Raw genomic sequence first — 144,179 nt, 5'->3', positions numbered from 1 at the left:
CAACTCGGTTATGTATCTTTAGCTTCTGAAGTCGTGGGCGAAGACCGCAGTGAGTGGTTTCAACCATGAGTTGATATTCTTTGCTCATGTCACGTCCGTGTGATGGACAGAAACAGTGACAGTTTTAATCCTCTGTTAAGGTGATCAAATCGGGCGCTCTGACCACTTTCACTCTCCAAACTTTGAGAACCAGGATGATAACGCACTTTAAAGTTATGTATTACTACTGCCTGGGTGTAGAGTTTCTTAAGATTCTGTAAGGTTTGTAGTTCTTCTGATGCTGTGATAGTTGTAGGAGTAAAATTTTGTACAGTCTTCACTGTATCAATGAGAAGAGAATAGAAAGAGAAAAGTGCAGTCACACACAGACTAACCAAGTTTTGCCAATGCTTGAAAAGTATTCTATTTTTAATTCATTCAAGTGAAAAACTCACTGATGTTTACTCAAAATACAGCCTGGTATTGTTACAAGTTCAATTACATTGGGGCACTCTTTTAGCTGCAGTGTCTCTGATAGGGTATTATATGAAAAGACTGAAATTTGAATTCATTATATACATGTAAAATATGCAAAAAATGCATAAGTATCTCAAATGTTATAATGTTTGTGGAGTTATGAAGTATTTTAGTGTCACATTGCATGTTTGGTGACCATGGATAGATTAATGGTGGCCTCCCCCTGTTTGCAAATCAAGGATATACTCTATCATGTCCGTGTACAGTATGATATGCCCACCCATTTTCATCCATGATGCTACCAAGGAAATCCCAGGAGACAACTGTTTACAATGAAGAAGAAAAAACAAACTAGCAAACAGACAAGCAAACAAACAAACAAACAAGCAAACAGACAAACAAAAAAGATCTGAGAATTCAGACATGAATTCTCGGACGTGCAGAGAGCAAGGAAGATAAGCGTGTGGGAATCAACGGGGCGAAATTGCAACAAATGATGAATGTGCAGTAAATCAGAATTACCGCCAGCTCGTTTTCTCAGACAAGGACACAAGAGTCTTTCAGTATGCCTTGTCAAGGAACATAAAGGCAATTGTGCCAAAGGCCACCCCGAGACATTTGCCAGAAAAATCAAATGATGGATGGGAATGTTGCTCTTTCCATGGTCCATGCTCTTTGCAACTGTGCATTGATTGAGTTTGCTGTAACAATTTGCAATGAAAGTGCTCACTGTGTTTGAAAAAAGAAGAAGAAGGGTTGGGGTTTTTGTCATGTAACTTCTACGGGATGTTTGAATTCCTCCTCGCAGCAGCACACAAACATGCAACCTGCTACCCAGTCCATTTGTTTTCATGTCATAGTCTACATTTGCTTAATAACATTTGAATTTTCTATCATTCCAAACCTCAGATCTTTGTTGTTTGTTGGTTGGTTTTTTGCCAGTTTAAATGGAATGTTCTGACATTTTTTTTTTAATGAGAATGTAATGGATCGACATTAAAATCTAAAGATGTCTCTCTGAAGAAACCAATGAATTCCCCTTCGTCCTTATTGCTCTCAATGCGATGACCTCCCCCTCCCCCCCCCCCCCAAAAAAAAAGACAAAGTTTACAAACTAACAAAGGCAGTCATAGTTGTTGTACAAGCAAAATTTTCAGAAGCTGGTCTACATATTATGTTTTTAAAGCTTTTGTGTACCCTTACAAAATTTCCTTTACAGGAAATTATAGGATGTAATTATTGTTGTCTAACTTGCTAAGGCAAAACTCAAATGGTAGACCATGGGGCTTGTTGCACTCACTTGCAGCTCTGAATCTGAAATAACAACGAGCTGACGGCAGTGACGTACAAGTGTAAATGTCAATCAAATGGCAGATAACTTTGCGGGCATAACCTTTCCCCCTAAAGTGTGTGCAACGGAGCTGGTGGGTGTTGACGAGTTTTCCTATGTACCTGATGTGACCGACTGGTGTTTATTCGAGAAGCGCAGTCTGCTCATAACCTGAAGAACTGTTCAGCATCAATACCTTAAAGACAAACTTAAGCCTCAAACAGTAGAATTCACATTCTCATGATCCACAGATTGAAATCTGGATGGGTTATATCAGGGAGGTGGGATTTCACCTTCCTAGTTATATCATAGATTGTGTTGTGTTTACCTTTTTGGCATTGTTAGGCTTTTGCAAGAAACAATACAAACAGAAGACAAAAAAAAAAAAAAAAAATGGCTCTTCTTTCTATACATCATTCGGTGTTCAGTGGAGTTTTTATTTTCTGTCAGTATAGGCCTGACATCCTGCTGCAAACTTTGCATGACGCCACCTCGCCATTTTCTTTGTTCGTCTTCCTTCGGCTGAAACGAGGACAGTGCCCTTCAACAATCTAATCTGGAGTTTTAATCTGCTTTTGGATCTTGTCAAAAGGTTTTTTATCAGTAAAACCATCAGTGGGGCTAGTTGTCACACATAGCACTTTATTGTTTGGATGCGTGTTTATTTTGCTTGAATGGATATTAAAGTTACAGTGTCGTTTATGCTGAAAAGCAGCATTTTTTTATCTGAACTGTGTCGAATCAAAGCTAATGTGTTTTTCCATTTACAGTACGCTCTTAAAAGGATGGACTAGGGAAGAAAGAAAAATCATATAAACTTGCTGCAGGTAATGCATTTGATCAATTATGTCTTCTTCTTTTTCTTTAAATTTGATGTATAAAGATTTCTCATGTCCATATAGGCCTATATGTAGTTGCTAAAAAGCTAAAACTTTAAATTTTCCCCAACACTCTGGCATGTCTGCTTTTCTGAGGCTAGTAGATGTCCTCTCTGCAAAGAAAGTTTGGATTACTACAACTACAAGTATAATGTTCTGGGTGTTTTCCCTTCTCAGACATTACCAAGAAAGATGTGCAGAAGTGCTTGTATTTTACACATAGTCCACTGCCTCTATGAGAGAAGTTCAACGTCATGCTCCCTTCCCCCATCTTTGGTGGTGGTGGTGGTGGTGGTGGTTGGGGGGGGGGGGGGGAGGGGGGTAAGTCATATCTCAAGAGAGTGATTAAAGTCACATTCACAGATGCAATTATGTGGATGGCTGAATGTGCCAACATGACACTATACTACATAGTGTAGCACAACAAGGTAGATAAATCCCCCCTTCTCTCCCCTACCCCCCTCCCACTTTCTCTCAGTCAGATCATATGATTTCATTCAATAAAGGATGACCCCTTTTTACACCCTGATGCACCTGTCAAGCTGTCTCCTGTGGTACCACTTTTTCAGCTCTGTAACTATCGCAAGTCCCATTCTTTCTTGTCTGGGGGCGTTGAAATACGATGCTCAAATGCACACAAAGACATGGAAGATGAATCTGTTAGCACAGAACCACGCTGCAGTAAAAATTTTGTGAAAAAAAAATTATGTGGTGAACCAAAAAGAAAAGAAAAATGTCCAGAGGGGCAGATAAGCATTGCATTATACTCTCAATATGAACTTAGCATAGCTCCTGTTAAAGATGTTCCTATGTATCCACAGTGTGTTCTTCTCAACTTCCTACTCTGTCAAAAGGGGAGGGAGTTTACTTTTTTCATGTTCTTGGTTTCATGTTTCAAATCCAACCTTAATTGTTGGTGTTGTTCATGACAAAAAGCATCACCAAAAAAGAAAGAAAGAAAAAGTGATACGCAGTATTATTCGTTGTTGTTATTATTATTTTTTATTATTATTATCATTAAAACTACTGCTACTACTTTAACTATTATTGTTATTATTATTATTGTTATCATTATTATCATTATTATTATAATTATTATTATTATTATTATTATTATTATTATTATTATTATTATTATTATTATGATCATTATCATTATTATCATTATTATAGTTTTGCAGTGTTGTTTTACAAACCCTCAGGAAGTATCCTGTGCAGTGATATCAACAGAATTGTTCTGTTGGTGTTTCCCATTAGAAAGCAATGTGGAGCATTACATTGACATCTGTGAAGGATTAATTACATTACTTATGAAACAATACAAAGATAATATCATAACATGTCTCTCCAATTTACATCTTTGTAGATTCTTTCCCTTGCCTTGCCCTTCCCCCTACATATATAGGTCGTACACCTTTGGGCTCTGGAATGAAACTTTCTTTAAGACAGAAACAAATCACTCAAACCTATTGAACCCACACACAAGCATAATCTCAGAAGCTCGAGATACACGCACATTTGCGCCCATCACATCACAGTTTACCAGCTGTTTTTCCGCCCCGGCCAGACTAACCCAATTCTTGTTTGCGCAGAGATGCGATTTGATTGGAAGGAATTGAAGGACGTGATTTGTGATCTTCCGATCTCGCGTAAGAAGTATGGAGACTGGGGATGACGTCACGTCTTAGGGAGAGAAGGCATCGACAAGAATATCAGGCGCCATTCTTTTTTCGCTGGATGAAGAAGCCTAAGTAGTGTTCAAAGCTCCTTCCTTCAGAATCTTAGTATTTGGTAAGATGAGATGAAATTTTGTGAAATTGAGATAGAGTAAATCATATTTAAACAGTTGATAAAAAGCATCTGTGTGTGTCTCCTAGATACAAGACTAGTGTTTGAAGATTGTATCGCACAGAAGACTCAAATCTTTGCAATGATAATTTGATGAACCTGAGCAGTCAACAAAATTAGGGCAATGAAACAAAAGTCTGTCTTGGGAGAACTTAAGTGGCAAAATCATGTCAGTGTATCAAAGAGAGAGGGGAGGGGGAGGAAAATGGGGGAGAGGAAACTGTTCACCCCAGAAATGCCGGCAAAGTTGTGCAAGATGTGATGGAGGAGGGGAGAGACAAGCACAGCGCAGCAGAGGAAGGCTAAACCCACAAGCCTGGCAGGAGGCAATGTGAATGAACGGTGGAGAGCCGATGCCCCCAACTCGAGCTCAGAAATCATGCTGCAGATGAGAGTGAGCAGATCTTGTTACCACGGCGACGCAGCATCGGCGGATGCATGATCACGCATCAGACGGGATGGTTTACCTTTCCTTTACCGAGAATAAAGAGAGAGGGAGATAGACAGACAGACAGACAGACATATGAGAACAAGAGAGACGAGAACAGCATGCAGGATGCAAAACTGTATTCACAGAGCCGTCCTGAATACTCATATCTGAAATTTGGCCCAACGAACGGGGCTTCCGGTGCAGGATACCGTGCTTAAACAGCCATTCATCTTTCCCCTAGTGAAAGCGATGTGGTGTATTTAGAGCCAAATGAAATTACTCAATGCCTGCATTTTCTGTCCGAGGTTGTGACGTCCATCCGATCGCTGATGAAAAATGGAGGTGGATCTATTTCCAGGATGTGTATCCCTCCACCGCTGCACTACCAGCCCCCCAGAGGATGCAAAGTTTCATCAAAGTGGGGGGCACACAAAGCGATTCGCCACTCCATCCCCAGATGTTCTTTTCATCCCCCGTCCACATATCTATCATATTTTTGAATCGGAAGGGCTTCTTTCTGATTTTATAAATCTTGTGTGTGTTTTGCGTTGGCACTTCCTCCATTGGGCATCTGTGTTTAAGTGCATTCATCTGAGGAGTACAACGGCAAATAGTGCTCCCTTCTGGGATGGGGTGTCAAGTTTTTACCCTCACCCCCCCCCCCCCATTACCCTTGAGTTTAACTTTTGGTACCATTTATGTCATCAGTTTGATATCACAAGAGGTCTAACAGAATATCTAATGGCATTGACCATGAGTTAAAGTCTGATCACAATGTATTTGGTGCAAAAGGTAAATATAACAGAGGATTTTATAGGGTTGTATTTTCACAAAACAAATCACATACATTGATATAATTCTAGGTATCCTCCACATTTTATAGGACTGTGTGTGGTTTGGCTAAAGCCATGGAGAGTGTACATTTCTTATCTGTAATTATTGAGTTCAGCCAATCAATATTAACAATAACAATTCAATTCAATTCAATAATGGTTTTATTTCAATTGCATTGCAGTCAGAGACTGAATTGCACGATGTTACAAAAAATATAACACATACACAATACAGATAAAATAATCATAAAATTACAAGAAGCATTTCCATTATGAACACATAATACATATGATTATTTTAACTTAAATTTGGATCTGCATTGCAATTAAGTATCACAGACACTTTTTGGACAGAGCAAGAAATTGATATTCCTTGATTTTAATACATCTTTGAGATTGGCCTACCACACAGTATTAATAGAAACTTGAGATATATTGTTGATTGGAAACTATTATATGTGTCTTTCCCTGATAACTTGGTAGGAACATTATTAGTATGTTTGAATGCGTGTGTTAATGCTGATATTCTAACTTGTTAGTATCTACTTGAGAAGAGCAATAACAGTTCTAAGAGTTTCTTTTTTTCATTTCTTATTTTATTTTCAAATGGCCTGCAGTGGGTGTGTTAATACAGCCTTTTGCATAAAAAATGAACCTTAATATCCCTGCTTACGGGCACGAAACATCTCGGAAAGCAGTGTCATGGGAGCACACCTTCAGCAGTATTTCATCACCGCCATTCCAGGTTGTTCAGCGGAGGTAATTCCGTCTCTCATGGCGCAAGCAATTAATGGTCACTGACAAGTCCCCTGGTTCGCCCGACTTTCGCATACGTGGCTCTCTCTCTCCCGCTCATCTAGCAGGAGTCGTGGGTTGAAGAGAGAGAGAGAGGAGAGAGCGAGATGGGTAATAGATTAGCCTTTCACGTTGCTGGTGTCTGGCCTGCAAAGTGAAGAATATGGAGAAGCCATCATTTGAGGTAGATTAAAACAAAATAAGAGGAGAAAATTCTTGCCAATTTCACTCACTCTGGCTCCTCTCCGCGCAGGGCATAATCATGTGTCAGAGTTTGAAGCCTAATCACGCTGATTACGGCGGAGCTGTTAATGATGCGCTTTTCCAATCTAGCCGAACTACACGAAGCACCATGTTTGGAGGGGGGGGGGGAGGGATTAAAAGAATCGTAGGGAGTTGGCCTTGTGTAAAGTCAATTTCACTGCTGACAGTCAGTTTGAAAGCACAGTGCTCCCTCGATGCAGTCTACTTCAGAATGATCTCTATGAAGTACTCGATCTGACTTATTGGGGAAAAATACTCGAGATTTGATATCCTCTTTATTAAGAGTGAGACTGATGAAGTTTGCAAGGGATGTAGAAGTAAAGAGCCTGTCATGAAAGTGACATGTAGAGATAGAGACAAAAAAGTATGTTGAACTTGTTGGAGTTTTATACAGAAAAACAGACTGTCAACAGAGAAAATTGAGAGGCACGTTTAATGATCTGTAGCAAAATTTTGAAGAGAAAGGGTTAGCTTTACCATATCAATAATTTACTGTTATAAGTGTTCTCTTTCTTTCTCCCACTTATCTATCTATTTGTCCATATGTCTATCTATCTATCTATCTATCTATCTATCTATCTATCTATCTATCTATCTATCTACTGTATACACCATATATTTAGCAAGTCTAAATTTTTGTGAATCGGGACTTACTGGCGATTTCGCGAGTGGTTAAATTCACGATCGTAGAGTACTGTACTGAACGGAGAAATGTATGTACGCGCGCATCACATCCATTCATATCGGGATCAGAGTCATTATTTTCATGCATCTTTGATTTTGCAAATAGCACCTGACTCGCGAAATTCGCGAAAATAAAAACCTCGCGAAATATTTGGCATATACAGTATCTGTCAGTGTCTATTGACCTATATATGTATTCATTCAGAAATGCTATGTTGGTAGCATCTGGTGCTTCATAAAATGAGACTCCTTTCTCAGTTTTTTCCCCTCCCCACCCATCTCTTTCTAGGTTTATTACACATACTGAACATTCAGAAAATTTGTGGAGCAAGAATGGTCTATATTGGAGCCCAATTTAGAAACCCATTGATGAAAGCCCAGAGTCTTGCCTCCGCCTAGAAGCGGCCGGCATCTGTCAGTGCCAGTCTCACAGTTAATGCAAGAAACTCTCGTGGGGGTAACGGGGATAAGCTGCTTGTACAATGTATGCTGACATATAAATAGAACGCGAGTTAATGTTGGATTGATTTCATGGTCTTCCAACTTATTTCTCCACTCTGACAAATTTGCCGCAGGCACTTTCCCTTTTTGTAGACAATTTGTTGTAGAAAAGTGAGGAACGCTCGTTTTTACTCTGGCTTCTTTTTCCAGGGATCTACTTATGCACGTCGGTGATTACAAAGTGACTTTTACATAAGACAGTGTTTGAGGATTTTAACACATTTTGTGGTGAGACATATCTGTGAGGACTTGGTGAAAAGTAATTGGCAAATCATTCATGAATTAGTGTTGTAGACTCGGCAGGGATTTTAACTTGTCAAATTGAGATGACGCCAAATTGAGATGACACCAAGTAGTTACAGGATGAGAGTAACAGATTTTATCAACTCCTCATTTAAATGTAGAAAAGCTGAGCTGAGATTCTCTTTGTGGAATAGAAGTGGTGTAAGGAAGTGTTGGGTTATTTTCAGGAGAAAGGAAACAGCGCAAAAGTGACCATAATTGTAGATTGGGGTATTCTTGTATGTGTTTAAGTGCTGTAAGGGGGGGGGGTTGGATGACATTAACACATGAATAAGTTACAGCAATCGCAAATTTGTAAGAAGTTATTAATTCATTGTGTCATGTACTTTGTTGTTAGAATACGTGAAGATGGTTGAAGGAGGAAAAAAAGTCAGAAAATTGTGGTATTGAGGATGCAGTGTTGTATCAAGGTTTGCAGTTCAGGCAAAAGAATCTGGACTCAGCTACTATAGCTTCGGTGTTCCACTTTTGGAATGCTCTAAAATGTTATGAATATTTACAAGAATTGGGATGAATTTCTTGTGTTTCCCTTATTGATTTGTTTCTTGTGAGCTTGTTTTTACCACAAAAGAGTGTCTTGTTTGTCCTTTTTATCTCATTCTGACCCCTTCCCCAAAGATAGATAAGTACATGTGACATGATATTCATAGGCTGAGTTCACTGATACAAAGTTTTTGCCTTGGTATATCTTGTAGCGACAAGCACACATTGGTAGATGTCCGTGTTATAGATCAAGCTCTTGAAAGTGCTATGAATAGTGCAGGCCTCTGATGAGCTTGGAAAACTGGAGAGCGCAGCTAGGAGCCCTCTGGTCTGGTATGATCTGGGCTGAACGGGAAAGCTCAGTGTTCCCTGTGATTCATAGATGCCAGGAGATAGATGTTTTAGGGTATGTTTAAACATAGCTGGGGGTAGATTATGGGCCGGAGAAATGAAATGAAAACACAGGGATGTTACAGATGGTCCTGATAGGGAGCGACAAGCCGGATATCATGGCAGAGGAAGTTGTCATCGCGAGATGGCAGACGAGATACGAAAAATTCTGCGATGCTGACACAGGCAGGGAATTAGAACAGTGACCTCAGTCACTCAAAACGTGCGATTCAAACTCGTAGTGACTCATTTTGTTTCCCTTGTTTGTTTACTTGTATCTCTTCCTGCTCACAATTTCCTATAATTTTACGACGCTTTTCTTTCTCTTTCCACTCATCCCTTGCTCATCCTCTTCTATAATGCTACACTCATCTTCTTTAAGTCTCATTCGGCTCCCTGTCAACATATTTCCATTCATTTTTGGTGCAAATAGACACAGACATCTCTCCATTCACAAAGTTCCTTGCCCGATGCTTTCCACTGAACTATACTTGAACTTTCCAAAATGCATCAACCCCCTCCCCCCCCCCCCCCTTCCTCAACCTCCCCACACTATACCCCCCTCCCCCAAAATCATTTTGGCAAATGTCTTGTGGTTGGGGGTCTATTCAGACCGCATCATATATCACTCAGGATTAGGAGTTACATGGGGTCAAAGAGACCGCCACGGGGAAAGATGACTGGTAGTAGAATTCTCCTCCATCTACTCCCAAATGTGTATTTGTTCATCGGAGTGAAATATTTCTAAGGGGCTCGAGGTAGAGCCATTATCAACGGCCTGCCGTAGATGGATGGTGTTAGCATTGCTAAAATGCGCCGTAAATTAGGTAAACTGACACGTCATAGCTCATTTTTATTTTCATTTATGTCCTCGTGTTTGTGATTGGCTGCAAATTAAATTTGATGGAAGACCTGACCTGAGCAGGTATATTGGGGAGAAATTTGCATCTAAAGTTGAAGAGGAAGTTAGGCCTCCCCAGGGACAATGCAAGATAGTCATAATTCAAAATGTTTGATTTAGAATTAAAACATGTGTTTGGTAAAGTTGAGAGCCAGAAGGACATTGACATCTAAAGATGCCTCACTGGATTAAAGGGAAACTTCAACTCTGTGTTCAAGTTGCCTTAAGAAGTAGAGCCCAGGTAAATACAAACATCAAAGTTTTGCTTACTTGGACCAAGAATTCAAAAATAACAGGTATGGAATTTGAAAGTCAGGTATATTTGTGCAAATGTGCATTATAAGTCACAGTAATGATCTCAGTGAACACCCATTCATTTCCCTACTTTTTTTTTTCTTCTGGTTATACTGTCATTAAATGCAACTTGAGCCTGCAGTGTGAAACATCCTGTAACATCCTGCCTGTTCTCATACAGTGATGTCATTTTCATTATAATTTATGCTGGCTTGAAAGCAGTTGTGATTTCTCCCTGTATGTCAGAGGTAGCTTATACGCCTGTCATTTTGCTCTGTTCACACTCCTATCTTTGTTTGATGTGAACATGTTTCATCTGTATAAAGCATTACATGGTAGTCTGTGCTCAGTGGTTTCTGCTGCTGTTACAAGGTGTAAAATGACAAATTATACCCAGATCTATACCTAAATGGATGTGTAAAGTAGTTCAGAACATCATAGTTGTGTATCAAAGAAGAGCCATATATACCATCAGTAGCACATGTTTTTCCCACCTCCAGCTAAGTTTGACTACTGAACTATTCAAAGTTGGATTATGAGGATGCATCCTTAAATCTATTTGAATGTCTTAACTGCTACTTTGTGCTCTATTCATTATTAAGTGTTCTCCCCCCCCCCCCCCACACACACACATATGCCTTCTACCTCACTCTACCCCTCTCCCTCTCTTTTCTCTCCTCCTCTTTTTCTCTTCCTTCTTTGATCCCTATCTATACCTCTTTACATCTGTTCATAATGCATTATATCTATCTATCTATCTATCTATCTATCTATCTTTCTCTCCTGCCTTGTTTCCTATGACAAGGGATGATGGGGCGAAGGGAAAACGCTAATTGGGATCATTTACCTCCCCAAAGGGCATTCTCCAAGTCAATCTATGGCACCCTTGGGGGAGGGGGCAGGAGGCTAGAGCATAAATCTTGCCCGCCCCCCAGCACGGGGGGGGGGGGGGGGGGGGGGGGGGGGCCTTTACTACAGTGTCTTTACCCCCTCCCGTCCTCCTGTAATGGAGTATCTACAAGCTAATTGCTCTCTTGGATGAAGACTAAATGTCTTTGCTCTTCATTTCTTGAAGGTCAACATCATTGAGGTCGTAATTGTTTTCCTCTTTTGATCTTTTGATCCTGTACCCCTCCCCCACCTTTCAATTACCGTGTGAATGCACACCATTTTTTACTGTGGTACTTTCAGAAGATGGGATGAGTACTGCAGTGAAAAATGAAGTCATTTATCACAAGATCTAGAATAATACTTAATGATAAAGAACCATGTGCACGACATAGTAGATTGATTGTATGAAACTTACATGCATCTGTGATAGTTATAATTCATTCTCCGTAGAGGAGCAAGCACTTACTACAGTGTATCTCTCTTTGGGTATGTTACATAAAGTTTGATGTGATTAAACCCTGATTAAAGGGATGTGAGTTACATCCCTTTCTAATTCTCAGTAGATTTTTCCTTTGGAGCGGGCTATTTCTCCTCAGCTTAGTGGATACATTTGCAGTCAACATTATGGGAGCTTGCAATCACTGCTAATCTGTTCAGTCTAATAATGTGCGCATTTCAGAAATTTGTTCAGCTGCTAATCCTGATCCTACCAATGAAGTGTCAATTGCTGTCTGAATGTATGGACTATGGTGCAAATTGTCCAATTGCAGATCTTAATGAAATGAATGGCAGAAATGTTTTTTTTTTTAAAGAGAGAGACAGGTTCTCTCCCACCAACAGCAAGATCTTCACACACTGATCTTTTTTTTTCCCATTTGGCCAGCCCCTCAATCTTCTGAGAAAAGGTGGCAATTCGTAGACATGGTTGCTTGAATCAGAGGGCTCACTGTTCTAGCGACATTGGCAAAACATTGGGCATAATAAAATGCGCCTAATTTCTTTCATTCGCACCTGTTCTTTACTCAATTTACCACAGCTGCAAGCAGATTATCTTGTAGAATCTTCTTACAAACCAACAAGAAGAGAAGGAAACAAAGAAAAGATTGAAGAGCATTAAGTAAAACAGAAAGGGGGGAAAAAACCCTCAAAAATATAGCCACAAGGGGCTAAGTTTTAGCCAATTTCAAGCTCGGTGTTGTTCAATTTTCGGCAAAACTATTGAACCCAGAGAGAGCACTGTATGGGCAACTGAGTACCACCCATGTTGTGTAAATTGGTGTCCTGCACGGGACAGTTCCACATTACTGTGACCGATAAATGTTATTTCTCATTTGCTCATGTGGCCTAGACTACAAAAACAGACCTTTTGTAAAGTTTTACTTGTGAATGCAAATATTATATAGTAAATTTGTCTAGAGTGTCAAGGGAATATGAATAAACTGCTTGGGTTTAAGGCACAATGTGGCTGTGGAAGAGGAGGCTGTTTGAGACTGCAACTTCTGTCTCTGTGGGATATACAAATGCAAGATTTGTTGAGGAATCAAGGCTTGTTGCCTTAGACTATCTCCCAGCATGGGCAAAAGTATCGGGGAGGAGTGGTATAGGGACATGATGAGGGCATTTGGAGAGGAAATTAGAGTGTTCCTTACAAACAGTATAAGAGGTTTACATACAGGATGGATTAGTTCTGCATTAACCCTCTCATTCTCAATAACTGAACATATCATGCAACTTATTGCAAGAGGGGTATGTCCTTGTCTTCTACTGGGATGGATTGCCATGTCTTTGAGTGCCGTCAAGACCCAGATAACCTTCACGAGACCATCCAAGATGTGGTCTCTAAATCGTTTATGGCGATATGAAAATGAAATCGTTGCCACACAAAAAAAAGTTTTCAGAACAGTCAAAGAACGGTTCCACTGCACCTGTCTGCTGCTATTACTTGAATTACACTGGAATGCATACTGTAAGGTGCCATGCCCCTATGACCTTTTCATTTCAATTGAACCAGTCTTTCTGTGTATAACCCTTCAGCTACCCACCACTGTTCAAGTCTGATTAATCACTTTTGGCAATTAGTTTTCTACCAGCTTAAGTTAACTCCTTTAAGACGTAGTCCAAGATAAGGTCACAGAGGTTAAACACGATTCATAGCTAAAAAGGGGAAAGAAGCCCTTTCTTTACAGTTTTCTGTACTTTTTGGTTCATTTTCTCTCCCTCTCTTTATTTTTTTCCCTCCCTCTATTTGAACTCTTTACCTCATTCCAATTTGTTTTGATAACCGTGATATATCAAGCTGAGGAGGAAATTTGTTACAAATAAGTGGTAATCCGGCCCATGATTTCCCCCTCGCCACGTCCAAAGTTGCATATTTTACGACTCGACAGCGCAACCCAAGAGCGCAAGATGCACCAAGTTGGGGGCCCCTGCATGAATTTTGGTCTGTGTTGCTATAGAAACAGTATGTGGTAGCAGCTGGAGGCATTTTCTTTCAGGTTAAAGGAAAGTCTATTTCCAGTACCATTTTCAGATTTGCATGGCATGCACGTTGTGAGAAAGAATATGATTGACGAGATATCGGTACACAAATGATGAGTGATTTAAACAGATCTGGTGAAACTCAATCAGAAACCGACCATGTGACTTACTTTTCTATATGATGAATCCTATATGAGTTTAATTTAGACTGTAAATTCTTGCCCAATAGGTTGAGATGTATCTCAGTACTCCTCATTGTTTACTACAAAGCATGCTTCATTATTATTATAATCAGAGATTAAAGCACACACACACACACGCACACTCACAAGCAAAAAAAAAATGCAATCTGCATGTAAGATTTTGCAGGCTCCATAACAGTGTTCCTCTGTCCTAATAAGAACTACAAAGCAGAGGTTTGGCAAAGGAAAAAAATAAGAGGGATAAGTAGGTTAAAATGAACAGTGACAAAGCAATATCAATTTCTTTGGGGGTGGGAGTGATAGTCTTTGATGTTTAAGAGCCAGTGTGGATAAAGGTGAAGGGGAAGATAATATGCTGAAGAGTCATGACCCCAAGTTACCCCCATGTGACATCACTGTCGCTTGACCAATCAAAAGCCCACATGTCGAAATAACCGCTGCCACTAATCACGACACCCATTTTCTTTTTTCTATTCCGTACAACTCCGTAATTGAAATGCATTTAATAGCCTATGGGTCATCTGTTAGCTACAAAATCCTGCTCTTTTCACGCAGACAACAAGGTGTAAATGAGACCACTTGTCGTGGTTACTTTGGCAATGGGGTAAAAAAATGGCCTACAAGCCTCAAAGCGGATTTAGCGGTGGTTTGTATACATGCATCCAGCAATAGGTGTGCCTTCTTCTAAACTCCTTCCCCCTCACTTGGTTTGACTTTCATTTTGAGTTCATAGCTTCCTTGTGTGGTTTGTCTGTTTGCTTGTGTGTTTGCCATTGTCGTGGGGTGATTCTCGGAACTTTGCCACACATTCTCAGAAATGTGCCCCACGTATGGGAGGATGAAGCATCTTCCTTGGGGTAGAGTGTGGTCGGCTGATGCAGGGAGGTGCCCACCTCCCTGGCTGATGGGCTTTTTGAGCGTTTAGAGGGTAAACATTATCTTTTTTTTCTCTCTCTTTTTTTTTAATGGAAACTGGGAAACAAGGAGTATAACCGCTCTTGGGTAGTTAAATCGAGATGTGAACATTAAGTGATGTGAGACACATACATTTTTTAAAAACAATATTTGTGTGTGAACAATACTGTAAAACCAGAAATTTTCATGTGCATGAAACTTTTGCAAAATTTCTTGAGGAGCCAAGATTCGCAAAATAAGAATGCACATGAAAGTTTCTGGATATACAGTGTACAATACATGTACTATAGCTTTATTTAAATAAAAAAAAAACTGGAGCACAGTAAGAGAAAGAGAAAGGGAGATAGAGAGGGAGAGAGAGTGTGTAAAGGAGAGAAAAAAGAGAATGAGATGGAGACGTACTGAAAGAAAAAAAAAATTTCAACCAAAGTTTGATCTCGTAGAAATAAATTTCCCTTTTCAGCACAAACGATTACTGCTATTAGAGCATGCATGTGCTCCTACCCCACTCTATTCTCCATGGCGACACGTTTTCACTTTGTTGCTTTTGATGCTGCGGCATCGAGTCCTAGCATCAGATATTTGGCTCATTAGGCGAAGAAAGAGAAAATCTCATGTAACCGGGATAAAGTGATAAATAGGTGTGACAAATAATAGGGCAATCTGTTATTTCCTCCCTCTTTTTTTTTTCATTTACCTGAAGCAGATTTTCAAGGTTTCAATTATGACACCCCGATTGTTTGCATTGATGTCACCTTTGCTGTGACGTGAGAAGAGATTGCTTTTAGAGAAAAGCGATGTAATGTGTCATCGTAAGAAAGGAGAGCATGATACGCTCGTTATGAAGAAGAAATGGGTCACGAGATTGATTATGTGGTTTTTACCACTTCATTACACCAGAACAATCCAGGGGCAATTGTAATTCACTCTAATGCCTGTAGTGAACGTGCCAAGGATGTCATTTAAACTAATCCGTCACGATTTAACGAGAACAAGAGGAAATCCTAATTTTTGAAGTCAATGCCCCACATGCGTGTATAGGTGCTACGTGAGATGGACTAGTGGGCTATTGATCTAGTCATGCCCAATTTGTCTCAGTGTCTCGAAACAGAAGCTGGATCTCGTTTTAGTATGCAGGAGGTGAAATCTCACAAATTTCAGTGAGGAGGATTAATGACATAGATTTGTCAGGAAAAAAAAATATATACAATCATTCTTAACTTTTTTCCATCTAATTTCTTTGTCTCTTCCAGACCTCCAAGGCAATGGCCTCGCAGAATACAGCAAAGACGGAGTGAAAGACTTTTCGCAACTTCTGACCGATCCTCTGAACAATCAACTCCTGGTTGGTGCAAGGTGAGAAAGAAAAAAAAAACAAAAAATATATATATATGAATTTAATATTCCTCTGTTGTTTGTTGTGTAATTGCCTAGAACTGCACACAAACCAGCAAATTATGATTTTGGTGGTGTGGTTTTCTTTTTTTTGTGTGTCTATGTGGATCATGTAGTCAACGACCAAACATCCTGGATGTTATACTGTCTTTACGATGTCTGGAAGCGAGCCTTGCTTTCGCTTGCAAAACGTCATGGGATGTCTCACATGAAAATGGTCCTCATGTAGCATAAAGTGTCAATTCATACATCACAGCATTCCATTCATGCTGAATTTTTTGAAGGTGACCTGAAAAAAATCTTACCCAATCAAGAAGATGCTATAAAAGTGCATTCTAGACACACAGAAAAAGTTTGATTCAGTTGGAATCCAAGCTTTAAACTCTGTGAGCTATTTTTGATACTCCGTACGCGTCATCATCAGCCTAATTGGATATAAATTAATGGGACTATGAAGAAGGCTTCTACCATTCATGCACAGCGAGTACTGAAGAAATTCTCGGGATAACATAATTCTAAGCGGTTGTTAGAGTTGTGTTCATGCACCCCACCATCACCACCCAAGCTCCCTGTTGTAAGAGAAGGGTTACAAATGTCTCTAAAGTGAAACACATCTCTTTAAGTATTCTTGCAAAGCATGCTCATAGTGTTGCTGTGATGTACTTAGGATTGGAAGATCAACATAATCCTTCGCAGGAATTTAGAAATACTTTAATATCTACATCAGAAGACAGTGAAACTGTAGGATATCTTGTACATCCAAACCCTTAGGGACACAGTAAGCTAAATTGATGGTCATCTGATAATAGCCGGATATCTCCTACCCTAACCAATCTTGTTTCCTTTTTCTTTTCTTTCATTTTTTTCTAACTGTCAATGTATCATCAAGGATAAGTGGTGATTAAGAATAAGAACATCTTGGAGGGCACTAAAAATTTCCTTTGCTTTCACACAATCAATAAGAGTTATAGAGATTTGGGGGTACTCTCATTTTATGGCCCCTCCTTTGTCCCTACCATACCCTTCATCTGTGGTCCATGCATCCATTATTAAAGGCTGTTTCCTTGTTGGTTTGTGTCTTGGTAACACATATCCGTGCTTCGTCCCAATTTTGTGTCCCCCTTTCGGTCAGCGGCTCGTCTCGTTTCGAGGGCATTCACTCGTGGCGTCATTTAGAAAGATGAGATTTTTTTTCTTTTGTGGCTCCTCCGGGGCTATGATGTTAGGATGATAGTGGTGTATTCCCTTTGGGAAATAAGTCACTGTCTCATCTTTCATTCAACTTTGTGCCCAGGATTCATGATATAAACGGGGAGGGAGGGTGGGGGAAGGGATAAAGAAGAACAAAAGAAGAGGAGAATATTGCTCATGATATATATAGGTCCTCACAGTTTACCACACATATTGTGTTTGGGATAGACACTAGCCTCTATAGAGATTTCCTAGGGCTCTTGGCATTCCTGTACATATTTTTTTTTTTTTTTTTGGGGGGGGGGGGGTTGGAGAATTAGGGGCTAGGACTCCTTGCTCCCGTATTTTGGCTGAGGCAAAGCGAACACAGTCCCCTGAATTTGAGAGGAATTAAACAAGGTGCACCATTCGCAAATTGGATTGCGAAACTTTCCCCCGAAGCCCACTTTGGGGATGATCAAATTTGTTTACCGTCATCTTCCCTGCATCAAATAACATTCCGTTCTGGCAGCATGTTATCAGATCGTTCGGAATTCTCTTGAGGACGAATAAACTCCCGGACGCTAAGTAAATTCATTCTCTCATTTTCTCTTCTCATTCCTGTGTATTTGTGCTCATTACATCGGAGAATCCATTCAATTTCTACTTTGTAATGTGTTGTTTTTTTTCTCTTGGCAGTAAGAAAATGACATTGTTTCATTTCCTGACTCAATTTCCACTGCTTGATACATTCATTATGTTGTCAGTCATACTTGCTTCAGGCAAGTTTTTGTGTGTACAGCGTATCAAACTTCTCAACAAAACAACAAATTCTGTAGAATGAATCAATTTCCATTTCAGTCGGTTAATGGTATTTTCAGTCAATTTAAATGGTGATGAGAATACTAGTTTCACAATAGCTATCTTTCTCTTTGTGTAAGTCCATGAACGGCAAGTTTTCTTTATGTGCTATTCGCTGGAGACGGGCTGTATGTTATCTATGTGCATCGGGATTTGGAGATACAAACTAAGGCAGTCTGAAGAACTTTGCATTAGAGATCTAACATGAGACATTTTGATTGACTGAATCTGGGGGGATTACTGCTGTGGAGGCAGGCAAATAACATTGGTAAATTCGGCATGATTCAAATTTATCTATGAAAGGATTGCAATGCCAGTCAATATATATGGAATGAACTTTTACTGAAAGAACATTTATATGTTTACCTGTACAGCCTTCATAGCCTGTTCCGTGTGTGATTCAAGTAGTATGAAATTGGTTAGGTGCAGTTCAATGACAATTTCTCATTTTACAACGACCATGGAGAGGGGACTTTCTCTTTAAATTTACTTCTTACCGAATGGAACTCAAATGAATTGAAGAGGCATTGCTACTTCATGTACAAATACAGCATTATGCCACTAACTAAAATATTCATGTTTACTGATGCAACTTTATGATGTACAGCATGCATCAGATATTTGTCTCAGTATATACATTTTTTATTCTTTTGAAAACTAAACTGGGTGAAAGTTATTGTGCCATCATAAACACAAAGCTGGAAATGTAGACTTCATTGCAGATATATGCCAGCTTGTTTGACTGCATATTCAATGGTTGAAAAAAAAAATCGCTAAACATAATTCTTGTGGCTGAAATTGAAGAACAGTGAATTCTGGTATGAACAGTAGATGCTATGGCAAATTGTGTTTATTTTTGTGACATCTTCAAGGAAAATGTGAGATGAAATAGTTCTCCCAGGGCATGTCATTAAGATCTTTATTTTTATTTTTCTCATGCGCCATGATGAGGTACTCTAAATTTGATCGTTTTTGTGTTTGTCATGCTTTGTACAGGGATACATTACTTCGTCTGGATCTCAACACATTATCACCACTTGAGGTAAGTGATTTTTGTCATTTAGAAATACATAGACAGGTGTAAAATATTGGGGGTGTTTCATAAAGCTGCTTGTAAAGTCACGAACAACTTACAAGCGACTGGTGATCAGTTCTGATGTGCTATACTTATCAGAATTTCCATAATTCAGCACAAGAACTGATCACCAGTCGCTCGTAAGTTGTTCGTAACTTTACGAACAGCTTTATGAAACAGGGCCCTGCAGCTGGGATGTTTAATGACTTGACAGGTATATGGATACTTTCATCGAAACATATACACATAGATGGACAGATATATAGCTATACAAGTGGTGAAACAGAGAGATTTGGATGAAGAGGCATAGATATGTAATTTTAATGAAAGCTCAGGGTTATTAGGAAAAGCAAGAGAGAGAGAGAGGGAGGGAGGGAGGGAGATGGACTAGTAAAGAATTTAGTGATAGGTTGATGCAGCTAGCAGAGAGAGAGAAATAGAACATAGAGAAAAAAGAAATATTACAGATATTAATATATGTACATAATTACAGAGAAATATATGTAAAGGGAGAGAAACATGATTATATAGAAAGAAATATATATATATATATATATATATATATATATATATATATATATATATATGAGATATATAGATATATATAGAGAGAGACAGACAGAGGGAACAAGTGTGTCAAAGTAATTTCAAAGCACAAGCACACAAAAAGGGGCAAAGAGCATGGTTTGCCACTATCTCATCACCCATGATATATCCCTCTCCACATCCTTGCAAATATTTGTGTGGTTTGTTAACCTCAATTTTTTTTGTTCGCAGTGACCTAATGCATACTCTGCCTGGAAGTGGAAAGAGGGGACAAAAATGTGAAGAGTTTTTCTGACTGCCAAAATATTGATATATTGGGCAAATATTGGCTCTCCTATCAAAAGTTTTGGATTGGAAAAAAACTGGGCTGTCTTTTGTAGGGCCGTCTGAGTGTAAAAAAGGGATTCGCGGGCCAAGAAAGCCCTAATTGTGTGTGTACACCAAGCAAACTTCGGGGAGCAACTTTTTTTTTCCTTGGGATCGCTCTCTCGCTTTTTTGTGGATGAAATGTGTTTGCCTTGCTGTGGATATTTGTGTCGAGAAGGCAATGCAGAGGTGTTTTATTAGCATTACACGACAGGTATCCATACTTGTTGAGAGATGGGGAAAGGTTAAGTGGAATGACAGTTGTCATGTATGTGGACACTTTTTTTTTAAAGAACAGTTATATTTTTTTCAGGCAAGAGAGCTGGTATTCTCACTAGTTAGTATTCAGGGCATCTTCCTTAGACCAGTGCACATTCAGTCCCGATATGATACAAAGATCGAGACTCATTGAACAGGTATCGACGTGAAAAAAGCCACAATTGTTGGATTTTTAACAGAAAAATTGTGCAGAGCCAAGAACAAAGATGGAATTGTTTGGGAATAAGTGGAAACGGGGACTTGAGTAAAAAGAGAATAATGGAAAGCATTCTAAAAGAAAAAGGAGGTATTTAGGAAACAGTCATTTATTTTGACACAGGAAATGGAGGCATGAGAAAACAATGACACAATGTGTACAGATGTACATGGTGCAGTAATTCGACACCAAGAAAGATTAATTTTGAGAGCACGAAGTAGAACACAGAGGCCTTATTCAGAAAGAACTGTCTGATGTGCATTAGTACAAAAAACAAAACAAAACAAAAAACTTCATGATATGTTTCTATTAGGAATCTTTACTGAAGCTGAAGAATGAGATTATGATGGGGGTGGGGAGGGGAAGGGTATAAAGTGTGTACCATGGTATGAGTGGTGCCCAACTGAATATTTTATTATATGCAATGAAACAAAAGCCAAAATTTACACCTTAGTCCTGTTCAATGGTATTTGAACTCATATCTTGTACTGACTTTTTCATCCAATGTGGGTTTTTTTTAACCTCTGCAGGTTACTGAATGGAAACCCAACAAATTGAACGTTGAGCTGTGTGAAAGCAAAGGAGAATCTGATGTGAGTATACCCTCTCAAATAAATACCAACCCTGTATTTTTTTTTTTGACAGTCTTTTGCTTAAGGCAAGTTTTTTTCTTTTTTTTATGAGATTTGCTGAAATTTCATGATTCATCTGTCCTGTCAATACTGTAGAACAATCATAGTCATTTACACTGTTCCAACAAAGCAAAGTCAGTTTTTGTTGTTATTGTTCATGAATCAGTTTCTTACTCCAAACTGGCACAGGTTAATTCAGAGAATATCCCAGGATCAAGGTTGGTGTCTTGTAATCCAAGACCATGAAGAAGTTCACACTTACAGTAAAAATGGTTTGTAATTGCATTTCTGAAGTGCATTTTCAAAATGCACATTTAGAGATTAGGAGTGTTCAGACGCAGACTTAGTCTCCTCATCGACTGCTTTTACAGCAAGCAATATTCAATATTATAAGACTGTGTGTGTCCCAAGCTCCGTGGCCCTGATAATCAAGACGCCCAACTCTCGATTGCACATGTGTGTGCTTGCACTCTGGCAGTAGTGAATGAAGTTTTAGATCATGTAATGAAAGGTTTTCAGAAGCACGCTCTTTCGACAAGCGAAGTACTTGCAAGTGTGAAAGCCATCCATGATATTTGTGTGGTACAACAACGTAGTGCTCAGGCCGTCCGTGAAGCTATACAGAGGATAAGTCAGAAACAACAACTGTCTGCTCATAATGAAAAATAAGTTGCCCCTGCAGCTCGCATCACCAAGCAGCAGGTGCCGCTGACTCCTTAAAGGGAAATATCTCACATGCACGGCCTGCTCCGAATGTTTTCATAAGTTGCTGCTGAGTTTCCCTGTAATGTTTTGGGTTTGTTTGTTTGGTTGGTTGGATTTTGCAAAAAAAAATATAGCTGAGAATCCATACATGCTTCACATAAAAGCAAAACACTTTGCAAATCTGCCATAGCAGCATCAAAATTAACTGTCTGCAATGATATGCATTTAATTCTCTCTGAGTGTACGTGAATGTTTCAGAAAAAAAAAAGGTTTAATGCTCTTTGACCTTGATTTGGAAATGTTTTGGAGATGTTGATAAAAGAAGATCATCTCCAATCAAACATTTTGGTGACTAGCACCCAACGGTTTGATGTTCTTGTAAGATTTTATCAGACACAAATTGCCCAGCGAGTCTGTGTGCTTTTAATATTAAATTTGACGAACTCTGTCATCCCCAGCAGCGGTATGTTGGCATACAATGTTGTTTGCATTTCGAAAAGACGGTGAAGAAAAAGACGGAGCTTGCAGGGGGGTTACGGTTGCTCGATCTGTTCCCCTCGAGCTACTTACCCCCCAATCCTCGTCGGCCCGTCTTCCTCCTCCTCCTCCTCCTCCACCACCGAGGGCCCCCCATTCCGCAGACTCGTCACCGCTGCTCCTGCTGCATTTCTGTCAAACTTGTGTTAAATTTCTCAAGGTGATGCATAACTCATTCATGTCTGTCTGCATGTGTCTGCGAGCCTTCTGTCTTTTACCACCTTGCCTAAGGAGGCCCAAGATGCATATATAGAACTTTTTTTCCCTCTCTTTAAAGGGGTGGTATGGCTTTGGTTGAGATGGAGGTTCAGGTTTTAAGTTTTTTGAAAGATAGTTAAAAACCACTTAAATGAAAATATTGAAGAGCATACCACTCCAAGAGGAATTCAAGGTTTATTTGATGAAAATTGGGTTTGAAATGGTTGAGATATCTGAAAAAGAAGCAAAACATAGTGGTCCTGATAAAAGGTGGCTCCCATATTTTATTAGCTTCACTTTTGTTTTGGGATAGCTCGGCCATTTCAAAACTGATTTTTTTTTTATCAAATAAACTTTGAATTCCTCTTTGAATTGTATGCTCTTTTATATTTCATGAAGTGGTTTCTAATTAGCCCACAAAAAGTTTTAAAACCTGAATTCCCATCTCAGCCAAAACTATGCCATCCCTTTAGTGCAAAATCCATAGAGTGTTTCCATTCTTTCTTTATTATTTTTTTTCTTTTATTCAAGCCTTGTGTGGTGTCTTTTGCCAGTGTTGGCTTCTTTGCAGTTTTATCATGTTTCTGCTTTCCTCCCGACACCTGTTTCGGAGAATTCCCTGCAGCGTACGCTGTGTCATGTTATGAGCATGACATATTCGACGTGAATTTTTAACATCTTTATCGCCCCAAGTATTCAGCTAAGGTCCTTCCCCTACATGTACCTCCTTTAACCCCCATCTCCTACCACTGCCCCCCCCCCCACAATAATTCTGCAAACAAGTGCACTAATCTAGAAGACGTTTGTGCTCATTTCTTCTTAAAAAACAACAACACACACCTCGTTATGATATTGTCTGTTTTCACAAATCATTCATTTGTTTAAGCCTATCCTTCTTTCCTACATTCCCTCCAGTGATCCTCTGCCAATTCAAAATCCTACATGGTGGTTGAATATGCCCCTCCCCCCCCCCCCCAAAAAAAAGAAGAAATTATCAGCAGCATCATTACACACAATTCTTGGATTATTGGGAAAGATGGTTTATCTTAAAACTGTGATTCATGTTCACCAGCAGTTATTGTTAACATCTTGGAAAGCAAACAGGATATGGTGAGAGTAGGGACTGCTTGACGTGTTGGCGCGGGCATCATTCAATCTTTGTTGCATCTTCGCCGTCTCTGATCTGTTGCAGTCTCATGTCAAGCCCTTTGTGCCATTTGCGCTGATAGTTAGTAGAATAACAGGGACATTTGGAAGCTGGCCGAGGGTAAACCAACTCTGGAGTTGTCACTTCTCATCATTGCCTCACAAAAACATGTTCTGGTCTCACCCCTTCCCCTAAACCCCATGTCTTTTCTCCCCCTTTTCTTTTTTTTTTTTTTTATAGTTTGTCTGCCCTTCCAGTCTTCTGTAATAATAAGAGTTCTCTTCCGTGGTAACCTGGGAGTCATCATCAGGGGTGTAGCAATGATTTTTCACTACGATTTCTAGTGTTAAACCCTTGGAGTCAATACCCCTTCCTAACAGACAGATAAAAAGGGAGCACTGTCATCGAATACACTTCCATCTATACAAAATCGACACAGATGTTTTATTTTGTGGGGTTTTTTTAATCTTTGATGTACAATTTGGTGCTAGCAGCGTGGGTATGGATGGGGCAATTAAATTGGGCAGAGTGAAAAATCTCTCGGCCAGTTTCACGAGACTCTCGATGCATCGAGAGAGCGTATAGAGACCATTCTTTTGTGACTCGATATTCGACAAAAGGCGTCGGTCCTTTCCTCTCTGTGGAAATCATATACGTCTACATCGTTCCTATGGCAATTTTTTTTTTTACTCCCCGTTCTGATTTGGCAAGATGTCTCAGTGGAGGTTCTCAAAGACCATTTTTCTGTCTCCATACCCCCTCTCTGTGTCTACTTATTCAGTTTCACTCCCCCATCTCTAGATTTGCCCCCCCCCCATCCCCCACCTCACCTCACCTCACCTTACTTTCCTATGTCAGTCTCCCCATTTTCGTGGTGTTGAAGAAGAAGAAGAAAAAAAAGGAGAGAAAAAATGACTGAAATAGGAACCAGATGTATGTAACCTGTGCGAAGGAAATGACATTCAACACTGGCTCCTGGCTCGGCTACCTGAGAGAATTACACCTCAAGGCCCGGCTCGGGAAGTTACCGAAAGTCGCACAGGAGGCCACGGCCGAAGTGGAGACTGGAAACGAGAGGCGTGATTGCTAGTAAACACTCGCTGAAGAATGGCATATTGTGATATTAGAATGGACTATCAGTTAGATATATGGATAGATCTTATATGCGCAGATGGAAAGATTTCAGTGCTTGAAATAACTCAAAAGCTAAAACTAGTAGCAAAAATCTCCCACGTGAACACTAATTTAACCGTCGCCAGCTTTGTGTTGATGAGGTTTTGGACAGGTATGATACAGCTCATAGTCAGGTTACATTTAAGATGGGATTAACACCGCCAGCAAAAACTTTTAGTCGACTATTTACTCCCTGCATGCTGCACATTCAATTTGTCAATATTCCTTATGGATGCACATATGTAACTATAACTTTGTATTGATTGAGCTGAAGCAGAGAAGAGACAATCACTGTGTATAGTGCTTATAGTCAGGCTACATTTGATATGGGATATTGTAGCAGTTAGTCACCATTAATGTGTAAGGGCACTTTAAACTATCTACATGATTGGATCACACACATTCTAAGGTTGAAACCGTACAATTTGATCTTGCAATTACATGCGCATCCCCCAAGGTGCTATATATAGGGATTGTGTTATCGTGAGGAGCCACTCAGAATTTCTTGTGCAAAATATCACTTGAGAGATGGAGGGATTAAAAAATTTGACTGAAGGACCATAACCCCCTCCCTTTTCATAAAGTTTTGCATGAAACTCTACATGGGTATATCTTTCAGGAAGTCACGACTCCCCCAAATGGTTTCTATGGAAACATTGGAAATATTTTCTGATTTCAGTGGTTTCCCCATCTAGTCAAAAAAAGAGGGGAAAAAAATCCAGGGGGGATAGATTTCAAATGGGGAGTGATGCTCGCAATCAGGTAACATTCGACTACAGATACCAATCATCTCTGACATCCAGACACCGCCAATCTGAGAAACACTTCCCCCTTTCCCATCCCCTCCCCCTCCTCCCTCCCCTTCTGCTAGACCTGCCATCCTCTGCCAACCTCCCTTCAATCTCCCCCCTCTTCTTAACATCCTCCTTCACTCTCTCCTGTGAACCCATCCTTCTTTTCCTTACCTCAAGGAGGTACATCCTCTTTGAGATGTTGGGCTGTGGCCTCAGTGTGGCATGGCTGGGTGTAGTCTGTTGCCTGGCCTACCGTCGTCATGTTAGAGGGGGAGGGGGTTTACTTTCACACCTTATTGAATCGATCATAAGTAGCAACTTCACCAAATGGACAGAATCATGACAAACATTCATTTTGCAGTGTTGGAGGAATGTATATATATGAATGAATGTTCATATTCTCATATATCTATCTTTTTATATAATATGTTTTATTCTACTTAACCATGTAGATGTTTTTTTCTTGGTTGAACATACCCAGTAATTCCTTGTAGTTTGCTTGAGGGTCCCTCATGAAAAATAGGTAACTTGGCAACATGGAGTAGTGTCTTATATACCATATGATTCTTAATTTTTACTGTGAGATTTCAATAGGTTCGATTCTGTTGCAAAAGAAGTTTGCCTTTTGTGTTTGAAGAAAAGGAAAGTAAGGAAATAGAGATAATGTGTTGATCTTTTTAGATTGTCAGTCTTGTCTCTAGTATGTATGTATTTCCATCCAAGATTCAGCATGATTGTTGCTATTAACAGGTAGAAAGAAAAGTTGGTTTCAAGAGTCAGGCCCCTGGGTTGCTAGTGATATAGGTTATGTCTTGAAAATGCATAGCATCAGCTCTACTCTCTATATAAAGGCAATATCTAAATTCAGAAGAAAAAAAAAATGTTGGAGGGGGTAAAAAAGATTGCATGTCCTCGATCCACCTGATGCGTGTGAAATACTTAAAACGTTGACGTCACCATTACGTCCCTGTTCGCACTTCATCCAAGGACTTGGATCCAAAAGTCACTGTTATGTCATGGTACGTGTTGTTATTTATTTTTTTCTCCTGGTGTGCCATTTGTTTGACATATTTCCAGCAGGAATGCTTGCTTCAGGGCAGATGAGGGGATTATGACATGTTGTGTCATCGCACTGTTTCATTGGAAGTGTGTTGTTTCTTAAATGTTGTATGCATGGGGCCATATCCTAGGGGTTGTGCATATCAAAGTTTAGTTGTAAGGAGGGAAACTTAAGAATTTACTACATAATAATGCAAATCCTTAGGATTTTTATTTCTCTCACTCTTAAAAAAAAAGTTACTTTACTTAAGATTTTAGATAAGTTATCCTGTAATGTACAGCATTTTGCTCAGTAATGGAACTTTAAGAATAATGAAATTAGTTGCATCTCAAGAAACGTGTGCTCACCTAACTTTAAGAATGCTACCTAGTCAGTAGGCAGTTAATCCATTTGCACCCTAGATATTTCAATTTTGTATAGAGCTAACACATTGCACACCCACTTGCAGTTAGTAAAGGGTTAAACCTGCAATGGTGTGGGTGTGAAAGTGTCCTCAGAGATCAAAGTGTCAGATCCGTTTCAAAGACGCGATCCCCATCGCGAAGCCCCCCGCGGGGGTCGAATGTCGTAATTAGATTTCACTTCTTTTAACCAGATTAAGATGGGTTCGCAACTGTGTGGCATTAAAACTGATTCATCTTTTGGGAGCTTCATCACTGGCAGAAATGTCTCTCCTGTGATCCCTCATCGTTGATGTTCAATAGAGATTTGGAAAGGTTTGGGGAGTGTGTCATCATCTTAGGCTCAAATTTTTGTTGGAAATGCATCTCGGTGTATCAAGGTTATTTCCAACGAGCTTGTCACATGGAATAGAGTCTTGTGGAATTCACATGTCCAGAAAAAAATGACTTTGTCGGATCAATGTAGATAAATTGAAGCAAATTTAGGTTGAAGTATTGACTCTGTAGACCCCGTAGAGCATGGCACATTAATCCTTCTCCCCCCCCCCCCCCCCATGTTGATGATTTGGGAGAGTCTCCCGTTCCAGATAAATTTAAGTGAAAGAAATACATATCAATATTACGAGAAGAGATAATGTCTATCACACAGCTGGGTAACTGAGTTGCGGATGCCTCTGTTGCCATGATAGTCAATGCTCTCTCATATCTGCGCCTTTAATCTATCATGAACATATGTCATACCATAAAAGAAAAAAATAAGCAAAGATTGGTCAAAAGGGCCTCTGCTTCTCCAACCCAGAGAAAAAAAGAAACACCACAAGATGGTTCATGACCCCTTCTTATTGATAGGGTGCCATAATTTTTAAAGAGGATGGTGGGGGGGGGGGGGAGGGAGGTTGGGGAAGGAAACATATGACCGGGATGGACATTGTATGCAAAGACAAACTAACATACAAATACACAAAACTGATGTGAGTAATCATGGTTTCTCAGGGGACAGAACTCGTTTTGTTTTTCCCTTTTCCCAGCAGACTCCCTAAACCCCTCGCAAGAGAGGGGGAGGGGGGAACCCTTTGGAGAAAAGATGATTCAGAATTGTTTGTGTGGCGATGGTAGCTCACACAACCCTCAAAACAGGAAATCGCAAGTGTCACTTAGAGGCAGACTTTTTTCTTTTCTTTTCTTTTTTTAAAGATTTGCTCCCTTATATTCAGAATAAGCATCATTCAAAATACAGTAAAAAAATTCACTCTTGAGCGTTCAAAGCTGATTATCTTCATCGTAAACCCTCTCTTCGCCAGTATGGATATATAATCAAAAACAGAAAGTTGTTTGTGGATGGCTTCAAATTCTGATGCAGATGGTTATATATTTCATCAAAAGCTCTTCCCCAAAGCTCTTGCCTCAGAATAACAAATATTTTGTTTCTTTTAATCAGTTTTAATCTTCTCATATCCATGTATCCAATTCACCTTGATATGAGGGCTTTATTATACGACACTTATTATGTATCCAAAATAATTCCGCTGTCATTTTTTCTCTCTGATTTGGTGGCAAAGTTCATTCTTTCTCCATGATATTGATATATGTAGAGTTCATCATTTCATGTCATCTGTCCATTGTTTTGTTTCCCCTTTGAGTTGTTCTCCAATTTTCAACAAATTTATAGTTTTAAATTACGTAATTCATTTTTTCCTTCACACTTATACATACAGGTGTCTGACGTTTGGAATATTGATTTTTTTTTAATAAATCAAATAAAAATGAATATCCCTTTTGTGCTTCTATTCAGTTTGCAATACATAAGGTATTTAGCATTTACATCTTGGCTCATTTTTCATTATGAGAACAGTTTTTGCATAATCACCAATCAAATATTTATAAAATGGAAATTAACCTGAAAAATATATGCATGCAGTGAGTGCATGTATATACCAGTGGAACACATTACTGAAGTTATGAAGGAAAATCAGGTAGTCCTTTTGAAAGCTGTGAACTTGTAAAGCTTTAGCTTTGGTTAATAAAATCATTGTGCAGTCATGGCCAGTTTATAAGAATGTTACAACAATATTTATGATGCCACAGTAGTAGAAAGATAGAGAGAAAAATCCCTTAACCCATTGAGGACGGACTGATTTTGTTATAACACGCATTTCCCATAGACACCTGCCCGAGTGTACTCGGGACTCGTCTCCATCGGGTTAATGGTCTCTCTTCAGGATGCCTGGTCTGTTGGTTCTACCCCGGCGAGACCAGATATTCTGTTAGTCTCATCAGAGGGAATAAACCTTGAGTGCTTGGATTACAATCGCAGGCTAAAAAATTTATTGTTACTGATGCTGAGAGACTACATGGTATCATAATTGGCCAACTAGGGACAATTTTCTTTTATGTGTGAGTACCTTGTACGTGGCAGGTCTTTAGTTACCCCTGTATAATGGTCTGTGACTGGTAAATGTTCTTTTAGAGGTTAACAAGTAAGTACTGTGCATTGCCAAGAACATTGGATGAGAAGGTTGGGGGGTAGAAGTTCACTGCAAATTGGCTTCAAGTGCAGTGTTTGCATTGTTACCGGGGCAATGTTGTGACAGATTCCCTGCGGAATGTGCAATTTGCCGCTGTAATGGACGTGGAGATGCGTTTTCATAATGCTGGTTGTTGTTGGGGGTTTTTTTTTCAGCATTATGAAAATGAATCAAATATATGGCTTTTTGCTTGAGTTGCAAGAAGAGTGAAAATTGATTCTGAAACATGATCCACAAAACTTTAGCTGTTGCTGATGCCACCACATGAAAATTTCAATGTACCGTGAAAAGAACGCACCATTTTAATTTTGCGGCGCCCGAGGCAGCACGTTCGGTCTCCGGTGCTCTGGGCTTCGAGTCTCACAGTGAGACAAATTTATTTCTCTCATATTGGCGACCTCTGTAAGGAGTTTTTTTTTCCCCAGAAGGTCAGACGGTGTTAACTTTCATGATTTTATGATCAAAACGAGGTTGTTTTTGATCTTGCAAAATCAGAAATGTATTGATTTTCTTCCATTTGAAAGAAACTTTCAGAGTATTTCTGAGATATCCAAGTGGGAATGTATTACATAGCTCATACAGTTGTGAAATTATAAATCATTTTCTGTAAAAGAAGTGATTAGGTGAGTTGATGTTGTATGTTCTTTCAGTTATCACGACAGGAAAGTATCCATTTCATGAGAGAATTAAGGCCTCGTCAAACATGATTTACTCTGACTGAACAGAGTTGGTCATTGTAGTCATTGCCATATAAACATGGATGTCATTGAGAAAGTTTCATTTGGCCGGTACACACTGTCCAAACTGAGCGAAATGAAATACCTGGTGGTGAAACTACATGTAGTTTCACATAGTATAACTGTGGTTTACAGTGTTTTTATAACAATGATGAATATTTTCCATGCCCACGAAAGTACTACTGGGTATGTCTTCGGAAGAAAAAAAAAAGAATCATGCAGACTGAGCTCAGATTTTCACTGCTTCATAGATTGCTATCAAAGGTAGATGTTGACGTAGGCTCGATCAGATGAGGCCAAATCGTAAGGAAGTATGTGGTGCTGCGGTAAGATTTGCATGATGCATTGAAATCAAGTAGTAATTTGGTCTTTATGCAAATTAATGATAACTTGACTGACAGGATCATGGAATTAAAAGGAAGAAGATGAGTTTTATGTTGAAAGAGTCTAAGGGGTAAGCAAATTTTTGTCATGTTGAGAAAATGTAGGTACATCCATGAAGGCCTAATTGTCCACGGATGTTGTAATATTCAGAAGATGATCCCCAAACAAGGAAAGCTGTACTACTTGAATTGTTTCACCCATAGCATGTCTAAATTCACCTTTCCTGCAACAAGTTTTTGTAGGTGACAAAAGGTCGTGGCGATGGAAGAATCGGCACTTGTTATGTTTTTTTTTTGTTATGTTTTTTTTTTGTACATGACCAAACGAATAGCCCCCTAGCTGAGATGATTCGAGGAGTCGGTGTGTGAAGCCAGCCATGAAGAGAGCTATATAAGGCATCATTGGTGTGTCGTAGCGGAGAATGCCACCCCTTTAATAAGCTCCATCAACCTTTTACACCTGGATGGCTGGAGGAGGGAGGCAGAAGAAAAAGTGCGGGGGGGGGGGGGAGGGGGAGGGGGTGGCCCCGCCGGGGATAGGTCATGAATTTTTCAGAAGACAAAATGACGGGGAACTTTTCACCCCTTCATCTCCTCCTGTCTGCCTTCTTGCTTGCATTTGTTTCTGCCGCGGAGGGCATGGTGCGAAGACGTGAGTTCATGAAATGAAAAGAGATGCATCCAACTCCTTCATAAAAAGTCATCCAGAATCATGGGGGAAAAAGGCAACAATGGCTTATGACAAAAATACTTCCTCTCAGCACATCATGTCCCTTTGCATATAAAGCTTTGTGTGTAATGTGCCTAGTGATTGCTACACACACAAGCAAACAAAAAACAATAAACAAAAACAAAAACTTGAGTGATAAAGGCTCATTTTGTTTGATGTGCCATGCAGGAAAGCATGTGTATGTCTGTTTGTGTGTGTGTGTGTATGTCTGTAATTGGTGGACAGCAGTGAAGATGTGCAGCATTATTGTGAATATAGCATGCTTTCATTTACTTCTGTACCTGTATTTATGGCATTGTTATCCAGATAAAAAAAACCTTGTCCGACAAGTCTATTTACCTCAGAGGCATCAGCCTTACGCATTCTTCCCTGACCTTTTGGGTTGATGGAGAACATGGATTCCGTGTTAGAATAAGTTGGATTATGAATGAGTAAAAGATTTAAGGATATAGCCTAAAGTGCAGGAGTTCCATATATTTTTTTCAACTCACTCTCCCCGAGAAAAAGGGCATTTAGCAGGAGAATCTGAGGCTCGATTGATGAGCTGACACGACCCAGCCGAGTTCAATCAATATTTGAGCTTCATGCGCTTGCCTGGATTTGAAAGTCATACTTCATGTGACAGAGGGACCGAGGGAAACATAAAAAGTGCAATGGATGAGGGAACACTAAGGGGGGGGGGGGGAGATGGGGAGGAGGGAGGGTGAAGAGGGGGAGTGGGAAAGGGGGGGAGGTGGAAAGGATGGGGGAATATCCTTTGTTTACATCAGTTTCAACTGTCTGAAGTACGGATGAAGGACAATGTTGATTATGAGATCCACTGTTCCTCATGCTTTCTTCGATTTCAGTTTGAAATGAGCGTGCCCATGTGAACTTGATCTTGACTTTTTGTTGTCCATCTCACAGTTCTCTGTCTTCCTGCTCTTCTATTTCTTTTTGATGTAGAAGTTTTTTTTATTTCCGTTTGCAGGGGGAAATGTGAGCTCTCTAGCAGTTTTGATATCATTCTATTAAAGTGTAATTCATACAGAAAGGAGACACCACGCAAATGATCCCATATTTGCAGCTGCAAAAAAGAAAATGAAGACAACTCTGATTCAAAATAATGAATCTTTTCCTGCATTATCTATTTCTCTTTCCTCTTTCTTTAGGGAGATCATATTTTCATGTACTTTTATGGTTACCATTCGGGGAGAATTTGGTGCATCATTCAACCGATTCTAGATATCTCAGTCGTAAAAGTATATGCCTGATTTTAGTAATTTAATTGAATTCAGATTTAGATGATGCATTTTTTGTTCCCTAATCTTCCCATTGTCGTTGAAATATGCCTCTCAAGTGCGTGATGAAAATTTGAGGTCAGGTTCACCCTCTGTTGTCTGTATGGAAAGAATACTTCGAAAAAGAAAAGATGTCTGTCTTTATATGTGGTTGAGGGGTAAGGGGGGGGATGACGAGAATTTTTTTCTCCTTTACTCCCTGGGCTGTCTAACCCAGCATGTTCATCTTTGCAGAAGCACTACGAAGAAAGGACTTTCTTTATGTATGCCACTTTTACGCAGTTCAGTCACGATTAGTGATGCTAGGGAGACCAAAACAGAATTACGCCGCATGATAACACCATGTCTGTCCGTCTGACTGCCCGCATTACGATATTGGGCTTATTTTCGGCCTCGCCTGTCTCTTTCAAAGGAAACACAGCTAGTGGGGAAATGCCAAGTTTTCCCCCCATTAAAAAAAAAAAAATTGTCAGATATGGCCATTTTCGATGCAACTCAGGTGTGTGCTCTCGATATGTTAAAGGAGAAGCTCTCGTTTGTTTTTTTCCCAAGCCCTCCTACTGTCTGCAAAAGTTCATTAAAACATGGACGTGGATTAATGAAAACACCTTCCATCCAATTTGACTGCAGAACGTGACAGCATTGGTAGCAAGAACCAAATTTCATTCCCTTTCTTCTCAAGTGGTGGATATATCTTCCAGCTGAATTCAGGTGAAAACTTGTAATTCGCTGGATGAATGTCAGTGGATGGCCTTGGATCAGAACGCTATGCCATGTGCACAACATGGGCAATCGTTTGCTTCAACAACGAGACCATTCAACACTTTCTCGAAATGATACTGTGCAAATTAGTGCTTTCTCTAATAGTGTTTTTGAGAGAGATGTAGTCAGATTCTTGGACTTGATTCTGAGCTGTTTTATGAGACTAACACCAGCTTTCTGGCAATTTTGACAGCAGTGACAACATTTACGTAGAACTCCCGATCTAATTTCTGTTCAAAATTTGGTGGGACTTCATGGAAGGTTGACCGCATTTCCTTGAAGGGATACGTAGCCGGAGGTTTCATTGAAACATTTGAAAGCATGCGTGAGATTCTGAATATGCAGGATGTAGTTTTCTGCATCCAAGCGTGGAGAAATTATGGCCCGCCAGCCCCGTAATGAAAGAATAACAGCCGCAAGTTTGCGTTACGTGCAGACGAGAGAGAGAGACGCCAAAAGACGATGACAGAATGTGTCTCTGCCGTGCGGTCTGTGTCAGCATGACAGGACAAATGTTTCCTACGTGCTGTATCTAGCAAAAGCATTAAATGCCCTACCACCACCCCCCCCCCCAACTTTCCCTGTATTACATGCAGGCAGACAGTTTGAAATAAAATTCTGATACATTAATGCTTCCTTAGACCATGTTACTGAGTTTCTGTCCAGTGAACTAGATCAAAAAGTTTGTGAGGAAAGATAGAGAGAGGGGGGGGGGGGGGAGACAGGTTAGAAAATGATTTACAGCCAAAGTCATCGCATCCGGCACACGGACATGAAGGAGGGCAAAATTGATTGGAACGGTTCTTGTGCGCTCCTCACATTTCAGCGCAATTACAACCGCTTGAAGTTGCATATGCATGGAAGGATCTACACACTCGTTTCATTTTCTTCTCGCCATCCAATTTGCCTCTTGACTCGACGGCCGGCCGCATGTCAGTGGCAGCTACTTCCCTCTCCAGAGTAGCTTCCACTTCTGTCCAACCCTTTTCGGATGTAAGTATACTGCTGGGTACACTTGGGGAACAAGCTATGGATTTTTTTTGGGGGGGGGGATGGTGGTGGTTGTAAGGGGAGGGATGCTAGAAAGGGTCTTGTATATAAAGTGGGTCAACTAATGTTGACAGATTTATATGGAAGGAACGGGTGATGCCCACATTTAAAGGACAAGTTCACCTTCATAAACATAAGGATTGAGAGAATGTAGCAATATTAGTAGAACACATCATTGAAAGTTTGAGGAAAATCAGACAATCCGTTCAAAAGTTATGAATTTTTGAAGTTTTTGTACAGTACCCGCTGGATGAGAAGACTACTGCAGTGTATGAATAACTTAGATGTCACATGCGTACAACAATATAAGGAAAATATAAAGAGAATTTCATAAAATTCCATCTTTTGAAAAAAGTACACATTCCCCTGACACGTTACCGATAAATGTTATGGGTAATATTATTCCCCCTGCCTTTAGAAAGAGGCAAGTCAATTGCTCTTGTATTATGTGAAAAAAGTGAAAATATGTTGAATTTTCTTTTATATTTTCTTTATACTGTTGTACGCATATGACTCACAAGCTGTAGTAGTCTCCTCATCCAGCGGTTCCAACACAAAAATTTAAAAAATTCATAACTTTTGCATCGATTGTCCAATTTTCCTCAAACTTTCACTGATGTGTTCTACTAATATTGTTGCATTTTCTCAATCCTTATGTTTATGAAGGTGAACTTGTCCTTTAAAGCTACTTCAGCTGTGGCACTGGAGCACATTTTTGAACTACACTGTGAAAAAAGTTTAGCCTTGGTCCATCCTCTTTGAAGCAACATTGGCTCTGATCGCTGGAGGTCTCTTGCTGACTTGCATTGCAGGTGTTGGGGCTTTGTTGTGTGTCATGAGCATTACTTGGTTTCCAAGCTGGAGGAGCACTTGGACTGTTTGCAAGATCAAAAAGGCTCTTCTTTTCTACAGATTCAATCGACACATCACGTAGTGCTGTTTGGTGTCTCTCAGTCTGTGTTTATCATTTTTCCAGTGATTGAAACACATTCCAATTCCCACTCAAACCAACTGCATTTATCATCTCCACAGAAATTCATGTCTGGCCTAAACACATTTGAGATAGCACCTTTTGGGGGGGCATTCCAGAAAGGTATTTCTGAAAGACCTTTCCAGACAATTTCATGTACCCCAACTAAGTATCGGTAAGCAGTAGGGTTGGAGTAAAAATTAGGGTTAGAATTTGGTTAAGGGTTAGGGTTAAGTTCAGGATTAGGATTAGGGTGAGGGTCAGAGAAAGGGTCTGGGTTAAATTGGCCAAGGGGAAATTCTCCTAGAACCATCATAATGCCACATAAGTAACACAACATATAATTTAAACAGTAAGTATTAGATACATGCATTTAAGATACCGCTTCTCATTCCTCTGCTGTACCTTCAGGGTGTGTAGGAGTGTGTGTGAGAGAGAGAGGGAGGAGAATAAATAAAGGTATATTCCATATTAGGGATATATAATGGAGAATGATGGATTGAGAGCTTAGCCTATCAGAGGAAGATTGGAAGGGGGTGGTCGTCTGGAAACTGACACCCTCTCACCTACGCAGGCCATTCCCATTACAGTCTGTATGTCTCAAAACAATACGAACTGGGTCAAAGGTTAATAAAATGAGGGGGAAACTGGAATATATCCTCTCTCCCTCTCTGTCCCCTTCTCTTTCTCTCTATGCTCTCTTTCTATCATATTCACAGACACCTTTACACAAATGGGTATGTTTATGTGTGTATATGTTTCGATGGAACGACCTCTCGAGTTTCATATTTCGAAAACGGATATATTTTTCATTTGGCCCCATTGGGAGTGGTGTGTGGTGGAAAGATTCTGGTTACCACTGGGTAAGACATCCAATGTAATGGGTGTTGTGATAGGATTTTTCTCCTGTTTCAGAGGCTGAAGGACTTTATTGTCATGCTCTCTGGAGGGTGTAGGGGTAAGTGCTACGCGAGAGCGAAGAGGGGCGTCGGCAGATGTTGCAATGCGTGTGGTTACGCCCACGTGCCGCCAAAGCAAAGTCGGGAGAACGAACTCAATCGTGATGCTTTCTACATCCATGCACTCTGCCATCCATCTGGTGTGAGGTAGTGGGAGATGGTGTGTACCCTTCGCAGAGAAGGAAAGGAACTACAAAATTTTGTAATACGCCTGCAGACCTGCTCCCAGACAACTGGGCTAGTATTTCCCACTGGGGACCTTGGCTTCCTTTTTGCCTGAAGTCAGTCCTATATTCTGCTGCATAAGCTGGAGAGAGAAAGTCTCCCTGTCATACCATGTTTCTGTTTTTGTTTTGGGTGTTTTTTTTTTCCTTGATGGGGTCCTCAAACACACACACAGTTACAGATAGATAGAGAAACATGCATAGATATATTGTACAGATAGATAGATAGATAGATAGATAGATAGATGGATGGATAGATATTTTACTCTATACAGGAATGAACAGGGATGACGAGAAAGCAATGTTTTGATAGTCAAAGGGGTTGATCAATAATGTACAGCAGCATAGAATTATGTTCTTGCAGATATAGTAATGCTAGCCAGTGGCTCATATCATGGCCATGTTTTGTATGTAGTCCTTGTGAAAAACTATTGCATTCTTCTTTTTTTTTTCTTTTTTGGTAGTACACCTATTTCTGTGGGGAGGAGGGATTTAATGGTTCACAAAGGCTGAATTCAGCACAAAATATGGTCCGGATGAAGACTTGTGCAGGTTCACTTACAGTTTCCCCATGGGCGAGGTCATTTTTTTTCCCTCCCCCTCTTCCTCCCCTGCCCCTGTCCCACCCGCTTTTTCAGCCCCTCTCCATGGAGATGTGTGACAAAACACATTGAGCCAAGTACTATCCCCTGTCTGTTATGATTAGCAGGGAACTCATGAGGAAATGTTAGAAGCACGTTTCACACTCATCAAATAATTGGAAAGTTTGAAAGCAAAAGTGAAATCAGGTTCTTCCCAAAAGCCATTTGAAATCCAGTTTGGTCGATTCGGATCCGGAGGTGTCTTCCAGTCTAGTTCTGCTCAAGTCTGGGTGAATGTCCTCCTTATCTGAAGTGTTAAAAGTCTAAAACACAGATGATGAGGTGTAGCTTAACTTGACCTTTAACTACTGTAAAAGTGGTTTCTTTCGCGGTGGTTTTATTTTCGCGCTTTGAGGTTGAACTGCGAATTTAACATCGTGCGAAAATGTTTTGAACTCGTGGCTTGTTACAATGCTATCATTACCGACCGCGAATTTAAACACACGCGAATTTAAACGCACACGAAAAAGTTTGCACTGATGGAAACCGCGAAAGTTTCTGTACGCGAAAGAAACCACTTTTACAGTAGTATTCTTGTCCACAATGCTGTGTGCATATGATTATTATATACATACCCACTCTTGCAAGTGAGCATATTGAGAGTTGATTGACAATTGATTCGCTTCAGGCCATAGAGTTGGTGAGGCAGCTGTTGCGTGAAATGTTATTTGCCAGGTAGCAGTCGAGAAGGAGATTTCTATCAGTGTGTGAAAACTTTGTAAAGCTGAACTTGTACAGAAACCTGTTTCAGAAATGTCATTACAATTGTACAAACAAGTTCTTTAGTGAGTCTGAAACACCTCAAGTGTACCGACTTTACACTCCTCAAGCCTGTCTGCTTTTCATTGTTCCCCTTACAGGAAGACTGCTGTAACTACATCCGTGTCCTCCTAGTCCACCAAGAGAGAGTATTCACCTGTGGAACCAACGCCTTCAATCCCCTGTGTACCTGGAGAAATGTAAGTGTTAAATGCCTCATTATCAAATCAATGGAGACTTTCACATGAACACACACACACAAAAAAAAGACTGACATCAAACCAAAATCACATACCCTGCACACATGGATGCAGTTATGAATGAACAAAGTATGCCCCATATCAAAGACCTAATTATATACCACACATACACATGTGTATGAGAACCACCGGTATCATCTTATTTCCAGAATCCTCATATAGACATTGTCCAGGACTTACTAGGTTATTGCAGGGAAAGGTTTCAATCTTCTGGAGCAGCCATATCTCAGAAAGCAGCAGGTGAAATCTTAATGTATTTTGTTTGTTTGTTTTTTGTTAGCCACTTTGCTTCTGGGACTGTAAACATATGAATTACCTTTATTTGATACCATACCAAGTAAGATTTATACAACTTTCATGAAATTTACAGATGAGAAGAGATTAGCTTTTGCAGTAGCCGCTTCTTTGAGAGAATAAAAAAAATGCAACCAGTTCTTCGCACACTGGCGTATGCTCAAAACTTGTTGTTTACAATATTGTCTTCTACATGTATGTACCATGAATCAACCAGAATATGAATGTGTCTGACACGTAAAAGTCTGATGAACAATGGATGAACAATGTCCCCCGCCTGAATGAAGATCCCATTATCCAAATGCAACCGCGAATTTCATGATTTGTTTATTCATTCATCATCATCATGCCTAGTAACGGAGCTGAAGCAAATACACATACATACACTATTTGGGGTGATTTTGTTTTTTTCCTCGTGGCTCCACAGGAAGGAACTACGTATATTTTAGTTTAGATGTTTGCAAAAAGCAGAGATACACTGACCTTCGTCGCATTTCTCGTGTGGGCGTCATTGTTGCTACCCCCTTTATGATAAATGTTGCAGACAAATCAAGAGAAGTTTTGGATGGGGGAAAAAAAAAGAAAATTGGGTCAGACTAAAGCTCTTAGATTATTCACATCGTCTTTTCCCCCGGCTATGTCACTGCCCTGGCTGAATGAACTCTAAATTTGGGAGTTACCATGGTGACGCATTTGACAACATTGTATCAAAAGCAACTACATTCCAGCGTGTTCTGTAAAATATCCCTTCTTGCAAACGTAGCATCAATAATTGGTGGAGAGTAGGAAGTGGAAATGTTAACCTGTGTGATATGGAAAGGTGGTGGCCTGGGTATTAAATCTATGAGCATTTAAGAATTCAGTATGGATCGGGTTGACTTACACCATAGATTGCCTTTTTTCCTTTTTTTTTTTTGCCTTGTATATTCCAATGATTTTAAAGGTACATGTATGAAGACATAGCAGAGGTAGAGAGCTGAACATTGGTTTAAAAGCATACGATGTCAGAGTCTGTCGCCATGGTAATATCAAGTTGAGCTCATGAACTTTTGTCCAATTCTTTGCAAAAAAGAACTGAGGAAAAGCATTGAAATTTGAAAAAAAAAATCACCTCGATTTCCAAAGAGATACTAACATATTATTCATGATGAGTTATTGATTATGCATGTTTCATCAGTTCATTAGCTGAGTAATAGATGAGTTCATAACCATCATATCACCATTCATATGGTTGGTTGTCTGTATTGCTCCCATTTGTGACTTCCCACTCACACAATAGCCACATCTAGGAATATTACTGATGTAGCAGCATATGCTGAGCTTTCTGTGAGGAAAATCTGTAGGATATCAAATGCATTATGCTGTAAAAGTGGAAATTTTTGCTGTTTGGTAATATTTCACACATTTTGCGTGATATTATACTAGAATGAAAATAGAAGCACCCTATGGTTGTTGCTTGTCATATGTAACACTTTAATGTTTAACACTTTAAACTATGATTGAATTGAATTGAATGTTTTGATTCTGCGGAATTAAAAGCACACGCCATGTACCTTACGCAGCCTAGCCGAAAAGAAAATGCACTAAAATTTCCACATTTACTGTAGTAATTATGGGAATTGGTGAGATTGAGGAGATTTCTGGCTGCAAAAACTGGGGGACTATTGGGGGCGAATGAAGATGAGGGGGGTGCGTATACATGGTGCATCTTTTCCTAGATACGAAGAGGTGTTAGACATACATGTGTTTACTAATCTATTCTTTACTATGGATCATGAAATGTCAATGGACTTCCAGCCTCCAGTTCATGTCTCGCTTTTGTGAGTTTGTATGTTTGTGTGTTGTGTGTTTTGAGGCGTGCATCACATCTGTAACAATCTCCGAAGGGACGGCTCTTCCCTTCAAAGTGGGTCAGCCGTGTCACGATGGCGCTCCACGTTATTATGCGCGACAACAAGCGGAGTTTGATGTAAGATGACATGTTTTCTTTATTCCCATCTCTTTCCCTCCCCCTCCCCCTTGAGCTCTGGGGGGAGGGGAGGGGAGGGGAGGGGAATGTTGATAATATGACAAGAAATAACGGCCCTTCGGAATTCCCTTCTCGTTTTTCTGAGCTGTTTACCGTGAAATCCCCACAGCCGTAGTTAAAAAGTCAGAGAGTGGGAGGGCGGGCCATGGAAGAAAACACTTGAGGTGAGTGGGTTTCTCTTACGTCTTGAGAACGAGCTCCAAAAATACCTCCCAAAAATACACCCACCCAATGATTTCTTTAGGTAGATAACCTCTATTTATTTTTTTTCCCTCGCTGTTGAAGGTGTCCTCACAGATTTTAGGCACGTACAGCCGAGAAATGGTGCCTCCACAGATCCATTTCCACACCTGTAACCATGTTATATTGATTCATAGTCCTATGAGAATGTAAGGAGCAACAATAAACATTCTTTTTTTCTTTCGATGGGTCAAAAATGCTGCAAGAATTGCACAGGAGATAGGACCATGAGCAAGAGATGTTGTAATTAATTTTTCACTGTAAAAATTGCGGGCAATTCACATACAAAGGGAGGGGGAGAAACAAAAATGGATGGAAGTTGTGCATCTGTTCTAGTAAATGCCTAAGTAGTGCATATTAAGAAACTTTGTGGATATCTCTAGGGCTTTGTAGAAGAGAGGCAATATTCCTTTAAAAGGACCAATGATGTGACCTCTTGAATGACTGCTTATATTGCACTCTACACGATGATATTGCCTCTAGTGGGACCGACTGAGATATTTGTAAATACCACTGCCTTTTAGTCACATGCCCCAGTGGTGAAAAGCTATGAAATTTCATTCTTTTTTACTATTTAAAACCATATTCTTCATGTGGGACTTCTCAAAATGAATCCCTAGCTGATACATGCCATATTTTTGTCTTTGTGTGTGTGTGTGTGTGTGTGTGTGTGTGTTTGCAAAGTGATGATTTCAGTGAAAGGATTCTCAGAGCAAAAGTATCAGTGTCAGTTGTTAAGATGCTAGCATAACTTTGAATTTCATACATGTATTGCTGACATCCAATATCTTTTGCAAGCAGGCATATATTATGTAAGTCCGATGAATACATTAAGTAAGGCTTGCTAAGGAGATCTTCCTTCTTTTTTTTTCCAAGGCCAATCATGTGCAAAGTGCATTGTTGGTACCCAGGCATTATCAGATATTTGATTGAATTGCTCTGTGAATTGGAATAGAAGAATGAGAGGAGGGTTCAAGTTCAGAAAGGGAGGTGGGACAACGGAGGAGGGGGTCCGGGGGAAGCGTTTGAGGGTCGATAAGGTCAAAATGCCGCCGTCACGACTGGTTCACTCCGCCATTGATGAGATGTGTGGACTTTAAGCATGCCGAGAGGGCAACCTAATCGTTGCCCATTTTCTTTCAATCACAGAAACCCTGTTATCCAGGAGAGCCTGAAACTGAATTTTCCTTATTCATCCAAATCACGAATAAAAGAAAAAAGAAGAAATGATGGTTTTTCACCGCACATTAGCCGTTATCAATATTCAAGGACAAATTGATAATTTTCTCTGTGGATGCCCACCCTTAGCGGAATGCCATACGTTTCCATGCATTTCCAGAGTTCTTTGTATCATGTATCAATGGCTCCCAACAGTCAGGGTTGAAACAGAAATACTTTACATTAGATATTTAGTTTGGCTTTAATCCTCAGCAAGGATAGTAGTTTTGGGAAGAACTTTTCCTTTAAGTGGTTTAAGATAATAGGCAATCATTCAATAAATTGATGAGCTGCATCATGGATGTTTGTGATTACCACAGACAACTGTCCCATCTATTCTCCACCTAATGTCATTACATGGGCATCTCTCCCACAACTGGTTACGGCCAAGGATCCGTGTCTTGGTTTCCCATGCCAGCTTCGACACTCCCAAATTGTCCACATTTTCAGACAAGGATGGGGGAATCTGTCACGACATTAGCAGATGACAATAACGTGTAGCAACTCACAGCAGTGACAACAAGGACAGCTATACCAGCTGAATTTTGCACGTGCCACTGGTTTTCAAAAGTCTGGGAACATCAAAGCTTTGGAACAAGCATAAGATGAGGGGAATGCATCATAGGATTTGGTAGAAAAGGACACAGACAAGAATGGACAAGAAGAAGGAGTTTCGATCGAAATGGTCTCAAGAACTGGATAACTGCCAGTTGTGTAACCACTTTCGGGATACTTTTTTTTAAAACAATTATTTAGATGTCATATCAAACAGTAACTTTTAGACATATCAACAAAGTAGCTAATTCTTCTGGAGACATATTTAACACTGTCATTATAATTTGAATACAGTTTGTCTCAATTTTTTTTTTTTAATGTGGGGGTGATAATATAAATCATTTTTATCCAACGAAAACCAGTCAAACTCCATGAGAAAAGAATACGCCATATGAACATATAAGTGAAATTTAGATCTTTGTCCCTGTTGTGTGTAAAATGTAGTAAAATCTAACAATAAAAGTATAAACCAAATATCACTTCTTCTTTTTTCATGTGAGAGCCATGTTGGTCCCATTGATATATTCAGTTGAAATAAGTTGATAATATGCTCATCCATTTACAAGTTTCTGTTTAGTTTGCATGCAAACAGTTACTATATGCTACATGAAGGAAGTTCCATTGCGTTGAAGTTTACTGGAGTTGTAATGATTCTGCAGTGATTCATTTGTTGAATGGAATTGAATGATTTAAAAATTTGTAATATTTTTGTATAGAAATTTCTGCAAAAGAGTAACAGTGATTCTGACATTATTACCCCATCCAACCTTCTTGTTTGATTTTGACCAATATCACTGTACATGTCACAATTGAATTTCTAATATCTTGTGTGGTTCTTGTACTTGTTTTCTTCTTTTTTTCTCAAAATTGACTTGAAATGAGACTGAGGATCAGACAGAGAGCAAAAACCAATCTGTGTTGTTAGGATATCAAAGATACACATCATTATTGTCATCATCAGATATTTGAAATTCGATAGCATGCATAGATACATGGGTCAGGGGGGAAAATGGCACGCTGAATACATCAACAACAACAGAAATTACATCATGCAGCATTATTTCATGAAATCCGGCATAATCTGGGATCAGCGGCATACGGCATCCTATAACAGGATGTCGGGGTGTAAATCTCGTGCGGAGAGGGGGGGTGGGGTAGTGGAGGGGGTGGGCTGCAGAGTTTTGCCAGTGCGGCGCGGAAGAAGATTAGCAGTATTCGTAATTCATGTGATTTTTCACACAGGAAACTGAATCACGACTCCCTGAGCTCCCCCGCGTTGAAACGTTCTGCCGGCCTGTTACCCTGGGAGGACAGAAATTGATAGTGGAAGAGGATATGCAGACGTTGTCGCGGCAATGCGCGTTCCGATCCGACTTTTTCTTTCCACGTGCGTGTCCTCGCAAACTTTTAGAAGTGTGAGAGATAGCCTCCTAACTCCTTCATATTGAAAGAAGAGAGTTCCTACAGGAATTCATTTTTTTTTATTGCCATTCTTTTGTTGTGCTAGGAAGGGTATATGTGACACAGAAATTGAGTAAGGTTATGAAATCCTTATAATGAGATCATGTGGCAAGTATCTGGTTTTATCTCACATAAAATCAAAATAACAACAAAAATTCTGATCTTCTTTTCTTTTTCATACAACGGATGGAAAAAGAGATTATATCATTAGAAAAGTATGAATATAGTTAGAATGAACTAAAAAGTGGCACTTCACAAGCATTTCGAATGGGACCAAGAAATGATGTAAAATCTAAGGTTTCTTTTTTGTCTTTGTTTGGCAAATTGGAAATGTATCGATCATGCAGATAGCCAACAGTACTTGGTTGTATTCTTTAAGAGCAAGCAGTACCTTCATGGAACACAAGCAGAAAGCCGTATATACCCCTATTGAACCCATGACCATATGACACCTGACGGGTCTAGGGTAGCGAGCACAGTGCTTTTCCTCCCCCCACCCCCCCCCCCCCCAAAAAAAAAATAAATAAATAAAGAAAATTAAAAAAAATGAATAAATAAATAAATAAATAAATTTTAAAATAATAATAAATAAATAAATAAATAAATAAATAAATACATACATACATAAATAAATAAATAAATAAATAAATACATACATACATACATACATACATACATACATACATAAATAAAATCCATCAGCATAGTCTTGTATCCAGACTTTCTGCTTCTGATGATTGTAGGCATCCTCTGCCAACAAAAATCATTCCTTTGGCAACAAATCGCAGGATGCCCTTAACCTGTTGAGGACGAGTCCCGAGTATCCTCGGGCAGGTGTCTATGGGAAATGCGTGTTGTAGCAAAATCAGTCCGTCCTCAACGGGTTAAGGACATATTTACACACTTTTGCACTGACTTTGATATGTCATGGAAGCGATGCAATTATATATCAATTGTGGGATAAAATTGAACAAAATGCGTAAAAGCCAGGCTACCACTGCTGTTGGAAAGGCATAGGCATACTGTAACACCAGAAATTTTCGCATGAATGAAACTTTTGTGAATTTCACAAGGAGCCACTATTTGCAAAAGAGAAATGCATGCGAAAGTTTTTTCGTGTGCACTCTCCAGCGGGCCTACATGTAGTATACTCGTAAATTTTTCATGGCCTCGCTACTCGCAAAAAAAGGCTGTCGGCTCCAATTCGCAAAAGTCTCATGCTGCGAATGTTTCTGGTTTTACAGTACTGGTTCTCATTATTATTTGGAATGAGTGGTGCCACAAACTCATCAACAACAATAACAACAATTTCGAGCGGAGGAAGCGTGTTCCTTTGCTGCATTCAAAACTCTCAGAGAAGGTATATAGAGACAGTGTTCTGGAAGTAATCTCACGTTCCTGGGTGGAAGGAAAGGATGAATTCTACTCATTTAATTCAATTAGTGACTAACCATGCTGTCAGTTGAGACCTTGCTGATCGCCCTCAGTCAACCCCTGTCTCACCAGCGTCATTTTGTTTGTTGTTGTCGTCGTCATTTTACGGAAAGAGCAGGGAGATAGCGAGGAGAAGACAGTCCAGAATAAATTTGTTCCAGGTCCTGTAGTGAAGGACCTGTGCTCAGAGATGACTGATGTGTGTTCCCGTCCCCCGTCCCCTCCCCCGTCCCCTCCCCCTCCCCCAACCCATTGGTGCAAAGAGCCATTTACACGCACAAATTCGTCCTCACAGTCAACACCTCATGGCACATGCATGAAACGCTCGTGTGCTGGTAGAAATTAATGAACTTTCAGATGCAAAGTGGGGCTAGTATTTCTGGTGATATCTTGCAAATTTAATGTATTCAAATATGATTTTGATAAAAATTGCCAGATAGCAATTTGGGGTTAGTTTAGGATGACTTTGTTAAAAAAGCAGGTAGCTGATGATTATTCCATTTTCTCATAGAAGTTTAGGATTAGTATGATTGACTTTTTGCTCGGCTTCACTGCACAATAGATGAATTGATTTGACAGTGTAGCTTTAAAATTTATCTCTGTTTTTTTTTTTTGTAGGAGTGGGGAGACATTTTGAGATATTTCTACAAGTTTGTTAAAAGCAAAAGTTCAAGATAGTGGCATGCTGCTTATAAAGTAATCCTACTCTTCTCTGCTAGGATGTTTGCAATATTTCTAAACATTTTGCTCCATCTCAGTTCACTGAAGTTGAGGCCACCAAACTCTTGTCATTTGTCATTTGATTTGCTATGAATTGACCTGCAAGTTCCGTGAGGGATGTAGGGCAGTTGCTTATTTTCTTGGTGGTGCAATTCCAGTATATGGACAGGATGTTTGGTTGGCAAATAGAACACAGCAAGTTTTTCTTTTCTTTTTCCTAGCTTCTGAAACTGACAGGCTGGTAAACGGACGTCTTTGTTGGAGGCATCTAGCTCTGAAACATGCTCAATCAGGAGAAATCTATCTTATTCCCTTCCCCCTCCCCCCATTAGGGTCAGATTTCATGCAGCTTCTTCAAGCATCGATCCACTTAATCCATCAGTTCTTATGCATTTCATCTCCAACTCCTCAGCTTGCTCTTTGCTACAAGCATGGACTTGTGTCCATCCCTACCTTTATATATCTATATTTGTTTTAGTTTTTTTTTTCTCTGTTCCAATCCAGCCAATTTCATAAAGTGTATGACCATCGGATGACTGACCAGTCAGCAGAAAGGTCAAGTCAGAAGGGGGAAAAAGAAAAAATGGAGAGAGAAACTGCTCTCAGCTAAAAGGGTAGGTTGATGGCTCACATCAACGACTCGTAATATAATTACTCGGTTTCACTCAGAGTCGCTGACAAACTTTTGAACATCAGATGAAACGAAATCCGGCGGCCAAACGTATTTGTTATTTTCTGTCTCCATATAAGACATGACAGGGAGAGTGGGGTGGGAGGAGGAGGAGGAGGTTGGGGAGCGATCTCTTTAAGTGGTTTGGAGGGTATTCTTTACAGTTCGGCTTCGTGGGATCGTTTCAGCGCACCGCATCGTTCCTTTATCATCATTGGTTGGCAAGCTGTGGAAGTATTCATTTCTGGATCAGATATGATTATGGAATGCAGACGTATATCGTCATGCTTTTCAATTTTTCTTTAAGTGGTCCTTAGGTAGCTGAAATAGCAGACATATTGTCTCTGCTTGGTTCACAAACATTAAAGGGTCATCTGCCACTAAAGGGCGGGGCTCAGGGGATCAGCCTTTGCTTCACTTAATTTCTGTCTATATATGGGCAATAGCATAAAACGTTTTTGAAGAGGTGATGAAATTTTTAGTGGTTTAATATTGCAGTCTCCTCAGTAGTCAATACTTTTTTCTTTCCTCTTTTTAAGGTAAAGCAATCTTAGACAGAGGTGTGTTAATTCACTGGGGGAATAGGATCATTCTTTTTTTCCTTTTTTTTTACATCAAAAGGGGAAGAATGGGAATTAGTAATTTTTGGAAAGTACATAAATTTTTCCGTAACGGTAATAACATATACATGATGAATGCTCGACCTGAAATGGAAAATGAACAGAGACCTTGTTTGTTGGCAATAATTGCATCCTAGGATTCGTCATCACCGAACCTCTATCCAGATCTGCATTTTCATATGCCTCTTGTATTGACTTCATGCAGTTTCACAAGAATACCACCACAGGGTTGGTTGGGGAGGGGGGTGGGTGGTATACTGGCAATGGCAAGACAAAAGGATCTTGTCCAAGGTAGCTGAAAAGAGAAAAAAATAAAGGCACGTAGGGGTGATGAGAACAGCAGTAGATCGGTTAATGTAGGAGTTTATGAGGTGTGAAGGCGCAGTGTCATTAACCTTCTCTCAGACTTTCCCTGGCACTGACCTCGCGGGAGTTTTATGGGATGCCGTATTCCTGCCGTGCAGTAGGAAATGCGACACGATTAGCTGTACCAACTGAATTTTGGACGATGAGGCGAGGGTTATTGATTGGATAAGTGGATGATATTGGACACTTCCCTCATAGCGCCCGCATCCCCTGGACGACGAGCGCCACTCGTCAATGGACGAGTGGATGTGACCACGTGGATACGGGCTGGTAGGTTACAAGGCAGAGGCAACTTTGAGTGCATTTAAGGACCACGAGTCATTCGCGAGATGGGTATGCACCCAAGGCACCCAAGAATTGTGAATGCCATGAATGTGTGATATCTCCTCATCGGTTGGGGGGGGGGGGAGATTGAGGAATATACACTGGTGTTGTATTTCCTTCTCTTTCACTCTCTCTCTCCTTCAAACATACACAAAGACAGGCACATAATCTTTCTCCCCGTCTTTCTCTCTCTCTCTCATTCTGTCTTTCTCTTTCATTCTTGAGAAAAAATGTTTACACCTTGCCGTGATGGGCAGACACCTGGCAATTTTCGGATCCATTGGCAGGCACCTGAGAAGGATTCTGCGCTAGATTTGCTCACTCGGAATAAAACAGGAAAAAAAGCTCGCTCTGTTTGAGGCGAGGGGATTATGACAGAGTGCTGACGATAGAGCGAAGAGATGTACAGCTTCGTGCCTGTATGCGATAGGCTTTACCTTCTATTTCAATTCAGTTTCACTCGGCACTTGTTGACAAGATCCCATGAAATGTTGTTGGAAAAATGCAGTTAAAATGCTGATGTGAGCAGGCAGTGCTTAGCAACAAGCTTTGGTCCATGGTAGTACATTGGATAAAGTTGGCTGATATTGCACAGTAGTGTGGAGTGTGGGAAGACAAGAGGAGATAGAGGTATAAACATTGCCGTAGGACTGGGAAGTGACTAAGACACACCCATAGAATTAGAAAGGAATCAAGGTAGACAGAGGAACACAGTAGAGAACTGTTCATGATGCATACGTACAGCACATGAGAGTAATGAAAACACTCCTTCATTGATTGTGTGCATGTTTTCCCCCACAAAGAAAATTTACCCTCTTTAGAGTGTAAACATTCTGCCATGATAGTCAACAACATAACAAACCCCCATTATTCATTTTGTTCCACCTACCCTTCCCTCCATCCCCTCCCCCCTCCCCCTTTCCCCTGGTAACACCCTAATACCCGCAAAGAAGTAAAAGGAACCATACCAGAAAACCAAGATGCAGCAATTCCAAATGCCCAAAGGTGGATGGAGATGGAATCTTCTCCTTAACCCTTTCAGCCTCATCACCTGAAAATGCCACTGATCCTCTATGCAAACATGCTACCAATGGTGATGAGAGGGTTCAGACAGGGCCAAATGAGGGCCAGAAATGGAAAACTTTTAAGGCAAGCGCTTTTGTCAGCGGGAGGTGAAAAGGAGCGGTGGCGAAGTGAGGTGTCAATTAAGTCATTGAAGTTTGCCTCCCATCTCTGCAGGAGAGGACGGTGGAGGATCGTGTTTTACGGAAGGGTTTAGGAGACCGAGGTCTTTTACGGAGTGTGATGGTCACATATTGGTCTAATGAAAGAGAGGGAATTGATACAGTCAAGTCAATTTGTGTATCACTCTAATTAGAGATTGGAGAGTATGTACTCTCAGATATCGGCAGGTGTTTTGTCATGCCCAACAACAGCAACATAAAATATCACTGTGTAACATGTGTTGTAAGGTATATGATAGGTATAGATATTAGCAGCTGTTTTATCATGTACAACGACAGCAGCAAAAAAATGTCTCTGCACAATATGTGTTGTACAAGGAAGGCTATGAGTATATTGGTGCATGCTGACAGTGATTACTTATGACCTACAGTTCTTTATATTGTTTTTAGGCACTTAAAAAGTTTTTTTTTTGGTGGGGGGGGGGGGTATGAGATGCTTAGTTTCGGCCTAGCTGGAGCTTGTGCCGGCAGAATAAACAGGGGGCTGCCAAAGTGAAGTTTCAGCACACATGCAGTACACCTGTGCTGGGCTAATGCAGAAAATGTCCTTGTCGTTCTATCTATCTATCTATCTATCTATCTGTCTATCTATCTATCTATCTATCTATCTATCTATCTATCTATCTATCTATCTATCTATCTATCTATCTCTTTCCTATGAGCCATGGTGGAGTAGCTCTTTTTGTATGGCATGTTATGTTGTTTGGGCTTGTCTGTGATGATTAGATGTGAAATGTGGGACCATTATTGAATCACAGACTGGGAAGGGAATCTAGGATGGCATCAGTGAAGGAAGAGAGGAATAAACCAGAGTAAAATAGGATCGTCCAACTTCATCGTGACGAGATTGGGTTCTCATCCATTCAGAATTGTGAAAGATTGATGAAGAAAATAGGTTAGGGGAGGAGAGGTTATCTATGGCCAAAAAAACTCATGTTGCTCATACAAGTTATGGAAACTTGCTGGTATGAATTCTCTCTTTGTTAGTTTGAAGTTTCAGCCACTGTGATAAACTCACCTCAGTCCTTGCAGCTAGTGCTCAATAACAATGATTTTATCAAATCTCCTTTCCTGCCACTTGCACAGTGGTTATGTCACACACTCTCGTTCTGCAAGTTTATAGGATAAAACCACATTTCTGTGCAACTTGGTGAAGCATATTTTCTTTGTGGGATATCACTGTACCTAACCCAGCACATTTGGAAAGTTACTGGGCACATTTGAATGGATACAAAGAGAGTTGATGTGTAACGTACTTTTGACTTTAATTGTGCTTTGATATAGAGAATGATAGATTTTCATCAATGAAATCTCATCTTCTTTGGAGGTATCGGAAGAGCATCCACAGTCGATGCAGCAAAATTTCACCAGACCTTTGCTTTCTCCACCATGTCTTGTCACACTCGAGAAAACTCAGTGAGACCCCCGAGCAAGTCGTTTTTAATTCAGATGCTGAAATTAAGATCAGCCTAAACTGTCACAATGTGAGTTTAATGTCAACAAAGTGAAAACAAAGTTTGTCAGAATATGACAAGAAAACCTGGGGCATCAAATACATCACAATTTGTAAAATGGGAATCTCCTATAGACAAGTTTTTGCTTCATTCTTTGCTAGGCTTGAGGTGCAAAACTGCACCAACAAAAAATTTTTCAAAATATAGGGGAGAAAAAGAAAACCTCCAGGCAAAAAAAAACCTAAAAACCAAAGATTCAAGGCTACAGTACATCCATGCCAGCTCAAGACAGAAACTCTGCCATATTAGTGAGAGTGATGCCAGAGCGCAAGAACCTGCTCGTAATCTAAGGAAGGCATCCAGTGCAACATTTCAGATTCGATATGAAACCGTATCCCGCGAGGGGAGAGATCGTCCAGAGATATGGGACACGCTTTCCCAGTCCAAATGGAGGTGTTTTCTAGTTTCCTCCAAACGGGAAAATTAGGTTGCTCATATAGCAATCCATCAAATACTTCACCTGAGATGATTATGTGCTCTGGCTTCTCTTCTGGGGATCGTGAGATAACGTTTGTTCCACATATCAAAACTCCTTTGAGCGTGGTTTTTTGGCCTGTGCGATGCAAGCTGATGCAGGAAGTGGAACCTAAAGCTGGGCTTTGCGCTTCAATTTATTTCAACTGAAGTTTGATTAGTAGGAAGGATCTCTCCTTTTCAACTTGTGATCAACATTAATACACATTCCTCACTCAAACTATTCTTTCAGAAGTCAAATAAATTGGTATTTATAATCATCATCATTGTTGTTATGGTAATGATGATGACTGTAATTATAATTATTGTTATTGTAACACATTACTGCTGTATGAAGTTGATTGAATGAGGAATATTCATGTCAGGTACAAGCAGTAACAAATAAAAAGAAAAAAAGTAAACATAGGTGTCCATATGCTTCGACAACATGTGCAAAGATGGATTCCTTTTTGTCTGTGCATGATGATCGATTTGTAAAATTCCTCATGCTGTGCACGTTTGATATAGGTCACTTTCTCTTTCTGGGGAAAAAAAAAATATAGCGGTTAAACTGGGGCAGGTGGGAAGGACAGGCTCTTTATCCCCTTTCACTGAAAGAAACCCAAAACTATTGGGTATTCTACACATTTCAGTGAAACTCGCCTCAGAATTCTTTTCGGAAGTGATACCTTGTAACTCACTGCTTTCATAGTAACAAACTACCAACTCTGCCTCCTTTTTTTCCATTTAGACGGATACTATTGGCATTCTTCCTGTAACATAAGGCTTGTGAGAGAGTCAGGCCAAGTTCACTGAAAAGTTGATAAAACTGGAAATTGTACATGAAGACTACTAAAGGAAGTGAAAGAAAACATGGATCTGTCTTAACCGAAAATACAGAAAGCTTGCTTAACAAAACTTCGTGCTGTGGTGGAGAAAAAGAGAAAAGTATGGATGAATGAATGAATGAGGGGGGGGGGGGAGTGTGGCAAAGTGAGATGGGTGGAACTATAGGGAGGATAGAAGAAGGCAGAGGAAAATCAAAGAAAGGAAAGGTGAGTGATAGGTATATGGTGAAATAAGAGGTGAGAGAGATTGGGAAAGAGAGAAAGAGAAGTATTGGGGGACACGGGTCGATGATAGCACCAACTCCCGATTCATAGGACTGGGTTTTCTCAGTATGGGGTGCAGTGTGTGTCTGCACCGTCAGCGTGTGAAGTACATGCTGATTACGCGAGTGTGAACAGATCCGGGGGAAAAACTAGTTCACATTTAAGAGGACGCCGCTGCCTCGGGAGGTAGGAGATGCTTTCGGGGGTACTGCCGTCCTCCATCGTTGTCGAGAGCTGGGGAAAATAGCCGGGTCACTCGATGGAAACGAGGAGAAAGTATGCAGCGTGAAAGAGTGGTTGAAGAGGGGAGAGGAAAGGAGAACAGCGAGACAGATTATATACACTCACCATCTCTCAGTCACGAGGGAATTCAAGAGGAGAGTTCACTTTAAGGTCATGTTGGGGGAAAGTAGACTTGGATTTATCATTATAAATATTTTTTTTGGGGGGTGTATAACTTTTATGAGAGGATGACGGGTATGATATTACTTGTTCACATTGGTCATAAGTAGGGCACAATTTCCTTAGCTGCTTTTTTTTTGGGGGGGGGGGAGAAAGTTGCAGTTGTTTAGAAAAGCGCTCAGATTTGGAAAGTACAGCGCCTATTGTAGGTAAGAGCTCAAGATCTGTATCATTAAAGCTTGTTTAGGGAGAGAAATGTGTAAATCATAAAGGCTAGACATCCTTTAAGTAAGTCTGGTGACGGTTGTATATCCTTGAGTGTGACATGTCAGTGGTATGCATGTTATGCGCATTGATGCGTTGATTTCACATCAGTGGTAGATAGCCCGGGTGAGAGAATGCAGGAAGCTCAGGGGTGAGTTAGTGGTCACAGCACTTTGTCGCAATTAGGAAGAACCGGAGACAGAGAGTAAATCTCCGCCGCTGACAGATTACAAGGGAGGGAAAAAAAAAAGATTGCCAAGAATGCTCAACTCACCCAACATGATAGTGTGGGAAACCGCTCACACACACACACAAAAAAATGGTGCGCACATAGTTTGTGACATCGCCGAGGAGAGAGTTACATAGCGTAAATTCGTCTGGAGCATTCAATAGCGTGGAGATGTAATCGTAACCGAGGACGAGAGAAAAAGGGGAAATGGTGCAAGGTCGGGACGCGAGCGAGTGATCGGTGCAGAGAGATTGTACGCTTGAACTTGTTTCAACAAATAAACCCCTGTGCGCAATTTCCTGTAAGAAAGCTAATTGCATTTTCAGAGATCTGTGAAGAAGAGATTTGGGATTGTGCAATCTTAGAGCTCAGTGACTACCCTAGTTAGGAACTTTTCTTTTTGCGTGTATTACAGGCAATCCTGTTAAAGGGTTTGTGCAATTGTAGTTGTACTTGAGTTTTTAGGTGACCCTGGTGACCTCCTGATTGAAAACTGTCATAATTCAATCATTTTTTTCAATGTAAGGGGGTGAGGGCACACATCTGTTTAAAATACGGTGTAGTTTGATTTTTAAAAATATATGTTCAGAATGAGTGAGGTTAAAATAACTGCATTTATGCAGGATTTTATTGGATTTTCAACACTGAAAACAAAAATCACATGGTTGCAAATGAAACATTTTGAATCTCCAGACTGCACATGCCTAAACAGTGACCGGAGCGTGACCCTGGGCACCCGAGTGCATAACATGGACCTCGTGTGACGAGTTGCATTGTGGGATTTAAAAGAAAGAAAAAAAAAAAAGATTTCTTCATGTGCCATTCACACATGCGGAACAGGGCAAATTATTGTCAGAGTCTCCTAAAAAATGAATTAAGCTGGACCAAGTTTTGCATCATGATGTGTATCAAGAGAGTTAGGGAATTTTGTGTGTGTGCGTGTGTGTGTGTGTGTGTGTGTGTGTGTGTGTGTGTGTGTGTGTGTGTGTGTGTGTGTGTGTGTGTGTATGTGCATACACACATGTGACATAAGAAGAGGCCATTTTTCACTTTACATTGCAAAATTCAGTTGAAAAAGAACAACAACTTCCATTTTAGGTGCATGTGAACAGAACTTTTGTAATTGGTTGGGATTTCCAGGGGGGGGGGGGGGAATGGGGAGGGAGAAGTAACATTTGTTGACTCTCAATTTCACACAGCAATTTTTGTTCATTGAAGAAGATGATGATGAGAAGAAAAAGAGCCATATGAGGCATGGTCTTGGAATTTACCTGCAGAGGAAATGAGTGACTTTCAACAGTAACTCATGCATCTTACATGTGTATCCACTGTCAGCAATAATGGCCCATTGTGTCCAGTCCATTGTTATGTGCTTCGTCACTTTCAAAGCGGATATCAGCCAGCCGCCCTGCGGCTTGTTGTGTGCTGCATTTCATATCTTCTCTTTGGTGTGATACATGGCTTAGGAATGGTAGGCAACCTGGGGATATGTTTTCAGCAAGAATTGTTATTTGAAAAGAGATATGATGTAAATTTTGAACCGTGAAAATTTCTGGTGGTGACTCATTGGTAGGATAATGTTCATTGTACCAGAGGTTCTGAATGACAAAGAGTCAAAAATCAATTCAAACTGAAAAAACTGTCTTGGCCACGATTAAAAGTCCCAAACACTTCATTACCTAAAAAAAACATCAAAAACTCTTGTTCTCCCATATGTTTAAAGACATGTATGGTGAGAGAATGTAGATAAAATTGTTACCTCTGTGTATTCTAGTGCAGTGGCTATTAAAGTGAGGAGAAGCAGCAGGTGATATTGGTGAAATATAAGCTTGTACAGCTGTGCAAAACAAAGAGTTGACGATGTAGATTTAGCACTATGACATTCTTGTTGATTGTCAAACAACTAAACTTAATATGCCGAAAATTTTTTCCTGTTTCCTCTCTTGTGACTTATTTTCATCTACTCTTGCTTCCCCTCTTTGAACTTTTGCTTCGCAGAGAAACAATGGTCAGCAACATCGTCGATGAGGTTTCCGGCATTGCGAGATGTCCGTACAAACCCGTACCACAACACCACGGCACTCTTCACTGAAGATGGCGACCTGTACACGGGGACCGTCATGGACTTCATGGCCCCGGGACGCCGTTGGTCTATTCGGACCTTTGGGCCCCTCCCGTGTCCTCCGGACTGCCCAGCTCAACTCAAAAGTGGCTAAGAACAGTGAGTTTGTTGTTGGCGATAAATGTGGTTCAAGGCATTATTTACCATTTTCTGCTGATAAAAACAAAATTCAGCTTTTAGTGCTTTAAAATAAGTTCTAAAATGGAAGTTACGGATAGAAACAACCAGTGGGAAAAAAGTTAATCAATATCATCAAATGTTAAATATAGTTACATATACAAAATGTTGAACAATAGTTTACCTGGTATAATAAAATTGTTTCTAGACTAAACCATGTACAGTTACGTTTATGTGAGAAAAATAGAGATATCTTCTTATATTTTAGACTTTTATTGCAAAATCTTTATATGATAAGAATGTTTGTGATACAACTGACCTACACAATATTGCATCAAATGTGATAACTCAAACATTTTTTTTTAAAATCACTGCTCCCAATGGTAACCTTTAAAGAAAATAGCACCCTTTAAAAGTCTGCAAAAAACAAAACAAACAAGTCAGCTTATTTATATCCCCCAACCCTCACAAAGTCTTCTCTTTGTGCATTTGCTTTACCTTTGTGTTGTCATGATTGAGTAGACTCGGTCTCCTTTACTCTGAAAAAAAAAGTATTGCAATTGCCAACTGCATATTATACTTATCCTATATAACAACTTCAACAGGAAATATTGGACATAAATCGTAATTTGTTACATCTGTATCATATCCTGCCTTTCTTTGAAAGCTTTCATGAATTATTAAAGAGGACTCATTTTGTGAAGCTTTAAGAATTTGATCACTGAAGAAGGGAACTTTATTGTTCAAAAACTAATAAAAATGTAATAAGATAAAATAAAAGAATTATGAATCATACTAAAAAACCTCCTCTCTAATTTCTCCATGTCTATTATCTTCTGTCACTCAGACCCCAACTTCGTCTCATCATACGAGATTGGGGCCATAACGTCTATTTCTTCTTCAGGGAGACAGCAGTTGGAGTTCAGATAACTGTGAGACAGGTGAGAACACATACCAAATCCATTTCCCAAATATCGTATTGCATTGATGCTTGTCAATATACCCTACTAATATGGCACTGCAAAGTGCATACATTTGAATACATGCCCGTCAGTTAGTATTGGACCTCTAGCAAAGAAAAATTTTAAATTTCCAATGAAACTATGCAGATGTCAGGGGATGCTATCACTTACTCGAGAATCATGACCAAAGTGTTAATGCTTATGTTTCTTTCATGATCACTAAAGTGGTGCTTGTAGAGTAACAGAGAATATGACTGTATTTTTCAGAAGTTTGCTGCTATCGTGCTTGCCCGAGCGTCTGCAGATCCAAATCGAGTGAGGTTTTATTAAAGCCACAGAAAGTGCCTTGACTCCTCTGTTGCACTGGTTCCGCCATGTGAGAGAAGGTGGAAATTAAATTGTGCATTTAACCATCATCTGACAGTTACAAAGAATCCCGGGAGAGAGAGAGAGAGCACTGAAATTCCCCTGTTATCATCATGAGTTTTAATCACACCCTGCCATTTATCAAAGGTAAACAAAAACTAGCCTGTCTACTGTACCACCCAAATCTTGCACATTTGATTATATTCTCATGCTGGAATCACTGTCGGGCTTCCAATGTGTGCCTAACTCTTCATGAATCCAGTCTCAACCAAAGAAAGAGAGAAATGGAGAGAGAGGGGGAGAGGAAGGTAGAGAAGGAGAGAGAGAATGAGAGATAAAGAGTAAGAAAGATGTATACTTGGGGAGTATTACACCAATGGAATAAAGAAAGCCGCGCTGCATTGCTTTAATACGGGAAGAAAAATAGGCCGGAATGTCATCTGGGTGCGCTGACGTCACGCGGTACAGATGGGGGCAGCAGGACGGATGGGCGTCTTATCTTACATACATATCGCCTCAGATTAGTCTATATCTGCTTGCATGCGCCATTATTTTTCTTGAGTGGAAAAGTGGAGGCATGTTCAACGGAGCCTGGCAAATAAAAGGCTCAGCCGCAGGAGCGCCACCCCACCCTGTCGTGAAGTAGTAAAACGATAGAAGAGGTGTTGGGTTTTTGCGTGTATGTTTGTCTCCTCTAGCCTTGTTGACATCTGCTTACCCTGAAGAGATGACAGAAATTCCCCTTTATTGGTTTTCACTCTCCTTCTGAATTGGAGTGGAACGAATTTATGAGAAGGAGTTTGTTTTTCTGCTTTTTACAGTTCGATTTTCGAAAGTACTTGTGGCAGTTGCCGAGTAGTCGTAGTGTTCTCTTTTTTATTCCATTGATAGGAAGACAGAGTATTGTAATGCAGTCCCAATTTTTGTAAGTCTTTTGTACCCCCAGTGGGAGATGAAATGGACTCCTTCCAGCGTATACCCGGTAGATAATCCCATTAACCTGACAAGAAAGGGTTGTGCATGGAATGAGATTAAGTTGTATCGATCATGTCAAGGACCTTTAATTTTGTATTCTTATTGGGGTTTTTTGTGTGTGTGTGTGTGTGTGAGTGTTGCTGGCGAACTTTCCCCTAGCCCGTGCTAAGAAACGTTAACCTTAGTTGTACGGTCTTCAGGGAGCAATATCGCCATGTTTGCTCAAAGCTTTGAACCCCCGCTGATTGGCTGGGGCTTAGCCAGGATTAATCACTGGGTAATCCAACCCCCAGATCGAAGCATGCAATCCTGTTGTAGAAGTGCCGAACGGAATGGTCTTGCGACAGCCTGACATTACGCGGTGCAGTGTGTTGAGTATCGGTGTCAGAAGGGTTCGACTAGTGCACATGAGCTCATTCGGTAGTGATTGATGCGCGCTCTTGTTTCGTACAATTGAACATGTCATGATACGTCGTCTAGTTTGAAACAAGATTTTTTTTTCTTGTTGTTTTCAAAGTTCACTGACAGTAGAGAGCTCTACGGAAGCCATCCCAAAGCTCTTACCCAACAAAACTGTGCTTGCTTATTCTTTTTGTTTTAAAGCCCTTTGGATCCTCTGGTGGATGTATTCTAAGTATTTCTTTCTGAAAATCAATAGTGCAGTAACAAAGATTCTGCAACAAGATTTGACATGACTGATTATTGTTTTGCTCTTCCAAAAATTTGACCATCAATAATCAAAGAACCCTATCAGGCAGTTTAATGATATCAGTCTAGATACAAACAGAAGCAAGTAGGGAGTGGTAGGAGACATACATGTATCATGCGACAGCAGAAAAGCTCAGAGATGATGGAAAAAAGATGTCAGCCCACATCGTAAAGAAGATGAAAGCTAGTTATCTTCAAAATAGGGGGGGAAAAGAGAAGATGGCACCGAGAATGGTGTGTTAGGGGACATTCGTCTGTCGCCCTGACTGTTTATCATTCTTGGGAACTTATGTGTGAAGATTAAATGAGGGTAAAATGATCATGCGACAGCTTTGAGATGAGATGCCTAATTTAGCTCAGGCTTTGCAAGTCTGCCAACACAATGTATCCCTGTGTATGCTCTCCTTCCCCCCCCCCCCCCCCCCATCCTCTTCAAGCCCGCTGGATTCAGAGGGTGTTGTGTTGACTGTGGGTTCCTGTGAAGCTGCACGGATGCCCGCCCAAAGATAGATATGATTGATGCTTGTAGTGAGCCATAATGTCACGCTCTAACTCAACTCTCGTGTCGCGATGCAGGTAATCCGTCACTCAGAGGGCTCACGTGTGCCGTGCCGCAATCCGACCTCTTAAAGCAGAAGAAGAAGAATAAGAATAAGAAGCAGAATAAGTGTTCTGGTGTATGTTTGCATCCCATGCAATGCATTGCCTAACAATACAATACAATACAACTGAAATGGCTGTGTGGTTGATCAAAAGATATTGTGGATGTTCAGACTTGAAGATATCCTCAACTTGAGGTTGGCATTGCCATAATTATTAATCTATCAAAGCCGAGAAAATGAAGAGTGAATAGAGAGGTTGTTTCACATTCTCAACTACTTTTGTGCCAACGCATTCATTTTGCATGTGTGGGAGACTACTTAACATGCCATATATTTAGCGAGTCTAATTTTTAGCAAATTGAACTCCAGACAATTTTACCACATGGTTGAATTGGCTGTTGTGGAATACAGCAATGAATGGCAAAATTTTTCGCATGCATATTGTATTCCTCTCAGGATCCGAGTGGACATTTTGCGCATTGTTGAATTTGCAAATAGCACTGACTCGCGGAATTCACGAAAATAGAAACCCTTCGAAATATATGGCATATAGAGTAACTCTTATTCTGTGTGACATAATAAGACAGGTTTATGTTTACACTCATGTATTCATTCATTTGTTCATATCCCAGTCACCCGAAACTGGACCTCCCTGTGAGTTTTGTTGAAACAGCACAAATATAGCACCAAGTGATAGTATCGTGAATAATTAATACTCTCACCGAATGCTACATGCATGCACACAGTAATAAAAGTTACGATCATCTATCAAACAGGATGTGTAAAAACTATGTTGGCATATGCTGTGAAAAGGAGAGACAACTTGATATCATCAAAATTTAGTGGGATTAATTGATGTGTCAAATTAGTATCTCTTAATCGTATGCAACAATTATAGCTGTCATAGACTCAGAATATTGTTTATGGAACTTTAAAACTGTTGGAACGCTTTTAAAAGAATGCCTATGATTTAGTTTGTGTGTGTGTCTTTTTGGGGGGGATGAAGGGAGGAGGCTATGATCAATTAATACTTATATGATCATGACTAGTTAAACCTTCAATTCTAGGTTGCATGAGTGTAGAATCAAATTTGCTTTTTGTTTTTAAGGTTTGTTCTTTTCTCCTTTACCCCCACTTTGCCTTGAGGAGATTGAAGAGATAGTGTGACTGCCTTGCAATGACGTACAGGGTTTATTTTCGTCAATGTCATGAGTTGACTGAAATTCTTGTTTTCAATAGCACACCAAACTAATGCCTCCAGAAAGACAAATGTTATGTCATCTCAAAGATGGGAAATCAGCAACTTTGCCTCCTGAAGAGGTACGAAACTCCTATCTCTGTTTGTTCCCATGTTCTAGTGGAAAAAAAAATAGATAAATAAATAACCACGGACGGAATTGCCTGACAAATCCCCATTTGTGAAATATTCTCGTGAGTGTATATGGTACATACAATATAGTTATACAATGTGAAAAACATGCTGGTGTTATTTGTTGTATGATACACATACTGTTGTAGGTGTGTTGCCATGTCAGAATTGAGCTACGTGTAGCAGACAGCAAGCTCATATGTGTTGTACATGTACTACATTTGTAGTACATGTGTATGACAATCAGGAAGAGCTCCAAAGGGTATAACCCCAATTATCTAAAATGTGCCGCAAGGTCTGTCGTCACCCGCAATAATGCATTGACATTGACGCGCAGCCTCGTATCTCACTGTCAGCCGGTATGCTAGTTGAAAGAGAACAAGAATGGATGTTGTCTTTCTTCTATGAAGGCACATGACAGGGAGACTCTTATTAGTCTGGCAGCAATTACAAGAACCCCGAAAGGCACGTATCAACCAGCACGCACATGTTAAGACCGCAGAGGAAATACCAGAAGTCTATTTCTGATATGGATGTGACCAATCTCCCAAATATATATCTTGCACTTGTGATGCGAGTGGTGCCAGTTTGCTGATACTATCAGTGCTTCCAGCGAATGGGTTGCCTTTATCTTTGCAGCAGCATTGAGACAATTATGCTTTCTCCTTTACGCAAAGGGATGTGGTCTAAATTCACAGGGCCGAGCACGACAAGAAAACGAGAAGAACTGATTTCGGCCAGACGAAGATCCCAAGGAGATGCTCCTCACCCTCTCAAGGAATCCTTAAAGTACCCCCCCCCCCCCATGACACAGTAGGTGTGGAACCCAGAGGGACTTGCCCTCCAAAAACCACAACCCCCTCACTCCCACACCCCCTCCCTACCCCCACACCCCCTCCCCACCCCTACACCCCCTCCAGGGGGTGCAATGCCCGGTTGGACTCGGGGGAAACTTTGGTGGCCATCAAGAGGAAGATGCCTCTCCCAAGTGTTCAGAGCTCCCAGAACTGAAACTCAATTCCCTTCAGAAACTAAAACTGGCTATCCTCATACCGCTAGCTTCCTTACCGAGTGACTCGGCACTAATTTTCATCTCTTTAAGACAGAAGGATTGCTGTCTTTTAATGAATCTTTTTTAAAAATCCCTCTTTAGTTAATAATTCTTCATTTTTCCAGAGGTTTTACATGATGATGAATCACTTCCTGTAAAATGATTATAACTCGCTATCTTCGGAAGAGATGAAAGTGACAAAAGTGAAGGAAACGTTGATGAAAGTCAATGGATATTCATATTGTAAAAAGTCAAGAACGAAGTATAAACCTAAGAGTAAAAAAACAAAAAGCACACACACACACACACACAAAGGTTTGGGTTTTCACGTTCAACCGTGAGTCACACAACTTGAAAGGTGGATGTGCTACTGTTGGTCGGTCCAAGGTGGCAAAAATAATTAATGCCGGACCCGCATCAGTAGGTGATCAGGATGGATGTCATAATAGCACTTCCCACTGCTGTGATGATTTAAAAGCTAAGGAGCGAGAGAGAGAGAGGGATAGAGATAGAAAAAGGGCTGTGGATGGCAGCCAAGGGTTTAGATATTTCATTCTCACTACATTGCCTTTCTGGATGAAGAACTTAGCTAAGGTTTTTTTCCAGGGATCAGCAGAACCAAACATCATGGGGTAATCCTTGGGAAGGATGTCGTGAAAAAATGTGGACGAAAGCGAGAGTGCAAGCTCCTTTTTGTTCTTTCTGCCAGTAAAGGGGAATCATTACTTTGATGAAATTATACGGCAGGGAGGAATGCGTCAAATGAAATGTTATGGGAGAGGGAGATATATCTGGAGACTCTCCCTGCGCTGAGCGGACGCATTCAATGTCGGTACTTTCCAGCGATACGTCACTGCGCTATGTTGACGTGAATCTCGTCTCCTGCAGCGAAAGAAATTGAATTAACTCACTGCCCGCAATAAATATCAAACTTATTTCTTTTTTTTTATCACTCGTATTCCTCTATTACACTTTGAAGCATGGACAATTTATTTCTTATTCTTCCTCACTTAGGCATATTTGTCACACAAAGTGTATCCAACAACAAAGGAAGTAGCAGTTATGGCTACATAAAGTAATTCATTCTGAGTGAACAAGATGCAAAATAGGGACTTACGAATTACACCATTTTTTTGTGTAATTGTGTTACACGTGTAATGTTTCTTCAAAATGATGAATAGCAACATTTTTTTATAAAGAGGAAATGATCTAAACTACAGTTACAGCTTGAAAGAGGGAATGGATAATCAGTTTAATTTTCAGGGCGCCGAGGGGACGCCGAGTTTGGAGAAATATCACCAGCGATTGGGTTTCAGGCTTTACTTCATTACCCAGTAAAGTAGGTAATCTTAGCGTCATCAAATTTAGGGAATTTGGACAGACTCATCAATTTCAGGCCCCTCCGCAGTAGGGTAATATCAGAAGTTGAATTAGAGGCAAAAGATAGAGTGATGCTCTGCTGGAATCTCATTGCATGACTCCTTTTGAATGTCTCAATCAATTTGTTTCTTGATTTAGAATACAAGTAATTTGTCAGGAGTTTAAAAAAAGCAAACTCCGGACAGCTATGAGGTCATTGGGAGGAAAGCAATTGATGTTTGTCTTTAGGTTGTTCAACTTTGTCTACATTTTGTACAACTGTAATGATGTAGTCTTGACTTTTTGATAATACTATCAAGTCTACAATGAAATCATCATTTAGAAACACTGAAGATGTTTCGCCAAACTCATGTATATGTGGATTCAGGAAAAACAGAAAGATTGGGGAAATGCTTTGTGAGAGTTTTGATGAAAATTTGATAACTCATGCCATGCCATTCCATAAAAAAGTGCACATTCCCTTGACCTGATACCTGGATATGTTAAGGCAAATATTCTTCTCCATGCCTTGTGCAGAACCTAGATAAAGGTTCTTTTTGTATTCTTGAAAAGAGCATTAAAATGATGTAAGCAGACAATAATTAAGTTATGAGAGATAAACATTTTGAGACCTACATACAGCCATGAAGAGCAGGAATATCCTGAGTTGATAGTGTAACTTCACTACCGTGGATGAAAGGGCTGTGTTGGACGTACTATTTTAATGAGTTTATACAACAATGGAGGATATTATATCAAAGAACGATTGCCTTCCAAATGAAAACGAGTAGATCTAGGAATCGTAGGATGACCGAGGCAAGCAAGGGTTAGAGGTCGAGAGACCAAGGTCGCTACATCAATCAGCTGCTTTCAACTCCTCTGGAGTCCTTAGAAGGATCCTAATACCTGCAGATCTCCCCCACCCCCAACAATCCATGTGCATCGTACCCAAGTGAGTGCATTGTTCATGAGTAATTTGCTTGATCGTATTACCTATAATTGTCAAATTTTTCCTAGCTCTCAAACTTCCCTCCTCCTAGCCCAAGAAAGAAATGATGGCAGCTCTTGTAATCTTAAATACCCCAGAACGACTCGTATGTGTTTGCATCTAAATTCAGTCAGACATCTGAGAGGACTGGAGTACTGCTTTGAGGCCAGCTGTTTCTCATCTTTTTAATGTCGATATACTTGGGAAGATCATTGTTCTTATCATCCAAAAGAGCTGTTTTATATGTAAGACTATGAACTGCTAGAAATAGAGCAAAATTTGTAACACACTGATTTCTCTCCTTGTATTGTAAAGGCGATGATCACTGATCGGCAAAAGCCTGTGACACCAACCAGTGTCTGTGTTTCACACGAAGTAAAAAACTGTTCAGTGTATACATGAGTTGTGGCCATTGTGCCACATACAGACACATCTGCGCTGTTTTGTTGTAAAGCGGCTGCAAAATTCCTCGGATTGCCGAGCCGACTGGCCATTATTCTAGTGACCAGAATTCCCTTAGATTGGCTTGTTGTTGAATGGATGATATTTGGCATTTTAGCTTGTGGTAAATCTGTATTTGAAGAGCGTATGGCTTGATATAAATGTGTTGGTTGTGTGTGCATGTCCTCAGCTTACTTTTTTTCACTGTTTCTCCTCCCCCCTTTTAGCACTTTCCTTCAAAAACGTTTTTGAAAAACCAATGTTTGGAGATCTTTGCCTTGAAAAAAAACCCCACAAACTATTGCTTTGTAGGGGGAGAATTTATTCAAAATTATTGAGGTATGCTCATTTTTATGATTTTTACAAATCATTTCTAGGTGTCAAGAGTTCATCTCTTTTTTCCTAGCTCCATATTCTCATGGGACAGAGACTTGTTTTCATAGAGTGATTGCCAATTATATTTTCCTCTTCTTCTTCTTCCTTTCAAAGAATTCAGCTAGTTTCCCTCAATCTCCTTTTTTTCCCTTTTATTGTTTGCCTTTTCAGTGTTTTCATCCGAGAGAGTCAATATACAATTCATATTACTTAGTGTGCACACAATTGTCACTTGAATGACGACAAAAAAGAAAGGGAAGGAAGAAAAGAAAAAAGAGCCTGGCCCATTCTATGTCGAACACATTTTTTGGCTGATTGACAGGGAGAGTTCCAGAGATCAAGAGCACTGGAGAAAAAAGGAGGGAGACTTTTCTTCCTGCATTGGCTGAAAGAAAGTGCAGTGATATTGCCATCATATTTCTCCCCTCCTTCCCCCCCCCCCCCTCACACACACTCCATGTTGGGTAGTTTTCTGGTAATATTTTCATAAAGCCGGCACTGAACTTGAGATATGACCCCTGCCCGTGTGGAGACATTGTGAATCATTCATTCCTGTATTAAGAAAACATTCTTCCAGGGCGAGACTTAGGCACCTGCATGAGAGATTTTAATTTTTTTCCAACCTTCTTCTGCACGACAGTAAGTAGTGCTATAAAAGTGATTATTTTTGCACAAGTAATTTTTCACCCTCTGCCGGGTGTAACGAATTTCGCATGTTTTTGATTCCATGTAATTAAAACATTAGAAAGTGTGACATATCACATGCAAAAATATTTGTGTGCCTTTATCTTAACACTAGTTTCTGGTCATGGGAAATGCACAAAAATTTCCACACCTTGAAAATATCCACTTTTACGGTAATTCTATTTTTTTTCTTGTTCATCATCTCAAAATATTGGTAGGAGTAGGTTGCTTTTGAAGATGTAGTATACAGTCGTTACAACGTTCAGATCTACTGCAGACGGTTTCTAAAATACTTTAATATCCAAATCTGTGAAGTTATCTCAGCAACTCCATATTCTGTCAAAACAAAGCTTGTTTGAAGTCATGCGTCTACAAGTGATTGATACTGGTAGGGTGTACATTGGTTACAACATTCAGATCTACTGCAGATTGTTTGTAAAGTACTTTGATATCCAAATCTGTAACGGTATCTCAACATATCCCATATTCTGTCGTAACAAAAGTATGTTTGAAGTCATGCATATGTACAAGTGATTGATACCGGTAGGGCACACTTACTGACATATTCCTGCAGACATAAAAAAGACGTCTTTAACCCGTTTAGGACGAGCACCGAGTATACTCAGGCAAGGGTGTATGGGAAACGGGTGTTGTAGCAAAATTGGCCCGTCCTCAACGGTTTAATGCACCTTCTGCAGATAGCTGCAGCTCTGGTGAGCATCAGGGATGCATTCAGCACGTTTCCTGTCAAAGTGTCAAGTTCATCCCTGATCAAAATTGGTTGGAGTAATAAACAGAGCTTTTATTGCGAGATGCGTGAAGGGATTGATGTCTCCAGCCAAATCAGCAATCTCAGAAAAGCCATTGATGTCTCGTGAGAGATGTAAAAATCCCAGAGGCTTGTTTCAGGGAGCAGATTTTTTAGAGTAGATTTATGGCACGACACTTCACTCTCACTGGCTCAAGCTCATGGCATGTGATTTGAGAGCCACGGCCTTTATATCTCTGGGAGTTTACTGGATGTAGCTGCATAAAGGAAAGATTTTAAAGTTACCTTACTCTGGAAGAATTGGTTCATGTCAAATTGTACTTTTTATTCCAGGCTGGCCCACCAGCTCATGACATGTTCCCAAGACAGACTAACTTTGTGCGAGCAGATCAAATCTTCACAGAATGTCATAGCACTTGGCATTGAAGTTGCACTTTAACCAATATCTTTGGTTTCAAACGTTGCAAAACTTGCACTTTGAATTGGGAAGGTTCTCTCGAAAATGTTATTTTCACTGAGACTCTGATCACTTTGCAGTGTTCACACAAAGTATGAAACAATCCTTTTTATGAGAGTAGTCAGAGTGTAGGGAAGCACATTTTCCAGATTCCCCATCCCTCCATGTAAAACCTCAGAGAATGTATACATTAGCTGTTTTATTATCAACACGTGACGTGTTGAAGCAATAACTTCTTGCGACAAGGGGAAGTGATGCGCAGCAGACCCGAAAAACTGAGTCGAAATTTATTACCATTCCAGAGATGTTCCATTTGTGTGTTTGTGTGTGATAACTTGAAGGGATGTCAAACTACATCTCTTGGATGCCTGTGGTGGGAAGGGGAAAAAAAACCCCAAACATGCGCATTCCCGTAAGCCTGTCTTACTTAATTCATGGGGCTGACATTTTAATCTCGACACCCTGAATTGAAGAGGGTGGGGGTCATCTTTCATGGAAGCCATTGATCACCATATATGGTTCACCGAGAAATGGAACATTTTCCAGAATAGGAAAGACTGATTCTTGTTCTTGCTCGAATGCCCAGAGAGCTCGTAAACATTGACATTAGCTTTTTTTTTTTCAAAGAACAAGAGTTTTCTGCTCCACAGAAAAGATCAGTGTTCCACTTGCAGTTAAACCGAAGGAAAGTAATCATGACTGAAATTCCTCATATTTTCCATTCATTCATTTGGTGGCAGATTTTTTTTTTAACAATTAAGAAGTTATGACAAATTAGTAGTTGATATACATTGTAGTTGTACATTAAACCTACCACTGTCAAGTGGAATCAGTTGAAAGGTGTATTGAATGGACAGTTTTTCATGAGTTCCATTTCAGAAAGCTCTAGTTAGGGGTGATTAGAACAGTCTTTTGATGTAAAGCCACTTTGCTATTTGTTTGTTTGATGATTTTATGTTCGATACCATGCCAACATCAATCATTACAATTATTATCATGGTATGGTCACTGTAATGAAATCCAGGGATCCTTTCAAGCAAATTAAGACCAAGTTGACCAAAGCTAATGTCCACTCATTCACAATAGTTTCATCACACCTGCCATGAGGTAGTAAAGATTTCAGGTGGTCAGTTAAAGACCAGTGGCTTTGGCCAGCTGCTTGGACTGTTTGAAATATTACACCGCAGCTTCAAGAAGAAGTGCATGAGATTCCTCCTTCCTTCACTGGAAGAAAACAACAAAAATGACTCATTATTCCAGGATATTTAAGTAGACATTTGCCCTTTTAATAAGTACAGGGAACGATGCCTTGTATATTGTAGATATGTTTCTTTATGCTTTCATAATTGGGATCAGATTCAGTGATTTGACTTTTAAAATAAACTCATATTTTATTTGATGTGACTGGACTTTTATAGCCTGTTTGTCATAGAATGTGAAATATCAAGAATTTCAAAAGAGAAAAATGTCATTAAAGTTTTTGATGATAAAAATGATGCTTACTGGTCACAAATCTATCAGATCTATGAGATAAGATAAAGAGCAATAACAGTGGTGTAAAGTTGGTCTCAAGAACAAGCTCTAGTAGTTATGCAACCCAAACTTTCTTTCTTTCAATCTCTTTTACTCTCACTCTCAATCACTGTCTTCAAGTTTGCTTCATATTCTCCCTCAGTCTCTTCCTCTATCTATCTATCTATCTATCTATTTCTTCTTCTTCTTCTTTTTGCAGGGGTTACCAAGTATTATGCTGAGAAGGTGAAAGCTTCTCATAAAATATGTGCAGATTTGTACCTCATCTTCTAGTTGCATTTCTAAAATCTTCACCCTTCATCCTTTTTTTTCCCCGTAAGGCCAGCATCTGCGTTATTTGTGGAGGGTCTTTCAAGAAGCTGATGGGCTGAGTTGTGTAGATTGCCTTTTAGTTGCCATGGCAACTGATGAGCCGCCATCACAGAAAGCACAATAAGATATGTGTACATTAGAGGATGACGCTCAGAAGATTGTCATCAAGTTACCAACAGACATTTGATACCTTTTATGGGATTACTGTAATGGTGGAACATAAGTTACATTGAAAGCATAAATCTCCTTCCCCCCCCCCCCCATCGTTTTCCTCTACCTTTCTCTTACTGTACTTACATCAAAGCTGTAATGGTAGCCGTTTCCTAGGTAGCATTTTGTGGAGGGAAATGTACGTGGTGGCTTGCATTAACAACGTCTCTTTCTCTATTCACATTAAGTATTTCATGTGATCCTCTTGATTTATAGGTGTTCTTTTCATTCTTGCTCAATTTAGCTTACTTTTTGGGGGTAATTCAATGAGATAGTGGCTTGAAATACAGCCATTCTAAATTGACTGATGTGTTTGTGCAACTGGTTTTAGCCTGTTGCCGTAGTATGAGATGCGATTCACTGTATATTGATCGCAAGTTCATTGTAGCCTCATGTAGGGATGTGATGTTGATGTTTTATACCGAATGGAAACAATAATGCATTCATAGATTAATTGATGATCATAGTGTGGCTTCATGCCAGAATTAGATAGTATTGTTAAGAGATGAGTGAATGGTGCTGTGAGCATGAAAAGGAAGATTTTTTTTTTTGCAAGACCTGTTGTCAACAAACAAGTTTTTGAGTGCATTAGATTTTTTATATTGAAGATATAATACATTAATGTTTTTGTGATAATCAAGGTTTCTTATGTGACTGATATTCAAGTTACATGAAACAATGCCAGTTATTCCTGAGAGTTTCAACTTCATATTCAAATGTTTTAACTTTTGGAAGAATACTTTGGACTAGCAAGCAGTGTATGGGTCCAAAACTTTGGAAGAGTAATGAGCATTAGGCAGTCGTGAATCATCAGTTTATCGCTTGGCATCGTCGCGTACTGGCGATGAGTGATGCGATGACTGACAACACAGCAGAAACACAGAATTCTGTCGACATTAAACTCGCCGTCCTGTCGACTCACGTCTTACAAAATCTCTCATCGGTCATTGCTCCCCGCTCACATCTACATGTAGCTGCCAAGGTACATTATTATTTTCATGACAGGAACACACAAATACAACAGCAGCAGCACAGAGGACAGGGCACTCTTGATCTGATCTAGCTGCGTCCGTCGGTCGTCCCCGTTGTCGTTGTTGTAGATGATGACAACGACGATGTACCAGCTCATTGCTTCATCACTTAATACCTCCATGTCCCTGTGGTTCTCCACAGGGTAAAGCCTGTGGCAGATTACCGAGATTTCTGTATCAAAATCGGCGAAAGCTGTTTGCCCAGACGCGGGCGTGCGTATCCTGCGGGCTGGCACGAGGGGGCCAGCCAATGTTTTGCATCGCCACGGCAACAAGGAAAGACGGTGGGGTGGATCGGGACGGGCAGGGCTCTCCTGACAGCTTGCCAGGGTTGTCGCCCTTCCACGTTGCAATCTTTGTAGCAGTCTGATATCTCTGCAATGTTTCTTTTTACTGGTTCTTACAATGCACTTTACATGGCTTCATCTCTGAGACCATGCATTACAGTCTCTGCATTCAGGCTTCAATGTCTGCTGGCATTGTTAATCCAATTGATTTAAAGGAGACCTCCAGATAATTTTCAGATTTTTTCATTTGAACAACTATAAATTAGTTATACTGAGGACAGAGTTTCAGAATTTGTGATAATTGGGACGAAGATTATGAATATTTTCCAAATTTAGAACAAATTGCAATGAACAAGGATGATGACATGGCAGAGTCACCATAAGAATGCAGGAGTTGGGGACTCAAGGAAGCAGAACAAAAGAGAAGGCATGCATAGTTTATACACTTGTGAACTCGCAAGCAAGCGGTATTGTAATGGAATTACACTGAGCACTACATTTCTGAAATATGTGAACCTCCTATGTCATCATCCTTGTTCAGTGTAATTTGTGTAAGGTTTTTCAAAATATTGTTTCTCTGCTCGAGAACAGCAATAAATTCCATAACTCTATACATGGAGTTGTCTATTTATGTACTACGTGATGTGAAATTATGAAAATCGTCTGGAATGTCCCTTTAATGTTCTTCCATTCCCTGTCCACGTGTGTCCTGTGTGTCTGTTCATATCTTGCCTCCTCTTGTTTCTTCTCCATTTCAGCACATTGGTAACTGTCTATTCCTCAATCCTGTCATTCCAGTCTATCCCTCTACATCTGTCTCCCCTATTTCCTCTTCTTCTCTCTCTCATCTATATATCTTTCTCTCTTTCTTTCCTTGTCTCTTCTCTATCCCCATTCTTTTCTAGGCCCTTTTACATACATCTAGAAATAATTTATGGAAATTGATGCAAAACTGGTAATTTTTGTGTGTGAATGGGCCTTCTAACTTGACCACTGCTGAATGGCTACGCCTTTCACTGAAATAGTATGAGGAGGGGGATTGTTTTCCTTCATTCCTTTACACATTCCTAGTGCCATTACTCTATGTATCTGTCCCTTCTATTTCTTTTTCATCCATATCTTTTATCCCATCATTTGTTGTTGTTTATTCTTTTCATTCCCATTTCATTCTCTTTCTATTTCTCTCTCCTTCTCCCCCCCCCCCCCCCCCCCATCTCTCTCTCTTTCTACACCCATCCGCTTTTCTTTAATAGTCATCCATCAACCGGTTACTCTCTGTTCTAAGCATCTGAGTTCCTGTCTGCCATTGACAAGGGTGATGATGTAGTGGCTTTTGCCTCTCCCCTGCTGTGTACATGTTTTTCTATTCACTGATAACATTGCCATCCCTCTGCAAAGGAAATGCCGTCTCCATGGCGAATTATATAGGCCTTCGTGTAAATACACCTACTGTAAATAAATCTCTTTTCTACGCAACCCAGGATCCATTATTTAAGAGTGCACAACGATTTTTCCTTCTCCATTTTTTCCTCTTTGTTTTTGCTGCCCTACCAGCAAAATGCAGCATAGCTCTGGTCTTTTTTCTGCACTAGATACATCTACTGTGAAAGACTAAACAATTTCATCAGTCAGAAAATATTGATCACTCGTTATTGATATCAAAGAAATCATGATTCAGAGCTTTTATAAAGATTGCATTTCTAATCACTCATAAACATGTGATGTCATCCTCAATACCACCGATTATTTAAGATGCACCTTCCTTTGATGTATGTGAAACATATTATCAGGAATTGTATGGAAGAAAGTTGTGTTCACAGTGGCCAGTGTAGAAACTCGGCAGCCTCGCAGATCGTGTCATGATACTGTTATTCGATATATTTAGTGACATCTCCTTTCAGTAAAATGCATATATTTTATCCCATTACTTCTGAATGGTCAGTAGTTAATAGAATGCACTTTCCAACCCCATCCAAATTCAATTACGATTCCTCGCAGGTGCAATTGACCCGAATTCCATTATTGAGGAGCGGTATGCCGTTCAAAGAGGGCATCTATTTACCCGTACAAAAGCTGTAATCAGTCGTCCAGTAATTACTGGCTTGTTAGTGGTCACTGCAGTAGCTGGCCACAACGGTGGAAGCTACAGCGGCGGCGGCGAAGCATTTTGGCTAATTACGGACTCGAAAAAAATGGCCGGCACGCTTGCGCCGCTTTTGCCTTCCTCTCCATTTTGGGGCAAATTGTTGGAATTTGATGATTAAAAAAGCATGAATGAAATGGAAATAGAAAAGTATACCAGCAATACTGGTATGTTTTTGGTCTTATGCTTTGGGGAAGAGATTAATGGACAGACAGTGATGAGATGCAGTTTATTTTGGGTATACAACTTCATTAAGTCTTACTGCTTGAACTCTCCTGCACTCTTACAATTGGTCCGTTAGCAATGCGTCCTCATGTGAATACGGTACTTTACAAACTTCTGATATATCTGTTTCAGTGAGTGAGTCAGATGGTTCTCTCCCTCCCTCTCTCTAGCTTTCTTTCTTTCTCTCCCTTTCTGCCTCTTTCTCTCTCACATATGCATTTATGCATATTCCTCTTTCATTTTCAATTATATGAGCTGTAACATATAATCTGTGTTGATTTGCCAGTATAGATTTTAAAGAACAACCTAGTGCTAAGTGTGATTTAGATGTGATGTATCAGCCTATATCAATGTTTTATTGCAAAATGGGTTAAGTGCTATTTCTAAACATCTTAAAGTGAGTCCATCATCAGATATAGCAAATTATAGGGTCTAACCTTTCCAGTCCTGCCTCATTTGTTGCATAGCAAGGAATATTCTCGAAATTATATTTGAAAATATCCCATTTTAAAAATTATTTTCCATGTTTTTTAGCTGCTTTAATCGCAAATATCTCAAGTTCACAAGAATGGAGTTCAATCGTTGTGTAGTCAAACTTTTCATATGTATATCTACCATCAGTTGTGACATTCTAGCCACTGCATGTCCTGCATTATCATGCAGTGAGTTTGTAGATAACCCACAGTCCCCCGTTCAGATGCAAGCCAGTTTATAGCAGAACTCAATAAAGAAACGACGAATAAAGAATCATCGTATAGCCGACAGACCGTTCAGACGCTAATCTTGACCGTTCTGGAAAACATCGTATAGATGTACAGTTTCTCAATGTGCATGCTGTTATGGTTATGAGTGACTGGTATAAGGTCACCCAGTTATACCGTCCTATGGTCGCTATTAGTTCAGATGCACAATAGACCTGATGGAATGCTGATTCATTATCGAGTTCTAGTTCGAAACGATGCTCTGACCGTCGTTTCGCTATACGTTGTTTTGTTTGTCAGTGTTCAGATGTATAAATTCATCATATAGCTATACCGTTCTAGGGTAAAATTTTTGCATCTGAACTCCCTGTATGTCCCAACATCCCACCCTACTTTGAAAGGTATAGGATGTTACATGGGAGTCCCAGGTGGCTTGCTGACCTGAAGAGATGCCCCATCATCCATCATGGACGTCCGCTCACATTGTCAGCCTGCTTGTAGTCATCTTGTTCTCCACTTTTCCTATCCAGTCATCATTTGATTAGGGGGGCGGGGAAGGAGGGTAAATACAGAGTATTGCAGCCGTAAGTAAGAGGCAGGATTGAATGCATTTCCGTTACAGCGTTTCAAGCATCTCTTTGGCTTGTCCTCAAGCACTGTCATCAAATTTTAAACCATGTTATAGAGACTGCGAGGAGCTATCCCCTTTCCCCTCATCCCATTAAAGTTTGAACTTGTCCAAAGGAAGCAAAATCATATCCATCAATCTTATGTCTATATTTTGTGCTACTAAATACATGGACCTTCACCAAAGAATATGTCCACAAAATGTGGAGAATAACCCATCTCCATGATTTTCATTGTTCCCCCTCTCTTGTTCTTAGATAGGTAGATAGGACAGATGGAGAGGAAGACTGTGTGTGTATTTGAGAGAGACCATGTGATGACTATACAAAACAATGCAGAATAAGGCAAATTTTGCTTATGCCTTCATTTAGGTGACAAATAACTCAAATCTTATGTTTTATCAGAAAGAAAAAAGGAGGAAGAATCATCATCATAAGTTGTGCCACTGACCAGCTGACCAGCCGCTGGTCTCTGGAGTTCACAAATTTCAGTAGGTTTGCAGCATTTCTGCTAATTTATGCAGGTCCTTCAAATATAATGAGGGCTAGGTATTTATAGTTACTGCCTTTAATATCAATCTTTCAGGACTAATTTCACACAGATTTTTGTCAAGGACCGAAACTCGTAAAAGTTTATCAGAAGCCACTGCAAGTGTGCTAGGGCTCTACAAGCCAACTTGCAATTCTTGGATATAAGTTGACAATAAGTGCATCTTGTAATTAGTTTAAAAGACAGAATAATATCAATGCTGACTGAAAACAGTACTTTGCTGTTGTTTGATTAAAAAATTCCGTAATCCATCAATAGGTAGCCTGACTACCAGGCTGAGTATCATTTTTCCACCACCTACTATAGGCATACGACAGACTTGCACTGAGACTAATTCTCTCTTTCTCATGCTATCATACACATGGAGTATATCTCTTCCGGTGGGATTAGTGCACTCTGGCCTTGGCCTGAACTGGTCTTTCTGTTCGTCATAACCCCTACACCCACATGTTTGTCATGGTTATGATATTAATCATACAAAGTGGATGTAGTTATTTGCCAGTGGCATGAAAAATTGATGATTAGACAAATACTTCATTTATGTTGTTGGTCTAAATTGCCTCGTATGCGGCTATACTGTATTCTAAATGTCTATACGAGTATTCATCAGTCTTTATGAAACCATCATCAGCAAAGCTTTGCTAGAAACTGGTTGATGGTAGCTACATTTAATGCAAACGCATCTTTATTTGTAAGACTGTGATTCAACTCCGCAATTCAAGATTGCCCTGAAATATCTGCTGGATGAATTTATGACTCCGGGTAAATACCTCACCCCTGGATGAAAATGGACACCCACAATGTCGGGAGATGGCCCATTATGATGGACAAATCAAATCAGTTAGATGACCAACTCCTTGAGGTGCAAGGTTAAAAGGGTGACTCTGCCGTGGATGATGACCAGACACTCTCTGTCCCCATCCCCTCCACAGTCACCCACCCAAAGTGACAGGTCAGATAAATTGGCTGATTGGATGGCAGGAAACTTCGGGCACTTAGTACCAGAGAATCGTTAGCTTGAGCTGATTGACCTCATCGGGTTATCTGGTCAACATTGGGGTATCACAAATTTACCCCCTCCCATCAGTCTAAACCCCCCCTTCCCTTCTCCTCCTGGTCAGCGTATCTCATCCTATGCGATCCACAGAAGTGACAAAAAATGAATTCTGGTGGCATCTAGCTGTGGACCCCCTGGTCACTGAAGTAATTTTAAGCCGTGAATCATTCTGGCGGGAGGGCCTTGGATAATTTCTGGGTGCTGACCATATCTTAAGATCTTTGTGTCAGCAAAAAGGGAAGGCAGGAGACCCACATTAGACTTGTCTTACTATCATGAAATAAAAAAGAATAATAATGTTCAGAGGATCTAAAGAGACAATGAAGATATAGCTAGGGATTTCCCTTTTAGCCCCCTGCGAGTTTCCAAAATTGACATTTTTTTTCCATACAGCCTTATAGCCATTGTCATTGCTTTATTCTACATCAGCTGGTTTAGAGGGACTTTCCATTCAGAAACTTAATCTCTTCTGGCCCATAATCTTTAGATGCCATTGACATTGCACAAGAATTCTATGCCAACCGGAAATTTCAGAGTTAAAGGTAGTACTGAGCAAACAGGAGAGAATAGAAGAATGTCACAATGAATACATTCTTCAACAATAGATGGAGAATACTTTTGACTTCTGCAGATTATCAGAGCTATTGTCCTCATTGCGCATGTATCTTGTCCGCTGTTCCAACTCCTGATATGAGTGAAAGTCTGTCCATGAAAGACTAACTCTTTGATTCACCTGTAGCTTGCACTTTGTCCAGTGGCAGGACGATGTCCAGCAAAGTTGCAACAGTTTAACTGGGAGGCCTAAAGACTACAGCATTCCCCAAGGCTTGTCTTATTACATCCAGAATTGGTCATTATGAAAACCATCAGATTTTGGTTCTCTGTTCTCTGTTTTTTCCTCATGAGTTTTATGGACCACCCTTTGGCCGAGGTAAAGTGCCTGTCACTACACATCAGCCAAATAACTAAAGATATTTTGTCAACTCTTTGGAATTGCTTATTCAAAGACTGAAAATTGCCCAGACTCTCTGGACAACAAAGCAATGTCCAGTTGAGTGGACTTGCATCATTTTTGTCCACCAATCATTTTTTTTTTGTAAAGTATATTCAATAGGCACCTACACCTCAACACAGTTGGTATGCCAAGTATTGGGGGCAGTATCTATCATGATATTGCATATTACATCAAATTAAAAGAAGAAAGAAAAAGAAAGCCAACGAACTTACATGCCATCAGGCCTCACAAGAGATTGATACTGATTGTAGATTGGAGTCGATCTTTCTGCATGGCTGTCATTCACAATCAAGTTTTATGGGATCAATGGATTAACATGATTTAGCAATGAATATGACGAGGAAACCAAGCCTCTGGAAAATCAATTTTCAGAAATTATTTTTGTTTTCTTTTATGATTGGAGTGGGCATATTCAGTTTTCTCATTAAATAATTTCCCTCAAACAGCTACACTATATAAAGTTTACTTCAGTTTGAACAGAATTTTCTCCTGAATGTGCAAACATTTCCTGAGGCAGCATTGACTGCAAAGGGTGGAGCTATACACCAGGCACGCTTACCAGCGGCCGGCCGCTCCATGCTAGAATTTCTCCGGCCCAAGGTCAGTGGTGCATCCGGTCAAGAAAGGTGTGCAAATATTGCTTCTGGCCTCTGTTATCCCACATTTGGAGTACCTCATACAGTCTGAACAAACAGAGGTAAATGCCCTCTCTCACCAGAGTTAACACCCTTGGGTTTTGCCAGAATTTGTTTTACACAGCCGCAATAGAAGGTGCCAGAGTTTTTCTTCCTGTATATTGATATCTATTTTTTTCCCCTACCATTAGTCTCTCTCTCTCTCTCTTTCTCTCAAGTGCAGACATGCAGAGGCAGTTAGCAAACCCAAATCTTAGATTAGATGGATTGGAGAAGCTAGCAGGTCAAATACCAGTGTTTAGATGCCTTGAGATATGTGTGTTTAGTGAGGAAAACTTATAAAAATTGTGATGGAAAACAGACATTCCTTGACAACATTTCAAGACTGAGAAGGATTGGGCAGAGACCTCTTTCATCAATGGATGCATGGTGGGGGAGGGGAGGGGGCACGGAAAGCTCCAAAGGGTTTCTTTCTCCAAGCTGCTGACCACAGAAAATGCACCAGGGATTTTTTAACCTCTTTCTTCTTGACAAGTTCATCTAACAAGTTCATCTAGCAAGTGCTGCCTTATCAGAGAATTGTTCCTTTATCAGATGGATGGGCAGGTTAGATTTGCTGGAAAAAAAAGAAGAAAAGTCGACCAAGAAATTAGATGGTTCTGTTTAGAAGAGTGCAGTTATTGGTGTGGTGGGAGGAATACTCGCAAGGGACTGTTAACCACCCAACAACCCCAGCACCCGTCTCTGCCTAACCTTTTTGAGGACAGGACTTCAATTGATGATGGCTGCACAGGTTCTGTTCAGTGCAGATCTGCCGCCTTTGTAAACTGATGGTGACCCGTGACCTCAGAAGACCCCATCAACCTCCCTCTTCCTCCCCCCCCCCCCCCCCTCCCCCATAGATGGTCACTAGATTGATAGCTCAATTCAGTCAATTTTTACTGACTTTTCTGATTATGTTTTTGGAATATTTTCGAGGACAAAGGACAAAATGCGGCCACAAGATAGGGGCATGCACCTCCTTGGGGTCAAACAAGCGTTCCATGATGCAGTACAAAGACAATTTTGTTGACTCATAATACTGACTGAGTAAAATGATTTGACCCCTTAATACTGGAAGTTCAACGAAAGCCTGCAGCAATACAAATGACATTTTGACAAATCTTAGCTCGATAATTTGCTTCCTTTGATATGAAAAAATCATTTGTGAAAAGGTTTTCCTGATCAACTTTGTCATATTTCTCGTTCACAAAAACTTTAGCAGTAGCACACACACACACAAAAAGAGAAATGCAGCTTCTCTACTATCACAGTCTGCAAAATGCAACAAGGAAAGCCTGACGACATCTCTGTAATTTCAATTATAGGTGCATAAGCTGTCACTATAAACTGGAATTGCTTCAGGAAAAGTTCATTCTGGCAGTCCCTTTTATGTAATTGAGAATATTTTCAATGTACGAAAACTTCCGAGAGAACACTAGTGGCCACAAATCTTGATTTCTTGAAACTACACCTAATCTCTAGGGCGACCACAGCTCTGAAATGAGATCAATGTATCTCCCCCCCCCCACGTCTTTTCATTTTTCTTTGCTCTCATTCTTTTATATCAGGTTTTATTGATTACTGCGTGCCGTTTTCTGCAGTTACTAGAATGTACAAATCAAATTATCTTTGGAGTGCCATTGCTTTGTTACTTACAGAGAGGGGAACCTCACACTCAAACACGAAAAAAAAAGTAAGAAGAATGGTCCCCCTAGGACCGCAATCCACTCACAGAGATTTCACCATTGCATGAGAAGCCATATCAACTCCCCTGATAATACTCTGTATTCACCCAGTTGTGACAATCATCCTGTGATTAAAGGGATGGATGACTGACTCCTTGAAAAAGAAGAAAAAGAAAAGAGATGTAGTATGACTTGAAGAAAGAATTTTGTGTTTCCGTAGATTGAATTTAACATACTTATATCACCTATGAGCAGTGGCCGGAGGCAGCACGTTTTCTTCTTTGTCATTCTCTCGTGTAACTTTCCCTTTTTAAACCGACGATTGTCATCGAATACAAATAATTGTTGCGCAAATTGCGGTGCTGCGATCTGTCTATGTCGTGATTCTGTGCTTCAATAAGAATGTGTTTTTTTCCGGTTTGTCTCATGGTTTCAAAGGTGACATCCATCACTTCGTAAAACGATCATGTGTATGTGAATTGTACAAATCACTCTCAGGGGCAGGGAGGGAAAATTGAGACAATTTGCCTTAATTGCAGGCAAGCTATTTCAGTAAGTAAATGTCAGTAATGCTCAAAAATGTCACAGAGAGATGAAACAGCGTAGAGAACAATGGAAAATGCTTCAAAGCGAGATATTTTTGCGGCATGAAATTTTCCCAAACTGAAGCCGACAGCCTTTTTCGCAGCATGAAATTTTCATGAATACTCACTGGCATTCCATGCATACACTGTATAAGGTAGACAAGAACTTTTGCATGCATTTTAATTTCACAAATCTTGGCGCTCTCGCAAAATAATTAAAATGCATGTGAGCATTCCTTGTTTTACAGTACCAAAGATGACTACGAACATCAAAGACTTTGTCTCCATGTCATCAATTCGCTGGTCCTTCGCCCATTTTTTGAAAATAATAGAAGACATCCTGCCACTGGGAACGTCTCTACAAACAGATTGGTCTATCAATTTGTTTTTGTTTTTTCCTTTCTCTCCAACAAACTCTTGCCCATTATGTCATTCTTTGACAACCCCCCCCTCTACTACCATTTCTACACTTTTTGTCTGCCTTAGGGTTTATTTTGTCCACTTTCTATAACTAGATACTAGAACTTACTTGAAACACAGCTAAATGATTGAGTATTTGGGCTCCAGTTGGTACACACTTTACATGACTTGCTGGGAACCTCCTGTACGGGGTTAAGTCGCAGGATGTGGGGAAGGGGGAAAGGCATTGCGTCTCTAAGCTGTGGGCCATCCCGCACACCTTATCTGTTCCTGAGGCGTCTGCAATGCGATACGGCAAGGAAGGAAGGACTAAGAGCGAGGGAGAGAGAGAGAACGGATAGAAGAGAGGAAACGGATGTTTAGTGGAGGATCAAAGGATGAAGGAGCAGTGGAAGTCAACCGTACAACATGTCCAACGTGACTTACCTTTGGCTAAAAAGAAAAAACTTGCAATATGTTTTGCTTAGTTGGTGTTGTTGTGGCTTCTTTTTGATTCTTTGATGTTGTACTCTGAAGTTCATTCTTCCTTTTTGGGGATGATGCAAACACATTTTGCTTGGTAATGGGCTATTTATGGGTTAGCAAAGTCACTGTGTCATGCAGCCGGATTTCCACTTCTATCACTGTTTTCATACGTCTTGGACGTAGAGATCCGAGGCTCAATTGTCATGACAATACATAAGTGGGATATGAATTTATCGTTTTCTTCTTTTCTCTTGTTTTTCTTTTGTTTGTTGGTGAATCGTACTATTAATGTTTATGCCATATATTTAGCGAGTCAAAGTTTTTGCGAATCGAGACTTCCCAACAATTTTGAGAGTGGTGTAATTCGCGATCATTGCATATGTGTCGGGCCCAGAATCAATGTTTTCACCCGTTTTAAAATTCAGGAATAGTAACAGACTCGCAAATTTCATGAAAATAAAAATGCAAAGAAATATGTGGCATATACAGTAAATAATTGCTAATGGTTTTGTTTTTCATACATTTGCACATCTCGAAACATTGATGGAATTTCTAATGCAACCATTTGCATAGTGTTCATCGTGGATGAAATGTTTTGGTCACTCTGACCTGTGATTCTGGAAGATACACTGTATAATTGGCTCGCATCAAGCCTGGTAAGACAGTGTCGATCTGGACCCCTCACCCTTCCTCTCGTTACCGCCCCTCCTAGCACTCTCATCAAGTTACATCCTTTTATTGGTTAATTGACAGTTAAGCCCAGCTCAAACCAGTTGAATACGCAAACTTGGGGCAGAATGTGCCAACAATGATTTTTCTTTTTTTAAATCAAAGAAATCAAAATCACCACTTGGCTACATATGCAGCCACCACAAGGGCTTATCATGAGTATTCATTGCGGCGCAAGTGCCTTCATTTGATTTGGATTTGTGGCCAGACGACTTTAACCATTACAATGTCATCGATCTACCCCATGGTGAGATGAACAGCTTATTGGGCATTAGCTGCACGGTGGCTTGCACTTTCTCAGACATTCAGAAGTCGATTGCGTTCATGTCAATTTTTTTTTCATTCAGCAGACTGTAATCAGCTTTGTCAAGCAGGCTAAAATGTTGTGTATTTCTGTCCATGTGTGTGTGTTGTTTAATGATGTAGGATGAAGGAAATATAAAGTTTACATGTGTATACCTGGTTTATGTTCTGTTTATTATAGAAGGTATTAATGCATCTTTTCTTTGTTTTTTCTTTCTTTCTCTTTTACAGATCATCTATTCAAGAGTTGCCAGAGTTTGTAAGGTAAGATCTCTTTCTCTTGTAGTATTTTAAAAACATTTTTGAATCATTGATTGGAATGAGTGAATCACAATTTACTTGAACAAATTATGAGAAAAAGATAAAATACCCCAAACTCCTGTGTGGGGATTTGATCGATGCTGCAGTTGGCCCAAAGATTCCCCAGCTTCAAATTCTACATCAGAATTCATCAACCATCCTACTCATGAATGTAGAAGAGCAATCCCGAGTGATAGGTTCTCAATAGTTGCATTCACACGACGTTTCTAAATTTCTAGTTTAGCTTGAAGTTTTAAACTTCGTGATCAGCTCGTAGTTTAGTACCATGTAGATGCACTAAAAAGTTAGATATCTGAGGATTAGTCAATGATTAAAACTGCAACATTTCTCAGGGTTTATGCTCATTCCATTCATAGCTTATCATTGTATGGATGCAATAATCAACAATCGTGAAAGTTAGTGTGACCTCTCCATGAATCCTATTCTCCCTCAGCTTTCGGATCGAAGAGCGTATTGAACACTACCTGTGGCACCATGATCGGGTTTATCGCTAGATATTTTGTGCATGTATTTCCTCTGTTTCTGTAGTAGTTTTATCACCAAGTGGTGGGACTCGCACTTCAAAAGTCCAATCTTGGAAATAGGTGTTGTGCGGACGCGCGTCATAGTTTTGGGGGCGAGACCCTATCATCGACAATTAGCTTCTGCATGAGCGTAGCTACAAAGGGGAAGCTAGGCCCATACTGACGTAGTTTGGAGATGAATGATGCCTGCCACATTCCAGGAGATAACCTTCCTACAATGTATCATTGTCCACTTCATGTCCTGTTGAGAGGTTTCACTGATTGACCGCTTCTCTTTACATTTAATGAAACGAAGAAGAACAACAAAAAAAGAGTATTACAAGAGTTGTAACCATCTCTGTTAATATTTGGCTCCTGTGGGAAAAAAGAAGAATTCAACAAAGTATCAAATTAAAAGCTACTTTGGACTAATTTCCCCCAGTGATTTCCACCAATTCATCCTTGATAACTCAACTCATTATGTTTTTTTAATAGCTCTTTTCACTTACAAGCAGTGAGTCCTTGAGAACGGAAGTGCTGTTCTTTTTCACTCACTCGCACATTTCCATTCTCTGCGAGTTTTGGGCATTGGTGATTGATGGTCTTCCATAACTCATGATGACAATTTGAATACAAAAATACACTACCATTAGCCTCTTCGCATAGGGAAATCCTGTTCACGAGAGAGAACAACAGAAGTCATGAATTAGTAGAAATAGGGGTGTAAAGGCCACAGATTTAGCCCATATATTTTTGGTATTGGAAATGAATATGAGCTCCTGAAGGGGGAGTTAGTAATGGAATAGGAATATAGCCTTTCATCCAGACTTTTTACTTCCCATTTGCTAATGAATAGAGGATGAATGACATAGGCCTATGTATTGGACGCATTTTATTAAACCAATTAGATGACTATTATGATAGGGTGATTGTCCTGAGAAACACTTCTGGGCATGTTAGTAATCTTCTGATAGATGTACATTGTATCGGTGTTTTTGTTGTTGTTTTTTTGTGGGGGGGGGGATGTTGTTCTTCTTCACATTCATTTCTGAATGGGAACATCTCTGAAACAAATGATGCAGTGTGCTGCAGGTCTGTCACACTCCCATACAGTTTTGTGCTGCAATATCTCTGGCTCATGGTGTTGTACAAAGGGACACTCCTGCAACAGATGCTCTGTTGTCACGCTGCGCTTGTCCGACATGTGCAAAGTTTGGAGGTTGAGAGAGAAAATGGACACAAAGTCTGGGATTGAGACTATGCAAATGGCAGGGTGAGCCATTGCAGTGAAAAATATGAATTGTCTCGGTCTGAGAGTCAGCTATTGATCCTTGTGATGTGAACTTGTTAAGCTGTCAATCCATCATCGCCTCCTATTGCCGAGGACCACTTACGGTGACTTTGTGCCATGGAAGTGATGGGAACTGGCAAACTAACAAGACTAGGGACAGTAAGAGGGGGAAACACAGACTGCCAGTAGCAAGGAAAAAAAAAAGTCTCGGTCAAGTTTAGTTTGATTTCTTTTCCAGATGTGATGTGCTGATACGGATAGAAATTGAGCTACTGGCAGGAATTTGCAATACGGTGTAGGAAGTATCTATCTCTCCAGGGTACCCCCACTCCTCTCATCATGTGTACTTCACACTTGATATTAAGCAACCAAAAGCGAACAAAATGAAAATAGAAAAGAAGATATAGACAGGCAAGCTTTGAGAGTCCCGGAATGGTAGTTACTATGTTCTGCCAGAAAGATGGATTAAAATTGGCTAGCTCCTTGCTGGTGTGTGCTCTCCCCCCTCCCCCCCCCCCCCCCATCATAAAGTAATTATTTCATGGGGGAGGGGGATAAGATGTTGAGAGTGTAAAGACATGGGTATATTCTATACATGCTAACCATTCCCTTTAGGATCAATTCAAAATGAGCTTGCATTGATATCTCATCCCTTAGGTTTTCACTAAAATACATGATCACAATTTGCAAATTGCAGTTTTACTTTCCAATGAACAGTTATGCTCTGTGGTAACACCCTACCCCAAAGACCAGCTTCGACGCATGCAAAGGTTTATCGCGGATTTGGTAGCAGTGATTGTTCTTCTTTTATGTCAGTGTTTCCACTGCGAAGGCTTCCATTGTCTGCCCTCGTCTTATGAAGAAAACAGAGAATCCAACATACTTAACTCATCTTCATCTGAGCAGGACACCCAACAGCTGTCAGACACCTTATTTTCAAGTCATCGTCCCTCTGGCTTGTGCATTAAAATCCCAACAAATATCAAGCTACATATCTAGTATGTGATAAGAGACATTGTACTGATATGATTGTATGATGTAAGACGCACAAAGAAGAGTCAGTGAGCGAGAAAGAAAGGAGGAGACCAAAAATTACCTAAATGTGTTCAGTCATCAGCAGATTCCCATAGTATTGATCACCTCACAAGTGCAATTTAAGTCCTTCTTCAATTTCGAAGCTTGAGTTGTTAAATCCCTGTTTAAATCACATTGCATGCAAGAAGGTGTTTCATTGACCTGAAAATCTCGTATATTCCCTGTTATACAATCAATGACATATGAAAAACAGCTCTCCACTCCTGTAAAGCCTGAGATTTTCGCATGCCTGAAACTTTTGCGAACTTTGCAAGAAGCCAAGATTCACTGAAGTAATAAATGCACACAGAAGTCTTTGTCTGTACAATGCATTGAATGCCAGTGGCAATTTTCAAAAGTTTCATGCCATGAATGTTTGAGGTTTTACAGTATTCAATAGACTTTTTTTTTCTCTGAATTTTTGAATTTTTCTCCATCTTGCATGCATGTGCTGTTCTTCTAACTCTATACGATTGTAAAAGAAGTAATGTGTTCTTAATTGTAAAACTGCATGGGGGGGGGGGGTAAATTGCCAATGCTGTATTCAAACATGAGTGAAGACTGATACTGCGCCCATAGCTCAAATAACCTATTCCGTGTTTGTCATCCATCATATTTTCCCGTGTTCTTACTGTCATATTTACAGAGTTGACATGGATTGGTTCAGAGCAAAATGTTCTGTGTGGATTTATCATCACTCATAGAATTTACAAGCACCTAGAAATTATACACCGTTCTGCAAGAACTGCTTTTGCATTACCCTGGTGATCTTTGAAGAAGGAGAGAGAGAAAAAAAAAAACGTCAGGAAGGACCTAATAGTGTAGCCTACTTTTTAATTCATAATGTAGTCTAACATTTCACGAGTATGAGTGATTATTCTGAATTTGAATTCTACAGTTACAAGAATTACGTCTTGCCCTGAAATGTATCCAAGGGAAAAATCCCAATCCACATTCATGTTTCTTCCCTACAGGCGCTCATGCCCGAAATGAAATTTTGTATTGGATTACGAGACGCTAAATCACACTGCAGGGGAATCGAAGAACTTTTGTTCAAACACAAGGTCGTCTTCTGGCGATAACACTGTTGACCGATGAGAAATTTGGGGGGGGGGGTGGAGGAAGAAAGAAAAGGAGAGGGATTTTACAATTTGTATTCTTGATGTATTGCCTCAAGATCAATTTCTTTTATGCGTGGAGATTGGTACCTAATATTGCTCAAAAAGAAGTGCTGCGTTGGGCTTCGATTTGATTTGAGGTTGTTGAACTGACTAGCCTGGAGTCTGGGCAGCACTGGCAGAGTCACAATTCAAGTCTGTGCTACAGTACGGCACGTATACGATGAAATTTCAAATCTTAGTCAACCATCAAATCATGCCAGGTGCAACCAAACGAGAAATTGGTTTCGAGTTTGATTTCTACAAGTCCAGGGAGGTGGTCTTGCACTCTTTGCAATGGCATACATACTAAACACTGTTTGATAATTTTCTCTCTTTTTTTTGGTTTCATCATTTTCATCCTTTCTTCTTTGTTTTTCTGGCTTTGTTTCATTGCCACTGGCAAGGTAAAAGTATGGTTACAGAATCAACAGGACGTGTATTATGAATTGAATCTATATATCTGATAAAACAAAAACAAAACTTATTTAAGAAGTTTAATGTCTCATATTTGACGATTATGTTTAGAGTTTGATTTTGAAAACTGCATTGGTTCTGATATGATGGACTATGTTATTCCATCTAATCAGAGAGAGAGGTCTAGGTAATTTTGTTTGTTTCATTTCATGTGAGTACTTGCATTTAATATGTGTGAGAACCTCACAAATGATAGATCTCAAGCAGTATAAAGGAGTGGAGAGTACCAGGCATGAAAATAGTGGATATGAACCAATATCAAAATCTTTTCATGTAGAAATGTACAGAAAAGCATGACTGAGCATGTATACGAGACTTCATCAGTAATCTGTCATGGTAGAATATGATGGAAAATTAAATTCTTGTGGACTAAACAAAAAAAAAAAGAGAAGGAGAGAAATAGTGTTGATAACGAAAAATTTATGGCAGCTTGAATACATCAACGTGACAATCATTTCACCATTCCCAGCATAGTCCCGTCTCATTCCATCTCTCTCGATGGCGTCTGTTGCTTGTCGGAGCCTCACGTCCATCCATCGTATACACAGATCCGACATGCAGAATGTCGCCCATCATCCTCTGTCTGTAGTAACACAAAACAGACATGGGCCCATTCTCTACAGACAGCAGATAAATCCCTGCACATTAGTCCCGTCTTGCACAACCAGATGCATCCCTTCACATCTGCAATTAATGCCACTATGTGTTTGGCTTGGATCAGCATCGGGTAGAAGGTCAAGAAAATAGCATTAAAATCCCCTGAATGCCTGATCGCACATCTCTCCCACCCCCCCCCCCCCCCCCCCCTTTCTCTCTCTCTTCCCTTTATCGCTTTCTGCACCCATACATTTGTCTGATGGCATGTCAAGCCATGTTTTACCACCAACCTTCATGTGAGTTTTCACCTCACATCGGAGTTTGAGATGATCATCTTGGAGACGCAGATGTGAAAATGAAAGGAATTTAAGAGAAAGACAGACAGAAGAAGAGAAAGAGAGGGGGGAGGAAGAGAGCTGAAGCATGTGAGCTGTACTATAGGCAAAAACAAAAAGTTTACTCTTTTTATGAAGCAAAATGTTATAGGGGAGTGTGAAACAGGTGAATGGGAAGTACCGCCTTTCACATGACATGACACCCATGATGCATTGAGTGATGTATGTGCATCACTTCAAAGGAAATTGGGGAGGGGCAGGGGGGATGGGGGAGGGGGTTGCACATACAAGTAAAATACAGTTCAGGTATCATTCAGCTGAAAATCGGAAAAGAATATTCAGTTTGTATTTTCATTTACTTTTGATAATATTCCTCTCCAGTGTTAGTCAGTTGTGATCTTCTTTATCCTCTCTCTAACTTAGAATTAATAGTGATTATGATGCGCAGTCTTATTATTTACACAGGGTAGCTTCTCCACACTTCGTACTGCTCTTTTGGAGGGCACTGCGCCATTACCATTTCCCCCAGCAGCATTGCCAGGTATCCATTGGTACACCCTGGCAAAGATTCATTGTGCGTAAAACATCTTTTTTTTGAGGACTTACATTGTAAGCTCTGGGCAGGATTTAAATGTCAGCAGAGGGCTTAATCCTGAAAGAGAGATGGTAATGACATCCCTTATGTTTTCCTGTTCCTTCTCTTCTCCTTCCTCCTGCCCCCCCCCCCTTTTCCACTGCAGAGTGACACCGGAGGACACTTCTTGCTAGAGGAGAACTGGACCACCTTCCGCAAGGCCCGCCTCAACTGCTCCATCCCAGGGCAGATACCGTTCTCCTTCAATGAAATTGGTAAAGTCAACTCTCTTACAGCAAGCGTGTCAGTAGTAGTAGCAGAAGTAGTTAAATCGCTAGAATAGGGAGTCAATAAATGAGTACTTGCATAGATATACTAAGTATTGATGAAAATGAAAATACATCATGATAACATGCTTAAAATGCAAGAGATCATTTGGTTTATAGCAATGTGCAGATATTTAGAGGGGGTACATGCAGGGGAGGGTGGATTATATTTGATTTATTTGGAGCTTTGAAGGATTTATTGCAACATCGTGGATGCAAGAAGTGTTAAGGTGCAGCAATATAAGCACTGGTACTTTTGAAGGTCATCAAGATGTCTCGTGTATTCATAGCACCGCCATCCCTAATCATGCACCCTTTTCTACGATGCGACATCATCAATTTCCAAGAGATTTCATGTACCGTGGCGGCGTTACTGCCGCAGCCACACTGCTGGCTCCCGCCTGTACGTTGTGGCAAAAGAGCGTAGGATGTAAGCCTTGTTTACGCTGATCCAAAATCTGTCTGACCATCTTGTCGGTGCATCCTCTTTTCGACGTCTTTTTTTTTCTCTCCCCACTTTGTCGCGTACTCCAACCTCAACTCTCGAGACGACATGACATGAACAATGCAGGCAGTTGATAAAAAAGGAAGATTGAATGTTGCTAGAGAGACTTGGAGAGAAAGTGAATTACATGAGGCAATCATATTGACGTCAGATTAACAGAGTTGCAATCATATTGACATCAGATGAAGAGAATTGCAATCATATTGATGTCAGATTAACAGAGTTGCAATCATATTGACGTCAGCTTAACAGAGTTGCAATCATATTGACGTCAGATTAACAGAGTTGCAATCATATTGACATCAGATAAAAGAGTTGCAATCATGTTGATGTCAGATTAACAGAGTTGCAATCATATTGACATCGGATTAACAGAGTTGCAATCATATTGACATCAATTACTATCTTTGCATTTACATAGTTTATGATGTTGTAATACAACAATAGGTCTATTGGCAAGCAGTGCTTGCCCGTTGCCAGGGTAGAAAAAAAAAAGAAATGTTTGTGCCCTACAGTGTCAAATCATATGTTTCAGTGGGAAGACTTCACGTAACGTTTGTTCCGTGACGTCAACTTCTTGCATTTCTCAAATTTCTTCTCTTCCAGAGAGCACGTACTACGACAATGAGACAGGGATCATCTTCACCGTCTTCTCAACACCAAGGTACGATTACTTGCTGCTGAAAGGTAGAAGGAAGTCTCTAATGCCGAATGATGCGATGATGCTGGTGACATTCATGGCTTTTTTGATGTGATCCCTCTTAAAAAGTTCAAACCCCAAAGTCCTTATAACCAAGGATAGGAGAAAAAGGATAGGATTTCATCATCACTAAGCAGGCATCAATCATTTTATTAAGCTTCCAAACTACGCTTTGATCATGTTTCAAGGTTGTACAGTTGTCTTCTTTTTTTTTATTTGCAAGGATTGGAAAAGTTGTTTTGTTTTTCAATCTGTCATATGAAAGCTCATGTTGCAAAATGGTAGATAGATGCAGAATTTGTTAACTGTTGTTGATGCTTATCATCAGATTAGGTGGAAATTCTCTTGAAGGATGCAACCTTGCTGTTGTCATTCATAGATTCTCGGCATTTATCGTGTATTTCTTTCTGTCATTTTGTTGTTTTGTTTTCAGTATTTTCTTTTTGTAATGCACAAATTGGGAGTGAACGTACGTGTACGCACTGCACCGTGAAGTTATCAGAAGTGATCAAGCAGTGCAGACTCTCATGATTTTGTTGTTTTTGTTAGTGTTAATAGAAGTTTTAGAAAATGGCTTTTTGAACAAACAGGAAGTGTTGACCCTTTTCATCCTCCCCGCCTCTTGCATCCCCATAGCAACAGCATCCATGGTTCCGCCATCTGCGCCTACACCTTGGAGGCGATAGACGAGGCATTCAACGGCCCCTTCAAGTTCCAGCCCAATGCAGCTTCTGCCTGGGTCAGCAGACCGAATGCAAGTCCAAGGGTATGTAGTCTGGACTCAAACCTCAATTCCAACCCTCCACCTCCCCCCCCCCCCCCGAAACTCCCTCACCTCCCATTAATCAATAAAACAATCAATTACAGTAGATCATTTTGAAAGGCATCTCATGTTCTCTTCTTGGAGTGAGGTATAAGAAAGAAGGAAATGTTGGCGTGTGTTCTTTCCTCTCTCCTGTCTACAACATCTGAAATACTAGCTTAAGTTGCTGTTGGATTTGCCTGTATGTCTTGATTATGTGCATATGTCCATAATCTATATTTTTGTGTTTGTGTGTGTGTGTGTGTGTGTGTGTGTGTGTGTGTGTGTGTGTATGTGTGTATATATATATATATATATATATATATATATATATATATATATATATATATACATTAGTGAGTATATTTGGCAGAAAAATGTAGAGTACATAAGAAAATCCAAGTTTGCAGATGGTAAATATCAAGAAAAGCCAAGATGCCTATCCAGGACCAGACGACTCCTCGGTACCTGAGTAAATACGTACAAGTTACATTCTCTTCTCCATTTCATAAACAAGGTGCCTATAGGTGAGGCTCATTGAGTTGTTTTCTTGACACATATTCAAAGCTGCTATACAATGTTTATGCTGTTGGGTGCTGTAGATATTTTTTCTGTCTTACTGTATGTCTGCTTATGTGTGTGATTTGCAAGGGCAGATCCAGGAATTCTGTAAAGGGGTGGGGGGCCTTTACAAAATCAAAGGGGAGTGCATGCCCCCACCCCACTTTTTCTTTTTATTTCTCTTGTTCTAACAAAATAAAAGGGGGGCGCACTGGCGCCTGGATCTGCCACTGTCTTTGTGTTTCTGGTTCATAGATAAATTGTTTGTCATAGTCAGTATATTCTCTGCTAAACAGAGAACATCAAGAAATGTGTGCTCCTTTCATCAATCGCAATGACTCCTGAAGACAGCTGCTACAATGTTTCTCGCATGAATCCGCACCTGCATTTCTGCAGAACATGACGAATCGTACTTCAGAATAATGAGCATAAAAGCCTCTTGTGTTTGGTTTGGTTTGTCTCCATTTGTTTCGCCATCGACTCCAGACAAGGCAGATGAAGATGACGATGTTGTCAGACCAGATGTCGTCGATTATTTATGTGGGGGTGATCGACTCATCTTTCTGTGGGGTAAAGTCTGTGACAAGGGAAGCTGTAACCTCGTAAAAAAGGAAAGGTTCCTCCTGGAGGTTGAGGCCAAATTTCTCCCCTTGGAATAATCAGTCTAAGGTTTCATAAAGTTCATCTTCTTTTTTTTAACCTATGATTGCTGTCCTGGATTAAATGGGTCAATTTGGTCAATCAAGATGATGATCATCAATTTGTCATTGATATATATATTTTTTTTGGGGGGGTGGTTATTGGCTTATGATGACTTTATTTCCAAAGTTATTATTCTTTTCTTTAAAGCATACAGTGAAAGTTAATTCACTTGCGCTTGGAACAAACACATCTGACATGTTCAGAGCTGTAGTTTCCGTAATGGTTCCGACTGTACTTGGACAGATGGTGGGGATGAGAATGGTCATAAGTCATATCAAGTGGTGATTTCCTCTGAAAAGATACTTACATGTATGATAATTGCCACATGATTGATATCCAAGCCCTGGCTTTTCTCTTTAGTCTCTACTGTGATAAACTGATTTTGATGGGAAAATTTATAGCCTATTTCATAAAGTGACAGGACTTTTGGTGCCTCACTGAAACTTAATAATTCATCGCAGGTTAGTATTGCATACGATACAGTATGTAGGCATGCATTTTATAAGTGTATTTATTATAGCTCCCATTCCACATACTATAATAAAACACACACTTATTAAAGAATGACAGTACTGCAATATGGAGGGGAAACATATACCCCTCCCCCATCAAAAAATAAAAAAATAAAAATGTATCGATTATGTAGATCATGTCAATGTGAGCTCCACAAATTTTATCTACATACTCTCAGTATTATAAGGTAGTCAACCAAACTATCTTGAAGTAACTGTGGACCCTTCATTCATAGTTGATTATGATCTAAATGAATGAAATGAAGTAAAATTAAATTAAATATTGCATAAAATGAGAAGGTGTCCCTTTGTTGTATACTTCCTGAACAGGAAATGGAAAGTAGATCTATCAGGGGTATACAATAATTGGGAGTGGGTAAATAAAAATATGATTTCAGTCAGTACCAACACATCAGAGACTGTCATCTGAAGAAGACAAAGAAGGGGAGGGAGGGAAAGAAAATGTCAAAATAATGGGAAATTATGTAAGAATGTATCAACATTCCTAAATTTACATAGAATTTCCTCATTCATACAATTGGAGGGAAAACAATAAGTGACAAATTGCAATATTCAATGAATTATATATTCATTAGACCTGAGATAGAACTTGAAAGTGGAAATACATGTAGTATAGATCAGTTTTCCAAAATACCTTAAACTGTATTACCAGAGATAAAATATTGTATTGCTGGCGCGGTGCGGTTATTCAACTTTACATCATTGTAGGTCATCAGTGAGAAATGATACCAAAGAACTACAAACTTTTATTTTGTCTAGGAAAATTTCAGTTGTGTGTCGGTTCTAGACTTATCTTCTGGTAAAGAAAAGGACTTACCAATTTAGAAGGGGGGAGGGAAAAACAGGCAGTAGGCACTACAACTCATTTATTCCATAATACACCAAGGCATTGAGCTCTTTTCATTTAAGGCTTCAAGCAAACTCTGGGGGCAGTAGTCAAATCAAAAAGTTTGGGCGCTCCAAACTAAAAACTTCTAATGCAGACCTGTAGCAGTGGCCGTTCGGTCATCAACCTTAGTCTTGTTGTTTGTACACCAGCTATGTTGTTGTTGTTTGGGGTTTTTTTTCTTTTTTTTCTCACTGCTTTCTCTTTCTGAGAGTTGTAGGGAGTTGAAATTAAGGGAGATGAGGGTGGGGTGGAGAGGGAGGGTATTTCATAAGTTTTTATCGATATTCACTGTGTCCTACTTTGCTTTTTGACTTTGACAAAGTTTCTTTTATTTTTTGCCTCATTTCTTCAGAAGTAGTCATTTTTTAGCCACGAATAGCATGCTATCTCCAGAGACTTGTTATTCTGCTAAACATGTCAGTCTATGATGGATTTCAGTATATTTTAATTGAGGAGCGCTACTTCCCATTATTCGATTATGATAGCCATGATGATTGAAATTTTTTGCCTGTGGGGTATGTAGGGGGGAGGTAGAACACTGTTTTATGACAATGCTTAAAATCCATTTCTTTTAAATTAAGTTTGCAGAAAGACACAGTGCTCATATTACATGTTTTTTGGCCGTCAAATATTGATAGTGATGCTGATATTCGGCGCTTTCCATAATCAATTTGTTTCTCTTCCACCGCTATTTCATTACATCCTGTGTAATTGCTGTATCCTTCTCCATTTGTTAGTGCCTTCAGCCATGTAACTTTACAATAAGATCCCATCTTTTTTTTCTGTGTTTTTCCCCTTTTTTGAGGAACAATACCTTGTGGTTTTCTGAAGTCCTATGTAAACTTAAATAACTTACTTAAAGCTTCATGACATGCCCTTATTTTCATTGACTTTATCAAAAGAGCTACGTTGAGCTCCCCTGTTTCTTAATGTTTTAATTCCTACTTCTTTTCTGCATCTGAGGCTTACATTGATTTTTCTTAAAAGCACATTATTCCCCTTCGGTAAGGAGTTTAAACGACCGCATGACAGATCTCTGTAATCTCAAGAATTTTCTGGCAGATTATGTCGTCGGTAAGTGCCATTTAAAAAGAAAAAGAAAGGGGGAAAAAAGAAGAGGATTTATTCATTTGCACTTTTCCTATAAATCCAGCTCATTGATCTGGGGATTGCAACATTCAAGAACCTCAGTAGCATTTTGTTCCTGTTGACAGCGAAACGTTTATCCTCTTTAAAAAAGTGGATTGCCACATCCTTCCAAAGGTCTCCGGTTCCCACCACCCAAAGGCCAACCGAGAATGAATGATGTGTAGTGAATAAGATCTGCTATTGTTGTTGTTGTTGTTGATGGTGACAAGAAAAGATGCCAAAATGACAGTGCCCACAAATAGTGAGTAGTTTGTGTACTTATCACAATCTTTTCACTTCCCTTTTTTGTTAGACATTCCTGTCTAACCCATGGCTTCTGTGGTTCCATTTGTTTTTCCATATGTGTTCCCACTTTTTCTTTAATTTCCACTTCTTTCCTTCACTTATATCTTTTGATAAACACCAATATTTTTGTGAGAGTGAATGGATTAAGAGAAAGGGGCAGGGCTTTGAAGAAAAAAAAAAGACTTAATACTTAGTTGATCCAGGTTCATAAAAATCATTTAGTAAAATTATGATGGATGGAAACTGGAAGATTTAAACTTTAAAAATGCAAGTAAACAGGAAAGTCAATCACTCTTAACTTCATTATTCTTTGCTGGGAGTGGGAATGGAGGGTTTGAGTAGATAATTGTGCAGACATTCTGCCATTAATTGAAAGGTATTACACCTTTTGAATAGGCTGGGGTTTCTATGAGTCTCTTTTTTATGGGGGAGGGGGGGGGGGAGGAAGTCATCTAATGTAGAGTAGGAGAAACATTTTGTGAGTGAATCTAGATGAATACGAAAATCTAATGGCAGCTTACCTTGAAAACATTTTAGGAGCATTTGGCTATCCCTTTCATAGGCCACTCTAGCTTGAATTACTGAAGACTTCATCAAAGGACATTAAAAGTGAGGAAGAAAATCCCAGAATGTGCATTGAATGCTGATGAAAAATAAGGCCTCATCACAGATCTGTTGTCAGTGGTTTCCAAGAAAAATATCAAACAGGCAGATGATTTCAGCAGATGTGAAATGCAGAATGTGTCATAGTCTAAATGAAGTACTTTGTGATTTTTAGTCTAAATGAAGTACTTTGTAATCTTAAGTCAAAGACCCAAAGCTGTGAGATATAGCAATCCCCCTATATATTTGTCTTCTTTTTTATATATTTCTTGCCATATAACCATCCCCATTTTATTTCTCGGTGAGCAACCACACTCTTCCTATACTACGACATTCTGATATGTCAATTGGGTCTGAAACGTAGGCACAACTCTTATTGCTCATCCAAGTACATAGCAACCTGCTCTATTTCCTAGACGTTTCAGAGAGGTTTCACATTTGCAAGGGAACTTTTAATCACTTTTCTAAAATGCATTTCTGAAAGTGTTTAGAGTGACAGTATCCAGGCATTGAAACAAGCCTTCTCATAGACTGCCAACTGACAAAAGACATCCCATGCAATAGTTTTGTCACAAACTCTGCTAACCCGTTGAAGATGAGTTGAAGAATTACAAGACGGCAAAATATGCTCAAATTCGCCAAATTCGGACTGTTCGCCATAGACAAATCTACTCAAAAAGGTGCTTTTCTGATCAAAAGAGTGTCACTGCTACAAATGTTACAATAATGATATATACACATAAATAATCATTGAAGTGTTCACTTTCAGAATTGGGGCACCCCAAGTTTGCCACTTTAATAGTTTAAATGTTATGGCAGATTTTTTGGAAAGGTGCATCAATTTTGGACCCGTTTTACATGTTGTAGCGTTCGCGTGGAAGCACGGTTTCGCAAATGACCGAAAGTTTTCAATATGAGTCCACCCTTTTGATCATGTAGTGAGAAATCAAACCAAGCAGATTACACTCGAGCACCTGCAATCAAGCAAAATTTGATTTGAAAACAACTCCAGACCGTGACTTGAAAAATGTGATTTTAGTATTAACATGCTCTGGTCAAATGAGTCCTTTGCCAGTGCGCAAAAGACTGTAAGTCACAAAGGTGAATATTGCACCATACTCGTCTCATCCATGGATGACACCACACAGCACGCCATGATGATGTCATGACAACAAAACAATTCCAATGGAAGATTGTAGACATCAACTTTCTCCCCTAACTTCCCTTCCCCCCAAACCAACATTGTTGCGCATCTCCCAAAGTCCCAAGCAGCGAACAAGGGTCTAATAGCAGGTTAGAAGAGGATGGTTGCCCGAGCGACCCTTGTGGAATGCCATTATCTCATGTCACATGTCATGGGCATCTGTTTCAAGATAAATCCTCCCGCCCCTTCATATTTATTGTCAGAACCTGTTGCTCAGGAGCATGAAGAAAGTGGTCTTAGATGTCTCGCGGTTGTGACATGGAGGATTAAGGATGCTGAAGATGAAGATGGTGCCCCAGACTGGGTCAGTGAACTGCTGTCTGGCCATCAGCGGAGGCCGAGAGAGGATTGATTGGAGCGGGTTGAGGCATGATTGAGAAGGGCGGGCAATAGGAGGCGACAGTTTCCAAGAGTAGAACCCAGGCAATTTTCATGGAGTTCACAGGAGGTGAACACTGCTAAACGTAATGATGATATTATCTTTTTACGTACAAAACAATTTCAGGTGAATATCTGATAAACAAGCCTCTTTCGGCTAAGTCAAATCAGAAGCTTGGTGCTTCCGTGGATGCCCATCGTAACCTGGTATAGAGGGGAATCAAAAGTTGGGGGTCAAAGTTCATCCATGTCTTCAGTGATATGCATTGGTAGCTGGCTATGATCCATTATGACCTTACCTAAGCCAGGCTACATACATTTTGTCTTGCATACAAATATTATTTCCCCCTCTCATAGCCATAGAACTTTTTGGCAGCAATAGCAGCTTTGTTAGTGGACTGTTGTGATATTTACAATATAACACATCCACAACCCTCCCTCCCCCCCCCCCCAAAAAAAAAAAAAATGGGTGGAACTGTGGAGAACATTCTGGAACAGAGCCACATGATTCCGTGTTTTCATCCGCTTTTGTTTACATCATGTTCTAGTTTTGCTTTTGTTTTTATCTCGTTATAGTGGCGCACTTCATACCATTGTGCTTTAGTCAGCCCAGGCATTATCAGATTTTAACGTCTGCCAAACTTTCATGTGAGAAGATGCAGAAAAACCGGGCACCATGGGACCAGAGACTATGGCAGCTGAGAATGTGATTTCTGTGTCATATTTTGGATGTCGTTCGTGACCCCTGAAATTTCGGACTCTTGGAAACAGAGCAGGATGTTTTTTTTATTTTTTTTTTTATTTTAGTGTCTTCCCAAAGTTGTTTTCTGTTAGCTGGCCTAGATAATCTCTCTGTTTCATATTTTTTGGGATGAGTGACGCCCCAAAATGACGCATTTCTTGCGTCCTATATCATGGAAATCGGAATGTAAGCTTCTTAGTCATGCTCTATCCCTTTGAACCACTTCCAAGCAAAATGTCATTGCACAATTTGCATGATTTTGTTGTGTAACTAATATAGCTTTTGTTGACTATAGTTTGTTTGTTTTGTTTTGTTTTTATTTCCTACTCAGATAATGTTTCATATCTAGGTACAGTAATATGAGTTGAATATTCCAATAAGTTCAGGGTCAGATACAAGTTGTCTTGTATTGTAAATTGTCTTGTATTCCAAATTTTAGTCAGAGCTTTGGATTCTGGCCCAGGTGAAATGACAGTTACCCTTCTTCATTGAGAGTGCGATCTCGGCACTGATCCTTACAAACCTGTTTTTCTTAATGTTAGACTTTCATACTTGTAAGGGTTTTTACCCAAACAGGCAGAGACATACCCACAAATGTAACTGCTGTTGTTCCCTGGAACACCCTCCTAAAAGGGGGAAAAAATGGAGCTATCTATCAATCATCCCTACTTTAGATAAAAAAGTTTCTTTTTTTAGTAATATAGTGATGTGTTAGGCTCAGCTATTCAGGAAGGCATGTCTTTAGTTTCCTGATAAAAGAATCAAGTGGCTGCAGAATGCCAATTACTGCCGGATTATGCCAAACACGTGGAATAATCTTTTGCCATCAAACGCAGTATTTGGGCCTGCTTTCACATTAAAGTCGGATCTTGGTCTTGAGGGAGTACTCCCTACATTTCATGGAGAGCGAGTGACCCCCTGCTACCTCTGCGGATGCCCCCCACACTGCCAGGGCTCTGGGTTTATCAAATATTGTGGGACTTGAGGTTGGGCTACCTGTCAGTGTCGTGCTCTACTTCTTCTTTGTTTGTGGTGGATTGATGACAGCTATATCTGCCGCATCGATGATAGTCCTTATACCTGGTCCCTGCTCTCTCTAGTCCGCATGCCGTGTGATATGTGCTTCCCCTCTTTTTTTTTATGCTTATGATTGCCTTCTTTATTTCCTCCGGCTTTTCGTTTATGTCTGTGCTGCACCGTCACGCCGCCGAGCGAAGACTCATGTCGGGTAGCGCTTGGATTTCATATCGTCAGATTCTGTTGCATTTTTGTCAGTGGCTTGTTCCAGTTGTATCGGTTACACGTTTCCCTGAACAAATATACTTCTTGCTGGTAAGGAGGATGGGCTGTATGTCTTTTTGCGATACATGCTCTCTCACTCATTTCCTCTTTGTTTTTTGATAAAACTTCCAGTCACTAAAAGAAATGGGCCAGACTTTTCATAGTGCCGTACTAGTTGTTGAAGTATCAAGTAGAAGTTTTGTACTCACAAGTATTAATCTGTATATGTCTGTCTTTCCATTTATCTATCTATGTATCAATCGTATCTTTCTACCTATTTAGTCATCTGTCTGTCTCTGTCTGTCTGTATAATTCTGTTTTAAGTATGGAAGCTGAGGAGATGCATCAGTCAAGTAGAAATCCCTCGGACTATTTCAAGTGTCTCCTCGTGATATGTGACTGGAATTATAGTCATGGGGTGATATTAAAGTGAACGTTGGCACGTCATATGTTCTCTCAGAGTCCCCCCACCACCACCACCATCATGCCCCCTCCCTAAGAATCCCTCACACCAAAGACAACCCCAATTTGATGTCAAGTGATCAGCTGTGCCCACTTGTGTTGTGCCAGTGTTATCCTGGAATACCTGGCTCTCAGCAAGACCCAGTTTGGGGACATCGTCTGCCGCGTGAAAAGAAGGAATTAAAGTGTGCAAGAGGGGGGAGAGGGAAAAGATTGACCCCTTTCTCTCTCCTATGTTGTAAGGCACTACAAGAAATAACCCCCACCCCACCCTGCACAAGAAAAAGGAGTTCAAACCGCTGACAAATAGCCAACGAAGAGCTATGCCATAGCTGGGAACATTAACCCTCGACCCAGTCCCTAGCGACAGGTACGAAACCGACTTATGGCAACAAGAATTGTTACCGCAGACTAGCTAAAGGAGGAGATGAGTCAAGGAACCTGGGAAAGGGGGATGGGAAGAAAGATGAGATAATATGAGGGAAAAGAAAGTGGTGTCTTTGGAGAAACCGGAGTTTACTAAATGGATTTTGTCACGTTTGCTCAGAGAAATTCCCCTGCACACAAACATGGGCTTAATGCACAGCGCACATGTCACAGTGTTTCTGTCGCCCCACGAGTTGATGAGGGGTTTGTCTGCAATGCATGCGTCCAGATTCCCCGTCCGAGCACTGGCGGGGCTCCCCGCATCACTCAACCGTCCAATTAGGGTGCAAATTTGGCTCTAAGGCTGATGTGATTTGGGGTTTAGAGCAATTTTGCCCAGCGTTAGCAGGGGATGAAGACCCGTGTGCCCTGGAGAACATTGATTTGACATGGCCGCATAATCTGTGAGATTTAGCCGGGGGTGTTACGTGCGAACGGCTCTCTCCAAGTCACATGCCATTGTATTGATACAAATTCTTCTCCGATCATAACCCTTCATTGAAGGTTTTAGAGTATTATGGAATAAGTGGAGTAATTGCTCTGTGACAGATGAGCCAACAAATAACTGTAAGCCTCTACTTTTCTTTCCTCTTTAGAAAAGGCTAAACACCTTCTCAAGAAGGGGTTCATTCTTAAAAAAACGAGTAGCTGTCATTGGCCCTTCTAAGGTGGCACAGTAAGCTTGTCGTTCCTACCAAAGATATTCGTCTGTGATTCCTGACAATTAAATCATAATCAGGGTCGTGTGAAGCGTGCAAATGAGATCAAGTAATCCTGGGATTTGGGCAGGGTTCAGCTGAAAACCTTCACTCTCTGTTCACATCAGATTTCTGAAGAAAGGTCTGCTTTGGTGATTTAAAATCCCTGTTTACCCTGTTTCTCAAGAAGATTGGGAAGAATACACCTGGCTTCTTCTTTTTTTTTTCTTTTTTTTTTCTTTTTTGCTTTGTCTGCCTATGTGTTTTTTATTTTTCGTACTCATTTTTTTACACATGTATTTCTGTGCATTCATGTTTTGAGATTTTTCAGTGGTTGTGAGAGTGGATATGGACTCTGGTGTTGCCATGTTTTTGACTCTGTGGCTATCAAGGTCTACCTATCAAAAAAATTATGGTCCAAATTCTCCCCTCTTAAGAAGCAAAGTTTTCGGACAAATATGTGATAAAAACAGTTTAATAAGAAATCTAATTTATGACCCCATATCATGAGGCCAGAAGGGCCAATAAAATACTTGAGGATATACATGAATGCTAGGATAAAGAGGCCACCAGCATGGGTACCCTTCTCAGTGACATACTGGTTCATCCATTATGGCGCATCTGTCATGGTATTACCCCCATCCATGTGGTCCACTGCTTGTCTTCCTTTGAGAATAAAGAGCAAAAGAAATAAAGAGTCCACAAATTAACCTTGCTCTCCCACTGCCCAAACCAATGTTTTGCAAGAATTTCAGCCCAAAATGAATGTGGCACCCCTACCATATACCCACGCCCTCTCCTGCGACTGTCCCCATAATGTACCGACACAGCCCGTCATGATCCCCATCTGGCATCCAAATGCGCCCACTGAAATCCCTTCATCTCACAGCATTTAATTCACCCGTGAATTTCTCCTAGAAAGATCACAAATACTAGACCAGACACAGATTTCAGACAAAAATCTGCATATTCACATCCTAAAGTGTGACTTTATTAAGTCTGCATGGTTGATATTCCAGTGAAAAAGTAAAAGTTGATTGTGTTAGAAATTTGCTGTTATTGGTAGTGTCCGTGAAAGGTTGATGTTTTAAACGATAGCAGTTTTACTTCATACACACCATATCTTAATTGGAAAAGTGGTATTATTTGTACAGTGCTTTACCAATGAATTTGTAATAGACACAGACACAGATTGCAGATAAAATTCTGTGTATTGGAGAATCTTGCAACTTTCATGTTAAAGAGTTTGTTTTGTGAATGTGGTCGGCAGAGGTATGGAACTTGGAAGGAATGGCGTGCACTCTGCATGGTTGCCTGCCTGCCTGCCTGCCTGCCTGGACTTAACTCTTTGGTGAACTCTCGGCCTGCCCTCGATGATGGAGACCCGATCGATATGTCGTGGCGTCTCGTTAGCGACATTAATAGGGGCGGGCAGGGATTGGTGACCCCCTTGTCTTCTTTCTCCTCTGGTGTGTTTACATGAAGGTTATATTGTCCTTTCTCCATGGTGATGGATGATGGTGATGCATTCCTTCTTTTTTTTCTCCTCCTTCTTCTTCATCCTCCTTCTTCTTCTTCATCTTCTACTTTTTCTTCCAGAGAACCGTGGGATCATGATCCATGGAGCATTGGCACGATCATGTCAGAATGTTGTTTGGGGCTGGGGGATGAGCTGATGGTAGAGTGCGCAGAGGACAGCCAGGGCACGAGTGTCATGGGGTCAGGGAAGGGGCAAGAGAGCAGGAGGGGTATAGTGATGTTGAGGGTGAAGATGGTTTGGAATGGAAGGTGCAAGTGAAAGCCCAGGATCCCCCCCCCCCCTTTTCCGTATTACCCGCCAACACCTCATTATGCTTTCATGCCATGTGTCACATTCTGAGCATGTAAGAAGATTTGGTTGCGCACAGATGGAGAAGAGAGGGGGGCCTTTGAGACCACCCAATTGAGAGGGGGCGTTGTTTACTTCAGCCTTCAGGCACCTTGGGCCGTGGGCCAAGGGTAGCTTTCGCTGGAATAGGAAAGAAATTCTGATACCTGCTGGAACTTTTTGGTGCAAAGTCTTGCCAGGAACCAATCACGCTTCGCAGTGTTTGCTACCTGCTCTGTCCAACCCACTGGGGGTAGAGTGAGTGGGCTGTAAAACTTTCATTGCCTTGCCCCACATGTTCTAACTCTAACTCTCTGCGCATCTTTTAAATGATAGGCTGCATGTCCGACATGAGTTTTTCATTGGTTGCAGCAACGTGCCCATATTGCAGCAATACCAGCGATATCGGGGATATCTTACAGATGACTGACATGCAAAATGCGCATCCAGCCCATCTTTCATGGAAAAACCCTGAAGAATATGTATTCTTTGCACTTGTATGTTCAATGGATGGTTACAGACCATAATCAAAAGTATGGGTAGTCAAAGCATGCCCACATTGATGATAAATAATTTATTAATATATGCAAGGATGCCATAGGAAGAAGATGGAGAGTATTGTTGAAGTTGGTGGATCAAGTATTGGACTTTGGAATAGTTCTAGACCACATTCTCCAACTCATGTCACTAAAAAGTAAGATTGTGAGGGTCTTTGCAAAAATCAGAATATTTTCATAATTAATGTAAATGTTCTTGCCATGGTCAGGATAACGTTTACCTTGTCAGCCTGTGATATTTAACCCAGTTATGCTTTCAAGACAGTTGCACTGCATAAGATATAAATTGTAATAAGAATTTCGGCTTGGGAGGGTTAGTGGAGTATAACTTCAACATTGATGGAAAGGTGGCATATGGCAGCCACAACATTGTATTATGCAATTGCAATATCTACAATGGAAAAAACAACAATAAAAATGGAGTGTGATATGAGCCATGTTATCATTGCCAAACTACAAGTCATAACATCGCAGTGAGTTCAAAATTGTTTGATTTGTGCTTTTTTGGATGGGGAGCGGGATGAAGAAAAAAAGCTGGCATGATGCCACAAAAGTTTGACACCCGTGTAATCTCAACTGCCATTCCCAAAAAGCTATTGACCTAATAAACTTGTACTGTGAGGAGGTTGTCTTCTCAATTTGCGGGGAATATGGGAGAAAAACGATTTGATGACAGCTTCATGGGTCAATTTTGTGATGTCCAAATGTCACGGTTTATACATTTCTGTAGTATTCCCTCATTCTTCTCACCCACCCACACAACAGACGTCACTGTTCTGTGGCAGTTCCAAAGTTTGTAAATACTGTGGGTGTAGGTCAGATGTTATATAAAAGTTGATAACACGTTTTCACGGTTTTTTTAAAAGAATTATGATTTCTATGTTTCCTTTACAAGTCAATCTTAGTCATTTTTCCTGGTTGTTGCTTGAAACATATTTCATACATTTCAAAAATTTGCATTGGGATCACAAGAAGATGAAATCTTTAAAAAGAAAAGGAATGACATGAATTTATTGACTTTGAGTATTAAAAGAGTTGCAGACTCACGCTTCTGGTACAGTAGCGCATTTCAGAAAGACTTGAGAATAGTGCGAAGATGCGTGCTATTGATTTGGAAAGCAGCCAAGGGGATGGAATAACCGTGCGGTTGAAAGACAGCTGAAAGAAAGTGATGAAGCTTATTGATCGAGAGAAAGAGGAGGGAACAAAAAGGAATATTGGAAACAACAGAGTTTGATTTCAGCCGAAGAGCAGAGGGCAAGAGTAAAGGGAGAGGAACCAGAAACAGGAAAAGGACGGCGGGTCACTTCAACAGAGGAGTTTGCAACTGGTGACGGAGATCAAATGCGGAGATAGGATGCGATTCTTCTCTCTTGAGCCTGAGCATCGCCTGGACTTGACAGACATTTCAAACAATATGTTGTGAACATCTCAATTTGACAGCTGTGTATCATTTCATGTGTCATCCATCGCCAAAGAAAAGGCAGTAATATTTCTCTGTCTACTCGTATTCCCTCTTTTTCTCCGTTTCCTTGCAATCCAATGTTAGAATTCAGTCACGTATGACACATTAGAGTCTTGATTGCTGTTCTAGATGATGCTGATTCCACAGATGATTACTCCAATCTGCTGGCCCCATCAGACCTAATTTCCTCAGAGAACTGTTGCATCTTATATTAATCAAAAAGATTACTTTTGTTGTGACAGATATAGTTGGAGAAATATGACTTTTATTCTTACCCTAATCTGTCAGTATACATCGGGGTCTGTATTTTTTTCCCTCTAAATCCTATAGTTTCACATTGCCTTCTTTATTCAGTTCAAGGAACCTCATTGCTGCACACATTTGATTGTCTCTTGTCTTCTTCTTCTTTTTTTTGATATTCAAAGTTTTTAAAGTAATTGGAGAGGTTGTCTATTAATCTTTATTCTTACTAGGTATAACCTGGTGCAAGTTGCATGTAAAAGTAATATTATATTATTGTGATGAAGGCAATATTTCTTGATAATAACGTATGAATGTAATGGACTTTGCAGTTGCTCATAGGAGAGCTGAAAATATATATACTGAAGCAAATGGCAGAAACTTGAGATATGTGTCATGAGTTTATAAAGAACACAAGACATCAACAACATTCTGAGATTTGAAAGAGACAGATAATTTCTGTAAACCACTTCTTGATAAAGATTAGTGTGTGCTATGCATCTGTCATGGGATGATCTAGCCTGGTGTTAATCCCAACGAGGAGGATAAGTGTTATCTGTATTGTGGGACAAGTCTGGCTGGTCCTTGGGGTGTCCTAGAACCACCATCTCACAGCTAGGCACAAAATAATAGGATTGCAAGTCATTTTTCAGTGGATGTTGGGCTGTCAAAGTCACTTCCCCCGCTAAATGCCAGATGCTCACGATTCACTGTCCCATCTGTATCTCTTGCCATCTTCAACCGAGTTGGGATGAGTCTCCCTCTCCCTCTCTCTCTCATCCTCCCCCTCCCCCTCTCCTGATTGGAAGATCCCTAGAAACTGTCCTTTTTTTTGACAGTGCCCAGGTCATCGATGATATCAGGTGTGAAGTAGGGTTAGCAAACTTTTCTTGATGGAAGTTTGAAGTGGGTGAAGATCGGATAGGGAGAGATGTGGTAAGCTGAGGGAAGACAGATGATGGTTAACAAATTTGCCTTGATAGAGGTGAAAAAATGTAAAGAGAGCCTCTGTGTGTGTATGTATGTGTGCTTGTTGGTGTGTGTGAGAAAGAGAGAAATGATAAGGTAGAGAAGAGAAGTACATGAAGTGGTGTAGCATTACAGAGGCCATTTTGTTGTTAGTAAGTGTGTCTCAGTGTTAGCAAACTTTGTGTATATGATTTTCGCACATAGTTCTCTGTGCTGTCAACTTTTTCTGACTCCATCCACCGTGGCAATGACTGTGAACATGACATCTCACAACTCACACTCATAAAGGTCCTGAGCAGACTTCTCCAAAGGAGACAAAAAAACTTTGGGCCAGATTGAACTGCATATCACTCACGATGTAAATGGAGGAACAGCACTTGATGCATATCATTTTCTGTATGTCTTTGAGGCCAAACAATCTTGACTTTAAGGCAAGAGTTGTTTTTGTTCCTTGATTTTTGTTACACAATAATGAATTAATTTTTACTTTTCCATCTCCCCCCGCCCCCCCCCCAAAAAAAGATAAAATAGATCAATAATCCCACTGCACAGATATTTCATTTTACTACATTTGTTTCTTTCTTGTGAATTTCATACTGTATAACCGTGAATTGTGTGAAATTTATGCTGTTACCTTCTCAAAAAAGAAAAACATGTTGCATTGCTGTTTCTTGTTCAGAGAGTTAGATGTAAGCACAAAACAATGGTATTGTCATTAGAGTGTAGAACAAAATAACAGGGTTCACTGTAATGGTGTCAGTCTTAAGTTCAGAAGCCATATGGGATTTAATTACAATTTAAAAAAAATCTGATATCTATAACTGGTACTGGTTTTCTTTTGATAGGGCTGTGACAACCAACAAGACCGGATGGGAAGGCCGGGCCAGATCGAGAGGTACCTGGTAGATGCCCAGAAGTACCAGCTGATGGACCTGGCAGCGAGGCCGGTCAACGGGAGACCACTCTACGTGCAGGGCCAGGAGGCTGCAAGGTGAGCGAATACTTGTGATCTCAGTCAAAAGGCTTGGAAGCAGTGTGTTCTAGCCTAACCTGTAGGCTCAGTGTGATTTTATGTTTCTCATGTAACTGAAGAGATTACCCAGATTGTTTTTCCAAGTGACAGGTTTTCTGCTTGCAAGCTTGCAAAAACTTTTGCAAAAACATTTATATATATGATTTTAAGCAAAATATATCTTAATGAGTTTTTATCTCCTGCTTCCTGCACAGTTTTTGAGATGATTAATTGGGATGTTGACTTCATCTTGAGATGCCCACACTCATCTTTCTTGTTTGCACTGCAATTTTCTTATGTCATTTAGATGTTTATGCAACTTAAAAGTGTTGCGAGTTTAGAAGTCGGGGTAGAGAGGTGGAACAATTTTTGGCAAGACTGTATAATAAGAAAGAGAGGTGTTAGGGGGCTCCCAGTTGTCCTATTTTTTACTTCATGTGGTTCACCTTGACTGATCCAGCCATCGTCTGTTGATTGGAGTGGATGCCAAGCAACAACTGGTTCCCCCTCCCACTGCAGCCACCTGTCCCGAACGACAGGAATCATTTACCTGAGCCCTTCCCCCTCCGGATCGGAGGCTATCTCTGCGAATTACGGGATCCCAGGGTGTGCGATTTTTCGCCTCTGCCCCGAGTGTTATGTTAATCCTTTAGAATAAAAAACCCCGACCCAGCCACACCCACCCACCTCTAATCTATAAATGTGTCACTCTGTTCCACCTTACACCTCTCGAGTCCCCCCCGTCCCGCCTCCATCATCTCTCGGTGGAAGATGAATCAAAACCTCTGGGATGAGAACATGGGCAGCTTCAGACTCTTGTCCAATCCTTTTAATCCTCCATGATGCTTCTTTCTCGCTTTTCTATTTTATCTATCTTCTTATTTTATATATTAATTCATCTATCTGTATCTATATCATGTATATATTTATCTTTCTGTATATTTGTATCTATCTATCTACCTGTTTATCTATCTGTCTATCTATATCTATGTCTGTACATGTATGTATATCATCTACCAATCAATAAATCTCTCTGCAAAAGCATAGATCAAAAGTATAGATGATATAGATTACATGGGCAGGCAGATCATAGCTAGACAAACTGTTGATCTATATCTGCGTCTTGTCATGTATATGTTCATTTGTGTGTGTGTGTGCGTATGTTCTCTTCTTGCATCTCTTTTGCCTTCACTTTGTGTTGTTTCCACATTTCTTATCCGTTCCCTCCTCTTTTTCTCCTTCTCAGCTCGTTTTCTTTAAAGAACGTCAAATCACTAGGCAAGTTAGCAAATGAAATATGGCTGTATCGTATTATCCCCGTGGAGATTTCATTCTGGTTCTAGCTATTTACTATGAGTGAGATACACAAATTGTTTGTGGTTTGATCACATATTTGTATCAAGAGTTGACATTTACAATAAACTCAGAAAGCAGTATTGCCATTTCTTTATAAAAGCAAAAACAAAAATAGGTGAAATACAATAATGAAAGCATTTTAGTTTATCAATGTTTCTAAAGGTGCATTTGTAGTAAATATTTTTTTCTAATGGTAAAAGCAGGAGCTGTGTACAATGTACTTCATCTCTTGCAGTTTCTCAGTAGCTTAGTTGTTGATAATATTGAGTTCTATATTCTTTGATGAAATTGATGCACATGCAGTCATAGAGTATATATTTCATCCTGCACGAAATTTTGCAAAGAGCATAGGGGAAAAGATCAGGAGAATATAGATGAAGTAAAGGAAGCATAATTTTCCCTAATTGACTACGCTCTCCTTGCCTGTATGCCTGGTTGGATTGCGGGCAGTCGGGCGCAAGGAAGGGGGGTAACAGGGGTGTGACTCACTGCCCTCCCTGGGTCAATATAGCGGCGCACCTGTCTCCATCTCTTCCTGTCACACCTTTTCTTCAGGAGGGGGGAAAAAATTGAATGTTCCTGGCAGCTCCTCCCCACTCATTCTCTCACCCTCTCTCCACTTCTCTCCCCCTCTCCCTCTTTCTTTCTCTCTTATCCACCATCTTCAACTTTCTCATCCCTTGCCTGCTTCCCCCCCCCCCCCCCCACACACACACACCTTTCTGAGTGACCTCGGCTTGACAATGAGAAGAATTATCTTTAGCAGGGAGTCTATCTGGAATCACAGCTGAGATTCGAGAAGACAGAACTCATCTTCTTGCGAAGAACTTTTCCCCCCTCTAAAGGTCGCGTTTGATACCAGTTGCGACGCAATGCTCAATGCGCTTTCACATTTTCCATCCGGGATAAGTGGTAGACTGAAATCCAATTTGTGGCTACCGTCAGGACAGGAGTCTGGTTGTTCATGTGCCTCGACTGTCATTACATACACAACCTACTGTTAGGACAATGTGTGCACTAAACCTGAATCATTGACACTTACCTGTTGTGTGTAAACAAAAATGTTTGTTTGTTTGTTTGAAAAGATTTTATTTTCTGCATTTCATATTTTCTTTCAGAATACAAAAATAACAAAGGCAGGTTCAATTACACAAATACAATTCTGAAAATTATTGACATATTACATAGTAAGTCATATTTTGTATATAAAGACAAATGAAACGTTAAATAACATACAAAATGTTTATATGGCCAATAATGACTTGATTCACAGTACAATATATAATATATACATATAATGCAGAGGGCCGCCGTTATAAGCCGTGCTTGAACAGACGGACAGCCAGAACAGGAAGGAAAGTTTGATACAAAGAACAAAGAGAGTTCAGTTTCATGGATGGCAGACTCCCTCCTGGTATTAACCATGATCCCTCCCCCCCCCCCACACACACACCCCACCCCACCCCCCAATCCCTCCCCCCTCTCTCTCTCTCCGAGGATCATTGGTTCTCATGTGAAGAGTGAGGCGGGTTTGAATGGTGATCGTCGATGTCATAAGAGCGATCAAAATCCGGTATCAACCCGATTATGATTCACTATCTCGTCAGTTGTGATTTGATCGCAGGGGTAACTCCGGGCTCCCTCCCCCCATAATCCCAGATTAAGCCTCCCCCTGACAAAGGCAGACGCTGCTGCAACTGCTTCTGAGCGGGAACAGTGGATTACCTATTAAGAATAAGGTGTTGAGCAACTGCATATGTGAAAAAAAAGGCTTTTCCCCCTAACTTCACAGACGATTTCAATCACAATTCAAGGATGTACTTTGTTAGTTTCACCCCTTTCTCCATACTCTGCCATATCTTCTCTCTCTGTCTTACTTGTTGTTTTTTTGTTTCTTTTCTTAAAGGGATGGTACAGTATTGGTGGAGATGAGAATTGGGCTTTCAACTTTCTGCGAGATACCAAGAAAACACTTATGATATATTCAAGAGCATACCAATTTAAGAGGAATTCAAAGTTATTTGATAAAAATCAGGTTTGGAATTACTGAAACATCCAAAAACAAGGTAAAACAAAGCGATCGTAATAAAGTGTGGGTCCCACACTTTATTAGAATCGCTCTTTTTTGGATATCTCGACCATTTCAAAACCAATTTTCATCAAATAAAGGTTGAATTCCTCATAGAATTACATGCTCTTTCACATTTCATAAGAGGTTTTTCATTATCTTACCAAAAAAATGTTAGAAACCAGAAATTAGGTCTCAACCAAAACTATAAGATCCCTTTAACCTGTTCCATACTAAATTCTGAAATGCCCATAGACTTAATATGCAGGCCACTGTGTTACCGTATGGAGGGGGATAGTAATAAGTAATGAAAAAAGTTGTATTAAAAACATTCAACATGTAATGGAAGCACCATCCAATAACAGATATGTAGAAACAGTTTCAGGTGATTCTTCACGAAATAGTTATCCTTTTTAAAAGTAGAATTTGTGATTATGTTGTTCTCCACTTTTCCTTGATTTCAAAATGAAAGGGAGATGAGAATTTAGATGCTAGCATACAAGGCCTTCTTCACCCAGTAGGAGTCAAGTTGATATCACATCAAAGTGACAACAGAAACAGCAACAGATCGTGTACAACATTACACACATGTGACCTTTCCTTCTCATTGTACATTTATTGCAACATGGCACATGTTACCTTCTAGCACATCCTAATACATTTTGTCTATAATTTTTTTCTTCAGTGAAAGATAGACCCTAGTATAACAAATATATACAGACATTTTGCTGTGTGGTTGTAAATGGTCTTTTCGGGGTGTGATGGAGGATATTTGGACAGCGTGATTTACTTATCGACTCCGCAGTCTGGAAGAGTTCTCTATCATCAAGTCCCTAGCAGGACCACCACACCAGAGCTGCTTCCAGCAACACAAATACCTTGGACTTCCTGCCAGCCCCGTATCAACAGATCAAGACCAGGGGGCTGTGGTGGTGGTATCACCTGTCGCCATGGCGATAGAAAGGAGTGCTGAAGTTGGAGGAAGTACATGGGGAGAAAATGAAGATGAAAAACCCAGAACATATAAAATGATTCTTGAGTGGATATGTGTTTTTTTTTAATGTTTTGACCTGGTAGGTCTGAAGTTCAGCCAGGTCTGAAGTTCAGCGTCTGAATACGGGGTCTTTAAGACTTTTCCTCCACCTATATGTGGCACCCCAGCAGCCTCCCACATGGATGCACTCTGCCTCTCTCCCATCCTGTATGAAATTTTCTGATAATGACTCATTGCTCTGTGTGACACTTTTTTCACATTTATGTGTGTCTCATCTGCATTTATCAAGGATGCATTAAATTTTCTAATGCTCACCAATTTTCTCAAATATCCAGTATACAGGTATTCCAACTTGGTATCCTGAAGAGAAAATCTGCTTTTACAAATATTGCTCAGTAAAAGTGGATACTAGATCTAATGCAGACATAGTTTTTTTGATGGTTTAGTGTTGTTTTTTTTTTTTTAAGTTTACACATGCACACATTTTCTGCAGCAGATGGTCACCACACACAGATGAAAAGACGGTGGAATGATTAGATTCAGGCTTTTTAATGAGATTGTGCGTGCATTTTCTGTTTATAAGACCCTGCTTGTGTCACCCTGTAAAATTGATACTGTGGTAAGCAGAAATTATGGAAAGATGACTGCACAAGTGCACTTTAAAGAAGCCAGGATCGTCAATTCAGAAAAGATTGATTTGACAGGCGGAAGATGTTGGTGGACGATATGTGTCAACCTGATCATGACCCAGGAGTGCTTAAAGCCTGCGTGCATCATTTCTGGTTAATCGCAGAACGACTGATAATAGTCAGAGATGCAAATCGATCTGTGAAAAAAACTCTATGGTGTTGCATTAGCCATACATGCAAAAGTTTGTGTAGCATTTTTTTTTTTTACATTTTTGAAAGTACAAAAAAAGAATAATAGAGAAAATGAGGAGTTAGATTAACATAGTTTTTTTTTTTCACAATTGAGAATCGGTTGAGTTGATTTTGTTTCAGATCATATTGTAATATAGGGATATAGGTTGTCTTCTTCATTTCATTACAACCTCCGGAATTTGGTAGTTAAAATCAGGGGAGAGACCACATTCTAAATTATTGTTGTGGTAGAAATATACCAAATTTACAACTCTGTACCATCTGCTCATGGCTATGCCCAATATATTCTATTAAAAACTTGCTGAATTCCAATTTGTGATATCAACCTTTATTCATGCCAACAGTTTGAAAGGCAGCTTGCCAAGGTTGAGTGAAAGTCAAATGTCTCGACTCAATGAGGCATTTAATTTTTTGTAGTGGTAGTCAAATATGTCATGTATATCTTTTTAAAGAAGTCAAAATGGCCCTCTTGTTTGTTTTTTGGGAATAATAGGGGGATAAATATGGTTGTGTAAGAGGCAAGTCCTATATCACCAGTGAATCTTATATGCCTTCAATATATCTTCAAAGAATGCGACACACGCAAAAAGGGTCAGTTTTGTCACATTTGATATACTGCACGGCATGCCTGTCAAAACAAGCATTTCATATTCCCTGCCTCTTGTTTGTTGTCATAGGGTTGGATGGCAGTGTATCCACCATTACTCACATCTAGGTTAAGAGAGTTCTAGGAAAGGTGTTGTTAACCTTACTCATCCAAATCATATTCTTAAAACAATATTTTCATCATCCAGTTTTACTTACTATGTGGCATTTTTTTGTGTGTGTTTATATGTGCACAAATTGTTGCATGATTACACCTACCATCTATTTACAGATTGATTTTTTCCAATAATTGATTTTGGAATACTCAAATAAGTCTCAGAGTGGGAATTACCATTCTGAAGTAGCATTTGTTCTTCCAAAATGAACATCCCCAAAGTCAATGGAAGTTCATCCTTCTTGATCAGTTCTACAACAATCTTATGCCATCATCTAAGATATGCTGAATGGATTTTAGGGAAATTTGTTGGGGTTTTTTTCTTCTCAATTCCATATACTCATATTGGTGAAGACATGTGTAGGCCTACTTTGTTCACAGATGTTTGAGCGGGGTCAATCTTTCATACTCAAGGGAAATTCAAATTTCATCTCAAGTCTTATTTCCCAACATGTAATATTCTTCTTTTTTTTGTGCCACAGGGATTTCCAATAGCACCAATGTGGAGCCAGCCATTTTTTAAAATCAAAATGAAATCTGAAATATTTTAAGTCAAACTTTGCATTGGTCTTTAAAGATTTGGAACGCTATATATCATAGTGAAAAAAAAAAAGTAACCAGGATCATGAAATTATGTTTCGTCCTAACTTGAATATGGTTACTTGTCAAACTGAAGATGGAATATTATGTGTAAGATTTGCTTTTACCGTCCTCAGGGGGGTGTTTCATCAACGTTTGTCAGCGCTGACAACTTGAATCACCATAGTAACAGTCAGTGACCAGAGCATCTCAGCCAATCAATACCAAGGATTTTACTGAAATTGTCAGCGCTGACAAACATTGATGAAACACCCCCCCCCCCCCCCCGATCTCTTTTGTTATTTTAGTTTGGTGTCAAGTAATGACTGTGCTTGTGTTAGTATATGAATCAGTCTTGTAATAAATTATGTAGATAACTCTGCTTTCTTAAAGAGGCACTGCATCCCGAGTATGCCAGCCTCCGACAACAGTCCTAAAAGGGAGCCCTCACTTTTGTCAGGGAGGTGAGAATCACCTCCCTGCTGTAGTGTTATAAAAAACCTCTTGGGATTCTATACACCAGCACATTACTTGATATGATTACCCCCATGGTATAGTGAACATGACAGTAGTAAACCATTACAACATGAATATGATGTCACATAAGTTAGAAATCCTGTTCACATTTATGTAGTCACACTGAAAATTGCCTCAAAGACTTTACAAGAATTTTAAAATCCCAACAAGAATGCGGTTGCTTTCTTCGGTGATAACAAACTGGGATACAGTTTGGCCTAGAATATGACCATGGGCTGAGATTTTATCTTATTTTGATATTGACTTTGATTGGATGATTTTGATTCTAGTTACATTTTTGAATTTTTAGAATTGATATGAACTTATACTTTCATTTTCAGTTTTAAAAAAGGACACAAGATACAAAGAAAATGATTGTCCAATACAATATACACCAATCAAGTTTTGGAGACATATTTTTAATTTAGATCTTTTAAAACAGGAATCTTATGATGTGATATACCATGTATGTCTACTCAATATTTATGCATGGGTCAACCTTCACGACTATTGCAAGCACTAGTTAGCAAATGGGGTATATTGCCTTTAAACTCTTCTTACTTTCCCTCCCTGTGTGTTTATTGTAATCAAATTAGACCCACCTCACACCCTATTACCTGGTCATGATCACGAAGAAAATGACTCAAATTTGGGGATGAATTCAGTCTGACAGTCCCAACAAAAGAGCGCTTTATTCTCAATCTTTCTGTGTGGGCGAAAGCTTATTAAAGAGAAATATTTAGCCTTTTTTCTTTTCCTTCTGATTAGCACAATTTTGATATCCCAAGTGAAAACACTGCCACCTTTCATAACTTTTTGTATGCGTCATGTTAGCTTTACGATGAGCAGTTTCCATCAAACCGCGCACAGTTCGTTATTGGGGATGACGTGTGTTTGATATTCAAGAAAGTGCATTGTGTATAGTGCTCAAACCATGGGGAAGAGATTACGTTCCATTAACCAGTTTTCTGCCATGAAATTGAAAGTGAGCTCAAATGGTTCTGCCCGCATCTCTTGAAGCAATAGGCTTTCCCCCCAAATAATTGACTCTGACAGCTCACCTGGTGTTTTATGGCTTAACGCTTATAAGGTCCCATCTTGGTTTTCATTCAGTGTATACATGCCTGCTTCACCCTGAGGTGTTTGTATAATTTTTCATATTTGATATCCTGTCTTTTCTTATGTCAACATCTGGTTTCCTTGCCTTCCAGCATACTAACCACTTCTCACTTCAGCCATACCATATTTTTGTATTTTTGTATTCCTGTCTGGTCTAGAGAGAGGGACAATCTTGCACCCCCCCCCCCCCCAAAAAAAAAAGAAAAAAAAAGAAATAAAATATGAAAAAGCAAAAACAAAAATTGAGGGCTTATGTATGTCTCAGCATTCTTCTGTGGAGTACCTTTAGGCTGTTTCTCCAGTCTTAATGAAATGTCAACCACTCCCTCCTAACTTTGTCCCTACGGATTCTACGCAAACAACCCCACCCTCACTTAGCCTGGTACAACTTTACAAGCACCAAACCCAACCCCATTGGACCACAGACTGTACTCCAGCTCGCGGCTCTGGCACCCAGCGGTTGCCTCTTGCGATTCCATTGGGCGGAGCGGGAGGGCCGAGTTATAGACGGATAGCAAAAATATTTTCACCTCACATGAGTGAGTTGCACATAATCTCTCTGTAAAAATATTGTTCATTCGGGAAGTGAGACATAGTCCCTGGATAGGTGGCATGGAACCGAGGGTGTAACAAGAAGGATTATGTTTGGGATTAAAAAATCATAGTGGCAAAATGACAGAGTTGCAAGAACTTGCTATGTTTTCGTAGAACCTCAGTTGCCACTAACAAAATATTGAGTAGTCATTTAAAGAAAAGCTCTCAGAGAAGTCTCAAGGATTTCAGAAAGGGATGAGTATTCAGCATCATTTAGACACAAGTGCATTTAAATTCCTGGAATTCAAGTTTGAAAAGAACTTCAATCATCTCAAGTTATTGAACACAACTTTCTAACTTTTCCATGTGACCAAAGTTTCAGTTGGTATGTATTTAATCAAGCTGGGCATTAATTCTCCTCTCCTCCAGTTCATCTACATCTAAAGGAATCAGCAGGGTCAATTTAGGATTCCATCACCACGGATGCATGCTGTGTTTCTGCACAAAAATAGAATCTTTCCCACTCTGGCATGTGTCTGGCATATGGCAAATTTCAAGCCGCGAACATGGCTTCAAACTGGGCCGCCATTAAAGTCTATTTACCGTCCCCCACTGTAGTGCCGAGTCCTGGCAGGATTCCTGTCCATTCTGAAATCAAATGCTGATTCTCAGTGTGATATCTCCCCTCCCCCCATCCCCAACCCACTTCACCCTCCATCTTTCGGTCTCAGGAGACAGTGTCAGGCGTGTTTGTTCTTTAAATATATCCGCGGTATAAAGTTTGCGGCAACAGCGCGGCGTGTGGAAGTCAAGCCGAGGCAGAGAAAAGAGCCATGTTGTTCCTGGGTGCTGCGAAAATGTTGTTGCTGGCAGAAAGGAAAACTCGAGATTACAAGTATCCGGAGCTCGGGCCCCTGTTTCACTCCATGCTCGAAGGCAGAAAGGCATGCCATGAAAGGGATTAGAGATGACTTTCTTTCTTTTGGGTTGGAAATCTTGTTACAGAATAATACTGCGACACGCAGTGTGATTGGCAGCTTTACAAATTGCCTCTATTCATGTAGAAAGTGGATGAACAAGGGAAGTCAGGGAAAATGGCAAATAGAAAGTAAACACAGCAACCCAAACCCCAACTGTGCTCTCGCCAATTATATTTCAGCTCAGTGTGTTATATTCACTCATTTAGGCTTTAGGATAATTGAGGAAGTAACGTTTTCACCCGTTTTCACCCTGACCCTTATATGGTGGAATAATGCTCTGCAGAAAAGTAATTGGGGTATTGGATTCTTATAAAGTTAGAATTACCAATACAGTAATGTGCAAATATCAATACACATAAATTCATTGCACTGCAACAATTAGCAGAAGAATTAAATGGAGTTCCAATTGTCAAAGTGGATTTCTGTAATAGGGGTGTAGTGAACACTTCTCTGTCCAGTAATTTCAATTTGATGGCTAATTGTTCTGAAATATAGTCATTTCAATAAATACTGGTTTTCAGAGGTTCATAAAAGCTGATATTGTCATACTGTAATGAACATAGAACAAATGCATGTGACCACAAATTTTGACTCTTGATTTACTACAAGGTGGTGAGCATATTTTTTCCCCTCTGTAATGATTCTGTATTTACAATTTTCTCCTTTTTTGCATCATAATTGACACACCACTTGTGTAAAGTTGCTTTCCATCATCAATCCTTCACAAATGGTAACCATGGTAACCAGATAACCATCTGTAGTCTGTCAGCTGTTGTGGATCACTCTGACTTCAACCCTTTTTACTCTTTCCCAGCCAGCCCCAACTGGTGAATTTCACCTAACTACAAAAAGAAATTACTGGATATTTTGATCTAGCTGCACATCATTCTGTATGCCAAGTTGTACATCACTGGCAGATTTCTGCCATTTTTACACCAGAATTTGAAGCTTGATTCTCGCTTGGCAAAATGAATGTGTTCTTTTCAAGTTGTTAGAATGAGAAACAAAAAGGGCAGATCAAAAGAGGAAAAGCACTTGAAACAGATCTATTTCCAGTCATGGCCAGCCTTTCGGTGGATAAAAGTTCGAACTTTAGAGAAATGTTTGTCAGTGATTGAAGAAGATGGAGAGGCCGGAGGATCACACACTTTTTGCCTTTAGACCAAGTTACCATACTAAGGCTGACACTAACTTTTTCTCTGGAGGCCCATTCAAACCACTACAATCGTTGAATCCGAAAGTTTGGTGGCCTGAAAAAGAAATATATTGGCTCAATACATACAGAAACCTAGCAATTCATTTTGAATCTTAAGTGCCCGATTGGGCCACTAAGAGACCACAGCAGCGGACCACAGGCCCGCTGCTACTGTCAAGCCCTGCATAGCAAGCTTTTGGTAACCTGCATTTTTTTTCCCTGAGAGATCTCTCCTCCTACCTTCCATACCGCCCTCCCCCTCTTCCCCAACCCCCCATTGTCCTACAAAATGCACTGAGTGACACTTCCAATGTGATTGTCTGTTATGATTTTACTCAATAATGGCCCGACTCTTGACAGATTGCATTTTACAGTGCTTGCACACTGCTTCACGCTTTGTTTCACAGACATACTTCTCTCTATGTATATCTATCTATCTATCTATCTATCTATCTATCTATCTATCTATCTACATGTATCTATCTATCTATCTATCTATCTATCTATCTATCTATCCATCTATCTATCCATCTATCTATCTATCTATCTATCTATCTATCTATCTATCTATCTATCTATCTTTATCAATCTATCTATCTATCTAAATGTCTATCTAGCTGTCTATCTATTTCTTTTCTTTCCCCTCTCTCTCATTTTGTCTCTTTATCTACATATCTTTCCAAAAATCTGTCATCTGTATCTTATTTATTTACTACACTCTGTCCCTCTCTTATTTTTTCTCCCTTTGTGCTATTTTCAATGAAAATATCTCAACCAAGCAAAGGCATGTCAAAACTTATGAATCAGACATACGTTCAAACGAAATTCAAGCATGCGTAATGTGTCATGGTGACATGGAGCCAAATTGTGTATATTAACCCGTTGAGGATGAGTCCCGAGTATACTCGGGGCAGGTGTCTATGGGAAATGCGTGTTATAGCAAAATCAAACTGTCCTCAATGGGTTAAATGGTGCATGGGTAATTTCAGGAAATTCAACAGTTACATTCCCCCATAGTAGGCCTACATCTGTAATTAGTTTCGATCAGGAGAAAAATGCAAAGGAGTGAATCACACGGTGGCGCGTCCTCCTCCTTTAGTGATGCGCTGTCCGAAAGGATGCCACATGTGCTGGTGTTTAGCATACTATGTGAATGACTCAAATTCTACACCTTCTATCTCTCTCCCGTCCTCTCCTTCTCTCTCTCATCCTATCCGCCTCTCGTTCTCTCACTCTCTCTCTCTCTCTCATCTCATGTATTCTACAAGTTGACTCATGACTGTTTTTGCAGGGAAAATGTAGTTTGACTCAGGTTTAGGCGTATTGAAGTGAATAAATTTCTTGTTTTCCACCTGTACATTTGACATTTTCTTTCCTTGCACTTTATTCATTTGTTGATTTATGAATCATTGAGGATTGGCAAATCATGAATGGATAAAGAACTGTAACAACTTGGAAATACGGAATGTGATCAAAATGCCAAGCATTTTGTATGTGTGCAAATGCAGTACGTCAGTCTTGAGTAGTGTTTTGAAATGAACTGGAAAACCCAAAGTTTTTGTCTGTGCCGTAGCACAAACAGGCAATGCCAGTGTAGCTGTATGTCGACTTCTTAGAATTCCTAGAGAACAAATTTCATCTTTGCTTTTGACATGTGTTGTGCCATATTCACTAAACACTTAGGTGGAATATCACAAAGTATTTATTTTCTTTGTGTATTATAACCTCCACAAACTGTTAATCTGAATCAAATCTGTAGAATATTTCTTTCAATGATGTTCTCACTGTTTTTCCAAACTTTTTGTTTGTCTCTCCCTCTCTTGTCCTAGATTGGAGCAAATTGTTGTGGACACTGTACAAGGCAAAGACAGGATATACAATGTCATGTTTGTTGGAACAAGTAAGAGCTTGAGTCATTTGTTTCTTTATTTGTTTGTTTGTTTGAATTGGTAGTGTCCATGTGCATTATCTTTTCTTTCTTTTTTTGTACAAAGTCCAATTAAACTCAAAGTAAAGCAGTATGAATATGATAATTTCTGTAATTTTGTCATGATTGTCAGAGTCACAGCAGCAAGTTTGAGGTGTGAAAAAAGTCTACGTATTCATTTATTGTTTGTCAGAATTTTAGTGTGTTTAACCCATTGAGGACGGACTAATTTTGCTATAACGTGCATTTCCCATAGACCCCTTCCCGAGTATACTCGGGACTCATCCTCAATGGGTTAAGATTTCAGTGTTTGGTCATCCTTCCACTGTTTTGTTTTGTTTTTTTTTAGGTAATGGAAAAATCAAGAAGATGGTGAGCATCGAAGGAAGGGATGATGCCTGCATTGTGGAGGAACTCTGTGTCACACCAGTAAGTATCCTGGAGGAAATAACCCCTCTGCAGTGAATGAATTCTCCCCAGTTTTGCCATAAAGAACAATAGCATTGGATTGTACCATTTAGTTGTCAGAGGGGAGAGGATTCATCCACATGCTTTTGCTCACAAACATAGTCTTGTTTGGTTAAGGATTCCATTATCAAAGCCCTAGTTAACATGTTATCATTTTTCAGTCTTCACTTATAGTGAAATTACCAGAAACATGAGAATAATAAAGAAACATTCATCCAAAATCTTGAAAGCTGCAGCATATGTGGCTTTTTGAGTCGGAAAGAAGTTTACTCCTGTGAGTAGTTAACATCACTTCCTGGTCTGGTTCTGATGCAATTTGCCTGTGGCACAACAAGTAACAGTGACAACGTTTTCTCTTCTCTGGCTGCTTATACTGCCTATTTTCTGTAGAAATGGGAGTTACCGGGGTTACAAAGAAAATGGTTACCTTTGCCAACAGGGACGACAATATGATCCCTGTTTCTGTGAAGCATGGCAAGCATGATGCTAGTCATTCTCATAAAGAAGACTACTGTGTGTGATCACATCTTACCTGTGGAAATGTGCGCATGGTAAAAGTATTTCAGAATAATCGAGTTATATGCAAAAGTACCTCCATTTTAAAGGTTATGCTGTTTGTTGATTTTTTTTTCCCCCCGCCATGCTACCACTCCTGAAAGGTCATTATTCATATGATAATGTACTGTAAACCCAGAAATGTTCGCATGCATTCTAATTTTGGGAACTTTCTGAGAGCCAAGATTTGCAAAATTAAAATGCACATGAAAGTTCTTGTCTACACTATAAGCATTGAATGCCAGTGACAATTGACGAAAATTTCACGCTGCGAAAAAGGCCATTGCCTCCAATTTGCGAAAATTTCATGCCTCGAAAATATCTTGCATTACAGTAAACAATTAAAGGCGAGCCAGAGCCTGGTGGAAATTTCTCTATTAGTTTGTGAAACAAACTGCTGGTAAACACAATAATAGAACAGCTGAGGTAATTATGGTAAGCGTGATAAAAATATTCTAGCAGTGTTTGTGTTTTGTGAAATGCTGAAAATCAGCTTATTTGGCATTGCACTTTTTTTCCTCCCTCTCTCTCGCCATGCAGATGCACAAATGTGATCCACTGAGGGCGCTGAAGATTGACAAAGTCAAGGTGAGTCTTTCTACCGCTGTCAATCGAAAGCTGTCATGAGGGTCGAGATGTGACGGTTAAAGTTAGAAGATTCGAGGAGGAAAACAGTGTGTAGCATTGATGACAGCTCTGATCATATTCCCATTTGTCCGTCGCGCACAAGTTCTGGTTTTCAGATCGATGCCTGGCCAGGTATGTGGCCAAAAGTATTAAGCTTATACGAGGAGGGAGAGCAGATAAGGCTTTCGATTGGCGAGGATCGGAGAACGCAAACATTTTCAGCCAGCCGGCCAGGGGAGCTGTGTGAAGGCGTGGCGCCCGAACCTGGAATTCCTCCCACGTTTGGTTTCCGCACCCGTAGCGCCCGCCCGTATCCCGTGATTCAATTTCCTGGCCGAATGAAGGAGGCCATTGTGGTGCCCAATTTGTCAAATGGCCAACATGGCAGAGGGTTTGGGGTAAAGGGTGGAGGAAGGGGATGGGGAGGGGGAGGGAGAGGGGTAATTTTTAGTGATGAGGACCATTACAAGCTCCTCTGTCTGTATATTTCCCCCCCCCCCCCCCCCCCCCGGGGGGGGGGGGGGGGGGGAGGGGTGCTTAGCGCTTCTTGCTAATCCTAACCCCACAGGACATGAATGCTGCACTCATTTATATGACTGGACCACTTCACTTTCATTTCCTGTGATATTTCCTGCATGGAATCCCAACCAAATGTGATACTCTTCCACGGAAGCTTTTTGTGAGATGAATGATGCATCTGTGAAGAGACTGATGTTTTTTGCGGAAAATCCACTCTGAAATGATCACATCGCTTTGCCAACTGCTGCCAAGGGAGGAAAAAAAAAGAATAAAGAAAGAAAGAATTGATATAAGGGCCTAGTGCCAATTTGATGGCCATTTCTCTGAAGAAAGCAAAGCTCATAGTGGAATTAGCTGGAAAGTTTGATTTAATCTTTTGTTTGATGTGAACAAAATGAGATGGGGAAACACCATTTTGAGTGTCCCGCTATTTGTATGATTTGATTATTTAGGTTTCCAAGCTTTCTCTGCCTTGCGTTTGTCTTTTTCGCTCTATTTTCCACTCTGTTTTTTTCTTTCTTTGTCTGTGTTTGTGTGTGTGTTTGTTGTTGTGTGTACTTTTTGTTTGTTTGCTTGCAATTTTTTTTTTTAATCCTGTAGTCAAGTTGTCATCACAATTCATACACGTGTCCTTGCCGAACAATCACGCTAATGAAAACAGACCTGCTTCCCATTCCTCCAAGGCTGCATTCCTCTACAAGCCCCGTAGTCGCACAGCCGCCCACCAAAGCAGAACGCAAAGTGCAGCGTTGGACTTCAGCAAATAAGTGCTCTTTTTTTCCCTTTTATTTGGGGGGGGGGGAGAGAAAGATCTTGAGGTCAAGGTGCATCCGGACCTCTTGGTGCAAGCTCCGTCACCTCGAGTGGACAAAGTTTCTCCCGGGATTAGCAGGGAAAAGCAAAATAGGTGTCCCCAGAAAATTGACTGTTGATGATGTCCCTACTTTGAAAAAAAAAAAAGGAAGGAAAAAATTAGATATGAATTATTTTGGAAGTCACAATGATTCCTGCTGTAGAAATTTCATGACAGGGCACCCTCGATTTTGTCCTAAGTGGGCGGAGATGAGCTTAAAGCATTTGACTCAAAAGATCTGTCCATTTTATTCAATTCAATTCAATTCAAAAGGATTTCATTCAGTGAACTTCCGTCGCAGCTAAAAGCCAAATTACATTCATTTTCGCAAAGTACAGTATACATCAGATACATAGAAATATATACATATGTGATACATTTTGTGATAATAGTGATATTAGTGATTTTATATGCACTGCAGCTATATCAATTTCATTCAATTACTCTCCTCTTTTGAAACATAAACAGCCACAAAACAAAGCATATCATCACTTATGCTTATGCAGGGAACACAAAACAATTGTTTCTCCAACTTTTGGGTGCCTTGACGATATTCATTCTTTGTTTTAATGACATTCAAAGTGTGCAAACGTCAGTTTTTTGTGAGAATGATGAATTTTACTGTGACTGGTCTTCTTTAAATGCGTGGGTAAACTGTTGCTATGTTTATTGAGTTTGTTTGAGGAGGGTTTTTTTTTTGAGAGAGAGAGAGAGAGAGAGCTTGAGCTTTGAAAAGAAAGAGAAGGGATGAGATGGGATGAGAAGCGGGTGGGGAGAACTTGCCAGACTGTCTGGTTCTGGTGGGGATGATGCAAACCGCAGATGTCCGCCTCCGCAGCTCTCTGTCCCCCTCTTCCTCTCTCCGTCTTTCTTTCTCCCTGTCGGAGCAGACAGCTCCGGTTGGGGATGAGTCCGATGAAGAGAAACGGGAGTCGATCTCGCTCCCGTCCCCGGCTTGCCCAGGTGAGACGGTTTTGGGCGGGGTAATGGGGCGTGAAATGATGTCAAGTTGGATCCACTTGGGGTGGTAAGGATGTTGGGGAGGTGACTCATTCCGGGGAATGAAAGGAGGGAGAAACAAAAAACCAGGAGGATTTGATGAGGGATACGAGACGTGGCGGGAGTTGGACAGCCGAGCGAAATTATGATGAGACGTGGCGAAAATGCGAGGCGCAGTCATCCGGACATCATGTTATTGATTTTGTCTGTGTGTGTTTGCGATGAACCGCGCTTGCGTTGTTCATTGGCCATGATTGAATCGGAAGACGGGTCCGTTTCCTCCCCTCATCAGACCGTGAGATGCGAGTAAATTGGTTTCATGCTCCCGAGCGCGCAGAAATATGTACCCTGTATTTGAAATTAGGGAAAGATGGAATATGAATGGGTTTTTTTTTGTCTCTCTCTATTCACAAGATGAGTTTCTTCATACTCTGTATCACCTCCCACCTTCCCCCTCTTCATCCCCAACCAGTCACCATGTGCGAAGAAAGGTGCATTCTCGCATCCTTGTGAGACGGAGAGGTGTGTAAAATCCAACTTGACAATTTTGGCACCCGAATCGAACCCAGCACAAATTCTTGCAGATGCAGACTTGGCATATGGTGTATCCCCTTTCCCCTCCCCTCCCATTCCCAGCCCCCCTCCCCCCCCCCCCCCCCCCATCTTCTCAGAGAAGCTTGTCCCCATTCTTCCCTTTCATCTGCGATCCTTTTGCCGCCATCGACCCGTACTAGCCAAAAGAAGTAAGAAGACGAAGAAGAAGAATTCTAATCAAAGAAAGGTGTGAGGAAGGGTTGTGTTTCGCACCCTAGTTAGCCCTGGATTTGAAAAAGAGACATGCCTGGTTTTGATATCCTAAGGATACTTAGTCGTGTCCTATATACCTGTTGGAAATCCATGGTACGCCATTCCTCTTTTACTTCGCTTTTCTCTCTCTCCTTGTTTCTTACTTTCCTTTTTTTTTTCTTTCCTTTTTGAGATTCTAGAACATGTCCTGATTCTGTTGGAGGCAAGTGTTTAGACTTAGAGAAGAATTGTCACAGAAGAAAAAAATCCTGTGGAATGATAAAGATTGTTGTCGCTTGCATTTTGCGTTCATGTAAATAGTGTGAGCATGCAGTTATGCTGTGCGAAGTTTATTAGATCACACCATTTTCATCTCTCATATTGAGCTTTGTTTTTGACTATTTATTATGTGTCTCAAAATGTTAAATGCTGCCCAAAGTTAAGTCTGCCTTAAGCAGTGGTTGTGTTCTGCACTTCAGCCCTTCAATATTGGTGTGCAATATGTCTACCCAATGATAATCAGAAATGACTATTGGAAGCATATTTTAGTAGTCAGTCTTTTTTTTTTTTTTTTTTTGCTAAGATGTTTACAGAAGTATGGTCATTGAAAATCCTTCACTTTATTAAAATTTCATTTGAGAGTAGCCAGTCTTTTTTTAAATAAGATGTTTAACAGATGTTACGTCATTTAAAATCCTTCACTTTTTTTAAAGTTTATTTGATTGTAAGTGCAATACCATTCTGTAGTCCCATGTAGTCTCTCAAAGAGTATATAGTTACTATGTACCAAGGAAAACTGGTAGACAAAAACATTAGATTAGAAATAGAGTCATGCCAGTGACTGGGACATCAGTTTCGGGAACTTTGCGAGCAGTGTGAAAGGTGCTCAGCCCGGTGTGGAGAACTGGTGTCACCCTGGTTAATTGGAAAAGGTGCGAGAGGAATTCCGGTGTGCCACATAGGCATACGGAGAATAGAATGGCAGCCAGAGATGGAGGGAGGGGGGTGGGGGTGGGTAGCCCTTGTGTTACACCCTAGCCTTAGCCTCTGGTGCATTTAGCAGGCACCAGGTGAAAGGAATATATCCCCAAGCCATGTAAAGGTTCAGTCCATTGGACAGCAAGTCCGTTTTGAGTTTGATAGAAGCACAGTTTGATAGAACAGTCAATCTGTTTTCTGTATCGGTACACTTCATCTGCTTTAGAAGTGAGATCACTCTTTTTTTGAACAAGATTTGTTATCATTTTCAAGTGTGTAGTCCTTGTGTATAAATGATTCAAGTGTAACCAGAGATAATACTTAAAGGTTTGCACCAATGTATCAATAATTGCATATACATCCAAGAAGGAAGATGGAATAGAGACACACACGAGAGAAGGGTTAATGCTTTAAAAAAAAAGATTTGTCTTACATGCAAATTGAATAGATTGACAATCACCGGAGCGTGCAGCGTAATGGGGCGTGGGTAAGTGGGAGGGGATAAGGGGGTGTTGAGGTTGTACATGTCCTTGACACTCACCCGATTGGCTCTCTCATCGACCCAGCGTGCTGTCTTAGAAGAAAGAAGGCAGCAGCATCACTCCGCACTAGTTGAAGAAAACAAAATGATCAGTGCCCCTCTCGCTCCTCTTGTTGATCGATCAAAAGCTGAGCTGCATTAGTGCAAACCTCTGATTATTTTTGTTATCTGTAGGTGATAGTTTTCAATTGTTAAAGGGGGTGGCTAGTAACCGATCAGTGGGAATGCTGAGGGATGATTGTTCCAATCCTTGTGGCATTCATTTAAGAGTACATTATATATCTACTGTTGTGTAAAAAATTATTTGCTTCAGAACGGTCTCATATTCAAGTAATGTGCAGATTAATGCCCCATCACTGACCAGGCACGCTAACCTGGAAACATTAAACTGCACATTACTTGAATATGAGACCATTCTGAAGCAAATAATTTTCACACAACAATAGGTATATAATGTACTCTTAAATTAATGTACTCTTAAATCTCTTAAACTCTTAAAAGGATTGGAACAATCATCCTCCAGCATTCCCATTGATTCCCACTGATCAGTTACTAGCCATCCCCTTTAAAAGGCTTTTAAATTGTTTTCCAAAGCCACCTAATCAAGGTGCTGAAATTATTGCATTACCAAATTATTACTTCACTTTTAAAAAATAGATAAAAAGTGTCAATGAAATGAAAATAAAAAAGAGAATTATAACAAAAGCATCAGAGCTATCATGAGTAAGCAAGATGTAATCACAAATGATAAATGCTCACCGACCAGTGAATTGTTACAAAAACATCATACCTAACAGGAGAAAGTAGGATCAAAATTACAGATGATATACACGGTGGGTAAACTTATAAGCATTGTTCAAAATATAGGGTAAAATAGTGCCCTTGTGGTTTTAATGTTTAACATTTTACTGAAAATGAAATAAATGTAAAATTGACACTATAATGTAGAGGAGATCGAGCTCTACAATATGATACCAATATTTAATACAAAAAAAAAAAATTGATGAAGCCCTGCTGGTTCTCGTGTGCAACCGACGATATAGGAGATGCTCATTTGCGATTGCTTTTGGGAAAAAACAAAACACTAAAGCAAGGATCCTCATCTCATGGGAAAGATGTGGATGGAAGAGAAGAAATAGGGGAAGGAGGGAGGAGCAGGAGGATGAAGGATGAAGGGAAGAGAGGAAGATCATAGAGGAAGAGTTAAAACCAGATGTGGATTCGAGATGGAAGGAGAACATGGAGGAGAATGTAGGAATCTTTATGGAGAGCAAAAAAAGAAAAGTGGAAGCAGAACTGAAAATTTAGAAGTAGGAGAGAATGAGAAAGATCACACAGGGAAGAGGAAAATCGTTTACTTTGAAAGTTTTGCTAAACCACCGATAAACATCAAATTAAAAGGAAATTACTGATATATCAATCTAATTGTTTGCATGTTGATTTATCACAGGTAGATAAATAATTTCTTCCTGTAACATGCTAGTCACGTCCATTCGAGGACGCATTTCTCTTCAAGTGCTGAATTAAGGGGTCCCAATCAATTGGAGATGATCGATGGAAAGGACATTTATCAGATTCTTAATTTGATTTTGCGGCAAACAGGCATCCTGTTTACCACTGAAAATGGGTTCCCAACAGAAACAATCCCAGCAAAATATTGAGCTGAGGCTTTGCCAAGCTAACCGCTATCTAGAGTATGATGGGATGGGGGGAAGACAGTCTCAGATATCATAATTTTTGTGCAAAGTTTCAATTAAACTGTGATGCAACGTGACACACATTTCCATTAGACAAGATGTTTATCCATCTCGGCGAAGGGAAGCATAAAGCGAGGAGTAGCACCAACCCAGATGAGAGGCAGAAATTAAAAACAGTTTATTAGCTCGGCTCCGGGAAGTAACGGCTCTGAGAAAATCAGGTCGTGTGCCAGGCTTCGATATCTCTGGAGAAATCAACGGCGAAACCTGACATTAATTCCTACGTTGCCGATGCCTCACGAGTTTTCAACGTAAGACGTGGGAACGGGGGATGAGGGCCCGTAATTAAGAGCTCACTCGCACGCTTCGTCCTTGTCTCATGGTGCTGTGTTTTTGTTTGCGAAGTCGAGGAATGAGTGACCGGCGAGTTCATCGAGACTGATTCGCACTCGAGTTCAGCGTGCGGAGAGATCTGATGGTTATTTGCTCTGCCAAGACAGTGCGGTTATTTTTAGCAGATCTGCTCATTCAACATGTTAACTTGCATAACCTTGATGAGAACCTAACTGTGTTGCATTGATGTAGATGTGCCTGGAGGCAGAATTGAAGTTAGATTTGTTTGTGGAGGGAGGTGTTGCTACACAGGTACTGCAAACATTTGCTTGCCCTTCAGTTACTTTTTAATCATATCAGTGTTTCACACAGAAATGTGGAAAAGACCAATTAGAAGATATTTGTTTCAGTCTGTTCATGTTAAGACAATTAACTAATCACACCTTGTTTTTTCTTTCCCCTCTTCCTCAATCTACTTTTCATAATTTCCCATATTCCTGCCTTTCTATTATCATCTGTCTATTTTCTTCTCTCATAATCCAACTGTTTCCTTCATTTCTAAATCTCACACTTTTTATTATCTCTTTTGCCTCCATTCATATTTCCATTTCTCTCTTCTCTCTCTCTTTCCTCACGGTCTATCTTTCTATCTATTCATTTACTGCAATCTCTTTATCTATCCATCTATCTATCTATTCATCTATCTATCTATCTATCTATCTATCTATCTATCTATCTATTTATCTATCTATCTATCTATCTATCTATCTGTATGTCTGTCTATCTATCTATTTATCTCTCTATCTATCTATCTATCAATCTGTCTATCTGTCACTCGTCCTGTGTCTTTGCCCCACATAGAATGCCCTGTACATAGGATTGCCGGAGGCAGTGGTGAAGGTGAATGTTCAACGTTGCCACCAGTTCGTAACCCAGAGGTGAGTCCATCCCTGAAGCGATCGCTGGGCAGGGCTAGAATGATACATCTCTTCCACAGACCTAATTAACCTGTGTCACAATGCTTTAATAGGTGATGTATGATTTACTTCTCTCACAAAAATGATCTCTAATAAGCAGTGGTACAGAGCATTGTTGTGGAATATGTGTAATTGCAAAAGGAAGTTTTGCTTTAATACACATTGAAGGGTCTCCTTTTTGTTGTTGTTAAAGAGTTTTTTTTTGGGGGGGGGGCATGAAGCATGAAGTAATTCAAATATCTCAACACAAACTCTTACATCATTTCATTTCATTTCATTTCATTTATTTCCACATCCTGATAAAAAAAACATTTACAAAGAATATAGGAATTAATGATACATACACAGTAGAACATTGGAACAATACAGGAGAAATGTTCAACTTATAACAATTTCACAACAGACAAACAACATAAAGCAGTTATCTCAGTTTGTGGGGGATCAACGTAGACCGTTGGTCTTTCTATGGCTGATCCCAAGTATTAAAGGTAAAATAGTTACATTAATGCAAAACAAACACGAAAACTATACTACAGAAAGAAGACAATACATATAAGACCTTTTTTATTCAATATTCTTCCATATTCACAATACTCTTTTCTTAATTCAAGGTAGTACACATATTTTCTCCCCCAGGATATAGGATTTGAGTATGATCTGTAAACTAAGAGAGTTGTGCTGATTTTTGTTCCATAATCATAAGAAAAATCAGTTTATTTTGAGTCAAAAGATATATAGTGCTTTATATTCTTTTGACCATCATGTGGTATATTCAGGCAGTACTGTAAATACATTAAACAAAAACAGATATGCTTTCTCAACTTCTCCACTTCGTGCGGTAAGGGCTGTGGCAAGGTCTAGCCACAGATATTGGGTTGATTATTCGGTGGGATTGTGGTGGGATATAAGCATATACCCTCTCTCTCTCTTTATGTATATATATGTCTCTTTCTCTCCCTCCCTCTTTTATGCAGGGAATGCCTGAACGCGAGGGATCCGTATTGCGGTTGGAATCAACTCGAGTCTGCGTGCACAACATATCCAAAGGAGTGAGTATACTGCTAGCTCTATATCCACTACACCTATTACATCATGCTATACACTCAGAGGGATTGGTACATGAAGTATTCGACAATGAACCACTGGGCAATATTCCAGATTTGTATGCATATCCACAAACTAAGAGTAATATCATGATGTCACAATTGTACTGTGTTTGGCTTGTTTATTCGCTGCCTAGAGTATTTTTTTTCTTTTTTTGGTTGATGGTAGTGTTGTTCTTGTTGTTGTTTTGTACTTGCCAGAGATCATGTTAAGAAGATTTAACTCAAACAATTGGACATGAGGTCTGGGTCTAATTTGACTTCATTAACATGCCAGACACATGATATTGTCAATAAGTAGGTATAACTATAGGAAAGTTTTACGTGGGCATACCTAAGCACTATTCAGGCCGGTGTCTCTTTATACTGGTTGGAGTCTAATGACTCTCAGCGCTGAAATTTCCCCATGCCGGCATCGTACTCAAGTTTGAGCGAGCCCGAAGAGTTGTCGTTTCATACAGAGAGCGAGATGACATCTCTCATGATGACATCAGTGGACAGGCTCTTGGGGGAAATAAAATTCATTATGTGGATCAAGACACATCATTCATTGATTGAGCGCTAGCATTTGATACTGTGTTGCTTGGCAGTGGTGTCTGGAAAACAAAATGAACAAGGATGGTCCAGTGTGGAGATGAGAACCCCAAAAGGACCTGCAAATATGTCCAGTCGATCCATCCTACCAATTGATTCCTTCATTCCCATTCTCTTTTCTTTTCCCTTCGTCCTCCTCATTCTTCTTCATTTCTCTGTCGTTGTAGCTCGGAAGACATGTCAGAATGTATTTCTCTCGGATGCCTCTCAGATAGGAATCCGATCTGGAAATGCCGTCCCCACGAAACGCGGCATAATTGTTTCAGTGTGATGCATGTGACGGCGGAATCCGATCATCCGTATCACTTTCACTTGCTGGGCGGTCGGGGGCAAGCAGAGCGCTCTGCCTCTCGTTTGCGGAGCCGTATCGTTGCGGACCAGACGATGACGAAACGGGGACTGAATCGATGAAGACTGATTGAGTCTTAGTGGAGAAGTTTCAGCTTTTATGTAGAAAGGAGAAGGGCAAGGAAGGGGAAGAAATTAAAACCAACATGTCCAGGAGTTTAATCTCCGTCTGAATGTCTGCAGCATTTTTCTTTCTCAATGGCATGTGGCCTTTGCACTTTATGACTGTACATGGTTAAATTTTGTACTTTCCCCCTGGGTAACCCATATGAAATATATCCCCTTTATTTTGTACCAAGTTAACCTTTTCATTCTTCCTTCCACCCAATTTCTTCAGCTATTGAAACTCATTTTGTCATGGGGGGAGGGGTAATTTTTGCCCATTCTTTTAATGTTTTAAAATAACTATCACATTCATTCAGAGTTGTCAGGTTAGCTTATTGGTTGGTATAAATCTTCACTTGAACAATATAGATTTTGTTTACCTGTTTTAACCATTCTTCCATGTTTTTATTTTTTCTAACTGTTGTTAGCTGTTTCCATTACTGGATGTGACTAGTCACTTCTCTTCTTTTTTTTTTTCTTCTTCTTTTTTGAGAGAGAGAAGGTGAGAGTCTGACTCTTGAGCCAAGAGTTGGAGCGCCTGTGCTCTCAGAGTTTTCCAGTCCATGGTTTCTCAGCACACGTTCTGCATGGCGATGTTGTAGAAGGAATGCGGGGAGCAGTGTTAAGGAAATCATTGTTAGCTGTGACCCCAGCCTGATACTCTGAAAATCCGCTAGCTGCATCCTGCTAAAGCGAGAGAACGTTGATAAGAAGGCATGAAGAACCCCCCACCCCCCCCCCCCCAAAAAAAAAGGTGACAAAATGGTCTGAAGTATGCAGGGCACTTGTGAAACAATACACATCCTAAAAGAGAGAGAGAGAGAGATATAGTTCTGTGAGAGGGATGTTTCTTTTGGGCCTTTTTTCTGTCATCGTTCGTTCTTTTTCTTCTTCTTCTTTTTCCGGAATTGTCGCCACTGAACTTTCACTGACCTCTCTGCCTGAGGATCCAGGCTTCTGAAGTTGAGTTTTGATTTGGGGGTCCGTGAGCCGCCTCCCCTAGGAGCACACCAGCTAGGCCAGTACTGGCATCGGTTACATGGATGGAAATGCCCCAGCTTGTAGAAAGTGTTTTTTCGGGGGGATTTACTTCTCCAAATTCTTGATGTTGATTTTTCTCTTGGACAACCCTGCCCACCAATCCCCACCTCCGCAAAAAAAAAAAAACAAACCTTGTAATCTGGAGTAGCCTTTTGATTCACTAGGGTGAAAGTTAAGTCAATAACTTCCATGCTGACTCTAAATGCGTTCTTTTAATTGAATGTAGTCATGAAGCAGTTCACCTGCAATTTCTTTTTCAAGAAATATTTCTGAATAATGAAATGATATACAAAACGTACATCTGCACATAATTGTTCATCTTTATACTAATTCCATTATGAATGACCATACTTAAGTATAAGTATTGCTGTATGTGTGCATCTAGTACATAGATTTTAAAGAACTCTTTTGATAGAGTGATATTTATACCTAAGTAGGGAATTTGATATGAAGAGAAGTATTACAATTCTAAATGGGATAGGACTTTGTAAGGAAGTAGAGGAACAGAGAGGAGAGAGAAGGGGAGAAGATAATTGAGGAGGGAAAGATAGAAGGGCAGAAAAAAAAAGGATTTGGATAAACTGGATATGGTAGGATGGATTTGAGTTACGTTGACTGGCACACACATACATGTATGTAGTAGTTGTTGCCTATCTTTTGTGTACATCACATTTCTCACTCTGTCATCTCACGGGCCTGGCCTTGAACTCCTTTCATCTCCATGGCAACACAAGTGTTGGTTCCCCCATCAGTTCACGAGCGATGTGGAAGAATTCAGTCTTACAGGTGGTAGCCCCTTCGTGCATGCCTTCTAAAGCTACAGGAAATAGCAGCGTCAATAAGATTCAATAACCTTAGTTTGTTGTTTTAGTCAATCCAATTATATGTTTAATTTTTTCCTTTCTCTTTTTTTTCCTTTCTTTCTCTCCTTTCCAGTCCCGAGGACTTGGAATTCTGGATTCAGGAGATGGTTGGGTGTCCCATCGTAGACAACACAGGTAAAACCTCTGTGCAATGCAGCACTTAGTCTGAATTTGTGGAATATTGCATTTGTGTCTCCAGTAGAATTGATTGTTTTTAACTGACAAAGGGCATGACCAATTGGTATATTATTCACAATGCTTTTGTGCAGATATGTTTACACAACAAAGTCACCAATTGTGGGACACATATGTATATGATATCAATATTAACTGCAGTCAAACCCTCACAGCAAAATAAGGAAAATATTTATTGTCAAGCAGTTACAAATATTCAGATGTGCTCATTAATATGAGATTTGCATCTACAGTTGCCTGTTTTCTGTCTAACATACAGTAAAAAAAAAAACTGTTTAGTTTATATATATATATCTTCTCAAGGGCAAAAGTCATCTAAGTACCTCTCTTACTTTCTTCCAACTTACAGTGGACGGTGGCTTCGGCCAGTGGTCCAACTGGACGCAGTGCACCGACCCCCAGGGCCTGGAGGCGTGCATGTGTCGGTTCCGGGACTGCGACGCGCCCCGCCCCCAGTGTGGCGGAGCAAACTGCATCGGAGAGTACCAGCAGGTGGCCAACTGTACAGGTAGACCCAAGAGCACCAGCACGGCCGTTGATAGTTATCGACCAGGTACTTGGATGCATGTCTGTGCATTTTGCCTTCCACTTTATGTTGTCATCTTCAGAATTTTTCCAGCCTCTTTCTTTCTCTCTCTCTCTCTGTCTCTCTCTCCCTTTTTTCTTTCTCTTTGTGTTTTCACCTTATTTCAATCTTATATATCAAATGTTCTAACCCTTTTAGGATTTCATATTTTACCTTTTTCTCTCACTCCCTCCCCCTGTACCTACCATCTATCTTTTTCACTGATTTTAGTGTCATCCTCACAATGAATGCAAATCTCTGCCATTCTAGGACGCAAGGGGAATGAAAAGGAGACATCTTGTAGGGTTAATTGTAACCATATCTTTGTTCTGATAGTTTTTCTTTTCTTTTGCGGATATTTTATGATGATGATGCGAGAAGTTGCATTCTACATGTATGTCAGTCGAAAGCCAGGGATGTTAGTCTTGTTTATGTGTTTTTTTCATGTGCCCAATCTGTCACCTTAATCAAAAGTTAGTGTAATATAGGAACTTCTAAGGCAAACTGAGAAAGTGAGAAAGGCAGCATATTTTCAAGTTGCTGATCATTTTTTTTCCTAGTTTAATATAGATCTCTTTGATGTTGCATTGAGGAGTTCAAGCTCTTTTACATCAGTTTCTTGGAATCAATAAACTAGATACTTTCACTGACCTATTTCGAACAAATCTACAATGTTGTCCTAAATGTAATATACATTAATGAAGAGTTTTCTGAAGGGTTGATTAGCATAGTTCATTTTGCATCCATCTCTGCAATATTTAGTAATGCTTGAAAAGTTTACAGAAAGTGGACTTCTAACACCTCATTTCTTTTACCTCTAAAGCTTAAGCTTTTCTTGATTCTTCACTAAATATGTGTGCTGTAATCCTCTCAGATCTTCTCTTTCTAAAGAATCGTTTGGGATGCACTGTTCACTCAACTTCAAGAATTCCCTAAAATGGTCTATTCTACACTTTCTTTTTTTCATGCATGACCAGTATGGATGTAAATCTAAATCCGACAATGTGATTTGTGAATAGAATGACAGCATGTTGAACTGGTGCATGGCATGGGTCTTTACATAATGCAACAATTTTTTTTCTTTTTTATCCTCAAACTTATCTCTGTTCAGTAAATGAAATCATGAAAATGATTATGCAAGCACTGTGGCATGGCTGGGGAGCATTTTGGATGCCATAATGGTTACGGATAATGTATAGTTTCTGTTGAAAATGAGACAGATGTAGTGTCTGATGAGAGAGGGGAAAAAAGTCAGTGCATGATGTAAGATTTTGAAAACGATGAGATTTGCAAGAGATATGCAACTTTGGCATGCTGTCACTTCCTTTTCCATCTTTTACTTTTGCATTCTCTTTCCATCTTTTACTTTTGCATTCTCTTTTCCATCTTTTACTTTTGCATTCTCTTTTCCATCTTTTACTTTTGCATTCTATTTTCCATCTTTTACTTCTGCATTCTCTTTTCCATCTTTTACTTTTGCATTCTCTTTCCATCTTTTACTTTTGCATTCTCTTTTCCATCTTTTACTTTTGCATTCTCTTTCCATCTTTTACTTTTGCATTCTATTTTCCATCTTTTACTTTTGCATTCTCTTTCCATCTTTTACTTTTGCATTCTCTTTCCATCTTTTACTTTTGCATTCTCTTTTCCATCTTTTACTTTTGCATTCTCTTTTCATCTTTTACTTTTGCATTCTCTTTCCATCTTTTACTTTTGCATTCTCTTTTCATCTTTTACTTTTGCATTCTCTTTCCATCTTTTACTTCTGCATTCTCTTTTCCATCTTTTACTTTTGCATTCTCTTTCCATCTTTTACTTTTGCATTCTCTTTTCCATCTTTTACTTTTGCATTCTCTTTCCATCTTTTACTTTTGCATTCTATTTTCCATCTTTTACTTTTGCATTCTCTTTCCATCTTTTACTTTTGCAAATTCTCCTTTCCATCTTTTACTTTTGTATTCTATTTTCCATCTTTTACTTTTGCATTCTCTTTCCATCTTTTACTTTTGCAAATTCTCTTTCCATCTTTTACTTTTGCATTCTATTTTCCATCTTTTACTTTTGCATTCTCTTTCCATCTTTTACTTTTGCATTCTATTTTCCATCTTTTACTTTTGCATTCTCTTTCCATCTTTTACTTTTGCATTCTATTTCCATCTTTTACTTTTGCATTCTCTTTTCCATCTTTTACTTTTGCATTCTCTTTTCATCTTTTACTTTTGCATTCTCTTTCCATCTTTTACTTTTGCATTCTCTTTTCATCTTTTACTTTTGCATTCTCTTTCCATCTTTTACTTCTGCATTCTCTTTTCCATCTTTTACTTTTGCATTCTCTTTCCATCTTTTACTTTTGCATTCTCTTTTCCATCTTTTACTTTTGCATTCTCTTTCCATCTTTTACTTTTGCATTCTATTTTCCATCTTTTACTTTTGCATTCTCTTTCCATCTTTTACTTTTGCAAATTCTCTTTTCCATCTTTTACTTTTGTATTCTCCTCTCCATCTTTTACTTTTGCATTCTCTTTTCCATCTTTTACTTTTGCATTCTCTTTCCATCTTTTACTTTTGCAAATTCTCTTTTCCATCTTTTACTTTTGCAAATTCTCTTTTCCATCTTTTACTTTTGCAAATTCTCTTTTCCATCTTTTACTTTTGCAAATTCTCTTTCCAACTTTCATTTTTGCATTCTCCTTTCCATCTTTCACTTTGCATTCCATCTGCTCTAAATGTTTCAGCATCATGGACATCATCTTTGGTTTATCCTAAGGAAATGGTCATTTACAAATTATGCAGTTGAAAGAGAAACAGAATTCCACATTTTGCACCCATCATACACCCTTGTCCAGGGACAAATTGTAAAATATGACCCATGGCTGTAATGGAGGCCCTGTATGATAACCCTCACAAGTTTTTCAAACTTCAGGAAGACAGACATATATCATGCATATATGCATGCTGGGTAAATTAGACTTTGTGGAAGAATCAGCACAATACTGTCTACTAATGCCCATTATCAATATATGTGTTACTCAAAGGTCTGCATAATAGGTCAGAAATTATTTGAATCTGAATTAAAATGCTAATTTTGTTTAATCTAACAATGAATTGGGTGTAGGATGTTGTAGCTTCAAAGTCTTTGTAAAATCTCCGTCTTTTGAATATGGTATTGATTAAACGCAGGCATAAAACATACCTTACAAACACACACTTGTTCAGGATGAAGGCATATACAGACTGTTTGGGTCAAAACATTAGGTGTTGCTGTACCATTTTGAACAGCCCGTTTTTTATTTTAATGTATAATTTTGTTGGGTTTTTCTTTTCTTAATGACAGGTTTCTGGGGTGAATGGACCCTGTGGGGGCAATGCTCCGCCCCTTGTAACGGTGGGATCCAATCGCGCGTCAGGGAATGTGTGAACGGACAGGCCTGTGTGGGAGACTCCACCCAGACGAGGGAGTGTAACAAGCAGACGTGTGAAGGTAAGGCCAGAAAGTATTCATTAATAATCTTAACATTACTCTTAAGAGGAGGGACATGAAAACTAACTGTTTTTACATTTCATTTGAAATGATTTTCCTCTTGTATCCCTTATTCTGATATCAGAACACATAATTCAATGGAGGCGTTATTCATAGCCTTGATCCTGAGGCCAGATTGACAACCGTACTAAGTCCGACTGTATCGATTGGTGTAATAATCAGCACCACACCCACTAGTTGCCTGTGAGTCGTGGGCAATCCAAAAAGCAAGCTTATTCCATGATGCACTCATCTCAGGGGCATGATCCATACAAGTGTACATGGCCTCTCTAAGATTTGAATCCCATGGTGTGGAGAAAGGAAAGACCATATAACTAGCAGAGTGATGCTTGGGAACATCCATTAAACAGTGGAAGTGGTTAGATGTGCCATTAAACTGGAAGGATTCAGTACCATCAGTAATGGATGCAGACAGCTTATTACCATGGAGACCGGAGAGTGAAGACATGGTGTACCCCCTCCCCCCTTGGCAGTTAACTTCTAAGTTTTAATGCAGTCAGTCAATGATGCAGAAAGACTGTCGCCATGGAGAGAAGAGAGGCAATTCATCTCTTATATCCCTCTTCGGTACTTTAAAGCCAAAACGAAGTTCTCGTATGCCTGCAGAACTGTTGATTTTTGCTCTAAAATGTACACATACACATAAAGAATGTGTAAAATGATGCTGTAATAACATGATGTCAGTTGTGTAACAATGACAATGTGAAATAGTAGCCAAAAAGGTTTGCCAGAAGTACTACAGTCTCCTAGAGCATACTCGATCATGGTTTGCAACATAATTTTTCATTATCAATAATCAACAAGTTGGGCCACAGCGGTATATCCACCGATCTTCCACGCAAGAGTAAATCGCATGCAGCTTGTTGAAAATAACGATTACTATAAGGCAGGATCGATAATCATTTATTGTTCTACCTACCCACTCCTGAATGGGAAGGACATTGCAGGATTAAAAGTCATGTGCATACAATTAAAATTATTTTACTTTTTTGATCTCAAAATACCCAAAACAATTAACTCACTATCCTGGCCAATCGCATAAGCCAGACAAGTTTCTAGGTAGAGGCTTTCAATATATTTCAAGCACATTCCAGATGTTAAGAGATGAAATTTTGAGCCCCTCTGAGAACTAAGTTTTAACTTTTCAGCTGCAGTTTCATCAATTCAAGGATGCAGACAGATTGTTCTCTGTATATTGGAGACAGAAGGAGAGTGATGCAGTCTTTCTATAAATGCTGGTATATATTTCTTTTTTGCATGGTCAATTTTCTTTTGCAGAAATTCGTCACCCCACGCAGTGGACCCCTTGGCTCGTCCACAATGTGTCCGAAGACGGCCTCCTAATGCAGCGGTTCAAGTACATATGCCGAGCCCAGGTCCCGTCTAAGACCATGATCTCCGTTGGAAGGCTGAAGAGCAAATTTAAGTTTTGTCCTTTCGGCACAACTACCCGGGGCTGCTGGGCTGACAGTGGTGAGTGGAAAGCATTGAAGTATAGAATAAGTCAAAGGGAGAACCCTGAATTTTCATAGATAGGGAATTGAGTTAATACCAAGTGGTGTATAGTGTAGTGTAATGTGATTGATGTAGTGTTGACAGCTTTTACAGTGGTGTTGATTGGTGTCATTTTAGCAGATAGGGCTACATAGACATAAAGGTGGTGGTGAAGTATAGTGTAACACGTAGTGTTGCATAGTGTCAAGTGGTGTAGTGCAGTATACGTGAAACTCAATGCCTAGCGTGGCGAGTGTATATATAGCACAATAATCACATTGACACACTTGTTGGAAATCTGCACACAAGCCACAAAACAACGAGACGTGGTCACATATCATAATGTATGTGCACTAGTGATTATATTACACGACAACAAGCAGTTGTCAGGTGCCGGTCAAAACTATGGTGTTGTATAAAATATATAAAGTCAGTGATACAGTATAGTCCAAATATGACAACACTGCTGTGAAATTGATCCACACCAAACTATCTACATCAAAGATCTGAGCGACTGATAATGACAATGATAATGCCAAGCTATTGCTATCGTATGAAAAAGATAACTGCAGTGATTATATCTTAACTGATGATGATGTTGGGAATGACAATAATTGCAGTTGCGGTAATGTTGATGACTGTCGTGGTGTCGGATGGTTTGGTAGGTTTTGTGCAGCTGGTTTTGATGAATTGTGAGAAAATAAAAGGTGTACGTGTAGATTCAGGCTAGTCATGATGATGGTGATAAAACAGTCTTCGAGAGGATTGTACCTTGTAAACATGTAAGCAAAACTTAGCACCAGTTGTATAAATCCATGACATTCAACTCAAGTTTCTTTTCGATCTTTTGTATAAGTTGATAATGTTCACTGTGTTGTTGACACTCACATGTTGATTTTCACTTGTTGAATGCCATTGCACTGACATACTGCTGATGTGCAAAAGTTTTCAAATCTTCATCAATAAAAATTGCATGAATTGCATTAATTGAAAGAAGAAAAAAAATTAATTAATGTTTGTTCTGTCCAATGTGTAGCCAATGGCTAAAAAAAATGTCAGTCACATGCAAAACAGAATTCATTGCAGATTCTGCGGTGAGCGTCCAAGTTAACAGAGACTGGTTTTGTTAACAATAACAATTAACAAGTTGAAACTTATTCTTGATGCAGACAGTTGTCATCTGTTGCCTTTTCATTCTGATAACACAAATCAGGGAGCATGGTTTTAGCTCTAACAGGAAAGCATTTTTTTGGAATTAATCACTAACAATGGTCAGATTGTTTGCAAATACATTCCGTGACATATTATCAAGAGCAAGAGGATGTTAAAAAGCCAAATCATTTTTGCACTACATTGCAGCAAGGACTAAAAAAAAGAATCGTACCAATTATATCTTTTGATGATTTTTTTTTTGTACATTCATTATCCATCATCTTCAATGTATATGCAAAAGTGTAAAGTTATAGCAGGATAACAGCATTTCAGAGGCAGTACAAAACTAACAGCCGAATCAGCTCACAAGGGCATGTCACCAGTTTTGCTCTGTCAACGTCACTTCAGAATGATAGGCGAGTGGGAATGAACAGATTACGAGTTTGTTTCCTCTTTTAACTCATCATTCTAACATGCCCCTCCCTTCCCCCACTCTCCTTTCTCTCTCCATCTCTCTCTCTCTCTGTCTTCAATCCCCTCCTCCCTCCCTGAATTCCATCCCTTCCATCCATCAGAAAATTTTGGTGGCTGGACCATGTGGTCACCATGGCAACCGTGCAGCTCATCCTGCGGTCATGGCGTGCAGGTCAGGCATCGGAACTGCTTCCCGGACAATGCCGAGTGCACTGGGCAGTTCGTTGAAAAGCGTGACTGCTTGTTAAGCATCCCTTGCCCAGGTAAATATGAACACATAATCGTGATGAATGTGCCTTTACATCCCCAAGTGCAAACCGTACCCCTCACCTTTCACCTCTGTGTACCATCATCTACCACCCCTCATGATCCCATTGTGGTGGTCCTCATCATTATGATACCCCTCCCCTTTCCAATTCTTCTTCCATCGATCTGTTACCCCCATCCTTCTGCCCCCCTGCGGAATAAATTGTCAGCCACCTGCCATTCATTGTCTTGCCACAGTACCTTTATGGAATGCGCTTGAGGACATGAGATAACTGATGTGGTGTAGTGAAACATTTGCTGCTTTATATGTATGTAACACACATTTGCCTGGTATTAACTTGCACATCACACATGTCAGGACCTCGTTTCTGAGCAAATTGTGTACCCTATCTCATCAGTTTAGATGTAGAAAGGCAGTGAAATTAAAAATACCAAATTGACTGTCGGATGCCCTTTCTCTTCTCAACTGCTGTTGTGTTCCGTTGTCTGTGCCCTCTTCAATTGTGTTTTGTAAGTACATGTACAGAAGAGCTACATTTACTAGCCCAGATATGTTATATCATATTTATATGTTTGTTGCTAAGAAACCAGCAGGGCGTTAACCCCGATCCACTCTACACAGAGTTGAGATCCTTTAACGCCCACTGGGTTCTACACCAACACTCTTTGGTTTGGTTAAAATGTTATCTCAACATGCCTTTCTGCACCATCACGAATGTTTCACCAGTTAATGGCGACTGGAACTGCTGGGGCGAGTGGAGCGCCTGCTCGGTGACCTGCGGGAAAGGGGTGCGGCGCCGCTCCCGCGAGTGCAGCATGCCGGCACCCATGCACGACGGTCTGGACTGCGTGGGCGAGGCCACGGAGGAAGAGGAGTGCGATGAAGGAGATTGCAATAAGCAAAACCTCTTTGAATGTAAGTGATGGGACTGTGATTTGGAATCTCTTAACTCTCTCACTGTCGATTAACAGATGAACATATCATTGGCAGTGCATATGAACAGGTTGCTTGTGAATTTCAGAGGGTCAGAGGAATTTTTCTTTTCTTCATTTTGTTCTCAGCACATACTTGATACTGTTTTTCAGTCTTGTAAGATTTGATGTCACAAAGTTTTCAGCTTTCTCTCATCCCCCCCCCCCCCCCCGACTAAATGGCTTGCCCATAAGACTTGCTGCTCAGAAGACTATCAAAAATTTATTTCAGCTTCTCAAGTCTGACAATGGGCATATGGATGGAGAGCTTGTCGCTTTACCCTTTCACATGCAGTTAGGTGTTGTCTAAGATGGTTTCAGATAATCAGCTTTATTGGAAGATTTGGCGGAACTTGCAGTAAAAGTGAATTTGTCTGTTTCATGTGAAACAGGTTATGAAGAGATTATTTAGATGTGTAATTATGAAATATCGTCCAGGCAGAACACTGCCTGGCTTCCAGTTGAAATCTTGTCCATTTGCCATTCTTTTCTATTTTGAATTATCTCATTTGAAACAAGAAGAACAACAATAATTCTTTTTTTGTCCAACAGTACCTGATTGGCCAGGACTCTCTGTGAGGTCTGGTCTACGCCCATCTGACCCTTCATCGGAGGCCAGTGAGGGCTGGAAGGAGTGGAGCAAGTGGACCTCCTGCAACCACAAGGGGCGTCGGCACCGGAGTCGCAAGTGCGACACGGCCACGCCCAACTCCGGCCAGTGCGTGGGCTGCGTCAAGGAGATTGCATGGTGCTTTGGAAATGGTAAGGGAGATAAACGGATTCACACACCGTGCACTAAACCTATATTCATTTCCCTACTGAGATTCTGAAATGCCCATAAACTGTGTGTAGGCTGCATCAGTTTTCAGTAGCCAATGGGACAGACATACCATTACCTTAATGTGTTCCTGGAAAAGATGGCAGGCAGTATGTCTCAGGTTATCCACTTTCTCTGATGTGCTCTTGTGGTTCTGGTAATACTTTGCAGTTTCTGAGTTTACAGTTGCTTTATTCCAAGAGTAAAAACACTTGTTGAATTATATAAGGAGTTTTGATTTAGAATCGATATTGAGAAAAAGAAATGTCATTCTTAGATGTGGGACATTCTTAGATGTGGGAAAAAGATTTGATACTGTAAACGCCATATATTCAGCAAGTTTAATTTTGTGCAAATCTGGGCCCCATTTCATAAAGAGTTGATATGATAGCAACTCTTGCAACTCGCTGGAATGGCAATTGTCATGGTAACGACAAGAATCCAGCTTCCTGATTGGCTGTTGCTATTGGAAGTTGCCATTCCAGCAAGAGTTGCTATCATAACATCTTTTATGAAATGGGGCCCAGGACTTCGCAACAATTTCGCGAGTGGTTAAATTCACGATCATGGAGTACACTTAAGGACAATGACTGTACATGTGCACGTCGCGTTCGTGTTAGGATCAGAATTAATTTTATTTATGCATGTCTTGAAATTTGTGAATAGCACCAGACTCGTAAAATTCACAAAAATAAAATCCCTGTGAAATATATGGTGTGATATATACCCTCGAGTAGATTTGCTTTGAATGGCATCAGAATGATCTCTAATCAAATCGCTCCTCCTTCCCTCTGCCATGCCACCTCCCAGGAGAGGACTCCCAGTCCTCCATCTTCCAGGCTCCAGAGGTGCAGCGGCTCCAGGCCACGCCCGCCAAGTGCCCCTCCCAGACCGAATCCATGGAGCCCCTCTACTTCTGCGTGGTGGCGCTGGTCTCCGCCGTGGCCGGCTCCATCATGTCCCTCTCGGTCTACGTCTCCTGGCACAAGAACAACAAGCGTCGCCAGGGCAACCACCCCGACTACGACGACGAGGAGGACGACTTCGGCGACATGGGCCAGTACTCGGACTCGGAGTACTCCTACGACGGCAGCGAGACGTCACCGGCGCACATCACGGCGAATCCCGCAGATTCGGACAACGAGAGGTGAAGAGCATGGGGTGTAAGATCGAGGCAGATGGATTGGTGGTCCCCCCTTCTCAGCAAGACCGAGCAAATTCCATAATTGAAAGTACATGCACACTGCATAGTGAACTAAAAAAGGAAAAAAAATAAAACCCAAAAAGAGTTTCCGAGCTAACTGTCGTGCTGCAAAGCTAGAATTGAGAATGTGACGTTACTTGACGCCATTAGAATCCTCACCTTTGGAGCCGTGAACTATTCTCTTCTGTGATATTGTGCACCTTATTTATATATTACATACCTATTTTTCTCGTGATATTCGACCATATCTTGAGTGACGTAATCATCGTGTAGTACAGTGTGTTTGTGACGAGCAATTCTGATGGGTGGATCCATCTTTCTCTATGGAGCAAACGTTAAACCGTGTCGGACTCCCTGCAGCGTTGGATGAGACAAGCGAAAATCTCTGACTGCCATCTATGCAAAGACTAACGCGCACAATTTTTTTTTTCAGAAGGATCGATGCGAATGCCAGACGAGACAATAATACCTGCAGAGACTGACTACTGGGATGGAGAAATGAGACTTAATGTGTGCAGTCATAACATCATGACTTGTTGGTTTTATTTTTTAAAAGTACTTAAAAAGAGTTTATTCATTGTCAAATATTCTGATGCACTTGAAAATTGATGTACTTATCACCACAGCTATGCGTTGCATTGTTCTACCGCAGATGGTATACTTTCTGAGGGTAAAGTATTACAAGCCAAAGGGGGAAAAAAAATGTAATAGGATGACCCCAGTGATGAAAATGTGAGGATTGAACCCTGGCAGATGCAGTAATTTTTTTTTTCTTAAA

The 144,179-nt window shown here is 40.1% G+C and overlaps 1 protein-coding gene across 1 annotated transcript; it reads left to right on the top strand.

Moving 5' to 3' along the window:
• Positions 1–70,085: 70,085 nt before the first annotated feature.
• LOC139743112 (semaphorin-5B-like) lies at positions 70,086–143,773 on the top strand. Its single transcript, XM_071653617.1, has 21 exons — positions 70,086–70,223; positions 70,415–70,630; positions 71,318–71,324; positions 81,921–82,003; positions 88,235–88,343; positions 89,506–89,563; positions 90,236–90,365; positions 106,258–106,403; positions 119,236–119,306; positions 119,683–119,762; positions 120,897–120,944; positions 128,551–128,627; positions 129,641–129,715; positions 132,794–132,855; positions 133,265–133,468; positions 136,815–136,961; positions 138,300–138,494; positions 140,243–140,404; positions 141,136–141,324; positions 141,933–142,142; positions 143,008–143,773. The coding sequence occupies exons 1-21, from the start codon at positions 70,086–70,088 to the stop codon at positions 143,346–143,348; spliced, it is 2,748 nt and encodes a 915-aa protein (XP_071509718.1). The 3' UTR covers positions 143,349–143,773.
• The last annotated feature ends 406 nt before the right edge of the window (positions 143,774–144,179 follow it).

Source organism: Diadema antillarum, unplaced genomic scaffold, assembly GCF_040938485.1.
Source record: "Diadema antillarum isolate AM-2024a unplaced genomic scaffold, OU_Dant_1.0 seq00001050_RagTag, whole genome shotgun sequence".
NCBI classification, from domain to species: Eukaryota; Metazoa; Echinodermata; class Echinoidea; order Diadematoida; family Diadematidae; genus Diadema; species Diadema antillarum.
The sequence above is the reverse complement of the archived record's forward strand: the minus strand, read 5'-3'. Positions and strand labels throughout refer to the sequence as shown.

What these genes read in the sequence shown, in the direction of transcription:
- LOC139743112 (XM_071653617.1), top strand. Translation starts at nt 70,086, where the DNA reads ATGAGTGATGCGATGACTGACAACACAGCAGAAACACAGAATTCTGTC. An exon ending in TGTCATGTTTGTTGGAACAA is followed by an intron (nt 119,307 to 119,682) that starts GTAAGAGCTTGA and finishes GTTTTTTTTTAG; the next exon opens with GTAATGGAAAAATCAAGAAG. An exon ending in GGGCTGCTGGGCTGACAGTG is followed by an intron (nt 138,495 to 140,242) that starts GTGAGTGGAAAG and finishes TCCATCCATCAG; the next exon opens with AAAATTTTGGTGGCTGGACC.